The sequence below is a fragment of the Watersipora subatra genome, chromosome 9 (genome assembly GCF_963576615.1).
Source record: "Watersipora subatra chromosome 9, tzWatSuba1.1, whole genome shotgun sequence".
Lineage (NCBI taxonomy): Eukaryota > Metazoa > Bryozoa > Gymnolaemata > Cheilostomatida > Watersiporidae > Watersipora > Watersipora subatra.
Genome location: NC_088716.1, coordinates 17,863,788 through 17,972,822, shown reverse-complemented (window position 1 = coordinate 17,972,822; position 109,035 = coordinate 17,863,788). Strand labels below are relative to the sequence as shown.

At 36.2% G+C, this 109,035-nt stretch overlaps 3 protein-coding genes and 1 non-coding gene across 5 annotated transcripts; 3 read left to right on the top strand and 1 right to left on the bottom strand.

The window, feature by feature from the left end:
- Window positions 1–361: 361 nt before the first annotated feature.
- On the top strand, window positions 362–22,971 carry LOC137405382 (kinesin-like protein KIF28P). The gene is made up of 21 exons (XM_068091623.1): window positions 362–464; window positions 1,259–1,373; window positions 1,857–1,967; window positions 2,545–2,742; window positions 3,281–3,500; window positions 4,525–4,729; window positions 5,864–5,924; window positions 6,525–6,713; window positions 7,954–8,069; window positions 9,027–9,205; window positions 10,683–10,857; window positions 11,267–11,393; window positions 12,435–12,583; window positions 13,986–14,129; window positions 14,773–14,908; window positions 15,709–15,863; window positions 16,225–16,344; window positions 16,706–16,888; window positions 19,481–19,534; window positions 19,983–20,108; window positions 22,440–22,971. The coding sequence occupies exons 1-21, from the start codon at window positions 408–410 to the stop codon at window positions 22,554–22,556; spliced, it is 2,937 nt and encodes a 978-aa protein (XP_067947724.1). The 5' UTR covers window positions 362–407; the 3' UTR covers window positions 22,557–22,971.
- Window positions 17,858–17,931, top strand: Trnai-aau (transfer RNA isoleucine (anticodon AAU)). Its single transcript has one exon. It is a non-coding gene; the product is annotated as a tRNA-Ile (tRNA).
- A 2,533-nt stretch (window positions 22,972–25,504) lies between the features above and the next one.
- Window positions 25,505–57,724, bottom strand: LOC137403656 (AT-rich interactive domain-containing protein 2-like). Its single transcript, XM_068089638.1, has 20 exons — window positions 57,572–57,724; window positions 56,232–56,363; window positions 55,827–55,920; window positions 54,991–55,091; window positions 53,425–53,660; window positions 45,919–46,118; window positions 44,273–44,458; window positions 40,795–40,953; window positions 36,666–36,762; window positions 34,053–34,262; window positions 32,873–33,234; window positions 32,516–32,726; window positions 32,049–32,177; window positions 30,755–31,017; window positions 29,482–30,004; window positions 28,737–29,374; window positions 27,853–28,023; window positions 27,583–27,674; window positions 27,138–27,252; window positions 25,505–25,978 (listed from the first exon to the last, which is right to left on the bottom strand). Exons 2-19 carry the CDS (start codon window positions 56,333–56,335, stop codon window positions 27,138–27,140), a joined length of 3,891 nt encoding a protein of 1,296 aa, XP_067945739.1. The 5' UTR covers window positions 56,336–56,363; window positions 57,572–57,724; the 3' UTR covers window positions 25,505–25,978.
- A 118-nt stretch (window positions 57,725–57,842) lies between these two features.
- On the top strand, window positions 57,843–106,423 carry LOC137403862 (gastric triacylglycerol lipase-like). Of its 2 annotated transcripts, XM_068089955.1 has the most exons (11): window positions 57,867–57,944; window positions 82,065–82,175; window positions 87,229–87,417; window positions 91,726–91,876; window positions 97,741–97,829; window positions 98,938–99,165; window positions 99,728–99,872; window positions 100,838–100,978; window positions 102,022–102,132; window positions 104,086–104,319; window positions 105,941–106,423. In XM_068089955.1, the coding sequence occupies exons 3-11, from the start codon at window positions 87,404–87,406 to the stop codon at window positions 106,085–106,087; spliced, it is 1,260 nt and encodes a 419-aa protein (XP_067946056.1). In that variant the 5' UTR covers window positions 57,867–57,944; window positions 82,065–82,175; window positions 87,229–87,403; the 3' UTR covers window positions 106,088–106,423. The 2 variants fall into 2 exon arrangements, with proteins under 2 accessions (XP_067946055.1, XP_067946056.1); XM_068089954.1 differs by lacking the exon at window positions 82,065–82,175 and having other exon boundaries at window positions 57,843–57,944.
- The last annotated feature ends 2,612 nt before the right edge of the window (window positions 106,424–109,035 follow it).

Here is a 109,035-nt window from a genome sequence, read left to right as displayed (position 1 = left end):
CACTACGCACCCTACTAACCATACTATAGAATAATTGTGCTCATCACACTTATTACACTTGCCAACCTTTAATGCCGATTGGTTAAAATAGTACGTTTCACGCTTCAGCTAGTACGCTTGAAGACCATTATTGCATGGGATAACACAAATTTTTATCATAATGGCTCCAGATGGACAGACGCGTCTCTTATTATAGTAAAGATTTAGACTAGTTTAAATTACTCGAATTCATTGAGTGAAGAATCTTAGCCAATTGAAAATATATTTCTATGAAAAAACTCTTTTTATTACCTGTGCAACGCCTGGCATTCAGCACTGTTTGTCTAATTCAATGGGTATCGTTATGATACTTGACTCGGTCATACAACTCTAGAGAGCAGGCCAGAAATGCTAAACTCATCATTGGAATGACTGGTAACACAACTACCATTAAAGACCCAGCAAGCAGTGACGAACCTCGGAAGGTAAGCACATTCTTAAATTAAACGAATTAATCAAAATCAGTTACTGCCTCGTGAAAAGGAAAATCATAGAATGCAGTATGCCGTTTGGTGCATTTTTAGCACCAAGCTGGAAACATATTACTGAGCCTGTTATTTTTGTGTGGAGTTGTCTGCTCGTGAAAGATATTATTTCTATACATTAGTTACTGGGAAGTTAGTGGGAACGTTTTTGAGGTAGTAAAAAACAAATATTTAAAATGTAAAAATATAGACTAAACATAAGACTACAGACAAATTATGTGTATACAGCAATGTATGGAAGTCAACATGTGTGTCAGCAATGCTGTCACACATGCTGACTAGATAGACTGACTAGGCTGGTGTAATTCAAATCAGCTGAGAACACTACTCCAGCAGCTGCAGGTTAATTAGCAATGTTTTACTCACTAGTTATTATTAATCTTATTTTATTTATTAATTTAATTTAATCTTTTTCTAAAATATATTAATGCTTTTGTGTGGCAGCACTTGTTGCTTATGAGGTCTCCTGAAAACTGAAATAGTAGGGAAATTTGTGTCTCGTCAAGGGTTTTGTATCTCTATTAAATGCAAGGTGTCATTTTGATAGTTTTTTTCTCTTTAGGGATTTGTGTCTACTTGATGGATTTTTGGCCTACCAAATCCATTTGTTCATGAGCATCAGTATTACATGTCAGAGTAACTCTTTTATTGAATGACAACTAATGAATGTCTCTCGAGTTGCTCCCTGTATCTCGGCAGAAGATAAACATATTGTTATACCATTTCTATTGCAGTTTGCCTTTGACTTCTCTTATTGGTCTCACGATGAGTTTGATGAAGGGGCTGATGGGTACCTCAACCCAAAAGGATCAAAATACGCTGATCAAAAGAAAGTGTTCGAGGACCTTGGTAAGCTTCTCTCACTTTTTTGTAATATCAAAGTGTTTGAAGACCTTGTTAAGCTCCTCCCAGTTCATTTTAACATTTAAATATTTCAATACCTTTGTAAGCTCCTCCCACTTTCTTGTAATATCAAAGTGTTTCAAGGCCTTGATAAGCTCCTCCCACTTTCTTCTAGCATTAAAGTGTTTGAAGACCTTAATAAGCTCCTCCCACTTCCTTTTAGCATTAAAATGTTTGAAGACGTTGATAAGCTCCTCCTACTTCCTTGTAATATTCGAGTGTCTAATAATATCTCCCTGATATAGCTGATTTTTTGCATGTATTTAAAGTCGATGGTCAGCTCTTATGTTGTGTTTAATCAAGGAGCTTTAACCTTTGTCTTTATAAAGTTTATTTTTAATAATTTTTTCTTTGGTTTTTTTTACAAGCTGATTTTCTGTTTCTTTGGGTTCGTGATAGGTACTGTATTGGTGATTGTTCATTTAACAGGAAGGGGAGTGCTAGCCAATGCCTGGAACGGCTACAATGTTTCGCTGTTTGCGTATGGACAGACAGGCTCTGGAAAATCCTATTCAATGGTTGGCTATGGCGCAAACAAAGGTAAGACGACTACATGTTCACTGGTGTTACTGAAAAAATTGCTCTGAAGCCATACATCATATCATGTGACAAGATTATACTTTTCTGCATTGCTGTCATTCTGATTGGCTACTGGCATTTTTTTATTTTGTTTTCAGGATTTCAAGAGTAGAGTTATGGTTATTTTTAGCTGATTGTGTGACGTTATAAAGATTTATGCATGAGTATATGAACCGTTCGAACAAACATTTTTTTAAATTTTTTTTAATGTTGTATACATCAGTAACTAGCATGTATAGCTAGCCATAAATGCTAGCTGCTAACCATAAATGCTAGCTGCTAACCATAAATGCTAGCTGCTTGCCATAAATGCTAACTAAAAAAATTAAAGTGCAATATGTCCAGAACAACAGACACTCTCAGGTAGTAGCTTGCCTCCAGGGTGTGTAAGCTTTCAATTAAGGGTTTTGAAACAAGTCCAGATATTTATAAGTTTGTTATTAGATAGTCAGTGGGCTTTCGAAATGCAGCAAATATTGTTTTTTGTTGTTAATGGTTTGCGCAACTACATTTCATAAATGTGTGACTTTCATGCTAGGAATTGTCCCAGTTTCCTCTGAGACACTTTTCACTGAGATCGAGGCAAAGAGAGCAACAGCTGGCAAAGGAGAGGAGTATCAAGTTACCTTCTCTATGCTTGAAATCTACAACGAACAAGTTCGTGATCTTTTGAACCCAAAAAGTAATGTCAAAGGTGGACTAAAAGTCCGTGAAAAGGCTGGAAAAGGCTTCTATGGTGAGCATGTTTACTGGGTGTTTTTGTGTAGTTCTGACTACAGCGCTTTATTACCTTGTTAGGTTCTAGTATCTACAACTCTATGCTTTGATAATTTTATTCAAACTGTTCTTTAATTTGGTCATTTTATGGTTTTTTAAACTATTCTCTTGCACCACTACGGCTTTGTAATTCTATCAAGGTAACACAGACTTGCAGAATTATAAATATTTTTGGGTATGCAGTCAATCAACACTGTTTAAGTATATGCATTTATATTTACCTACGTGATCAACAGCAACTATGTGCTTTTAGCACTTGGATTTTAAACTTTTGCGCATTTTTAGATTGAATTGTAAAACCTAACATAATTGGATAGTAGTTACAGCAAGTATAGTTCTCAATGCAATCCTCTGTAGCTTGACTGAACCATCATATGTTATCAAAACAAGACTCACAGCTAGCCATTGCTAAACCTAACCACTAAATAGCATATCACATGTTTTTAAACATCTGATATACGAGTATCTCGTACTTTATTCATCTCTACACATTCCAGTTGAGCAGCTGACAGCGGCAGCAGTAAACAGCTATGCAGAGATTGAGGCCAAAGAACAGGAGGGCACAAGAAACAGAACTGTCGCAGCCACTCAGATGAATGCGACTAGCTCTAGAGCCCACACTATCGTCGCTATTAATTTTACCCAGAAAGCACCAAATGAGGCTGGAGAAAGCATGACTAAGCAGGCGACCATCAACCTTGTCGACCTGGCTGGCAGGTCTGATGCTCTTATGAGTTTTGAGATTTTTTCAGCACGATAAAACTTTTGTGACCTTTTACAAGTGGGTCTTTTATATATAAAAGTTTTGTGGTAATCAAATCAGCCAATATAAAGACAAATCAAGTCGCAATTCAATAGTAGACAAACGTCAAGCTTGTTTGTAATTCAGCAACTCAAATGACGGGTTGATTTGAGTTTGGCTAGATAAAAATATTTAAAAAATAATTTTTCAAAAGTTTATTTTTGATGTCACCAGTTGAAGATTGGGTCGTGCATGGCAGGCAATTGACTTATTCTCAGTTTCATTGAGTAATACGTCGTAGTCGCAGAATGATTTTTATTTTTGGGAAAATTTCGTAGTTTGTTAAGTAATTCAATGCTCAAGTGTAAAACATCTTATGAATCTCTTATTCATTACTGCAAAAAGTAATTGTTTTTTATTTGTTCTCTCTAGGTTAGAATTCAGGTTTCTATCAAATTATTTTGTGATATAATGTGAAAAAGTTGACATAGTTTTTCCCCAAACAGAAGACAACAGTAAAATTGCTAAAGTTATCACACTGATGTAGATATAAAAAATTCAGCAAATCTCAAAGAAAGTTTAGTTTTTTGGACCAGTATTTCAAATTAATTTATAATGTGAGTAATTGTGTCAAATTTCAATTTTAATTAATTAATTATTTTGAAACTAATTACTAAATTTCTAACTAGTTTTTTAATTTAAAAATTTAAAACGCTTTTTTGTGGTCTAACTTGATTTTAATTGAGCCCATACTTAGTGAATTATAAATTTTAGTCTCTGTTCCCACAACTGATTCAAGTTCATTAATGCAAACCAAGAGTTTTTAAGTGTTTTTTAAAGTTATATAAAATGGATGTAGTGTAACTAAAAGCATCATTTTTATACAAATTGCAAAATAAGCAGCGTAAATGTAGAGCAGCTCACAAAAAGTTCAGCCTTTTCAAATACTATTTCTTATAAACAATGACAGTTTATTTAAATGGCATTTCTGTGCTCTAGTGAGAGAGCTGAGTCTACAGGAGCAACAGGAGATCGACTGAAGGAAGGTTCAGCTATCAACAAATCCCTCAGCGCCCTCGGTAATGTCATCAAAGCTCTAGCCGACCAGTCAATGGGCAACACTAAGGTAGTCGTTCCTTTCCGAGACTCAGTGCTCACCAGGCTGCTCAAGAATGCCCTCGGAGGAAACAGTAAAACAATCATGGTGAGCATGTTTCTATGAGGAGTACGGTGATGGTTACCTTGAAAATTTGGCTAGTTGACAAATGGAATCAAATTTTTTAAATCCTTTGACTGAGATGTCTTCGATGTGCAACATTGAGATGTGATGATGAGATGTTGATCTATGTATCATCATGGCACTCTCCTTGTTATGAAATCACACTTTCTATAGCTTTCCCGAGCAACTAAAATTAGATTATGTAAGAATTATCATAAATAATTATATCAATGATTTAAGGGCTTCTGGCACAAAATAGACTGAGGTCTACTGTAACAGCTCTCAATACTCAAACTATTATGCCAACAATTGTTTGTTGTTTTTCAGTTTTACATAAACTAACTCTGAGTGTAGAGCCATGGTATGTAGGCTGGTGTCTCTTTCGTTGACATAATATTGGGGACTAAAGGGCTGAGTATTTTTAATAATAATAATTGAGTTTAATATTCTTTAACATTATATTCTATTTTATGGACATAGCTTTAAGTGGTGGCTTAGCACTTTTTGTATTGTTGCATCATAGGATGCAGAGGGTAGAGAGAACAAATATTGTAAATCATAATTTCGCTACAGTTATTAATAACAGAGACACTTTCTGATTGGCTTAAAGTTACTCAATTGCTATGGTTTCTTTCCTGCTTAATTTGTGTGGTTTCCCTTTTTATCTAATTTTTTTTAAGTTTTACCAAAAACAAATTTTAACACAAATAATAGCAGCGAATAATTTTAATTTAATTTTAATAATCTTAATTTTAAAATAATTTTTGCATTTTCTGCGCTTATACTACTATATAATCTAAACTGCTCTCATTAAAACACCTTTCCAGAGCTTCATGGTTGACATTTTGGAAAAGTGTTTTGCATATAATTATTGAATTAACAATGCCAGCCCAAACATAGAGTTACAGTAGGAAAACACTTCAATCGAGTGAGATTATCGTCTGCACAAATGCAGGAAACGTACATACATGTACATGAATTAACATCATACGCTTGAAATATATTTTAGCATTCCGTTGTTTAAAAAATTGTTTAGTGATCGTGTTTCATTGACCTATGTTTGCACTAGCCAAGTACTTAAGAGTTGTCTGACCTCACCCATCCATACTCTTTCCATAGATCGCTGCTCTGAGTCCTGCTGACATCAACTATGAAGAGACTCTTTCAACTCTCAGATTCGGTGAGTGGATTCTTTCAATTAGTTCATCATTGCCACGGAATAGTTAGATTTTATTGCCGAGACACCATGGGTGGCCTTCTGCAGCTTTTCTTCTGCTCTTGAAGTGACCTCGAGGGTGGTCTAAGCGATTGCTCTGTTGATTCGTCAATGGAAATGCCAAAGTGCTGAATGGTGGGTTTTGGAAGAGTGAGAGTGTTTTTGATTTAACATTACGCTGAAATATATTTACTTTTTTTATGTCTCATGGTCTGATTTGTTTTAAACCAAATCATCGACCAGTGTCAATAAAATTTATATTTACCTATCTATAATGATATATTAGTTGTCTTTCACTGGCAGTTACCTTTAGACTACATGATAATAAGAAACCTTTATTTATAGTTTTATTTTTTATTTATTCCACTTTTTTGGTTTTTTGCAAAGTTGCTCTGAAATGGCTTCTGTTATTGAGTTCATGGGGGTTAGAGATATATTGCTGTTTGATTCTCAGTAGAAGGCTACATTTTAGTTTTGAGTGCATTTCCTAGTTATGCATAACGAAGTATAATTTCCTGAAGTCTGTTCAGTTTTAAAACAATAATAAAACCTGTTTATCTATAGCTGATAGAGCTAAGGCTATCAAAACTGTGGCAACAGTTAATGAGAGCCCAACAGACAAGCTAATCCGCGAGTTGAGAGAAGAGAACAAAAAGCTCATGGAAATGCTATCCAAGGGTGGAATTCCTCCAGAGATGTTGGAAGCTCAAGGAGGTGGCGGCGGAGGTGGTGGTGATGCTGCCTCTGCTGAAGGTCAGTATTTAATGTCAACTGCATCAATCATATGGTTGTAAATGCTATAAACTCACAATTACTGTAATAACCATCTTTTTTATGTTCAGTATAGACAACTGTGAGTTGACTCATAGGTCAAAAAGTCAATCAAAGTGCACCACTTACTTTACATTTGCAGCGGAAGTCTACATAGGTTGTCTATTCAGTTTTTTTTCTGAGATTCGATTATTGTGGTTCACTGTTTTGATGTTTTGCATTTTTACAAGCAAAGCTCATAATGAGAAGCCTTCTTTTAGATAACCACATGCAGAAGATATGCTTTTGATTTCGGTTGTATATATTGCACAACTTTAAAACTATCATGAGCAGCCGTATCGTTTATAAAACAGGTTTTTCACTTAGTCATCTGTGGGTTGCAGCTATATAGTAAACTTTATTATTGCAAACTAATTAGATTGCTTGTTGCTTTGCAATGCACTTCACTTACAATCTTTGTTATAAACTCAACACCTCTGTGTGTCGGTATACCTCTATGAATCCATGCATTTGTACACCTTTATTAATCTATACATCTGTATACCTCTATTAATGTGTTTACCTTTCTCTGTGAATCTATGCATTTGTACACCTTTATAAATCTATACCTCTTTACACCTCCGTGAATCTATGCCTTTATACACCCTTATAAATCTATACCTCTTTACACCTCCGTGAATCTGTGCATTTGTACACCCTTATAAATCTATACCTCTTTACACCTCCGTGAATCTGTGCATTTGTACACCTTTATAAATCTATACCTCTTTACACCTCTGTGAATCTGTGCATTTGTACACCCTTATAAATCTATACCTCTTTACACCTCCGTGAATCTGTGCATTTGTACACCCTTATAAATATATACCTCTTTACACCTCCGTGAATCTATGCCTTTGTACACCCTTATAAATCTGTACCTCTCTACACCTCCGTGAATCTATGTATTTGTACACCTTTATAAATCTGTACCTCTCTACGCCTCTGTGAACCTATGCATTTGAATATATACCTTCAAGAACCCGTCCAAGTTCATGAACCTACAAAATTCTGCTAACTAAATAACAAACTGGAAACTGGAAATTATTAGTTTTAATTTTTGTTTTTGGTGCAATTCAAATCAAAGCGCTAAATCTGTGTTTTTTTTTGTTTCAACTGTCAGCCAAGTTCCTAGTTTAACCTTTAACCTTTCACAATGCCGCATTATATTTTCTCAACACAGAAATTGAAGAAATGAGAAAACAGATGGAGGAGGAAATGAAGAAAAACCAGGAAGAGATGGAGGCCATGAAGAAGTCATGGGAAGAGAGAATGCAGGAGCAGCACAAGGAGAGCGCTGTAAGCTTCACATCTACTTATTTCTAGTTCTTCACACAATATTCTCACAGCGTTTAGTACTAGCTCTTGCTCCAGTTGACTCTAAAAGGAGGTGATACTTTTAGATGTTTACTAGCATATTGACTACTTAAAGATGAACTTACTCAACGTTTTACTAGATTTTATCAGAAAGTATCAGTATTTTTCTATCATTTGCGATTGTTTTTAATGTTTGAGATGATCTAACAACCAGGATGTTTCAAGATTAAAATCGACAAAACTTTATAACGTTAAATGTTCAGATCAAGCGAAAGTGTGACCATGATGTTTATAGCTTCAAAGAGACTGACAGAATAGAGACACATAATGCTGCAACTTGAACGCAATAACTGATATCAACTATAGCAATGATAACAACTAGCGACTTCACTTCGCACATATTTTTCTTCTAATCTTTTTACCTGTGACCAAGTTTTATTAACATGAAACATCCTGGCCATCAGATCACCTCAAACATAAAAAACAATCACAAATGATAGAAAAATATCGATACTTTCTGATAAAATCTACTAAAATTTTGTGCACGATCGTCATACAAAATTCACATTACAGTTATTTGATATGAAAAGATTGACCATGTCATACTCTGCTATGTTGAAGGTGAAAAATATGTAGAAATGTGATTACAAGCTCTTAAAAGCTCAAAAGCGGACAGTTAGTCGCAGCCATCACGAAAACGCCGTATATTGGAGCACAACCTACAGTGTTTTCGTGATGGCTGCGAGTAACTGTTTGCTTTTTAGCTTTTAAGAGCTTGTAATCACATTTCCACATATTTTGCACCTGCAACACAGCAGAGTAAGACATGGTGAATATTTTGGTACCAAATAACTGTATTGTGAATTTTGTTGCAAATAAACCTTTAAATATATAGGTCTTCGTTGATTTCTGCTAAATATACTAACCTGCTGACTGTAGAAAGCTGCTGATGAAGAAGCTAAGAAGGCAGAGAAAAGGAAAGTAACTCCTCACTTTTGGAATTTGAATGAGGATCCATCTTTAACAGGAATGATTGTTCATCTCTGTCCAGATGGTACGACTGCCATTGGCACTGACAAGGCTAAAAAAACTCCTGGAATACTTCTCAAAGGTCTAAAGTAGGTTTTCTATTAAATATTGTCATTATGCAATATGACAAGTGTAGGCAGGTGGTTTCAGAAACAAGTATAAATTGTCGGTTTATTTGGCAAAGTGTCACAGGTGACTTGAGTGAAAACAAATGTAATTAACATAGTAAGCTGGTGGAAACATGCGGGGTGGAGGAATGTGGCTGATTTTAAATAGCTTGAGAACTTAAGCAGTCAACTAAGCATCAATTAAACTAAAGACGCTTATAAAATTTATTAATATAATTAATTAAAAAATTCATTGTTGTTAGTTTCATTAAGTTTTTTTTCATAATGTGGCTTTTTATGATTCTCCAATCTGAAAGTACATTTGTATATGTGTAAGTCATGTTTCAGTAAAATGTCAACATCAAATGTGTTGTGAAAGTTGTGAAAAGTTGTGAAAGCAGGATTTGCTACCAAAACTGTCTTTGCATTCTCTAATGAGTGACAAAAGATGTCGTTGCAAAAAATGTTAGAAGGTTTAGACAAGATAAACCGTTATTAGATTTTAAATTTTTGTCAAGCTTTACTGGGCACGTTGAGATCTTAGAGCTCTAACTTCAGCAATGATTAACATAATTAAGTTATGCCAAGTCAAATCACGTCTATCTTGAGTCAAATCAGTGGCTCAGATTGAACATCTAATAATCATGACTGCTAAATGGCAGAAAGTGTGTTTAAAGAATGTGTTTGAATCACAGTAGTGTCTTCTACTGTTGAAGTATTTTAGGACAGTCTGTAAGGATAGCTGTAATATTATATGTTTGTCTCAGTTGATATCAAATCAGTCCTCTCACAGTTACTCTCATATGCAATTACAAAAGTTCTAAATATCAAGCCCTTTTGAGTTTTTCTGGTGTTCATAACTTGATTTACAAGTTTAAGTCATTGTAGAGTTTCATAAATAATTTAATAACAGCTCTTCCTTTCTTCACATAGAAGTCAACATATTTCTGACAGTTTTTGTTTTTATCTTCATAGATAAATATTTGAAGGAGAGATTAGTAGAATATGATAGAAGTTTTAATATTTAATAAACCTGAGATTAGCATGCTGGTAGAACTTTGGCTTATTCATGCACGTCCAGCCTGCTGAACCATGAATCAAACCAAATGAATATGTAAAGAACATGGCTAATACAACTGGAAATGTTTGTAATCATAACTCTGCAGTTTCTGCTGAAATATTTTAAACTTTATAGCATTGTGTTGTTATTAGAATGCCATAACTATATATTTTTTTCTCAATTTTTGAAAATGTATTTTTTATTGGCATTATGAAGAATTCATGGCTAACCTCCATGAAACTGAACTTGTATTCTTTGTGGAAAAGAAAAGAATATTCCGGAGGAGCCTGTTTTTGAGAGCTATTTATCTGAAGTCCAAAAGATAACTTGAGAGTCGGTAGCATTTTTTCCAGCTATAACACCTAATGTATTTTATGAAATATTGATTTTGTTTGCCAGTATCCAAGCAGAGCACGCATCAGTCACTAATAAGGGCGGCAATGTCAAAATCAAAGCTCTCAATGGATCCAAAGTTCTTGTTAACGGAGAGCCAGCCAACAAGGAAACACAACTTCGTCATAACGATAGAGTCTTGTTTGGAAGCAGCCATTTGTATGTCTTTCACAGTCCGCAGGTATGTTTTGACATTTACCACCTGTGTGTGGTTAGTTGTTCATTGTACACAGGTGTGTTTTGATATTTAGCATTTGCATGTGGCCAGCTTTTCACAGCTTACAGATGTGACTTGATACTTACATTTTGTATGTGACCAGGTTTTTATAGCTACAGCTATGTTTTGACACATGCCAATTGTGGGTGGTTAGTTTTTCATAGCCCTGAGATGTGTTCTGACACTTTTCAGAACACTGAACACTTGGTGGCCAGTGTTTCACAGCCCACAGGTGTGTTATGAAACCTATCACCTGTATGTGTTCAGTTTGGATGATTTCATGCTGTTTCAAAGAATTTGAATTATGTTTGCTAGCCATGACTTCAAGTGTCACATGTCAGCAGGTGTCAGCAGGTACAAACATTAATTGTAGGACTATGCTAAGCAGCAGAAGGAGGGCAAAAAAGATGAGCCACCAACTTTTGAGAAAGCTCAAGAGGAAATTGCTGAGAATTCTGGGATGGCTGCACTGCTAGGCAATGCTGGAGGCAAATCCAAAGGTATGGGTATAATATATTTGAGGTGCAAAGGTTTTTACATCTTTTAACCCAATATTAATTGAAGACCTAAATTTGTTGCTTCTAAAAATATTTTCTAGTAAAGTTATACTAGTATTTATTGCTAATCTGCGATCAATAAACTTTGACAATACCGACTTATTGTGTATGCTGAAAGACAATTTGTTCAAAAAATATTTTTCCAGTCGAAAAACATATTTTAACGGGTTTTAATAATCATCCATCGAATTCTTAGTATCATTACATGACAGCTTACCTCTGTTTACTGAAACCCTAAAAGCAGACAATAAATTTATATAATGTCGAATAACGCAGAAATTTTTATACAACACGGATTGTTATAATCTACATGTTACTTTATATAATTTTAAAGACTTCCATTTTCTTGTGGCTATAAATTTTGATGTTTTTGTTAATAATATTACAGACATGGCTAATTTAAGAATTGTTTCAATTCACGAAAAATTGTTGTAAAATAATTTCATACCAACCTTGGAACTACGAATTTCCTTTTTATTCAATTGTTATCTGCTTCCAAAATATAACTTCTGTATGGACTGACAAAGTGATGTTTAGAGCTTAATATGGCCCGCTTATACTTCCTGTGACATGGCTCTCTCTGCACAGTGCTCTGTCACACTGACATGAATGTAACAACCGCAAAATATTAAACTCGCACGCAAAATAATTTTTGAAGACTAGTTTTCCAGTTAATTACAAATCACCCCATCTAGAGCAACATATTGCTAGCCGGTTTTTTACGCACACATAGTTTATGTCGGAGCAAGATACAGAGAGCGTATTGACAAAAATTAAAGTTTAAGAACCATATTGAGCTCATTCCATGCTCCTTGGGTGGCCTTACTCTTTCTATATAATGCTTTACCACCTGGTAGAAAACTTAGGCTATGTATTTTGTATTACTGCCTGAACTATCTATCATATACTTTTGATTCATGAACTCGACAATAATAAGGCATGAAGTTTTACTGAGGCTAAACAGTCTATTGCGGGTGTTTGTAGAGGATTTGTTGCTGCAAGAGGACTTAATTCACATGTTGCCTATGGTGACTGAGGCTAATGCCATGTCAGAAGAACTGGATAAGAAAGTCAAGTTTGAAGTGGCTTTGATCGCCCCTCAAGCAAGAGGACTAAAGGAAGGTAGAACTGAGGTAAGCCTTGCTAAAAGGAATTCCATGTATTAGTTTTTGTATTTGTTATTGTCTGCTCTTTTAATTATAACATGAACTGCTCTATGAACTGTGTGGTCTTTTCTATATTTTGTCTATTGAAAAAACCTCAGGCTTATGTCCCCCTGCTTTAGATATTTCATTGAATACCATAGAAACAAAACTATCTTTTTTAATTAAGGTATTGTCTGCTCTATGAACTGGATGATCAACTCTATGTTTTTCCTTTACTGTATACTTAGAAAGACTTAGGTTTATGTCACTCACTTTAGGCAATTAATTGCCTACCATGGAGTTATTTTCATTAATCAAGATGTTCTAGGTACTGTATTATCTGCCTTAAAGGTTGACTTGCAACAAACTTCACATTACAGTTATTTGATATGAAAAGATTCACCATGTCTTACTCTGTTGTGTTGTAGGTGTGAAATATGTGGAAATGTGATTACAAGCTCTTAAAAGCTCAAAAACGAACAGAAAATCGCAGCCACACGAGACCGCCGTAGTTTGGATTCCCTTTCCAAAACGGCTCAAATGTGATGTAGTTGCGAGAGATGGTTTCTGTTTACACTTTCTTGCAACCTTATTCGTCGAAATATTTTCACAAATATACTTCACACATTCAATAAAACCATGTCTATTGTTCTTACGCGTCTATTTTATCATCATCGTAATGCTGCCACTTTTAGCAGTGATATCTTATAACTTACCATAAAAATCTGTTTAATTTTTTAGCCTTGGCTTGAAGGAGTACATATCATTGTCTGATAATCATGGCGAGCCTGTTGGTCACTTGTGATAATCGAAAAGTGCTGCAAAAATTATTTTCGAAGTATTGGGTCACATGATCAGGTTACGACTTGCCGATTAGACCAAACTGAAACAAAACTGTAAAGTAGCGAGTATCTACATTTGATACGGGGTCTTCGGTAAAACTAGAAGTGTTTGTTATAAACTAGTGCAACGATAAGTTTTATATTGAGCTTTGTATTGGCCTTTTAATTTACGTGAGAACATCACGTGACAAGACGATAACCAAATTTTGTGTCTACGTCATCAAAATAAAGAGAGTCCAATCTACGGCGGCTTTTTGTTTTTGAGCTTCTAAGAGCTTGTAATCACATTTCCACATATTTGGCCCTTACAACACAACAGAGTAAGACATGGTGAATCTTTTGATACCAAATAACTGTAATGTGAATTTTGTTGCGAGTCAACCTTTAAGTACAACACTGCTACTGTAGTACTGCTTGCTATAGGTATTACATCACTTGCTTTAGGTACCCTATCGAGCTTCTCTAGGACTAATTCCAGAATTCTAGGTAAAATATTGCTAGTTTTAGGATCTGTACTAACTGCATAAGTTTAATATCATCTGTTATAGGTGAATGTAAAGCACAAGAACCTCGAGACTGGCACAGTCTTCATGTGGGACAGAAACAAGTTTATAGACAGAAAGTTCATGATGCAGGAAATGTACCAAAACTATGTGGAGGGTGACCAGAACTGGAATGATGGAGCAGGCACAGTAAGTCGTATAGCTTAGCCATGATTTTACAGCATAGCCTTTGTTCACACGATTTGTATCAGCTTTGATTAATTCAATAGAGTTCTATTTGTTGTCGTTTTATTCTTTTAGTTGTATAATAGTAACAACGATAATATATATGATTGTCTCATGAGTTCTACTCATTGCGCTGAGTTAAATAAATATAATATATACTATATATAATAATACATATACTGAATATATCAAGTATTAACTGAACTATGATTATAAACTATAACTGAACTTAGTAACCAAAAGGGTTACTAAAAGCGGTTACTAAACTAAATAAAATGTTTTTATTTGTGAATCTTGAACTTTGATAATTTATAATGATTTTGCACAAACTTGAAACATAAAATTAAAAATCTGAATTTCTTTGTGACTGAAAAAACCATCAGCTTGTACCATTAAGCTTAAATTGTTCATGACTCATAGTAAAAACTATTGGTTAGTCATAGCTGCTTCCCCGACATTATATGTTTTTACCATTTCCCGCGTGGGATGGAGTTCATGTTGTTTTCTGGCATATTATATTATTATAACATGCCATTAATATAGCATTAGAACCTATTTTATCATGATCTGGCAAGCACGGACTGTGTATATTTTCTATTTCTTTTAGGAAAAAGATCCCTTCTGGGTTGATCCAGCTGGTCCTGTACTTATTGGGACCTCACAGATTATTCTCAAGTCTCTCGGATATCTTATAGACACGCAGGAGAAACTCCCCATCACTGACTTCAAAGGCAATGATGAAGGTCAGTCTATCTTATCAACCAGCTAAAGACTTGCAGGTGGCTGGCTTAGTTGTGTCTTTTTTGGAGTTGTAATACCATAACATTTGCATGGGTTTTGTCTTTTTTGATGTTGTAACATCATAACATTTGCATGGGTTTTGTCTTTTTTAGAGTTGTGATACCATAACATTTGCATGGGTTTTGTCTTTTTTGGAGTTGTAATACTATAACATTTGCATAGGTTGTGTCTTTTTTGGAGTTGTAATACCATAACATTTGCATGGGTTTTGTCTTTTTTGATGTTGTAATATCATAACATTTGCATGGGTTTTGTCTTTTTTGGAGTTGTGATACCACAACATTTGCATGGGTTTTGTCTTTTTTGGAGTTGTAATACTATAACATTTGCATGGTTTTGTATTTTTTGGAGTTGTAATACCATAACATTCTCATGGGTTTTGTCTTTTCTCTTTTAAATGTTGGCTTACATGCGAACACAAGTGTATACAATAAGGTGTTTTGTTTCACTGATGTAACCATGCCATGGAAGATTATCGATATTACTATAGGAGATTAAAAATAAGAAAAAATTAACACCAGTTAATACTAGTTAAAATTGTAAAATACAGATTGTTCCAAATAAAACAAATACTGAGTAAATAAATTGTTTAGCATAAAACCTTTGCTAACTTCTGTGTGGGTTTCCATTAGTGAAAAATTTATCTTAACTGAAACATCACATGAGAATGACACTTGGTTCAGACTCACTAAACTGGATAAGTCAAGGAGTTACAGATCAAAAGTTGTCTGGTATATTTCAGGCTATTTACAAGTGGAGATAAATCCATGCAACAGCTCAGGAGGGGAGCTAGGAGATGATGACTTTGTAGACAATCCAAAGGATTTGATTGGCAAATCACTCTCTTTTAAAATTCTAATTCCACATGCCAGAGGCTTGAACAGCAAGTATGACAAGGTGATTATTTATAAGTTATCTTCTCTCCGTTAACAGATTTCGCAAACTATTATTTTCTGAGCAAACAAAATGGCACGGAGTTAGTTTACAATAGACTCTTAGTAATATATTTACAATGATTTTACTAATAATGAAATAATAAGAATTTAATGAAATTTGTTGTAAATTTATATTTTAAAATAATAATATGAGTTTTATTTCATTATCATAGAACTTCTATTGCTCTTTCATGGTATTTCTATGAGCCAATGTATCTCACACACAAACTCTTCTGACTTTTTGAAATTTGGAAATTAAATGGAAATTCTTTCAATGCTTTACCTCTTGAGCTACTTTCTATTATCTTGAGGTCAAATTGTAGACATTTGCAAGCTACCGGTTCTATTTGGACGAGGAACCCTGTAAGACTGATATGGTTGCTGGCAGCAACCCGGAGTACAAGCATGAAAAACTTTACTCTTTCAAGGTCGTGACTGACAGCGTAAGTTGACCTTTATATCTGTTGTGTGGAAGACAGATAAAAGACTGATTTAATGAAAATTATGAAGCATGTATAACATTTAAATACTTTGAAAGCGAACAGGCATGTCAGCTTTGATAACCACAGAAAATGATTGCTACTGTTAATAACTTGGTCTCTTAAATGGCTGAGAGTACCTGCTACTGTTGTCATTACTCTTTGACATCTACTGTCATGGAACCACCTGTCCAATAATGTCATTGTTGTTAGCCACTTCCAGTCATTAAATATTTGATTGCACGTGATATTGTGTCACCACATTGGTGTCTTGATATTACCAGATGGCAGAGTATCTGTCATCTGATGTTATTATTGTTGGCAGATGGCAGAGTATTTGGAAAGCGGACAGCTAATGATTGAGGTCTGGGGCTCACAAAAAGAAGTGATACAAGCTGCTGCCAAGCCCGGTGCCAAGCCCGGTGCCAAAGGAACTGGCAAAGCTGCTGATTCAGGCAAACCTGCCACCAAATCTACCAAAGAGTTAATGGCTGCAGAAAAAGCAAAGGTAAGTCATTACTCCAACTTTGTGAGGCTCTTTAAGGTGACTCAGATGTTTAGCATTACTTCAAGTCAGCTGTGTTTGCGTGCATGTGATCAGATGGGCTTGAGAAGCTGCTGAATTGAGCCATTATTAGATTTCATTAGCCAAGTTTTTACAAAACATGTTGAAGCATTTTAGGAAGCGCTTATACTACAGAAGTTAACCTTTTGTTTGAGGTCAAACAACTTTAAATAATCAATTAAATTATTATAATTAATTGATTTAATTAACATACTAATTTTCCATTTTTAATTATTCTGAAACTTGGCACAAATATGTTATTTGAAATTTTAAAATAATATCAGATATTTAGAAAACCTTTTATTAAGTTTACCACAACAAACTGTAGCATATAAATTTTTCAAACTATCAATACTCGGCTCCCAATAATGCTATATTTGTCATCCCAACTCAATGTGAGCTCTGTTTGTAAAGTCATTGCAAATTTGTTTTGATTATATGATATATTGTGTATAATATAAAATACACTTTATTAGCTAAATGCAATATACCTAAATACTCAACAAAACTTTTTTATTTCGCTCATGTTTATTGAGCCAACAGCTTGCATTGCCAGACTCATCGGTTGAAGAAGACTTGTTCAGAATATAGATTTTAGAATACTCGATTAATAAATACTTTCTCCTCTTCAGTTCACGAGGTTTCTTTCAGCTTTTTGCTGATATATTTACTGTGAAGTTCATTATCACATTTCACTCATTCAAAGTATACGGTGTGTAACTATGTTTGCAAGTGGTCAGATTCCAGGGAGAAGTGTAGTCATGAATGAGGCTATATTTATGATCTCTCCCCTGCATTAAATTTTTATTTACAAGTTATCTATATAACTTGGCCGTTGTCTGGTTGTTGTTATGTTGATCACAAAGCACAGAAAATAAAAATGTGTGCAATTATTCTGGGCAACTGTAAGGTGGCCGATTAGCTCAGTTGGTTAGAGCGTCAGTCTAATAAGCTGAATGTCATGGGTTCAAGCCCCATATTGGCCAACATTTTCGCAAGAATCCCAAGATTTGCAAGTAAGAAGTTTTGTGACAGAGTGAAAGTTGGCACATTTAAAACAACTGCTATTGTAACACAGCAATAAAAACTATGACATCCTTATTGCACTTTATCATTTCTGACAAGTTAATATTTATTCAAGTCACATTTTATTAATGACGAATCTGTAAGACAAATCTAAATAAAGCTGAATTCATAGAGAAAGCAATGCAATGGACATTGTAATCTGTCCAATTTTGACGAATCGAACATACATAAATTATTTCTCATTTGTCAATTACAAAGGTTTATGAATGAAGAGACCAGTAGATATCATTCAGCTGGTGTAATTATCAGTTCTTTGTGCTTTACCAGGACACAAGGAGTAACAAGGTATGCGCAGAATGCTGTATGTTGTGTGCCTCCCTACCTCCATATAAATGCAATTTATTGGCCACAGTTTAAATCTGCTTTCCATAGCTTGCAGTATTCCTTAGTAATACATGTTCTAACAATGTTCTAGTTTGGCTATATATATATATGTACATTATCTACACTTCTAACATAATTCATAATATAATATTGGCTCATTCTGTGGTAATAGTTTATGTGCTACAAACATGCATTAAGTGTAGACCGGGTGTTGCGTGGCTAGGTACCTGCTAGCACCTGCTATACGAGATACAATCAAACTTCTACATACAAAGTTGATTCCAAGATTTGCTTCATATGTTAAAACCATCGTATGTCGAAGCGAAAATTTATATAATAACATACTGAATTTCTTCTAATTTGTTCCGCACTCCAAATCCTAATAATAATTACTTCAGGTAAATGTGCTTAACATTAAAACATGTTTAATATAAAGGGTTTATTTAATGTGCAAAAGCAGCCGACTCCAAGCAATGCCGGGATCAATTGGAAATCTTAGACATTTTATTTCCCATATAATTGTGTCATGACCTATCTGATATGAAACTCAAGACTTCATCTTCATACAGATTAAGTACAATTGCTTTCAATGAACATGTTCGTGGGTTGTTGTCATGAAAGTAATGTAGCAATTTGCATTGAAAATGAAAAAGCAACGAAATAAAATAAAACAAATAGATGAATAAACAATAAAATCTCGAGCAACGCTTGACTTACTGCAAGCTATATATAAAGGCCATAAAAACTAAATAAAAAAACGAAATTATGAGTAAAGAGGTAAATTGCTAATAATCAATAAAAAAGTATTTATTACTCTGCAGAGACAAGAAATTATAGACTCAGCTTCAGAAACAAAGGTGACAATAGAAATACTCTACTTTAGACTGAAGATAGATTTTATTCATAGACTTTTATTATTGTTTTATTTTTTACATTCTAGCTGTAATTTTTATCAGCCTTTTCATTCTCACTGACATCTTCAATGGCACCTGGGAAATCATTTCAAATATAGAGCCAAATTTTATATTGCACATTTGAATAAAATTTGTTTCTAAAGCTGATCTTAGTAGAGTTTTGACTGCAGTTGACACTCTAGACTGTCTTGGTCTCTGCTGTTATTAATAGAGTCAGCCTCGGAAGCCAGCTACAGCAGAGTCTGATGAGACTCCAATTGTTCAGGTTGAGCCTGTTTACCGTATGAGTTTACCTTTAGTTTTATCAATGCTTGCGCACTTCACATTCAAGTCATATTTACAAGCACTTTCATAAGTTCCTTAGCACTTGTTATTAAGTCTCACATTCTGAATCTATCAGTTGAATTTATATGTTTTTAAGGCTATATGTTCTTTCAAATGTGTACATTTTTACAACCCACCCTGCACATAACATTAGGCAGTACATGCACCTTATGACACCTAGTTATTTAGTTGGAGTTGTCCGCCCTGCATGATATGTTAGTTGCAAATTTACAGCTTCATTGTATCATGATATATTATCATCCTTTCAAAAGCGATAAAGTCAGAATGCAAAGTTCGTTTATAAATCTTGATAAGGGTCAGTATTATTATCGTTTTATTATTATCCTCATACTGTTAACAACTCAATTAATCATATTAATTTCTTTTAGGACAACACAAAAGAGAAGGAAGCGGTTCGACGTGCGGAAGCTGCTGAAGGAAGGCTGAGAGCAGCAGAGGAAAAACTAAACAGACTCTCTAAACTAGCCTCAGAGGCTGTTGATAACAAAGTAGATGTAAGTTCACATCATCCGCTGCGCATTCATAATACACCGCACATAGAGTTATCAGCACTTGAATGTTGAAAAGTATTTACAAGTTTTTGAACACTACTATGGCACAAGTCTTTTACTTGCGGGGTCATAAGGTTAGAGGTATAATTTATCGTATTTAAAAATTCAACTTTTCTCTTAGAGGTAATAGCTTTAAACCAAACTGCATTTTCATCAAAGATTTATTTCAAGTAGGACACAACGGAATTTATAGTTACCGGTTGGCTGGCATAGAAAATTTGGCGATATTATTAGAAAGCACACAGTTTGTGTGTAAGCCAGTTTAAAACAATACTGAAAGGAAAGCGTTAGGTCACAGAAGTTAATAGCGACTGACACGGAAATTAGCGATCAAGCGTAATCAGTGATTGGTAGATTAACAAGAGAATTATATTATTATTCTAAAGGCAGTACAAATCGTCACTCGTGAATAGCAAAAAACCATAATAATTTGTGATAACAGGTGATAAACTCGATATTGAAAAACAACAAATAATTTTTATATTGATATAATGTGTTCATGATTAAAAACAAATTTTCTACAACTCTCATCTGCGTCAGTCCAAGAATATTTATGTAGGTAAAAACAACATAAACATTAATAAGGCTGGGAAGTCTATGAATATTAGTAAATAGCATGCGAAGTGTATAGTAAAAGTTACTTAGTCTTTGTACATGCCTTTTAATTTATAAACTTTTAGTACACTGTGTACATAATAAATTAGTTGAGTGTTTGTTGCTGCTGTCTCCACAGCAATCGCTTTCACTTCCGTTTGTCATTCAACTTCAATACCAATTAATTATATTGTATGTACAACAAATATTGCTAATGATAAACAAAATCATTGTGAATGTTAAAAGTAATCATTAATATTTTTGAAATTCTGTAGTCTAATATCTGTTAAAATAACTTGTCTAGAAGTCGGTCAGCTCTCAATAGACTTATTAAAAGTTCTGTACACCAATTGATGCTGAGCAGTGTACTGTTGTTCTATGGCTAACAAGGTGTCATATGGCAAAATCTAGCGTATGTTAACAAAAATTAGTATCTGCGAGTTGTACTGACTTTCAATAGAGTTCTGTTCATCAATATATTTGAGAAAAAGTACAGTATATCTATAAACTAGGTAACTACTGATTTCACGAATTTGGTCAATGATTCAACAATTTAATAGTTTTTCAAATTTAAAATATGAATCATTAACAAAGTTTTATTCACATTCATGATCGACTTGTCTGCTGTCATGTGTAATTTTTTATGTTGATATCTCGATTTTGGTAAAATGGCTTTATTTATGATATATACACAGATTGAAACCAAGAGATATGTTATTTTCATCTAAAACCTGTGAGAATTCGCTGTCAGACATTGATGACAATTTTAAATTAGAGTGGATATTTCATTTATACATTTAGATTTTAATAGCCAAAAAATATGAATTATATGTTTATTATGGCTGATTATTTGAATGACGCGGAGTTACTTCATGGCAGCAAGGTGTTTAAGCGATACACATTTTACTTGTAAAAGTAATCATGAGGAATGAAAGCTAAAACCCCTCTGTGCTACCTGGAAATATATCTAGATTAGTAGCCTTGGATTCATAAAAGCATGAATAAAACTTGGAACTTTTCAATCTTAAATGAAGCATTAGAATTAAATGTAAGCAGCATATTAGTTCTGTATAATAATAGCTCTGATCTCAACAGATCTCTCAAAACAAACTGATCTCAGCTAAATCAAATTATAGACACAATTTAGCATATATGTAGTTACATTTCCTTCAAGTTTTGGAATGTTCATTTTTGAGTAATTTTCTCAATCATCACTTTTTTGTGAAATTATTCTTGACAGGTTTGATACGTTTTCCAATGCAAAATGCTTGGTAAATTTAAAATGGATTTGTTAACTTTTTGATTGCTAGTTGACTTTTGCTAATAGTCCATGTTCATTGATTGTTGTTGCCATCATACCTCGACATATGAGTCGCCCATCCTAGGAGAAATTTAAGATGAGGAAAACTAAGAACGAATTTTTGCCTTGAAATGCAAGACAAATTTGAGATCGCACATACAGTGGCCGAGTATCTGAACATTGACATACATTGCCAAACATTCAAAATCAACTGGTCTTACGCTACGATGAGATGAAAGGCAATGACTTGCCACACTGTTTTAGTGAATTAGTTTTAATCAACCACCTGCTGATTGGTGTCATGAGTAACTGTTCAACCACTATGCACTAACCTACTCGGTATACACGTAGAGACAGCTTTAAATGTGTACATGTTTCAGGCTGCTGCAATCCAGAGCATCATCGGTAGTGGTTCAAGTGGTGGTGGAGGAAAATATAGCCAAGCCCGCAGTGACAACATGGGAGCAGAAGGTTCACGGGCTTGCAGTATTATGTAATTGACCCACACAAAGAGGAAACCTACCATCTTTATTCTGCATGCTTTCAATCATGGACAATAATTATATACCATTTACAAGATGGAAGCATGACACATAACTTTCCTTGATTAGCTTTTTACACCACAAAATCTCATTCTTCTAATCTTTGCATATAGAAACATACTCCATTACAGAATCTATTCGTCAGCGCGAGTGGACAAGGTAACCCTGTATGCACTTTTACTTTATCTTTAGTTAGTATCGCTCTATCCGTCCATCATGTCATGTGATACATTGTGATTTATTTCCTTTTTCATACAAGATCTTTGCATAAATATTTACAACATATTTTATACACATATATTTGATTTTACAAGTGATAATAATATTTTGGCAGAAACTAACCTGCACTTGATTTTGCCAAATCTTTTGCCAGATCTTAATTTATCAATCAATGTTTAGACGTGGAAAATCAGTAATACAATATGACTTATATAAACAATGTACTGTAGTACTGAAAGAACCTCTACCACAGACCTCTCAATATACCCTTATTTCCATGACACTTGCTCAATCAAGGCTGTTAATACAAACATCAACATTTGCTGTCCTAAACATTTCACAACAAAAATTCATGATAACAAACATTTTAAAAGTTATGATGATAGTTAAACGAAGTTAAGAATGAAAAACCTGAAAAGTTGAAAGAGTGATCACACAAATAGCATTTCAACAATTCGCCAATTTTGACTGATGCAGCTGGACTGCAAGTTATTAGCTGTGGCCATAGATATAGTAAACCCTAGATTGGTGAATAGGTATCATTACAATGGAGCAAAAGTGAGGCCTATAATTGGCTGTTGTTATCACGCCGTTACATCGCAGTGATGTGCATCACAGCATCAGAGCCTTCTATTGAGCAATGAGTTTAGCAGTGAAAGCATGCTTATCATGCTAATTTTTAAGTCATAAACATAACAGTAAGATCAAATTCTTAGTGAAATGTCACCAGAGGTGACTACAACACCCTAGGTATATCCTGAATTGTCCATAACAAGACAGAACTTCAACTCAAAACAAGAAGTTCTCAACAATATCATAAGCTATCTATGCCAATTAAAGATACCAAGCTGAAAGCTGCTAGTGGAAAATAATAGGAAAACCTTCATTATTGGTTTTGAGTCAGCAGCCAAATATGTACATGGCAATGCTCAATATCTTTTCAGCAACTACCCTTACATCAACTACTTCCTAGCCTTTAAGATCAACCAAGATCACATTGAGACTGTTTTCCACTATACGATCTATCGTGGAAAAGGTAGGATGGCTATAACAATAACCTGGATGTGCAGTGCTTTAGATCTGTACTTCGAGCACTGCTCATAAAAGCAGATATCACACAAGCCCCAATGCTAACTGTATTGATCTGGATGTGAGCAGGGCTGAAAAAACTGGCCAACTCCTGCTCCATTCTCTGGCTAGAAAGAAGACAAAAGAAGAGACAAAAGCTGAGGAAGGTGCAGATAAAGAGTTCGGTGATGAGAAATTTTTTCTAACTCCAATGTGATGACTGTATCAAGTTCTTGACCGATGTAGAAATAGTGGGATGTAGAAGCAGTGATGACATAACCCTAATCTCAGTTAGAAACAGAGGAGGATTTGTGACACCATTGATAGGCCGAATATGTATTGCTGCAGAAAAGTGCTTACGTTCACACATGGAGAGCTATGGTATCACACAGAGAGCTTTTAAACAAGTAACATCACAGACAATAACATATATGTCTTATTACATAGCCTCAACCAGGGTTTTACATGCACAGTGCGTGCCACCAATCTACTCAAAACTATAGTAAATCGTTATAATAAAGTCAGAATACACTATGCCGCTTCAAAGCAGGAATCTAGTTCAACCAACCTTAGACAAAAGCAATCTCGTCCAGTTATTTTCAGCCATGTCTAATGGGTGTTTAATACAGTCGTCCAGCTTAACTGCTTCTAAATCTCATTTGATTCATTAGTTTGTTATTAGTTTAATTTCTATTAGGTCACTCTTTATATTATCAATGATATAGAAGCTTCTAAATCATTGGTATTATCCATTACCATGTGTGTGAGATTCTTGCCTTTCTCATCCAAAGTCATTATATAAGTTTTATTTATTCTCAATAAAATATGCAGTCTCAGATGCACAAACTATGGAAAACTTGAGCAGGTTTTAGTGTTAAGTCAATAGGAATTCATAGATCAGCTGATTCACTTTACACATCACCACGACGTTGCGTCATGCTATTTATAGGCCTCACTTATTTTGATTATTCGCATATCTAGGGTTTACTATATCTATGGCTGTGGCAATTAGGTCAGCAAACTTAGTTTCATTAGAGTGGCCAGCCCTATGATTTGAAAGTTCTACAACTTGACCAGCATCTTAAAATCAAGTAAACTCACTAGCAAATACAGTATATTAATTCATATGCATGGTTAAATAAAAGCAAATGGACTCGTTATTACATAATCTGCGCGCTGATTGGTTCTCACACATGGGTGATTCTGCTCTTCCTCTCTTTCCGATGCTTAAAACTAAGCAGTTTTTTAATGCTTTAGTATCCGTAGGAGTATTTTTGGGGTTTTTAAAAAGTAAACTTCCCCTAAAAAATTGTCAGGGCGTACAAAAATCTTGGCAGAAAAACAGATAAATTGGTACTGCGGAGCAAGAACACAGAAGCTTACTTTTGAGCTAATGCCATAGATTCCATGCGATAATTATTCCTAGCTAAAATATAGGAGGTAGTTTAATCATACCAAATGTGATATTTCTAGTATTATCGGTAAATACGATGAGACAGGAAAGAGACAGAGTAAAATTGTTCATGATAGTTTTATTGCTAACTGCTCTATACACAGCAACTACATGTTATATGTACAGTCATACGGTGAGACAGGAAAGAGACGGAGAGTAAAATTGTTCATGATAGTTTTATTGCTAACTGCTCTATACGCAGCAACTACATGTTATATGTACAGTCATACGGTGAGACAGGAAATGTCTGTACATGATAATCTCTTTCAATCACATAATTTACAATAATAACAGAACCGGTATTAAAAACAATTATTTTGTAAATGAAGCATCGATAGGCTGGCAGAAATAAAAACATTCATCCAAAGATAGCGAACATCGGTAAAGAATCGTGTAAACATCGGACATGAGCATTTACATAAGTAACGAAATAAATAATACAATACTATTATTATTACAATACAACAAGATCATAATATTTCTTATTATATTTACAGACCTAATCAACTAGTCTTCTTCGTTAGTCATATGTATTAACAGATCAGTGTCACCAGCTCGCCAGATAATTGCCGATAATTACAAAGGTTACAGCTGTATTGTATGACTCATTGTGATCAACTAGACTCCACTCCTTGCGCTGAAAACATACAAACCTTAAGATTAATTCTCATGAAACTCGAACTATCACCGGCATTATTAGACATCATTAGAGCTAGCCTGGGTTTCATGTCGTAGAGGAGGATAGTTTAGGCAAATGCAAAAGAAGTTATAGCTATAGCAAAACTAGCTGAATGCTCGACGTTGCACAGGTATTACAAACAGCTTATAAACAGAGGCAGGTAATGCAATTGCTATTGGCTAATTTGAGTAAGCTAGTAAACGCTAGTAAATGTACTGCTAAACTTACTTATAAGAGCTGTGAGAGCAAACTTTAATGACATTGCGCATAACAAAGAGTAGCAATGCGTATTTTAACACAGATAATGACTATCTGCCCCAATGAATCCATTCTATCCTGTGTCGCTTTGTAAACGCATGTAAGTTCACATCGACAACTTGTCTCTTTTTTACGATCAATCTCACTGGTTTTATTGACCGTTATTGCGGTAATTTTACAATAAGTTGATGGAAAGCGCACATCTTTGACGTTCATTTACAACGATTTGTTTATTTTTCTAAACAGCAAAGCCTACTCTGCAAAGTAAAACTAACAACAAATATCTTATACGTCTACAACAAAGCTAAACAACAATTTTACAAAAAAACGGTACTCCCAGTTCGTCATCTATCTGTATTGAGGGGTCAAAGTTAGGATAACAGAAAACTTTCGACGATACTCAACTTCGACGACACTGACATTTGGATTGGTGGACCGACATTGTACCAATTGCACTCTGTATTGTTAGTATTGTTAGTATTGTTGTATTGCACTGTATTGCACTCAATCGCCTCTGTACTTAAGAACAATGCACAGCTATGCTATTCCATGTCTTGTAGACAGATCTGACGACGAACTAGATTGCTGCGGAAGTTGTTTACGTATATAATATGTAGGTATAATGCTATACGCACGTCATTTTTTCTTTCCCAAGTCTGGCGAGATAGATTAACGTTTAAATTGAATTTGAGAACTCGCACGACTTGGCACTTTACGTTATATAGAATTTTTATGTAGTAAGCAAAAAACTTCACGCAAATTTTTTACGTTATCTGGAATTTATGTTATAAGAGCGCCTAGTGTATGGATGTTGAATAGTAATGAAAGCGTAAGTAGACAGGCAATACTCTACACTCACCTATAATGAATGAGGGGAATGTTGCATTTCCCACAAACAATTAAGAACAGGTGACGCAGCCTCCATTGCGCTGCCAGCTATAACAGCGAGGTTGCCTTCATGCTTCTTTAGTAACCTAAAAATAAATGATCAAGATGCCTCCAGTACTATCGATGACACCCAGTACAGACTCACCGGTAAAGACAGTCAATATCTGACATGTGACAATGCAGTCAAACAGCAAGATATAGTTCATTTGTAGAGTATTTATACTGTTCTGTTACACTGACTTACGTGTACAAAACCCTGCAACGCTCTTCGTAAGCGTGAAGCTACGATTTATCTAGCACGAGAGATTGTTGAACTGGAAGAAACACTTCCCAGCAGTGAATGAGATCAAACCCGTGCAACACTGTGTTTATTATTCCATGAATGGCACCTGCTTCTCATTCTGATGGCTACTTACGTTTTCCCAGTTGAAGAGTAACGACATACGTTCCGTAATATCAGTGCGGCAGTAAACCGGATATGTTTGGTCACTGGCCCCTCTCTCACATCCTACAAGTATAACAGTCAGGTTCTATCTGAGAGGGTGTCTATACACGTTATCATGGCCTTATTTACTGAGAGTGGTAGCTACTTGCTTCCTAATCATCACAAGTGGTGAGGCCACTTCATGTACCAATCATAAGCAACGCTACACGAAATTGTAGAGTGGTTACGTGGCTAAACATACCGTGAACTCAGCAAACGGAGTCTTCGGATAGTTGCGCATGATGGCGATTTTAGCAGCCTGAGGGGTGTATATGCTAGGGGAAGCAAGGGGTGCAGCCACAGCCACTGGAACGATACCCTTCTCCCTATTAGCTAGGGCTTCTGCAAGAGCGGCATTGCTTGTGTGTTTATCCTAAAATATAAACAATACATGCATATACAGTATATGTAAACAACAGTATATATAACAGTATACTCACTATACAGTATACTGTTAAGTTAGTCAGTGGTATCTGATCCAACGATACACATTTAAAGCTAAAAAAAAATTTTTTAAATTTGTAGATTATAGTTGTATATTATGGCCATTTTCTCGCACAGCATGAAATGGCGCCATTACCATCGATGATGTACCGCTGACCCTAAATTATAAATTTCATTCTCATGGATTAAAACATTTCAGGGGCTGACGGAAGTGAAAAGCCATAAACTCACCAACAGTTGCACTCCACAATAACAGCAATCATAACATGAAGTGCGGGCGTGGCAGAAGGGACAAAAACATTGCTCTCTAAATAAAAAATAACTATTACTACTAGCCCAAAGACAACCAAGCCACACTCCATATCATTCCTACAAAATCTCTACATGGTTAGGCCTAACTCGACAAGCCGCGCTGATATCTAAATTACTAACAGCTTGACAACTAATAATCTACAACCTTTGATTTGAATAAAGATAATCACTTTCTGGTCTCAAACCAAATCCTTGCTAGTATTTAGCTGTACTAGCCTCAAAAAGAAACAAGTACTATCCAAAACTTTGCCACTTCAATAATATAGCAAATAATCTAAAACTTATACAATTACACAATTAAACAAATTGTATAAGGAATCACAAACTCACTGTCATATGAGAGACAAGTGCCCAACGCTTTCTCTCGATGCGATCACAGCCCGCCCATACGCATGCCCCAGCCCGAGTTGTGTGCCCTTGACTGACATGCTTCCTTAGGAGCGGGCAGCTTGAGAAGCCCAGACCACAACCCTCCCATAGGCATTTGTACTGTCCGACACTGGTTTCTCCTGAATGTTTGCTGTCTGTAGAAGCAGCCGAACGACGACGTTTCCTACTTTTCTTGGACGCACCTGGTGAAACGACAGGCGTAGAGGATTGACTATCAGGAATGCTGACTTGAATCTTGCTCGACTGTTTGGCAGAAGAGATTGGAGGAGGTGTGATGGAATTACTAGGATTGCATACGGACTCTATCACTGTAGGGATGTGATTGGTTATGGGTACAGGAGTTGTCCTTTGTGGGGGTCGCTGCGCAGCAGACAATGTTTGAGCAGGTGTTTGATTGGTTGAGAGTGTTTGAGAGGTCTGTTGATTGGCTATGGGTGGGTTAGATAATGGTTGATGATAGGACGTCTGTATTCCATCAGGTTTTTGATCAGAGGAAATGGATTGTTGAGATGCAGAAAGCTGAGTGGAAGTGGACGACTGAGAGGCAAGACTATCTCCAGAATGGTGTCTGCGATGCTCTGTAACAAAGATTACAAACACTAATGTCTCCCTCCTCGCACGACAAATCAATCAGCTATACAACACCTTAATAGCAAATGGGGCACTCGTGCAAACAAAGACTTACCCATGGCCTTTTTTAAATTGGATTTAGGTTTGTCATCAGAAATGTCGGCTATCATTTTTTCTAAACCGTTGAGCAATCCATTAACTCTGACTGGAGGATTGGATAAGTTGGAGTCACCACTGCCATTTATTTTGCTTGGCGCAAGCTTACTGTTTGATTGTCTAGTGGGCTCAGCGAGAAGGCTGTCCGTGTCACTAGAGTGTCCGTTGCAAAGAGGAGGAGAGCCGAGTGTGTCGCTGGGCGTACTCGCTCCGTTCTCTTTTAGGCCATTCGGCCGAGAGCCGACCGATGAACTTTGGTCTGATACACACAACGCACTGTCACTACCATCACTCCTTTTTCTTGCAAACTGCCCGATGTCTCCAGACCCATTTCGCTGACCTCCAGACTTGCTAGAATCAACACTTGTTTGTTCAGGTGGAGAAACCTGTGAATCGGATGACATCGGATTTTCGACTCGCTCTATTCTGGCTAAGGAAGCACCATTAACAAAACTCTCCACTTTTTCCGCATTTCCACACACCTGCAACAGGGTTGGCATTGTAACAAACAAAAACGGCGTCAGTCAGATGTATATACCACATAAAGCAATGATATTCACCGCCCCTACATAAAAGGATCGATTACACCAGATTGCCTTTAGAGAAGCACTGGTTGTAAAGGACACTCTAGACAAAAGAACAATTCGTAATCTCTGTCAGATCCGAGGTCTGTAGACCGAGATGTACACTCAGTAAAAATATACATAAGAACTCTCATTGGTAAGATCAAAGCATTAAGGTCTACGTCTAAACGCTGAAGAAACTTCAAAGTTCAAGATATTTCTCCGATTGCTATAATATAGATTACGGTGTACATAGACAGAGGATTGTAAGATGATAGTGTTCTAAACATGACATAGAATATGCCAGCACCATGGGTTATGTGTGTTCAACCAGAAACTCTTGGCACAGATAACCTATAGTAACACTTGCAATTGAACTAAATTCTCATTGGCAATTTTTCAACCTGAAACACAAGCCTCCACATAATATTTCAACATTGCAATAAATGATCTATTGTCTCACACAGTGGACAGCAAGATAAAACCTGCAGCAAGTGCCAACTATCATATTTCTGCATAAGCTGATTATGAATGTAGAGTGTAAGTCAATGCAACAGTTTACTAAAACGCTGACCAGAAAAATAGAGACATAAAATTCTTAACCACTTTGTACTGAATCAAAAAATCCCACTGCTAAGTATTCACACAGACAGAAAGCATGGAGCTAACCTGCAGTTCCATAGAGCTAACAGGAGAGAGCGGTGGCAATGGTGAGTCAGTACTTGATTTAGCTCGAGGTGAGGCGCTACGAGAGCCATGAGCTCGAGATGCGCTCCACGAGCCTCGTCCTACCCGTCCTGAAGAAACAGTGCTGCTGGTTGCACTGCTGTTGGATCTCGGTCTACTAGATTCACTCAGTAGCATACTTCTCAGCATGTCGTTCGAGGTGGTGAGCGAAGGAGAAGAGATACGAGGAGGCATTCCTGGATTTCCTGATTACAGAGGTACAAAATAATAGCGTTACTCGGCAGCAGGGCGGGTAATGCATCGAGATAGGTGGTAAGAAACATTCACGAACACGCAGCAGGTGGGAACTTGAACGAAATAACTAAGCTTACGATTGCAGCAGACATGCCACACATCATATAACAAGTTTCCATACAGTGATAGTGTAGTGAAGCACTACGCTGGGCCGACAAACAGATCATGTTTCTATAAGGCGCTGTAATTGAGCAACACCTCCTGTCAAGGTTGTATCTTCAACCTATACGCATGCACAAGTGCAATGCCGTTGGTTGCTAAGGCCCTCTCCATGGCACAAGGATGACAGTTGAAAAATCAAGATGTCTCTCATAGTTCACTTTAAGCTAAACATCAGAAAGATTTTATTTGTATCCACATGAGCAAACAGAGTAGCATTTAGTAACAAAATGTATGAATACACCGGTGTGTGTCTTCTTCAACGTACCAACACCTGAGAAGAATTGAGCTCCCATGCATTTGGTAGACTGAGGAATGCAGGAAGTAATTGTGTAGTCGTAACATTTGTGCTGCTGTATTACATCTTATGCTTTAAAGACTTGGCAGAAGTTTAGTAAATCAGTTTAATTTTGTATTTTTACGGTGTTATTAATATAATAAATATTGATTAAAATAACAGATTTCAGTCAAGGTTGCATCTTTAACCTATATGCACGCACAAGTGCGATGTCGTTAATTGCTGGCACGAAGATGGTGCACCGCATGGTTGCTTTGCTTGACAGAATGAAAGAGACCTGAGTGTTTCCATGATGACATTGCAGTGCAAGATAGAGGGGTGTGTTGCTACGCTATCACTGTATGAAAACCTAGTAATCGACTTGGAGCTGATGTACGAAGCAATGAAGTTCATAGTATTCTATGAATTAGTAAACAGATGCTAATCATCTTTTCATAATAAAAATGGGTTTCAAATATTGCCTTTCCCAAATGCCGTCTCAACTAGTGTTGGATAGATGAGAAAGGTCAAAGAAAGAAGACTCACCAGGAGAAAGAAGGTGGGCAGCCCCGTAAGCAGGAGGCGGCTGCTGCACTTGCTGCACCTGTGCTGTCACATTGGGACCGGCGACATTGCCTTGAGGGTGTGGCGAGAGCGGAGCCTTCCATCTCATGCCTAGACAGACACAATAACCGTTGTCAACCAGTCAAACAAAGTGGACAGTGGTAACAGGCCAGCTTTGCTCTGTGAAAGCACTGCAAGGAGGAGATGAGTGCTGCAATGCGTTATCATGACTCAGCCAAAGTGCACACAACTCTGTGTCACCTTAATATGATAATTGAATAACAAGTTCATACCATAAATTGAGCTGATATAAAAGGCAATGCTAAAATTCAAACAGAACTAAAACTGCACGGACAAAGAAACGGGAAGCAGCAATAAGCGACTCAGTGAAGTGACAGCAAAAAGGCTTTGGTGGATGGGAATGATAACAGCATGCTCTAGTTGTCTACCTGATATTTGACTCTCCTGCCCATGCATGCTGACATCACTGTATGGAAAGGCCTTCTTCACACTAGCTACAAAGGAGCTGGTCGGCACGGGTACAGCAGCAGGGCCACCTCTCCTCTGGAGCCAGTGTATATACTCCTGATAGACTTTAGCTGTTGAGATCAGTAAACCTGGGTAAGGCTCGTAGTTGGCCCTCAACCAGTTGCAAGATACCTGGTGACGAGAATGGGCCATTTCGTATAACAGTAATATGATTCTATAAACAATATATGAACATTCAAGGGTATTTACAAAACAAATAGAATAAAACTGCAATTTAGGTGAATATACAGAAGTGCCACGCATGTACAGTGTCTCACCACTTCAGGGCTCATGCTCGCCAGGTTCTGTGGAGTAGCTGGTAAAATCGTCCTATGAGAAGGTGTCCTAGAGAGCATTGGTCGATTAGGAGCGATATGCTGCGGAGTTGCCGGCTGTCCGACCGGAGAAGCGGCAGGAGGTGTCTGTGGTCTGGTAGCCTGCATAGGAGGTTGTCCTGGCATGGCCTGTGGTTTGAGGACTGGACGAGGGGTAAATGGGGTAGCTGGAGGTCCCATTACAGTGCCTACGGGACGAGGAGGCTGACCTGTCTGGGCAATTCTATGATCTCGCACTATCACACCACCCAGCGCTGATTCACCAAATGATTGCGTCTCTACTGTTACGAGATTGGCTAAGAAATCTAAAAGATAAAACCATTAATAGATAAAACTACTATTTGCTGCAACTACACCAACAAGACTCTTAAGCAATAAGCACACAACATGGTGCAGGTTGCCATGCCAACAATAACCACTATATTTAAACGGAGTTCATCTAACGATTCCTCTCCATAGAGGTCTGTATAGTCCCGCAGAATGTAAGGTGTATTCAATTATGCCTCTAATTTACATTGAGAATAAAGCAGCTGTAACAATACGAAATGCTTCACAGTGATATATTCACTAATAAAAGCTTGTACCAGTTATATCTATTATGCTAATATGACTAAAATCTGTTATTTTAATCAATATTTATTATATTAATAATACTATAAAAATACAAAATTAAACTGATTTACAAAAACCTTTGCGAAGTCTTTAAAACATAAGATGTAATACAGCAACACAAATGTTACGAATACACAATTAGTTCCTGCATTCCTCAGTCTACCACATGCCTATTAGCGCAATTCTTCTCAGATGTTGGTACGTTGAAGAAGACACACATCCGTGTATTCATACATTTTGTTACTAAACGGTAATCCGTTGTTTGCTCATGTGAATACACATGTATAATATCTTTCTGAGGTTTAGTTTGAAGTGAACTTTGAGAGAACGCATTGATTTTTAATTACCGGAGTTGCCTACCCATATCCAGAAAAGACGAGAAGATAACTACGATAAATAAAACAAACTTCTCACTGCAAATGAGACTTGCGTAAACAAGTCGATTTGACAGAAGAACAAGCTCATGAATACATGTTAGAAGAGATGTACTAGTAGATAATATGCTACTTACCGATACAATGTTTTACAAGAGCAATGGAGTTGCAGGGGCCTTCGCCAATCTCTGAGAGGTAGTACAGGGCATCAAGGGCTGCTACGATCAGCTGAAGATCATAGATGCGAGCGAGAGAGACTATTTGAGAGTAAATATCTTGCGGCAACGCCTCTACTAGACACTCCTCATTTTGTTCCACTTTAGCCAATGCAGCAACCACCAGCAAAGCTAAAGAAAACCGCAAGTTACCTTGCCATGATTACAATTGTACAATGTTCGCATATCAAAATTAACTATTTCTATTCCTATCTACTAAAAAGCTCATTAAGCCTAGGGCCAACTCAACAGTCAACAGCCATTGTATTTAATTAAAACAAAAACAATAGTATGATACAAAAAATCTAACCTAAAAATTACAAAACGAACACAAAACTCGGTAAGTCCGTTACGAAATAATAGTTGTCAGTTGGTTGAAGTGGCGAATTTCTGACTACTAGGTGTGTTAGCTAAACATGCTCAAACCAATTACTATTGCCTGTGTGAACTCGCCGCATCCTTTTCCCCGGCCTAAATCCTTTTATAACTTCAACATAATGTATCCATAATTGATTACAAATGAGTTCCAACTTGACTAAGAAATAGCTACAGAAGTTACGTCCAAGTCTCAAGTAAGAAAAGGAATCAAACTTCAAACATGCTCTAGTAAGCACGAGACTGTTTACAATGGCAATAATACTTAGTAACGAAGGGAGTAAATAACCTTGGTAAGGTTCAGAGAAATTACAGTACGTAAAATTATGGCATTTGAATTGTTACTTACCTTTTTGAAAAATAATCATAACTGAAACTGAATGACTTTAAAAAAAACTTACATTTAAACTTTTAGCAATAGGTAAAATTGTTCTAACCTGACACTCCTCCAAGGAATAAAAGAAAAAAGGCGGCTAAAACTCACAAAACCACTTTGATTAGATTTCAGAGCCACTTCAAGAAAACAAAAGCATTTAAAACTCCAAAATGACCATACGTGGTAAAACTCGTAATAGAAATTGTCATTCCCTTTTTGACTGAACATTGTTGGAACAGAGCACTAATGACTTAAAACTGTTTGATAGTAATTTGTAAATTGTAAATATACAGTCAAACATGGATAAACTCAAACATGGATAACTTTCACGAGACCGAGTGAATGTGTTCGACTTATCAGAGCGTTCAAGCTGTCAGATAGCCTGTCTTGACAAACTGTTGTTTTTTGCGGAGTTGTCCCCCGTCGAGCAGGCGAGCACCACAACAGCTTGTCACAAGACGTACTGCACCGGATGCATCAGCTGCACTTATAGGGAGTTGTTCTCTTCCGTCTATGCGGCTTGGTTGCGATGTTATGTCGGTCGCTCCATTGGTAATCATAGCGAATTTCGGGCAAAAATGTAGCAAAAATAAGATTTCAACGTTTAACCAACGACCAGTCTCTGCGGTAAACTTTAGTAGAACTTTAGAACTTAGGCAACAACAGCGACTAAGCATGTCGTTATTTGTGCGCTCAGTCAGTTTTATTTCTATTTTTGTATCAGTCAGTTTTATTTGTTCTTATGAATTTTATTTTTAATTAATTTTATTCTTAAGTTCTACTAAAATTTACAACAAAGACTGGTCTTCGGTTAAACCTGGTAATCTTATTTTTTTCTACATAAATTTTTGCGCGAAATCCGTTAAGATTACCAAAGGAGCGACCGCCATAACATGGCAACCAAGCCGCATAAACGAAAGAGAACAACTCCCTATAAGTGCAGCTAATGCATCAAGTGCAGTACCGTCTTGTGACAAGCTGTTGTGTTGCTCGCCCGCTCGACGGAGGGACAACTCCGCAAAAAACAACAGTTTGTCAAGACAGGCTAGCTATCAGAGCACTGTCACAAGTCTATGTATTTATTAGTAGATACACGACTGTACATATACAAACTATAATATAAATCAAAAGCACAAATGGTTTGTTTCAAATTAAATGCTTCTAATGTAAAGTTTAAAAATTTTTGATCAGAAAGTATAGATTTTTCTATCACTTGAGATTGGTTTGTTGTTTTATGTGATGTGACTGCCAGGACGTATTCAGATTAAAATTGGCAAAACTTGATCGCTGTTGAAATGCTCCGAAGAAAAGACATCTTTTCCTTTTGAGCGTTTTAACCAAGATTAATTTTGCCGATTTTTTTAAAGGTTATGTGAAAGGTACCTTGCTTTTCCTAGCCTTCATAGGCCTTCATAGAATCATCGCTAAGCGGATGTTTGGTAAAAATCAAATTTCACCAAACCTTTAGAAAAGTCGTTGACGAAAGTATTTTGCCGATGATGGTAATAACGACGTCTACGAACTACTAAAAATTGGGGTTTATCTCTATGGCTTGGAATAAAGTGATATTCTAAAGCGATAACAACCGTCTCGGTAGCCGTTGGGCAAAAAACTGTTCGAGTTAACGAAGTTGAGGTCGAGTTATCTGAAGCAATTTATCATTGCGTGGGAACGGACCAAACAAAATCGTTCGAGTTAACCATGTGTTCGAGCTATCCGAGGGCGAGTTATCCATGTTTGACTGTATGTGGTTTATACCAGATGACAGATAAGGAGTTGCCTACCTCCAACAAGCTCAAGTTTGTCCTGGCTGCTCAGCCACCGATGAAGACATCGAACGATCAGCTGAGTGGACGACTCCTGAACAGCTGGTATCACGTACTGCAAATGAGACATGATTATAACACTTATCCAAAACACATCGTTGAAAGATGTGGACGATATTTAAACAGACAGTGAAAATCCTACTCAACATCTACAAAACATTGGCTTACCACTGTAGTGGAATGAAAAATTTCTTGGTATTGTAAACTAAAAATTAATGATTTGGAATGCATCTATTAGAGCTCAACTCCCACTTTTTATTGGTTTACAACATCGTTAAAACAAATTGAAATTGTAAAAACTTCGAATACGGATGGTGACTGAGAGTGAGCTTACGGAATATTAAAATTTCCAAGCAATGGAATGCACGGAATTAAATATTGACTTGGTCGTTCTCAGCCAGCAATTATGTAACAGCAATATTGCAGGATGACTTGTTGAAAAGACAACGGTAAATTATCACCTAATCTGCAGTGAATTTACTCTTGATACATTCACAAGAATGCTAGTAACTTCATCATATCCACATAAACTCGTGAATCCAAAACTAAACATAGTAACGAACATCCAGACTTTTGCTACCGAAGCTATTTCGAGCCCGTCGCACACATCACATACACAGTCTTATTAATGAGGTGCTATCAACTAACAACACATGGAGTCCTCAACTTCGGTACAATTATTAACATGGGTAACTAAAAAGCAAGAGAAATAGTGGCTGGTAATAGCTGGTGCCCACAGTGCAACTAGACAATACAAAGTAAAAAAGGTGAAGGACAGCATTATTTGTAAATGACTGGATTTCCATGAGGACGTGCTTTATTGATGGTGATCCATGTATGGTCAAGACGTAACCAATGGTCAACTGTGTAACAGTTTTAGTATTAAAAACTGATATTAATAGTATGTATAAATCCGCTATTTGCAATGCAATGTCATCATCGTTCTTTCAACTAGTAAAAGAAAAGACCTGAACATCCCGCCATGTTCTTACAGTACAACGATGATTCAGCAAACAACCAAGTCTCTGGAGGAGTCTCAGTCAATGAACCTGTAGTATACTTCTAGACCAATTTTTCTGCACTGACCATTTTTATATGTCAAAGGATGAAGTCTTAAACATACATGTACGACTGTTTGATGAAAACTGAACGAATCAAATCTTTACAATTATTATAATATTTCAGCAGAAAGCTGGAGCTCTATAAGATACAGTACACCCTCGTCATATGATTTCAATTCGTTCCAGTGATGGTATTGGAAGATGAAAATGTCGTATAGAGAGGTATAATCACCCATTGCAATTATCCAATGCAAACACCCTCTGATAAAAAACTTTTTTAACAATTAGTAACCAAATAGTATATTAACCTTAGCAACTAAAGTTACCTACAGTAACTTTAGTGATTTTGTGTATTTAGTGGTTATGGCAATAAATGTAGCCTTACATTGTACTATGTGCAGTACATACAGAAGGGAGGTCTTACCTCCAGGACAGATGTATAACATAAACATTGAATTTAGCTTAAATAAATTTAGCTTACTAAACACATACTTAAAGGTAAGTTTTAGTATGTATTTTACTAAACTAAACTTCAACTTTGTCATCCTCTAACATTTTTACCACTCATCTGTTTCCGGTTTCGTCTTCACTACGTATAACTTATAACGAATAACGCTGAATGAGAGAGAGAATCATATCTCTTTCAAGCGTTGTGAGAAGGATTTGGTCGAAGAGAATATGCATCTTCGTCATTTCGATGTATTCAGCACACCAACTGCTAAACATTATTTCGAGAAAATCTTTTGTTGACATCATATGGCGAGGTCGAAAAAACGTTGTGTTTCACATCACAAAGCGAAAAAAACCGTATAACAGAGTAATTGTAACCCAGGCATGCACTGTGTATACAAAATCTATAACTGCATCATTCGGTTCAACTTTATTGACATAATGATTTTCATTTGTCATTACTCTAGCTTCATCGTGACTACGGCCGTCCGCCATCAATGAGTAGCGCTGCAGTTTATATTGATGGAGACATTTATTTGCCTTTCCATGAGATGATTCCATGCATAAAGCCTTTTCACACCGACACTTTTCAAATGACCAATAGGTACGCAACGTCGTGCGTAAAGGCGAGGTGGTCAGACGGCAGTTGAACTGAAGTTCACGATGTAGGCATATCTTGACCAACCGAAGCAGGTTTGCAAGGAGCAGTCAAATAAGAGTAATGGTGCGTTTACACTGGCCGATTTTGTCACCGATTTTGTCGTGCACAGACAAATTTGATGAGTCGGTGTCGGTAGGTGTGAACAGAAAAATCGGTGTCGGCACCGATCTGAAAGTCGGTGTCGGAGCTACCCAGCAGTGCCCGGTTGCACCGACAAGTCGGACGCTCATCAGCCAATCAGAAGCTAGGAGCCTCTAGTTAAATGAGCCTAGGCTTTAATGACAGTGCTAAGTTTATGAAACGAAAGGGCTAGGTTTAATGAGAGGCTAGAAGACTGTCATTAAACTTTCCCTCGTTCTCTTTTTAATGGTGAACCAGCATGGCTAGCAACGATGTGAACGCGAGAGTACCAAAAAAGCAAGTTTTTTTCTTTAATTTAAATTAATTAAAAGTGAATAGCCAGTTGTACGACTACTACTAGTTCTACTACTAGTACTACTGTAAATACAACTGTAAAGAAATTTGCCGGTCCTTACTTGGCACGATATAGATTATGTCATACAGAAATACATTGCGTGTGATTTCATTCAATGTTTTATTAGCGAAGGAAATTCACTAGCTGAGGAGCGTACGGCCATTTGCTCTGTCTACTAAGTGAGCGTTGCTCCCTTATATACAATAAAATTGCCCGTTCCGGCTAACGGGACCGAGTGAGAACACCGGCTAGCAATGTTTAAATGGCCAATAATTAGGCCCGCTAGTGCGTTGATATGACAACATAAACGACGACAATTGATAGCATAACGAGTAACAAGGCCAACAATAAAAAGGCAATAAAGAGAGAATAAAAAGGACAACTCATATAATAAAATATTTACAGACATATAAAATATATACAAACAAATAATTACAAGAAGTGTAAAGTGTTGGCCCGGCGTCCATCACACTACTACTACCACAAATATACATTCACCATTCAATCTTCTTCATTATTCATTTTATTTATTATAATTACTCGAACGAAAGAACTGTACGTACAGTTCTTTGCTCGGATTTTCATTGCCTCATCATTCATTCATTGCTTGGCATTCAGTAGTTGCTTCTAGCAGTAGTAGTAGGAGCAGTAATAGTAGTGTAGTACTAGTATATAATTTTCCACATCAAGCACGTTGATTTTTATGTGTACTCGTCTTCGCGTGGTCGGGTGAAGGTCAGAACGGCGAAACGCTGTGATTGGCTGTTGGTACCGACAAAAATCGTTTGATCGTTGCAATGTAAAGTGGGAGTCGGTGTCGGCACCCATACGTGAAATGTCGGAGGTACCTGTCTGAGTCGGGGTATTGGCACCTAATCGGAGTCGGTGTCGGCCAGTGTAAACGCACCATAAGAGTACCACCTGAGCTTAGAAAATTAACTTTGTTGAAACTATTTCCTGTCCTATTACGTGATTCCTTTCTATAAAATCATGATTGAATCAAGTTTTTGAAGAAGTAAAATGTACAATGTTTAATAAAATGAGTGTTCTGGTTGGGTGGGCTTGGTTGTATACGGTTAAATGAAATTTAGCGAGATCAAAGCTGTTTGGTATCAAGCTTCCCGGGTTTGGTTACTAGAACTTCCTCAACGTGGACACTTTGATTCAGTTGCTCTGTATCTAGACCTTTACACAACACCATTACTTTTAGCACTTTATTGTCATTTTAACCATATATGAGCGACAGAAAAAATGAAAAGTGATCATATCTGGAGGATTCATGGGACCACCAAATATATTTGATGATATTCTACAACAAAAGTTGTTGGACAGAGTAACGTCTCTGCTGTAACGCAATGAAAACAAACTTAATTTTTTTTGTGGCTGTGAAAAAAGAACAGCAACACTATTGTACCCGTATTAGTGAAAACAGCAAATTACCTGCTTAGAGATGTTCTCGAGAATGTCAAGGCCATTGTGCTTGAGTTGTGGGAGAGTGTTATGGCAGCAGAGCATGGAGAAGTTGAAGACTAGCGGAGTCTCAGACATAGCTTTAGAGTTGAGCACATCAAACGAGAGGTTCCTTAGTATATGGGAGATCTGACAACAGAAACAAGCTAAGCACCTGACAACCCAACATTTATTTGGACTGAGATTATTTTGGCATCAAAATAAAATCGAGATGCAGCGGAAACTGCAACAAAATAACACGGACAACTCGGCTAAATTTTCTCACTAACAACCAACAAATTTATGCCTTAGCCTTCAGTTGCTTCTATGAATCCTCGTGTAATGTAGCAGCCGTATAGCCCCGATACTAAATTCTCCCTAAAGACTTTTACAAAAAAGACAAATCGTAGCGCAGGGCGAATATAAAAGTGGCAGGCAAGCCATATATAAGCCAACGTAATTGATTGACTGTACAGATGACTGCTCTGTAGTGCGGTTTAACTAACGCCTAAAATTTTCTTGAATGAGCTTGGAAAATCCAAGTCAGAATAAACCCACTGCTACTCTATGTAACTTACCGAGACACATTCATGCAGCTATATTCAAAGGTCCTATTGGAGCACTTTGATGTGAAATTATCGATTAGCACCTTGTTGTTAAGCAAAGTTTTTTATGTTGAATCACCCAATATGCTTGTCAATTTTGGTCAGAAGAATACTGATGCTTCAGATGACCTAGAAGTCAGTGATCCTGCATAAAAAACACGGTCTAACGATATCCTGCTAATATCTTGTTTCATCTAAAAATGGTCCAGAAAGACCTTTAATATAGCCGCTCGGGATGGTCATTAATATTAATACAGAGAATGTGAACGGCCTAATTGCAGTGTTTTCTATGTTTTAACGATGAGCTTGCATGACTTTTAGTAAATTTTATCAGAAAGTGTCTGTATTTTTCAAACTTTGCGATTGTTTTTGATGTTTGACATGATCTGACTGCTTGGTTGTTCCAATCTTGAAATTGATAAAACTTGATGGTGATTAAAACGCTCACCATAAACAAATGATAACAATAATAGCTAGTGATGTCATTTTGCCCGGATTTTTCTTCCGAACATTTTAACTGCCATCAGGTTTTGCTGATTTTAATCTTGAAACATCCTGGCTATCAGATCACCTCAAACATCAAAAACAATTGCAAATGATAAAAAAGAATTGACACTTTCTGATAAAATCGACTAAAATTTTGTTCAGGTTCAACTTCAAGGTCACAAAGGTTCAAGGTTTCTAGCAAGTTTCCTATTGTTACAACAACATAAGCATCTGCCACCTACATCTGATGTGCATGTAGGGGCAGTTTCTATGTTAACAGGAGAGATATCCTTCATAACACAATGAAAGAGTGAGCGACGATTGGATTATTCACATACAAAATACCAAGATTACATAGAACTTCTCATATAGAATACAAACATAAATCAAATAATACCCATAAGACCATCATACATTTTTAAAGATTCTCAACCTTGGTCAGTGGGCATTAGAGCTAATGGTAGCGTGAGATGAAACATATTTACACTTTTCACCGAAGAAGGAAGCCAAATCAAACGACATCACACATCACTTTTCCCTTTCTAGGATGTCGCAAATTAATATATAGCAGCATTTCTGTTGCGTGCAACACGAGGGTTGTGGAGAGGGAAGGTTTGGCGATTTGATGTTTTAAACTAACAAAAAAAAGAGCTCTAAGCCTAGAAATCGCCGAGATTGAAAACTCGACTCAAGAAATAAATATTGGCTGAACTAGCTTGTTATTTCTCTAAAAGTACAACAATTTTTTCACTGATCTGGCTACAACATTACTCTTACTATCAGAATGATGAGAAAAACAGTTTAGGCAGTTGTTTTCAGGCAGAGCAACACTGGTTAATCAAATGGTGTAACTATAGACTTGAGTTTTTACACAAACCACTTAACAAGGCTGAGAGATGCTATTTTGTGAGTCAGCGACGGTGCCCAAGATCAGAGATGAGTGAAGGATTAATTTGCTGGAACTGCCAACCTCGGGTAGTAATATGATTATGTTACAAGGATAAAAAAATCCATAACAGTGATGATACGAACCAAAGAAACGCTTTTTATGTGATAGACACATGCGTCATTCAAATAAAAAGCATTTAAAATTAATCATTTATCAGTATACTTTAACCATAAAATACATTACTCAGTTTTACTCGCATATTTCTTCTTACAATTATTTACATATAATGAGACTGCAGTCCTATATGTTCACAAAATGTATGTTTTTACAGGTCTTTCAATATATGATTTGGTACAGTCCCGATGACACTTTAAAGGGGTGGCTACAGATACAGACAAAATGAGTTGTTTGTTGTCGATGCGCCGTGTCCAAACGTGAATGTTGGCCCACATCGGTAGAGAAAAACACCGAAGTATCTGTGATTGAGCCAAAAAGTTGATTCCCAATGGATATAATTAATACTGAATCCAGTTTATTCATTTCCAGGGAAAGCTGATTCCACATGAGATTTTACTTCGAATAACAATCATGGGGGGGGGGGGGTAGGAGGGGGGGCGTCACAAACAATTATTACAAAAATGAATAAATACGTTTGTAATTGTAACGGATATTTGAAGGCCACTTACGTAAATAAAACAAGTTCATCAAACATTTCGGAACGCAGATCTGCGGAAACTCAGAACTTTCATTACTGCGATTCATTTTCTGATCCCAAATTATTCTTGAATTGAATAATTTTCATTGGTTACGCGCAATGCATCGGTTACGCGTTTTTCTTTGAGTTAAAATTTTGCATACAAATAGCAGCAAAAACATTGTTATCACAAATTGTTGAAGATCCATACTAGGTGATAACATGTTGAAAATACTAAAAGATGATCATGGAAAACCCAGCAAAGACGTCATTACCTTCGCACAACTGAGGAATATTCTCTAAACGACACATCGACAAATAGATCGACAAAAGAGAAGTGTCGCTTAGTAGCATCGGGGTGTCCCAGTTAATAACAAGGCTACGTGTAGCCAGGTCTTCAAGCGAATGCACGAGACCATGTATATAAGTTCGTCCCAAACCAGTAGTAGCAGACAACTCCATTTTTGACAATAATAAGATAATATATTTCAAAAGAGATGTTAGACAATTTCGAAAAATAAAACTTTGCCTAGATTAGCCATTCATCAGCTACTACAGCATTCCTCTCCAATCCAGATGTCGAATTTAATTGCCTACGAAGTAAAGTTATTCCCCTAATTCTATGAGACTACAAATGATTCTTGCTAGAGCACGGAGAATATTAGGAGCAGGAAGTAGAGTATCTCGTCATACTATGTGATCACAACTAGATAAGTCTGGCAGCCGTGTGATATGATATGTATGAGCGATGACACTACTCAACCTTCCGTACAAGGTTTAAACATTAACACCCACCTGTTTGACCCTGTGTATCATGGCATCTTTCTCATCCCGCCCAAGTTGGAAAAGCTCCGAGTCAATGAGATTGCTTTTAGTGAGGTAGTACTGCTGGTCTTGCTGCCGATGTGGCCCGCTAGATATCATATCCAACAGGAAGCCAGCATAGTCCAAGTCGGCACATTCTATGTGCTCATACCAAAACTACAACACAACAAAAGCATACAGTCTGGACACTTGAAAAATAAACGAAGTTTAGATTTTCAGCAATAGGATAATTAGGGTCGTCCAAGGTGGCAGAAAATTAAGAATGTGAGCCAAGATAGAACTCAACCAATATCAAAGACCAAGTCCAACATACACTACTATAATATCGTTGGAGCATTATAAGCAGAGGAATAAGGCTAACTGAATGTTTAGTCAGTTAACCTTTTACTTATCAAATGAAGAGCAACAAACCGCTAGTAACGCAAAGCACATTTCAACAAGTTATGAGGCTTCAATGTGTAAGATATGGCAATGTGCACAGCAGATGACGCCCTGCTTGTGTTTGTGTTTGACAGAGCCTCTGAACACAACAGCTCAATTCTATCATAGACTTAATTGCTTCCAAGATATCATCACAGTGGCTCTGGCTTCATAAAAATTCATCATTTATTGCATATATACATTGATGTTTCTCCATTAATATCAGCTTCAATAGAAAGCATATCGTGATTACTCGTTGAACGATATTTATTTCTATGCATGGGTAACAATACATTATACTGTAAATGTTTACCAAGAATGAGGTGAAGAGTGGGTAACACATTTAGGTGTCACATCAAAGGAAAGTTTACTATATTTGGATGCAAATTTATTTGACAAGAAAGTTTCAGCAGGAATTGCCATGATGTTCATCGATCTACAACATCGACTTTTGAACAACGCTTGGTTTACTTTTTAGTAATCAATTAATTTTTTAGTAATAAAGGATTAGGGCTAAGGCATATCCATTACCATAGCAAAACTAATTATAAAAATTCCAAATTACAGCCCAACTCAACCTTAACATACGAAGTAAATCTGATTTTCTGAAATATTTCCCTAAAGCATTCCGATATTCGGGCATCGAAACCATAAGCTCAAGCATGTATTCTTATAAGAATACATTGTATTATGTTCAGGTCATTCTAGAGCCAAAAATGTTTTATTTTCACTAGCAAAACTGTGATGCTCGAGAAATGTTTAGACAACCCCTAACAAATATTTACTCAATATTTGGTCTATATGTTAAAAAGTTAGTGTGAAGAGGTTTGACCATACCGATGAATAAAAATGGCCAGCAGCAATACTTGTGAACATGAGAGTGCAGTCGAGCACAAACCAGCACACCTTGATGGTGCTGATCTAAATAAATGAATTCCTGGCAATCACAACAAAGATTGTGATTTACAATTTAACTTTTGCTCAAAAGAATTCTGTATGAGGTGAACATGACTCACATGGTTACCTAGTCCATGCCACTTTACCAAAGAACTGAACTACCAACAACCGATGCCAAAGTGTAAGAATGCAAAGCTATGCACTCAAACGTGAAGCATAAATCAAACAAGAAATATTTGCAATCTCTTACACGAACAGGTTGGGAGAACGAATCGAGTACGCAGAGAGTTGACACATACCTGAGTGAAGTTACGGCGAGTCTTTGGAAACCACTCGGAGAGATAAAGATGTTGGAGACTGGAGTTCTCAGAAAAAATGCCAACGTGCGCGAGAAGCAACTCGAGGAGGTTACGATGAGAAAAAAGTTTGATAGAGCTTGAGCCTTCCATCGACAAGATACAGCAGACATTGATGGCAAAGTCGACTTCATTTGGTAAACCTGTGTAACCAAATTATCAGCATGAAATATAACAACACAAATTTCCCTGTCTGTGGCAACAGACATTGGAGCACTTTTCACACTGCTCAGAATCTCTAAAGGACTAGAAGAATGTTAGTGGACTTACTGAGAAGATATCCAAATCATGCCAGAAATGTTTTCTAGAAGAAGACAGCAGTATCTTAATTAGAAATGACAGCAGAAGATAACAGAGGTTAGAGTTGTAATTAATTACTGGAGAAATAATAAAAGGAAAACAACCCTCTCATCTACCTATAATATGTAACATCTTACGTGATCCTTTACGCATGTGATAAACAGAGACACTGGACCACCAAATATCTCACAAATGCTTTATCAGCAAGCTATTGATGCGACAGAATCATGCAGTTCAGTTTACTGTGAGATACATCGCCTACCAGCTGTGCCAGTCATAATGGAAAATACTGGCCCACTTATTCTGTAAATAACCCGTGGAAAACGTTGCTGTCAAGCGTGAAAGAGCTTCGCATGGTCATGCAAGTCTTTTGGCTAAATGAATGCATGCCTTTTGAAAATGAAGGAAGTCTTTTGGCATGTACAAAGAGTCAGTCGGCAACAATCATTAAGCCATCACAGCTAGGAGCAACCTTAGAGTTGCTTATGTATAACCTAGCAGGATCCACCGACAAAATATTGAAAATATATCTATCATGAAATAGGGTACATGATAGGCAACCGTTTAGTCCCATTCATGTCCATAAACCGGGAGTTATCCTCTACATGCGGTTTTCAGCAACCTGTGACTGACTACAGATTACTCTTGAGGGGATCCACTTAAACATCTTCAACATACACTAACTGCATTTGTTATTGGGCAAACGTTTGACTATTGTAGCCTAAAACATTAAAATATTTACAAAGATCTCAAACTATGGCTTTAATGATGTATCTCCCACACATGCACTTCTTGATCGCCAATTGACCCAGACTCGACTCGGTTATAGAGTACCTTGTGTACCTCAAACATAACAAAAAACATAAATTTCCTATAACTGTGAGGTCTGTGGAATTGGAGGCTGAATGCCTCTCATGTACAGAGATAGCAATTGGGGCATGTGCACGGCCCGAAAGCTTCTTCAAAAGGAGAATCTCTTCAGCTTTAAATAAATCCTACACAATCGCCTAAGACATGTATAAACCAAACAGGCACCTACCATGCAACTTCCTATAAAAGCAGTCAATAAGTTTTTTGTATTATAATTAATGTGAAACCAATTTCAGATTTGTCTTTCCCAATCTGCCATTTATCTGATAGTGATTTCAAATGCTGCTAACTACGCACATCTGCTGCAGCCAATCCAACACTATTTTTGACCGTTTTCATATTTTTAGAGCATTTGTTAGACAGCAGTAGACTTAAATTTCTTAGCAATATATTCCGAAAATATTAGATACAATATTACATTATCATATTAGATACGATAAGAATACACCAACGATAATCGTTTTGAGATTGGTTTTAGCGACGAATATCAGGCTATCTTTAACAAAGTTTTATAAAATTCTGAAGTGAAATAAAACACTGAGGTTTTTAGCTAGTAAGTAGATAGTCTACTACATAGAACTAAGAACTTGTGCGTGTCACTGACCTGTGCTACTACTCCACAAACCGCTCTTGACTAAAATGAAGCTTATCAAAATGCAGGCTTGCCAGCTTCCTTTAATCGAGCATAAATTGTGTTAAAGTGAAAAGCAGGCAGGTTTTGAATTGCTCACAGTTCATGATGTAACTATTTCCATTTTTAAATAGTTAAGAAACACTCAGACATAAATTTTAGTGTCATATTCATCTTGACACATCAACCACTTAATCAATTTGAATGGTTATGATTGCGTAGTTTATCCCAAATGTTGGAAATAGCAATGCTATCTCAATTTTATTTGTGTATAGAAATCAGTTGAAAATGTATCGACCAGCAACACGCATCATTTGCTATGTGAATTGTTTTATTACTTATTGTCAACCAGAAGAGTGCCTCTTGTAAGATTGTACTAACCACCCAAGTTCTGGTTTATGGGTGATCCCAGGAGCTCCACATAACAACAATAAATATCACTTATATTCTAATCAGCCATACATGCCATCATAAAGTTGACACTTAATAAAGTTAAATTAGACAACCAAAACCTAATTTTTGAATTATTTCAACTGCACCTTGAATAAGATACAATATATTACTGCCTAATTAATTAGGCACATATTGTTTACTTAGGCAGTGCCTTTGCACTTTTTCAATCATCTGATCGTAACCCTGCGATTAATTACTCCTTCACATAACAGCATTTATACTGGCATTTATACATGTAGAACTTTGAAAGTCCTTTGCGTTAGCAATTGTAAAATGCAGAGAAATTGAACCATGTTACAACAATAATTCTCTATCTGTGGACCACATTTTGATACTCTGTTACTCGCCTGAACAGCACGCTAGAGTATTTACTAATCGCGTTGCAATTTGTCTTACAAAATTCCTAATTTTTGTCAAATTTGGAAGTGTTGACTTCTACCCATCATCTCGCTGTATTTGTTAATCAATCTATCTCAAATAGGAGAGCAACTTACATATGAAGGATGTATTGTTGTTAAAAAAAGGAAACTCAAAAACTCATATATAATAAAACACAAGTCTATGAAAATGATGCCGATAAAACAGCCTCATTGGTGGAATATTAATTTCTCAGGTACAAAGCTGTAGAGACAAAATAACCTCTTATTTTAGAGTCCCTAAGTTCACATAAAACGTGAATAGATACATTTGAATGTAAGCCATATAAGCAGGAAGGATTAAACTGGCTTGCGTAACTTTAATGGATATCATTACCAAAATGGCATTGTTCGAATACCTTTACAAACATGTCAATCACAAAAAACCAAGCAATAGGCTTCAACATACGATTTAGTAGATGTGGCATTTATACAGGTTTCAGTTATCAACTAGTATATGTAGGTAATGAAAGCTTGTAAGCAGTGCAGACAACTCCATTAGCAGAAACGTAGAATATGGAATAGTCTATAACACGGTGAGCTAGTATCCTTCGTTTTTTCGTGACGTCTTTCTATCGTTGTCTGCCATCTTTATGGACACATTTTATCGTTAAAAACACGAAGCTTTTGCAATTAATTATTGCAAACAATGCTTGTTTGCAAATCTTTTATTTTAGTATCAAAACAACACCGAAAAATACTATTAATCAAGAGAATGACGATCATTTTCTACAAAGATGGCGGCTTTTTCGTGAATGAGCGCATGTGCAAACAGGGTGATGACATCAAAAAACGATGGATTTATTAATAAACCCCCTACCATCCCACTCCAGGGAAAGTTAACTCCACTCCCCCTACCATCGTCCAGGGAAAGTTAACTGGATCACGACAATGAGAATAATGTATTGCTAGAGGTAGACTATCGCTTATAAATACTTACAGACGTGTGCAAAATAAACTGGACCCGTTTGTGGAAAACTAAAATTCTCATTTAAAACATGGTTACTCATTGTGAATTTAGTCAATAACCATAAATTATATATTAAACCCTCATTTTGTCCCGATTTAAAATATGTAAACTGAACAGCCATAACATTTTTTGAATTGCATATTCTCAGTCCTATACACATACTAAGTTAAAAAAGAATAACAATGTTGTAAGTGAGAATTTTAGCTTTCCAATAAAGAGCTCCAGTTTACTTGGCACATCGCTGTAGTACTGCATTAAATTGCCTTAAACAACGTACTATATATTGAAATAATTATCTTTCGAAAAGAGTGGAGGGTTTTCATGGCATCCTCATTCTGATAAAATGCCTTAACCATTTGAACAATGGCAGTTTAGGGAAACACAGGACAGTCATAGCCATTCTAGCATATGACTATAGCATTGCACTGGTACGTGACCAGTGACACCACTACGCAGGTAGTGAGTGCCTCATGAAGCAAGTATAGCACGACGTGAAGAAGATACTAACAAATTGAATGGGATAGTCTAGCCAAAAACCGCCAACACTGCTTCCAATATGAAAGGATGACAAAAGACGAGGCCTGCTTGTGGCAAGGCAACGATAAGTAGCTGACTGTACAATCAACCCACCAGCCTCTCGCTCTATTTGCATTCACGGCTATCACAAAGAAAAGCGAATAGCTATTGATCTGTATCCATGGCGCGGAGGCACGTAAGTGAGAAGCACCGCAAGAAAACAACGCAGCCTAGGAGAGAGGCACTGAAGCTAACGGTAGGCAGGTGAGGCACTTAGCAAACTCATGATTAGGCCAGTGAACAGAGTAGTAGCACACGGCTAGTACATTCTCCTAGTAGCGAAACAGAATGCTTTGCCATTGTAGATGCTTGTCGTTAGCAAATGATATCATGTGAGCGAGACATAATCGAGAAAATGAACATACATGATGTAAGATAATATTAAGAACCTTGAATAAATCAATCAAATATTATTGGAACACTAGCATGGAGAGGATTAGCTCAGCAATCAGATTCTGACACAGCAAGGCCTATTAGTATGAACACCCAGGCTATGACATGGAAGAGATTGTACTGAGGCATTTAGAATTCTTAATACAAGGAAAGCAAATCGAACGAAATAGCCTTGATTCCAAAGTTTTGAACATCCCAATCGGGAAAGAAAGAAACCAAAAACTTTGCACAATCTCATTCTAACGAAATTGGGCAATATTATCAATATTATAGCAGCATGCAATTACAAGTCGAGATCATAATATAAGCTTCATACATGTAGATGTTTTCTTACTGTGTGAAAGTCAAAGGTGAATCAAACATTTGAGAGCTGGAGTGAGAGAATACACTCATATACAAGATAGAACATGGTTGGAAGATGCATGATCAATGATTTTGCTGATGAGACTGAAAGTTTGGACTGTGATTGGCCAAGAGCAACACTCCCATACGTGTAAGCTGGTTTAGGGAATGAGCTCGGATGGAATTCCCATTCAATGAGCACATCAAAAACGCTAGTAATCTGGTCGCCTAGCCATGGGGCATTTATTGACAAACCAAGCATATGACTCCGAAATCTGTGCCCACCATTTGCTCACAACTGAACTAATGAAGGTGACTACACACATACCCAAGTTTTCCCATGTTGCTCATGAGAATTTGCATAACTAACCTTCAACTAACAATAGCATAGTTAGTCAGTTTTGATTATTGGGATTCTATATCCAGCCATCAGTGGTCAAACATGAAAAACCCTGTCCGACACCCACAGGATTAAATTGAACACTCCAAGCATACAAATACAAACTTTCATGGTTCACATTTCTGTAGTTTTCATACCATTTATTGTTACTGCCAGGGAACATAATATTCTCTATGAAATGATTATATGGCAGGATCTGCTGATAATTGGTGAAATTTAATTGGGTCTAAAATAATTTTATATCAATGCTTTCAATCAATCTTTATGTTCTTCCTGCAAATCGATTTGATAAAACCACTCACGATAGAGAGCTAGCCATCAAACAAACCTAGATATCGGCAGGTCACGCAGAAAGCATGCATTCGTATGAATTGCCTTATCATTGGGCTAACGAAAGATTATAACAAACACCAACATGTCATTGTTCGCCGATCTTTAAAAACAACACTACTGCGTAAGTTCCATCAATGATCAGTTCTATGCTTAACTAAGCTTTACCGAAAGAGAAATTCTAATTTGAAATGAGAAATGGACAAGTTTTTGTGCTGTAAAATACTGCAGTCTTGTGATGATATTTGTTTTTTCCATAAGTTTTTCCTGAGAACGATAACACTCTAGACATAGATAAACTACTGAAGGTAGTGAGCTCCACTAATAGCATCCTTTTGCACCAAGATTGTGCTGTACTTGTGAGGAATTTTAAGGTTTTCAATTGTAAAAAATGATGACACCGCAACACAAATCTTCATGTTCAAATGTTCCCAAGTAAATTTTGCCTTGCGTGTGGTTCAGACCTATGTTCAAGTGTCATAGAGTGATTTGTAACTGTTAAAAAAATAAAAAAGTGCACGTGTTACTAAATGTTTGCCTGCTGCTGACAGCACTTACCAAGAACCTGTGACTACTTGCTGGGTGAGTAGGGACAATGTTCTGATACGTGATGAATGAAACACACATTTAGCAAAATACTAGCCATTTCTGGGTATCCATCCGTACTGTACGACTACTGAATAAGAACATGTCATCTGTCATAACATGCACCAGCTTTTTCCAAACATGAAATCAGCTCAATGTTGTTAGTCAAGTTCCTCATGTGACTACCAGCAGCAATAGGAATAGGCATGCCAGCAGAAGCAAAGGAAGTCTGCCACCTCTAACTAAGCATGCAATTCCTAGCTATACACTGTCCACTTAACAAAATGAATGATCCAGTTCTAGTTGTTTTACACCTTTCCATTTGGTATAAGTCTGTGGCGACCAACGGTCAGTCCAACCAACCAAGAAAGTGACGGCGAACAAAACAAGGCTTAGGTGGAACATAGCTATAACCAGCAGTGGTTGCCATGACAACGAGACAAAATTGTGCCAAAGCCTTTAAAACAACACGGCAATACAATCTACAGAGCTTATTATGTCTCTAACAAGATATACAGCTAAATTACAAGTAACAGATCAACAGCGGCTATTTGTCCAGAGAAAGAGTTCGAAAAAGAAAATTTTTCACTGTGTTGGATGGAGGAATATTGGTCCAGAAGTCCATATGATTAGTAGAAAGCATATACCATCCTAGTAACACACAACGATGTAAGAGTCAGTTGTTTGGCAAACCGGTATCTATATAAAGATCTATTCAGCTCAATTCAACTGTCCCTGCTATAGTATGCTAAAGGATGGGCGAACCTTCTTACCCCTTGGCTCGTAATATGACCTTGACTAACCACTAATCAACAAATTAATTGCTACTGCCTTTTGGGTCTGTGTTTACAGATTTGTCCCACGCTGAATAGATCCAATGAGGGTAACCTGATCCAGTTGGGACTTTGTCAGCCACTCTGTGTAACGCTGTGTTACACGGAGTTACACAGAGTTACACACAGATCAATCTGGCTTAAGTGGTAATACTAAAGGCTTCCAATGCGATCTTAAAAGTAAAATTTATTACTAGTTCTCACGGAGCAGATTCTCATCCTTTGCGATTCCTCAGGAAAATGTGAATTATTCCTATATTTGCAGGGTAATAGGAATTACCGAGTTTAAAAAGAGAGAGAAACAAGTAATGAAGGGAAGAAATAACACTTGGAGATAAACACAAACTTACCGGACAACAATGATTTCTGGAGGCGCTCATACTCGTTGGGCTTAGCGAGGTTGGTGCTGAGGCCATGTGAGGCCCGATCTGACGGGCGTATGCGGTGCTGCCGATAGTTGTACCGGAGGGGAACCTGGTGTACAAGAATACGTCCAGATTTGGCACCCCTCGGACCTGAATCATCATCGTCAGGGTGGTCTGGATCATCGCCATGAACATTGACCCTCTCATATAGATATAGATACCTGCAGAAATCAACTCACCATTCTCGGACAACCAGTTTTAATGAGGTAATGTTACATCGAGGATTTGGTTAAGCAACACAAGGAAATAAGGCGATGACGACTTATGTACCACAGATTTTCTTATCAAGTAATGAGGATGAACTGCATTAATCCAGGTAGTGAGGCTACACTTTGTAGATGAAATCATATCATCTTGGTACTTACGGATTCTTACGAGAGGAAGCACAAAATTAGATTGTAGGAAAACTATTAAAACAATTTACATCATTACTGTTCAGTGAAGAATAGACTCAGCTCAATAATACAACCTTGACACTCTAGCTATTACGCCAACTTTATTAGTTACCTTCAACAGCATCTTGACCAATATTTAAAGACGAACTCGTGAAAAGACGGAAATCTACTAAAAGATTTTAGAAAGTATCGGTATTTTAGTATCATTTGCAATCGTTTATGTTTGAAGTGATCTGACTGTCAGAATGTTTCAAGATTGAACTTGACAAAACTTGATCATGGTAAAAATGCTCAGATCGAGCAAAAGTGTGATTATGATGTTTATAGTTTCAAAGAGACAACAGAATAAAGAAACATAACGCTGCAACTTGAACACAATAGCTGATAGCAACGATAAAAACTAGTGACATCTTTTCGGCACGTATTTTTCTTCTGTTTCAATCGCGGTCAAGTTTTGTCAATTTCAATCTTGACATCCTGGCAGTCAGATCACCTCAAACATTAAAAACAATCACAAATAATAGAAAATTGTCGAAACTTTCTGATAAAAGCTACTAAAATTTTGTGTAAGCACATCTTTAAGCATGGCAATTTATCACATTGGTCGACATGTCATCGCATGACTGCTCTCATTTATATGAAACTGCTTTGTGGAAAGCCTGTGATGGCACAATCTACACAGTGCATACAACTTTGCCTTGACCTATTGGCAAGGAACAAAACTGTATAAAAACCTACAACCAATGCTGACCAAAGTCAATCGCTACCAGATGCGGCGAATCTTGCAAAACTGAATCATGCGCTATCCAGTATCGGTAGATGATAGGCGAAGTAAAAACTACTCGATAATGATTTGTACAGGAGACCCATTCGCTGAAAGTAAAGATTCAAAAGAGACAAATTCCTGTTATATAACAGAGGAGGGATAGACACCCAGTTGTGTTTATCTCACCACAGAACTATGGATAAAGAGAGAGACTAACAGCATCGCAGCAAATGAGAGAGAAATCAACCTGTCCATCAAATGGATGAAAATGTTAATTAAAATATACTTAGTGATAGAATAAAATATAATAAAAGTAAAGTGAAACCTGACCTCATATAAATTTGCTTCAGTGCAAGCTCCGAGTTGGCGCAGACTTCTGGAAAATGGAAGTACTCCGCCGGAATTTTCCACCATAAATTTCGATCACATACCTTTGCCAGACAAACAAAGATGTATCAGAACTGATCACATTGATAAATTAGTGGAATATCCAGAATATCCAATATAAAATGTCTGTTCACTTTATTACCCAATAGCCGACTTTTATTCACGCAATAATACATAGCAAGGCTCATATGCACAAAGGTGAATTCAGATGTCTAATTAAGAAGAGTTGTATTCCCTGGAGCAATAATCATGCTGGTACCATTCAGAAAACCCGCCGTCCTTTCGCCGAGCAAAAGTGGCATTTTCAATACTTCCATACATTATTTACCTGATAGCATAGACTCAAGTCATTCCCAATATGAGCAAATCTAGTTCACAAAGAATTGAATATTTGGGTAAAAAATTAGCTCTTTAACGTCGATCCAGATGCAGCTAAACTATGCCAACAACATATGCTATTTCTCGTCAGATGCCAAAAGATAAAACTCCAGCAGTATGACAATTCACCTCAACACATACAAAAATTGGGTCTCCATTTTAGATTTTCATCCCGAGGTTGTTTTCTGGCAATGGTTGGCTGACTACACTGACGAACTGGCTCAACTGGAAATAAGGTTAGTTTTAGCCTGCTTACTAAGATGGACACAGGCTTGCAAATTCATGCTACCAACTTGCAATCGAACATAAAAAGGCCAGACAAGAGAGACTAACGCATAGCTTTTTAACTCCTATCCATGTTCGCGAATACTAAATTTGAGTTAAACATCTTTTGAGCTCACCTTGTGGAAGCCTCCATGCTTGTTGACTAGAGTATAGAGAAGATACAAATCCACAGACTTGCCAGAAACAGTGGGGAGGTCAAGAAAATGTGTTCTGAAAGAGAACCAGCAAGCATACTACAGTACAACAATTACTAGACGCGGCCGCCTCACTAATCACCTAATAGTGTTATTCTATGAGCCATGTAACTGATTCATTGGGTATGAATGTGTAGAGCTTACGGGAGCAATGTCATTGGACGATGAAAAATATTAAGTGATAACAAAACAATGATTGGTGGGAATCCAATATATATAGCAAGAAATAGGGGAAAGCCCTACACTGAGCTGACTTCTAAATAGCAAAACCCAGAAATAAAAGTATTTTTAGGTAAAGAATGAAAAAAAGCATCGCATTGGACGCACCCTCGTCCCGCATGAAACCTAAACAGGTCCTTTTGGAAGCGCTCTTTTTCCTGTGTGTATGTGTACACATCACAACCTAAAAATCTGTCTGGATCTGTTGCCATAATCTTCTCACATTTTCTCCATGAGTTCCTGGAATTAAAAGTAGTTGTCATTGGCAGAACACATTAGCCTGTAAGCCAGAATCGTAAGCTAGAATCGAGCAAAAACTCTTACATCTGGCAGCTTCAAAATTTTCTCGACTTTATCCACAAGTTGTGCACAGCCACGTATCAAGTAGGCCTACCAACTCGCAACTTATCCAAGTATCAGTCAAAAAAACTTATTGTTATGATTAGATAAGTTAATTAAGCAATGAACAATTGTCTTGCAATTATTTAAAGTAGTAAGATTCAAGACATACTGAAATAATGTATCATAGATGATCATTGACCATATTGCTGATTAATGAATGATTAACTTAAACAAAGGCTACTGGAGTTACTAGGCATAATATTATTGAGATTAGTAATACAGAAACCACAATTAAAATGCATGAATATATTTATGGCAACTTGGGGATGTCTGTGAGCCACTATACTACTACAACAACTGTGTCATTGAAGTTGGAAAAACAGTAGAGAAATAAAAACACATCGCTGTGTAGCTCATCTAGTGTATGAGCGATGCAAGGAGGTTGAAGCATTACCATTAGATGACAGTCAGTAGTTGTCTATCTCACAAAACCTAATAGTATGTAAAAATCATACATTGTGTAGCAGTCTCAATTTGTAATACACGCAAGAAAAATACAACTTGAAACCTTGAAAAAAACAATAATTAAGTAGCTTTTAATCAACACCGGTTCAACGAAGAAAGACGATCTGTAGCCTACATGGGGCCTATATGTCAATCAATCAAAAATACTCCAGACTACTACAAACCCATGTCATACAGGTATGACAAGATGGATAATACTATACACAAACCAGCATCGATATGTTGTTTACGAGCTCGATATCTCGCAAATCACTAAGACAAAAAAATAACACACAAAGCCTTGTCATAGCTTGTTCTAACCACAATGGCTAGTAATGAGAAGTTAGTTATAGCAGTCAGTGGCACAAAGATGACATATGTGAGCTAACGGTGATGTAAAGTGGGGCGGTTCTTAGTAATTAAGCCGTAAATAAGCTCAAAAACAATTAACAACCATTTGTATTATAATGTTTCAACTAACAAACATTACAACCGTATTCCGATTCTTTTTGCATTCGCCATCACATTTGGCGTCCATTTTGAATTTAAGAGAAGCATTTGGAAGTTATTATCAACCAAAAATTGTCTTGTGTGGCTCTTACCTTTAATTTATTAATCCTCCGAGTACAACAGACGCTGAACTTCGAAATTCGTCTACGCGCCTCTAGCAGAATAAGTGTATCCGCATCAATACACCACTGTTTGGTTCTGTTCAGCGAAGGTCAGCTGCATTCAGAATTCGCTATCTATTTCTATCGTTCAGTCTTCTACTGGAGGTCTCAAAGTAGTCGAGCTCGGTTTGGAAACAATAGCTTCGGGAGGGGGATACGACTAATCTCAAACTATATTGAACAACTTACTATATAGGTCAAACATGGCTGCTCCCTATCAGTTTAACGGAAACGTCTGTGGACATCCATACTATTGTCTACGCCCACTTTATAATTTCTTGACAGCTTCGTCAACCTAATCAAGGTAAATTAGCCATATTACTTAAGATAATTGATTGATCTAGCATAACTGTTAATTTCATGGAAGTTGAAGGTATGTGGTATAATCATGTCTTATCATTCGCACTTATTTAGGCATCATAATGATCGATTCAAAGATTGCGATGTCGGGAGAGCTATTTAATATTCGAAGTTTTGGTTAGTTGCATATTATTAAAACTGTTTTGTGTAGATTTTTAGATAAAATTGTACACTGGCGCAAAACAACTTTTACGATTTGATAGAAGTACAAAAAAGTAAAAGTTTCGATTTATCATTTATAGGTTAATAATGTTAACTGAGCAAATCTGAAAGCTGAATCAAAAGCAAAGCAGACAAATTATGTTTTAAAGTATATTAAAAAGATCTCATACATTTGGATTTTTTGACTATGATAAAAAAACCGAGTAGATGAGCTTTGTAAGGTGTCTTATGATGAAGTTTGCAGGGTAAGAAACAAAATGACATTTTGTTTAATAGCAACCGTATGCCTATTTGTACTACATATGGTGTTTAATGGTTTTGCATATTACTTACACGAAGCGCTTAACTAGATTGTCTGCACATAGAATTCGTACAGACAATGCTACACACTGTGGTTATTTGAAATTAAAGTGGTTAAAATATGCAGTTAATTTTCTTTTTTCATTAGAGGTATATCTTAAAAGTCACAAAATATAATTTACTTTAGTGCCACTACATAATTTCAAAGTTGCTTATGAACTATAAGACAAAACGTATGCTAGAAAGGTTTAATAATGGTAACTTTAGAATGCAAAGCTTAGATAGTCGGCACCTTCCTTTCATTATGTTTTATTTTAATCATAAAAATACTATAATGTGCATATCTAAAAATTGGGCATCAACCTTGCATACAAGCATAAAGTTGGAATCTCTCACTGCGAAGTGTAGCAGTCATTTCTCCTTTTCCATCTGTGTGAAGCTTGTGTTTACAAGATGGCAATGTCACCAAGGAACAAATGTGCATTTTGGTGCACATGTGCAAAATTAACATAATATTCGAAGAATAAAATCTTAATCCTGTCACCAAGCGAAGATGATAAAATAATTACTTGTTACCTTTTTAGTACTGTTCACTAATACACTTACATTGGGCCATGTTTCAGTTTATAGTAACAAAAATCTTTGCACTATTGTAATGTAAGCAATCCCTCGAGAATCAAGCATGTCTGAATAGCTTACTGCAAGCAGAGGCTGTGCGTGTTTGTTAAGAGCCATTGATGCACAAACAGTGACACTGTGATCTTGGCTGAACATGTCTGAGTTCAGCGGCAAGGGAACCTCAACGACTGGAGACATGCCCAGTTGCAGAAAGCAACTTAAAGGTTGACTTGCAACAAAATTCACATTACAGTTATTTGGTATCAAAAGATTCACCATGTCTTATTCTCTTGTGTTGTAGGTGCCAAATATGTAGAAATGTGATTACAAGCTCTTAAAAGCTCAAAAACGAAAAGCCGCTGTAGATTGGAATCTGTTTATTTCTCTGATGTAGCCATGACTGTTTGGTTATTGTCAATAGCTATATATAGCTATAGCTCAATATAAACTTATCGTAGCACTAGTTTATGACAAACATTTCAGGTTTTACCGAAGACCCCCGTATCAAATATAGATGCTCGCTACTTTACAGTTTTGTTTCGGCTTGAACTAATCGTCAAGTCGTAATCTGATCATGTGACCCAACACTTTGCAAATAATTTTTGCAGCACTTTTCGATTATCACAGGTGACCAACAGGCTCGTCATGATTATCAGACAATGATATGCACTCCTTTGAGCTAAGGTTAAAAAGTTTGACAAATTTTTACGGTAAGCTATAAGATATCAGTGCTAAAAGTGACAGCATTACAATGACGATAAAACAGACGCATAAAAACAATAGACATAGTTTTATTGAATCTTTTCATACCAAATAACTGTAATCTGAATTTTGTTGCAAGTCAACCTTCAAGGTTGGATGTCATTTATGTCACCTCCAGTGGCCTCAATTGGGAAATTAACTCCAACCTGTTGTTTACAGGTTGGGCGCTCCAAACCACTAGGCTATAGCAGCTCTCTAATTTTTTGCACTATTCGTTAAGAATAAATTATTAGAAATAAAGTTATACATAACCGGTTTAGTCTGACTCCTGTCTAGTTTATTGATTGTGAGGTAGTTCAGGAATTATTAGACAGAAATCACTTTCTTCACATACCAGTGATCATATAGTTTAGGTCATTGATTTTGCAATGTAGCATACTTGTACAGATAACATGATGTAGCAATGTCCGTTCAATGTACAATGTTCGATGGCAATATCGTCTAGGCAATCTTGTTTACTCGGCTCTACTCTCAGCAAACAAATGTTGGCATGAAGCTTGTTAAGCGTCTGGCTCACTGATAGATTATTCTAAGGAAAAACCTGGTTGATTGCGCCGTAACTACAAAACGGTTTATACAGAAAGGATTATCGAAATGGCGAGCAAGCTGCCGGTTCTGTATTTTCAAACCAATTCTGACCACAAAATTACTCCTGTAGAATTTAACTATTGAAATGAGTTTGTTGAAACACTGAAGTTAGACAATAATAAGTTGTTAGTTCATACCAATAATTTATAAAATTAATCAAAAATGAGCACCATTTTATTCGTTATACCCATTCTTAATTTTGTATTGCATAATTTTGTACTCTTTAATCCACATTTATGTTGTATAATTTTTACACTTTTTTTAAGCATAGCGCAAAATAATGAGCTAAAGGAGTATTTTTTACAAAGCAGGCATGTTGAAGTAGATCGACGACTGCGTGATTGGTTACCAATGTAGATCAGCTAGTCTAACTCATCAGCAACTTGTCTCATGTGTGTATATGAACATTTTGTGTCATGCTCAGAGCGCTTGCTCAATGCAAAAATTCTCTGTACCTTGAATCTTTGTTTGAGAACAACCTCACATCAAATGCATATCTGTATGTATATGCACAAAAGGTCTTAGCTTTAAGTGCCTTCATCATGTCTAGAACGTTGTTTTGTAAGATTTCAGTGTATAGTATTTTGAAATATTGGAAGAATGGTAGAAACTGCTTGTAGAAATGGTAGCCTTTTGAATGTTTCCACTTAAATATTCATGACTAGAATCGTAATTCTATTTTATATAATCATTTGTACATACTCAGGAGTTGTCTTCTTTTTTTGTAATGGGTGCAACAACTTATAAAAAAAATTACATTGTTCACACAAGTATTTCTTGCTAATTACTATTAATGATCGATATTTATTGCAAAATGTGAAAACTATAAAGTAATGTCACTTCGCTTTTTACATGCGTGAGATCATTCATAATTTATAAATTGTGATCCAGTTTGTTTAATGTGTTGCTTTACCTAAAAGCACTGGTTCTTACTGGCATGTTCATCATTTTGATTATAAGGAAAATACTACAGTGATAACACACAATCAAAACAATTCTTGTTAATGACCTTTACGTATGTAGCTTTAAAAAACCATAAGCTGGTCCAGCAATGTTTTTTAGGTCTAGTTTTGAATCTGAAAGAGCTGTAAGTAGCTTGATTTTTTGTTCATTCAAATCGCTGTCATCTTATGTTGATCCCATTTCTATACTGAGTGACTAAATCACAAGAGTTTGAAGTAGGAAGGGGTTAATGCATCCCGTTGCCTGCTTATATAAGCTACATCATTAGTCAACTCTAGAAGTGTCAAAGGTTTGCACCAAGATAACCAGAAAAGCTAATGTAACGACCTGAAGAAAAACATTAGATTTTAGTTCAGTAATTTGATCCAGGATGCGACCTTTGAACCCTGCATCACTGTTCCAGTGGAATCCAATTGTATGACCACACGATTGATAGCCAGTCAGTCGGAAGTTGCAGAAGCTCCAGAATTTACTCAGTTACTTTGTTTTTTCTGTAAGCGGCTGCTTTCACTTTGTAGCTTTCATAGCGTTTGAGAAGTGTGCGGCAATACTGGCTTTCTTGAAATAAAGCTGATCTAGGTAATCCCTTTTACTAAAGCCATGTCGTCTGTCTGATGCCAGGGTTAGCTGTTGGAAGAAAAGACCACATTGTGCAGGATTCAAACTTTTGACATTTCTTAACAGCCCGATACTCTAACGACTGCACTAGTTGACTACTTTATGAAAAATTGCAGACATACATGCGCTTATTCTCCGCACTTTATCATTGCACCACATGATTTCCCTTGGCATGCTAGACAGCTAGGGCACTAGTTCATATAATTTATGGAAACAACACATCTCAAAACATAATACTTCAGTGCTAGTATGTTTTGCAAAATTTTATAAACACACAGACAATCCAGGTTATGAGATAAAGACCACTTAGAGCAAGATGGCTTCTCTTCACTTAAAGCAAGATGGCTTTTCTTCACTTAGAGAGCAAGATGGCTTCTCTTCACTTAGAGCAAGATGGCTTCTAGTTTTTTATAAGTAATCAGCCGTCATGCTGCTGCTGTCCATTGATAAAAGTAATGGCTGATTTGACATCCAATGTTTATTCTTGTTATTCCTCGAGTATTTGATACAAAAAGCTCGTGGAGGCACTTGCAAAATGGTTTATTTAAGAATTTATTTTTTTATACCTTCTCATACCTGCCACAAAGCAGGCTCATAAAAACTAATGTGTGACCATGCATGCATGCCATGTGTGCATGCATGTCCTGCCATATTTCAGGGTTGTCCTATCGACGATTATTCGTCAATTATGTGCGCCATAGACTGATGGCATCGGCGAGACAACATGAATATGTCGGAAAACATTGTAGACGTTAAACTGTTCTGATATTTCACCGTGCGTCCATGACAATCTGGGCATTACGCACCACTTCAGTGATGGTGATTGGCTGTCGTGGATTACTTAATCCATATTTACCTTCATGATAGTTGCTGCAGGACTAGTATTTTGCTATTTTTGTGACTATTATAAAATCAAAATGCCATACCGCAAACTATTAGCTGATGTAGACACAGATGGGTTTGTCTAGTGTGAACATTGTTATTGCAGCTGATCACCGATATATTGTGGTATTAACACCGACATGACATTCTGTGATATAGTGTGTACCGGCCTTTAGAGCTTAGAGTGTACATGCCTACTCTTGCTTAACCTGTCACTTAGTGTCGTATTCATTTGTATGTGTGAGGCTTGATCAGCCGCCGCAGTAGATGTTTTCATGATGGTCAGATAATCAGTTGGTTTAGTTTCTGCCTCACAGGTGGGCACTCATCTGTTGGCATCAAACAGTTAACTACCTGGCGGGGAATGAACTATGAAATGACCAATTCTCAATGTTCACAATGTTTTACCATTGTTTTAGTGAAAGATCATTTTGAGCTCAATTGAGCTGTACAGTGTCAAAATTAAAGGTGGGATATTGGCAAAATGCAGCCTTTTATTTATTACAGGCTGTGGAGCTCAACATATTTTAATCAGGAGTTATTTCCTCTTTGAATCATTTGCTGTATAGTTGTTTATCATAGTAGAGCAGGAGGGCATCAAAAAGCTGTCGAAAAAGTGATTCATTCCTTTTGAAGGTTGGCTATGTGATAAGAGCGACATCTAGATCAGAATTTCGAGCTGATTTCAAATATCTGATTTCTACACCTCAGATTGTTCATTTTTGAGCAATATAATTAATATATTATTTTAATTAAATAAATGTCTGTAACGTTCATGTGCTTCTACCAACAATGTGATAATGAAAATGGCATATAAATACTAAATAATTAGCAATAACCTAAGTTGGAATCAATTCTGATAACACTAACATATTTATTATTCAAATATTAGAATAATATTATAATTGTATTATATAATATTATGTATTCCCAGTTTGGTTGATATGGTGGCAGCTTTATAGTTTGTCCTTGTTATTCTGCAACTCCTATATTATTGCAGATCTGCAAAACAAAATGAAAAGTATTTATAAAGACTCAGACCATGTATATATATAATATTTTAGTATAAATACATTCATCATTAATGCTTATTATATTGAACCGTGTACTTTATTATGCAAGTGAAATCGCAGTCAGTCTTTTATATGGTATGACACATACGTATTCTAATCAAACATAAAGTGCACCTCTGGTTACAATACCACTTGAACACTAACCTTCTAGTTCACAGTCATCTGAGTCCTCTGCATCAATACTTTCATCCCCATCCTCTTTATTTACATTGCTACAGCAGCTGCATCTGCACATGTTTGTACACTTGAGGTCTGTATTGTTGCACTGACAGCGACAAAACTGGCACCCAGTTTTGCATTGACAAAACATGTCCATGAGCACATCAGTAGGTGCTGGTTGTTGTGTTATCCATCTAGCTTTAAGCTCTCCACTTTCCATAAACCATCCATATTGCTAGGGGATGGGGCACTGATAATGATTTGCTTGGCTCTTCTCCATATCGCGGCCAGATAGGCAGTCATAGATATATGAGGATTTAACTCATCTAGTGTGGGTGGCAGGGATTACGTGTTTGTCACAATTTCCATTTCCATAACATTTCTATAATTCATCTCCATATTATTTCCATTTCCATAATTTATTTCCATATTATTTCCATTTCCATAATTCATTTCCATATTATTTCCATTTCCATAACATTTCCATAATTCATTTCCATATTATTTCCATAATTTATTTCCATATTATTTCCATAACATTTCCATAATTTATTTCCATATTATTTCCATTTCCATAACATTTCCATATTTCTAAAGTAAAATTTCCATATTCATTTCCATAAAATTATGGAAATATTTATGTTTATGGAAATGGATATGGAAAAGTAAACATATCCATAATATGTTTAGCGATCCCTGGTGTGTACGTATGTGTGCGCGCTTGCGTGTCAAATAAGCGTGTGTGTGCAATCGTCAACTCTTCCCGAACATGTGATTAATTTATACATAATATGAATATATTTGCTTGCTGATATACTTTATTTAGGGTCCAGGCAACATCAAAGCTGTATGCTACCATTGCCTATAACTAAGCCAAAGACGATTTGAGATAGTTTCTTTCAGACTCCCTTAATAGTTTCTGTAATACCACGGATGTTAGCTGGGTTTGTGTGTTACCATTGTCTATACATGTAGCCGAGCAAGAGACAATTTGAGTTAGTTTCTTCCAGACCCCTTTAATAGTTTCTGTAATACCACTGATGTTAGCTGTTTGTGTATTACCATTGTCTATTCATGTAGCTTAGTCTATACAATATAACTCCCCTCTGTTTATATCTTGGATTACTTGTATGTTACAATTTCCATAATTCATTTCTATATTATTTCCATAAAATTTCCATAATTTCCATTTCCATACCCTTTCCATAATTTATTTCCATTTTTTTTCCCATTTCCATAACATTTCCATAATTTATTTCCATATTATTTCCATTTCCATAACATTTCCATAATTCATTTCCATAGTTTTCTCCATTTCCATAAAATTTCCATAATTTATTTCCATATTATTTCCATTTCCATAACATTTCCATAATTTATTTCCATATTATTTCCATTTCCATAACATTCCCATAATTCATTTCCATATTTTTCCCATTTCCATAATTCATTTCCATATTTTTTTCCATTTCCATAACATTTCCATAATTCATTTCCATATTTTTTCCATTTCCATAACATTTCCATAATTCATTTCCATATTATTTCCATTTCCATATTTCTAAAATAAAATTTCTATTTCCATAAAATTATGGAAATATTTATGTTTATAGAAATGGAAAAGTAAACATTTCCATAATATGTTTAGCGATCCCTGGTGGGTGGTAGGTTTGATTGTGATGTGTGAGACGGTGAGCAGAAGATCATATACCGTGCTTCATTGATGGAATTTGTCTCTTCACCATATAATCTGCATATGAATGTCTCAATAGATTCTCTTATTGCACCATCAACTTCAAAATCTCTTCCCAACAATTTCAGTGTGTTACAGAATTCAGGATTGTTCCTTAGCAGCTTGAAGAAAGTTATCTTCCCTTTGTAATAGAATGCGCCTACACTGTTGCATCCACTTAGAGCATAGAGCCCGAGCAGTGCTTAGCATTGTTTGGGTGTGAGGACGGTAGACAGACAGCCTATGTTTACATATCTCAACTGCTCCTTACCACAGCAGTAAATGAGTTTCTGTGATGGCAGCTCATCCGCTAGAGATAGACAGCTTAGGAAAACATCTGTATCCTGGCACTTGACTAAGCTTTTGAGCTGGGTTTGTCTTCCATTATCTTTGCGATATGTGATAACATGCGGTATATCTGCCTCCTCGTGGTCTGATGTCAAACTATCTATTTGGCTTACAGGGATTGATCCATCAAGGTCATATGGCATTCTTGAGAAAAAGCTGTTACAAGATCTAGTTTCTGCTTCACAGTTGACTTGCTCCATGTATCCTTCAAAAATTTCACTACGGCAGTCTTGTTTGAGCCATCTGCTAAAAATTCAGACCATTTTGGCACGGATTAGTTCGGACTAAACACAACAACCTTTTGCTTTCCTTTCACACTTCTGCGACTTCTCTGACCTCCTTTAATGCTGATATCAGGGTATGTGTCACAAACAAAATCCACACGACATGTGTGATACGCGCTTGCAATACTAACTATCCGTTGCAAAAGCTGACTTGCGACCACTACCAAACGTTGGAGGAGCTTTCAGAGTCTGAATTTTGGCCATAGCATCAACCACAACACCCTCAAAGACTGGTAGCTGATCCTGGTTAACATATATTGATAGTTGATCATCAACATCTTTCTCAACAGCAGCCATCAGACCCGACTTAGCAGTCATCCTATAGAGCCATCAAACTTAGCCAGGGACCAGCTGATGTTACCAAGAGAGAATGATAACACTTTTCTCAAATCCAAGTTACGCTGTTGGTTGATCACTAACAAATTCTCAAACAGTCTGTGCGAACACTCTAGGACTTTTTTTATTTCTTCTTAGCTGATGGTAATGTAGTGAAGGTTTTGAGCTTGTTTGACTTGATGGATGCATTGAAATCAATCTCTCGGGTGCTGGACAAATTCTTCTGGACAAATTCTGAAAGCTGTTTCTCTTCTATCACATTTGCCATTTCAAAATCTTACATCACTTCAATGAAGGCTTTTGCACCACTGGTAATATATACTAGCTTGGTAGTTTGAAACGCAATCAATCGGATTTATTCTTGCTGTTATGAGTCTTTCATGACTTCCCTCATTTCCTCATCAGCCTTCCATGCCTTTTCACTTGCTGCATCGAATCACCAAACACTAGCATCTTCTTCATTGTCATGTTCTTTGTGTACAGCTGTTCGTTCCGGTGAGATAGAGTCCAGGGTTGAGAGGCCGATGACTTCCTGGTAAACCCTATGATTCCACCGTGAGGCTTTGACTCTCTTTTAACTGTTTGCTCAATAGATTAATCACAAGCGATAGAGCTGAATGGACAGTGATATCGCAATTGATAAGTAAAATACCCCTTCTTCATAAGAGCTTCATACACCTTGCTATGCGTTACTTTCAGATTAGTCATCTCTGCATAGTACAGCGTGCCATATCTAGCGTAGTTTGTGTGGTCATATGCAAAAAACCAAGGAAGGATCATACATGTAATTTATCTAAACATTTATGTCCAAATTGTAGGCCAAATTTGCTGCTCACAAAATGTGCAGACAAAAATGAAAATGTTTTCTTTTTCTCCCACTAAAGTACCATCATCATGGAGTTATCATCATGAATATGTAAAGTAATATATCTAGTCTCACCTCATCTGCTGTATCACATTCTTTCTGTCTCTTCTCATGTCTTTTCTCAGCTCTTTCCATATCGAGTTTGTTACAATACCTTTTATAACAGACATAATGACAACAAGTCTGAACTCTCACCAAAGTTCTCAATGGTTAGCACTTTTTGAGCAATTTCACATTGAATGCTCTCTTCTTCCAATATCAACCATCTGTTTGAATACTGTTTGGCTGTCTCATATTGAAGTTTAGTCACTCTGACTTGGGTTTCATTCACAGACTGCTTAAAGTGAAAATAAACACATAATTTTAACATTGTTTTATATGATTGGTAATGCATGATACTATGTTAATTGAACAAGAAAACAAAATTTTAGCAGATATTTCTACTAGTTTAGCAAATTCAAAGTTGAAAATATATTTTGGTGCATTTACGTCGGACCATCACTGAATCTTAATACAGCCGTTTCCGGTAACGATTTCTTTACTTATTCGTTAGTAATTCAACGCATTTTATTTTCTTTTAACCACCAATTAATTACGATGGGTAGATGTCTCTTTGCTAGTTGTGAATCTGACACTCGAAGTCGTAGCATAACCTTTTTTAGAGTTCCTGCCTCTCGGTCGCAAAATTTAGCAAAACTATGGTTGTCTAAGGCAAAGCGCGCCGACTTAACTTTTTGCAGACTACCTGCTAGTGCGGTTGTGTGCATTAGGCACTTCCATAAGAGCCAGCTTTATTCGGAGCAATCTGGAACAACTACAAGATTAAGAGTGAAAGGGGGAGAAGTTCCATTCCTTAATGGTGTTGTACCATACAGCAAGAGAGCATCGTCAAACAGAAAAACCTTAACCGTAAGTAATTTATGAAGAATTTTAAATAAATATTAATAACAAATATAATTATTTTATAATATAAATTAATAAATATAATAAATAAAAATATGTAGTACTGTACATTAGTGCAACGAAATGATTTGATATGACTGGGTGACAATGAGACTCAGGCTGAGTTGCATAGGCTACGTTTGATGTTAACCTGATTCACTTGAATTAGCTTGGTTAACTGAGTAAAAGTTAGTAAGGGAATTTAAATTTTCTGTTCGATTTGAATTGTCAGAAATGCTTTAATTGTTCATGAAGTATATGACTAATATCATCATAAAATTTGGATTGCATTATTATTGTTATATTCATGCTACCGTTATTAATATAGGCTTTACAGATCACTTGAAGCGATTAGCCCACATGATTATATTTGTAGTATTAGCATTGTTTTGTAACGTTGTTTCATCAAAAGAAAACCTAATTTTTACAATCTAATTATATAATAATAAATTGCAGATTTAAATTAGGCCTCAGTTTGTTGTTGATTGTGTTGGCATTTATTTTTTCTATAACTTTAGCAATCATCCCATGCAAGTATACAAACCATGTCGCTAATATTCACAGGAGCTTTCCAGGACACAACAAGTTCATCCAGTGCTCTCATGAACCAATTGATCTGTGAGGGATGAAAAAATATATTATTTATACCCAATGTTGGCATGAAAGCTGTATGTTGAATCTATTAATATATTCAGAAATATCAAAGCACAGGGAGATGAGTAGGTAATATAATACTTTATATATCACTTAGAATGCCTTTGGTTTGTGATATAAGAATATGTAGTCATTTGTTGCATAATAGTAAACAGAAATTGTACAAATGGTAAATATTCTGCAGCTGGTTGACATTTGAATAAACAAAAACTTTGCAGATTTATAATATCTTGAAAAATAACAACGAATAATTTGATGTTTACAGAGAAATGGAAAGAAAGGTGAAATGGTTAATTCCAGGAAGCGCAGGGCACAAAGTCCTTTGTGATGCGTTAAGGCAAGCGAGACTGCTAAACACATTACGTCTGTTGAACCATGGTCAACACACGGGTGCTTTGGAAAACCTCCACAGCCTCATATTAAGTTATGGACCAAAGCGAATAGACTTTGATCCCCCAGGATATTTTACAAGAATTAAACTAGCAGTGATAGATCACAACGCGAATGTGGGAGATAAGTTCTGACTGGTAAGCTGTATCTGCAATAAAATTATACATGGATTATACTACTTTTCAGCAAGGATACAACTTTTACAGCTTGTACAACATTAAAGATAAATTTATGCAGAAATTGCAATAACACAATTGATAACTTGCTTTAAACTTTAATTATTATAAAATTATTTATTAAAGATAGCGATGGGGAACTAAAGATGACAGTATATTACTCTAAAGAAGCTAATGGCTTTCGCACAAGAAATTTATATGCTAAAAAAAGATTTGAATTTCGAAGAGACCTTTTGAAAATTATCTGTAATAAATCTATTGGATCAACTCTAAAAGTACATGCAGTAAGTCATACCTAAACTGTAATGTAATAAAAGCACATTTTTGTGTCAAGATGTTGGTTCAATTAATCACTATCACAGTCTGCTGAATAATGCATGAACACACAGTCGACATGCAGTCTTAAATTACCCTAACACTGTACTGTGCAACATTCTGAAATTACTATGATGGTGTAATATACAAACATTTTAATTGCAGGACAGAGCAGCTTCACTTTCAAAAAATCTTATAAAACCAGATGGTAACACAGCGAAAAAAATACATAGGTCAAGATTTACATAAAAGTTAAACTCAATCCCTAGTTTTATGTGAGATATTTTTTGATAAAATTACTATAACAGATTATTCAAATTATAAATATTATGCAGTTCTATGTATAACACGATTTAGATTTATGTAACGCAAGCTGTTAAATGTGGTGTTTTTATGTCATGGCGCAAGTCAAATGATTGAAATATAATTATTTCTCAAACCATACATTATTCACTTATTCACTGTACAGGTCATGAAGATCAGCTAAGTAACGTTGCTGTCAGATTCAGTTAAAAGATCTATAAACACCATATTTTGCTCAACTCACAACTGAACTTACATTAATTTCCTTCATCCATAATAAAAAGCTCCACTTCATCTGCATCATTCTGATCTTCATCTTCTGATTCCACATTTTTGAAGCCTACATAACTCCCATTTGGATCAGGCCACATTGTGCGTATGTATAGGCAACAACGCATGAAAGAATAACTTTTCTGTGGGGTCAAGCGCTCAATAACAATGGGGTCAAGCGCTGGCGTTAAAGGTTTACTTGCAACAAAATTCACATTACAGTTATTTGGTATCAAAAGATTCACTATGTCTTACTCTGTTGTGTTGTAGGTGCCAAATATGTGGAAATGTGATTACAAGCTCTTGTTCGTTTTTGAGCTTTTAAGAGCTTGTAATCACATTTCCACATAATTTGCACCTACAACACAACAGAGTAAGACATGGTGAATCTTTTCATATCAAATAACTGTAATGTGAATTTTGTTGCAAGTCAACCTTTAAATCCGCATTGGCAGGTGTTCATTGAAACGCTGAATTCGCAAGTAAATCTACTTGCGAATCGTTCGAATTATTCGAATCATGCTAATTATGCGAGTCATGGAAACAGAGGAATATTTCCATAAATTAACTAGTCTTTTAAGATTCAGATAATAGCGGTTCACGAAAAGCTTATAGGCAGCATTACTTGGAGGCTAGAATGCTGTCATGCTGAATTATTAGTCAGTCAGCCCAAATTATTGTATCAGCAATATAGCAACCTGAATGTCTCAGTTCAATTGTCTTTCTAATTGTAATTTTTTTCAATACTTAATTTCCTGTGATTGTATATAATGTGCTTGTCATTACTCAAGAAGTTTTTCGTCTGATTATTAAAACAGGCCTGGGTCGCTTACTACATTGAATTACGATTAATGATATTGAAAGCTCTATATCAAACAGTCAAACTCAAAAGATTTATGTCATTCTAGCTATTATCTGACTTGGCTGATTCACATTGTGTAGCTGCGCTTAGTTAGAAGTAGAACTTGGCACGGTTGTTTGTTTGTTTTACTGATGACTGTGCTGTTGTAGTTCATTGCACTGGGTGGGCGGGCTGCTCTGATCTGGTTTTGTGTTTTGATGAACTGGTGGGTGACCGTCCTATCCGGATGTTCTTTTTGTTGATGTCACAGCACAAATGCTGTCAGCACAAAGAAATGTATGATGTCACGAGTTGCATTAGCCGAAAATTGTTGATTTTCAAGTATTTTAAGTAACAAAAGATGAATCAACTTTCCTGTTGCTTACCAATTGCAAAAGTATTTAGGTGCTACAATTTCTAATTTTATACCTGTTTACAAGATGCCATAGTATATAAGCAGGCAGACTTTCACAAGTGGACAGTAGCGCTTTGAGAATTCTCTCTCACCTACATATTATTTTTCTGAAGTATTACAGTCATATCACATGTATTAGAAATTATTCTGAAGATCAAACTAATCACAGTATTAAACCAGTCAGATCTGTTATGGAGAGAGCACAAGGTATGTTGTGTTTTTATTGCTACATTTAGTTTTGTATTTACTGCTACCATTGTATTTAATCAAGGCTTTGAATTCCACAAGGTTGGCAACTTATTACTGCTTATTTTTGGCTGTATTAGCAATCATCTGAAATTTCACATAGGATGAACAATATGCTGACATTGAAGAATTAGTAGTGTTGAACTGCTGCCTGGCTTATTTTATCATGCTTGTATTTTTACTTATATTCACTTGTAGTTTTACTTGCTTATGTTTTAAAGAAATCGACTGATGTGAAACTCAATGCATATATAGTATTGTATAAACTGCATTTTACCATTTTGTAGTTTTTACGGTGTGAACTACGTCAATAAAGTTCATATCAGTCATAAACCACTCTTCCTTATAACGGATCGTGACTAAAGTAAAAACTTATTCTCCCATGGAGTCAAGAGTGGTAACCAGAGCTCAATAAACAACCTATTCACCCAAAAGAGTCAAGAGAAGCCAGCGAAAGCTCAGCATACAGCAGGAATAGCTTATTCGCCTACCTTCTACAAAGACAATCAATAACATTGAAACAACTGACATGGATATCTGAGACTATACCTAGCCAATACACATCAACACTGAAGTCTGAGGTCGGTGAGTGATAATCACTTCAGCTATCAGAAAAGACATTAGAAAACAGCACAGCTTGGTTTTTTCTTGGCAATCATTACTTAGGCTAATCTTTCTTGTAATTGCGATTGGTAAGCCATTGGAAAGTGCAAAATCATACTTCTGTCAGTGTGACATCATATTTGAGACAAAAATCCAATTTTTGGCAAGCATTTGAAAACGGACATCGATTAAAACGTCTGGCTGGGTAGGTTTTGCTACTGTTCTTCAGAGCTCGGCTGGGGTTATGGGTAGTTTTGTCTGGTTTATGTGCATGACTTATGACATATATCAGAACTATGCATATCAGGCAAGCAATCCTGCCATCATTTAGTATGTCCTAGATTAAAAGCAAGATGACTAAGTCCAAACGTAGTCGAAAACAAAGTAGAAAGGCTACTGAAAACGAAATTGCTTTGCGTAAAAACAGTATAGCAAGTTGTATCAGAAAGTTCAATAAGCTGACCAAAAAAGGTCCTGCATGCACTAATGAGATAAAAGACAAAATAACAGACATATACCTTGATGTAACTGCCGAGCTAGACATTTTATGTAAGCTTGAACCTGAGTTCACTGAAGATGAACAGGTTGGAGAGCAAGTCGCATTAATGGAAAAATATGTCAAAACTGAAAGTGACAAATTTCCAAGAGCTTCGCATTCGGTTCACAGTCATAGTCAAAGTAAAGTTTCTAAGAGTTCAATAGCTATAGAAGTAGCAAGAATTCAAACCGAAGAGGTTGAGGCTGAAATTCAAGCACTGCGAGTGCAAGCAGAAAATGAGCGTGTGCTTAATGAACTTGAGCAGAAATTAAAAGACCAGAAATTAAAAATGCAACAGCAGTCTTTAGTTGACAAAAGAAATAGGCTTTCTTTGAGGCGCAGACTACTAGAAGAAAATGGTGTAGATGAAAGAGAAGAAATTGTTCAAGCTCTTGACAACACGCCATATGTAGGTGCTAGTAATGAGATTGCGCAACCCTCAGCAGAGGAAAATGTAGTTGAAAACGATCAGCAATCCTTGGTAGTGTCAGTAAAAAGTAATGTATCGGAAGCTCAAATATTAGCAGATTCCATCGCAAAAGCTGTACACAGTAGTAAGTTCCCTGTGCCTGAACCTCCAATATTTTCTGGGAATCCATTAGAGTATGTTAATTGGGACGTGTCTTTTAGATCACTTGTGGAGAGATCTGGTATACCAGACTCTGATAAAATCCACTACCTTAAGCAATACTTAGCAGGTCCAGCAAAGGAGGCAGTGAGTGGGCTATTTTATCTCCAATCTAGCGATGCATATGAAAAAGCAAGAAAAAAGTTAAAGGAGCGTTTTGGTTCTGATTGTGCTGTAGCAGAAGCTTTCAGGTCAAAACTGGAACAATGGCCAAAAATCAAAGGCAACGACAATGCACACATACAAAAATTTGCAGATTTTCTCAGCCAATGTGAGACAGTAATGTCACACCTTGAAGGATTGAAAATTCTCAATGATTCACGTTACAACATGGCACTCGCGGCTAAGCTGCCTGATTGGCTAGCAAATAGATGGAAACGTAAAATTGTAGAACACAAAAAGTCAGCAGGAAAGTTTCCTGCTTTTAGCATGTTTGTTGAATTTGTAAATAATGAGTCTGACATTCTAAATGATCCTTCAATTGTCAGTTACTCAACTAGCTCTGACGACACAAAGCAACCAAAAAAGCCAACTAAATCTAAATCGACAGCTCACCTGGCAACCAGCAACAGTAACAGTGGTGACCGCAATAGTGATTCTAATAGTAACTCCAAAGCTAAGCCGTCTTGTGCCTTTTGTCACCTGTCTAATCATGATTTAGCTGAATGCAGAAAGCTAGCAAGAAAAACTGCAGAAGAAAAGAAGCAGTTTGTACTTGAACAAAAACTATGCTTTTCTTGCCTAAAAGCTACTGATCACAGATCAGCACAGTGCACTAGCAAAGCAACTTGTAAGGCTTGTGGAAAGAATCATCCTACTGCACTGCATGTTGAACGAGTGCCAAAAACAGAAAATCAAAAGAATGACAATGCTGCCAGCCCTACAAAAACAAAGGATCACATGGCAACAACCACAGGTGCAAGTACACCTAATCCACCAGCAAAGGCTGCTAATAATGAATCAAAAGCACTTGCAACTTGTAGTGACACTCAAGCAAATTCAAGCAACAGTCTCAGCTCTATGATAGTGCCAGTTTGGTTATCTAGCACAAACCAACCTAGTAAGGAAATTCTAGTCTATGCAATGTTAGACACAATGTCAGATACTACATTTGTCACAAACAATGCAGTTAGACGGTTGAACACTGTAGGGAAACCAACTACACTTCAATTGACGACAATGACTGCGAGTAGCAAAAACATAGAGTGTAAGATGTATACAGATTTGGTAATCAGAGGTTATAGCGCTCACGATAGTATACAAGTGCCTTGTGCTTATACTAGAGACTCTATACCTTTGGATAAGAGCCACATACCAAGTGCACAAATGACCAAAGATTGGCCACATTTGCAAGCAATAGCACATGAAATTCCAAACCTGCAAGGAGAAAAAGTTGAAGTAGGCATGCTTATAGGGTATAACATGTCTAGAGCTCTTGTGCCTTTAAAGTCCATAATTGGCGCTAGTCATGCAGACCCTTATGCAGTACAAACCCCATTAGGCTGGAGCATAGTTGGAAAATTGCAAAAAGGTTCGAAAGAAGAGTTTAATCACACCAGTCATAGGATCATGACATTGCAAAACCAAAATCACGCTGAACTTGAGCCAAAAGCAGTAACGTTTGTGTGTAAAGCAGAAGCAACTGATGAACTTTGCAGCAAACAGATTATAGATCTATTACAACAAGACTTTACAGAGAAACAAAGTCCTGAGTTGAAGCAAATCCCTATGTCTCAAGAAGACAAACGTTTTGTCAGTACACTCTCTGAACAAGCAGAACAAACTCAGCAAGGCTTTTACTCAATGCCATTGCCATTCAAAACAAGGCCTGTAATGCCTAACAACCTAGCCATGGCAAAAAAGAGGTTTTCACTCTTGCAAAAGAAAATGGAAAAGGACGAACAGTACCGCAATGATTATATTGCATTCATGGCAGCAATAATAGAAGCAGGGGATGCTGAATTGGTGCCCACTAACAGCAAAGCAACTCCAGGTGAAGTTTGGTATATTCCGCATTTTGGAATATACCATCCTAAAAAACCTGATAAAATCCGAGTTGTATTTGACTGTAGTGCTAAATATCAAGCCACATGCCTAAATGAGCATTTGCTGCAAGGACCTGATTTGTTGAATAGCCTTGTAGGCATACTGCACAGATTCAGAAAAGGACAAATTGCAATTATGTGCGATATCCAACGGATGTTCCACATGTTCAGAGTGCATGAGTCTGATAGAGATTTCCTGAGATTTTTATGGTACAAAGATGACACCATGTCACAAATAGCAGAGTATAGAATGGCTGTGCACTTATTTGGTGCCACTTCTTCTCCTGGGTGTGCCACCTTTGGCCTACGCAAGCTAGTGGCAGACAAGCATGACCCAGAGCAACCATATAGTGTGCAAGCCAAACACTTCATAACACATGACTTTTATGTAGACTATGGATTAATGAGCTTGGACTCACAAGAGCAGGCCATAGGTGTCATAAACAATGCTATAGAGTTATGCTCAAAAGGCAATGTAAGATTGCACAAGTTTGTGTGCAACAACAGGGAAGTTATGACCGCAGTGCCTGAGACAGAAAAGGCAGCCAACTTCCAAGATTTAGACTTGCAGGCTGCGAATAGCGCTCTTCCAATAGAGCGTGCATTAGGCATACAATGGTGTGTTGAGAATGACCAGTTTCAGTTCAAAATAGCCTTAAAAAGTCAGCCAGTAACCAGGCGTGGCATCCTGTCCACAATAGCTTCAGTTTTTGACCCTTTAGGTCTCATTTCTCCTTTCATTTTGAAGGGGAAACAAATCTTGCAAGAGATGTGCAAAGAAAATCTAGAGTGGGATGATCCACTACCGGAGCATCTGCAGAACCAATGGCAATGCTGGATGCATGACTTAGTTGCATTAGCACAAATCAAAATAGACAGATGTTTAAAACCTTCAGACTTTGAAAATATCATTTCAACTGAATTGCATCATTTTTCAGATGCTAGCAATCTAGGCTATGGGCAATGCTCATACATAAGATATGTCAATGCTGACAATAGAGTTCATTGCACTTTGCTTTGTGGTAAATCTAGAGTTGCACCTTTAAAGCAAGTGACAATTCCTAGAGCAGAGCTACAAGCAGCTGTACTTTCAGCTACAATAGCACACAACCTGAAATCAGAATTAAAGCTGAATAACCTCACAAAGGAGGTGTTTTGGACTGATTCCAAAGTAGTGCTTGGATACATACACAATGAGGCTCGCAGATTCCATGTCTATGTAGCCAACAGAGTTCAGCAGATAACTGACATTACACTTGCTGATCAATGGCAATACATCAGCACTCAAGAGAATCCTGCAGACATTGCCTCTAGAGGAGCTAATATAAAAAGCCTGGTGGACTCATGCTGGCTAACTGGTCCCAAGTTCTTAAAGAACAGTAACCTCCAACTGTTTCCTGTAGCTAAAGAATACACAACACTGAACCCTACTGACCCTGAGATTAAAGCTACCTGTCACAGTCTCACAAGCTCAAAGAAACTGACCATGACTGACAGGCTGACAGCATACTCTAGCCTCCAGTCAGCTGTGAGAGCAGTAAGCAAGTTACAAAGCTTTGTGAGATCTAAGACAGGTGCACAAAGTATCATTTCTAAAGTAGAGGCTCATGAAAAGGCTAAACTTACAATCCTAAAGTGGGCCCAGCAAGGGGGACTCACAGAATATGAACAAATAAAGCAAGGAACCTTAAGTAAATCTAGTGCGTTAGCAAAGCTTGACCCATTTATTGACAGTTCAGGAATAATCAGGGTGGGTGGCAGACTTAAAGAAGCAAACTTGCCCTTTGCAGAAACTCACCCTATAGTATTACCCAAGAAATCACATGTCACACAACTGGTGATAGCAAATTGCCACAGGGCAGTAGCGCACCAAGGAAAAGGTATTACACTCAATGAAATTAGGTCATCTGGCTATTGGATACTAGGAGGCAGCTCTCTTGTAGCTTCATACATACATAGCTGTATACAATGTAGAAAGCAGCGGTGTCCAACAGAAAGCCAAAAAATGGCAGATTTGCCAAGTGAACGGGTGAACAGTGCTCCACCCTTTACATATGTGGGGTGCGATTGCTTCGGACCATTTATAGTGAAAGAGAACAGAAAAGAGCTAAAGCGCTATGGGGTAATATTTACATGCATGGCATCTCGAGCAATTCATGTCGAGGTCCTAGATGACATGAGTACAGATGCATTCATCAATGCACTTAGATGCTTTATAGCAATCAGGGGACCAATAAGACAACTCCACACTGATAGAGGCACAAACTTTATCGGTGCCGCTAATGAGTTTGCTAAAACTTTCAAAGAGGGCAGCCACAACAAATTTACAAAATTTGCCCAAAGCAACCACTTTGACTTTGTTACAAACCCACCTCACTCTAGTCATATGGGAGGAGCGTGGGAAAGGCACATCAGAACCATCAGAAGTGTGTTAAATTCTATTCTTATGAACAGTCATAACAGACTAGACACAGGCACACTTCGTACGTTTCTTTATGAGGCCATGGCCATAACAAATTGCAGACCACTGACTGCAGTTAGTGACAACAGTAGTGTAGAAACTGCACTGTCTCCAAATCAGTTGCTTACAATGAAGTCACAAGTAGTCATGCCTCCACCTGGAGAGTTTGACTCTGAAGACACCTACTCTCGAAAACGATGGAGAGTTGTGCAGGGATTGGCCAACACTTTCTGGTCCCGTTGGCGTAAGGAATATCTCCAAACCTTGCAAAAAAGACAAAAGTGGACAAAGGTATGTCCCAACATAGAGAAAGATGACATTGTCATCTTACAAGATGACTCCAAACATCGGAATCATTGGCCACTCGCAAGAGTAATGGAAACTATCCCAAGCAAAGACAAATTAGTCAGAAAAGTTAAACTGCTATTAGCAGATGGTAGTATAGACAACAAGGGTAGACGACTCTCATCACAAGTATTTTTAGAAAGACCTATCAATAAAGTAATACTTCTGTGCAAACCTCATGCAAATATTTAGCCAAACATTCATTTATTATAGCTTTCTGTAGTTTTGCTGATTATATGTTATCATTAGCTCCTATAGGATTATCGTGCTAGTATTGAATTCGACAAAAGGGGTCGAATTAAAGAGGGGAGTGTAGCTGCGCTTAGTTAGAAGTAGAACTTGGCACGGTTGTTTGTTTGTTTTACTGATGACTGTGCTGTTGTAGTTCATTGCACTGGGTGGGCGGGCTGCTCTGATCTGGTTTTGTGTTTTGATGAACTGGTGGGTGACCGTCCTATCCGGATGTTCTTTTTGTTGATGTCACAGCACAAATGCTGTCAGCACAAAGAAATGTATGATGTCACGAGTTGCATTAGCCGAAAATTGTTGATTTTCAAGTATTTTAAGTAACAAAAGATGAATCAACTTTCCTGTTGCTTACCAATTGCAAAAGTATTTAGGTGCTACAATTTCTAATTTTATACCTGTTTACAAGATGCCATAGTATATAAGCAGGCAGACTTTCACAAGTGGACAGTAGCGCTTTGAGAATTCTCTCTCACCTACATATTATTTTTCTGAAGTATTACAGTCATATCACATGTATTAGGAATTATTCTGAAGATCAAACTAATCACAGTATTAAACCAGTCAGATCTGTTATGGAGAGAGCACAAGGTATGTTGTGTTTTTATTGCTACATTTAGTTTTGTATTTACTGCTACAATTGTATTTAATCAAGGCTTTGAATTCCACAAGGTTGGCAACTTATTACTGCTTATTTTTGGCTGTATTAGCAATCATCTGAAATTTCACATAGGATGAACAATATGCTGACATTGAAGAATTAGTAGTGTTGAACTGCTGCCTGGCTTATTTTATCATGCTTGTATTTTTACTTATATTCACTTGTAGTTTTACTTGCTTATGTTTTAAAGAAATCGACTGATGTGAAACTCAATGCATATATAGTATTGTATAAACTGCATTTTACCATTTTGTAGTTTTTACGGTGTGAACTACGTCAATAAAGTTCATATCAGTCATAAACCACTCTTCCTTATAACGGAAGAGTGGTTTAACAATGTGACTACACATTGTGTCGTAGTATGTCCGCCTCAATAAAACAGTATATCGGTGATCGGCTGTGATAGCACTGTTCAGACTATCACAAACCCATTAAATCATCGTTATGTCAACAAATATTTCTCTGACAGCATTTTTATTATACTATTCGGTAGCTGAAAAGATGAAATTTTAATTCCGCAGCAACTATCATGAGAGGAACTATAGATCAAGCAATCTGCGACAGCCAATCACTATCGCTGAAGTGGTACAATTGCACAGACTGTGGCGGAAGCTCAGCAAAATGTCGTGAAAGTTTGACAGCTGCAATGTTTCCTGACATTTCACGGTGCCTCAGCTTTTTAACATTACCGTACATCTGAATATTCTTTCTAATGCACTATTATATTGAGCTTCAAGTGCACCCTGTTTATAGTCATTGACAATGCCTCAATTGGTGAAACGTCTTCATGAAAGGCTATCGTAATAATTCTACTCGTAGACCTACTACTAAAAGATTTATCCTTTATTAAATACTTTTGCAATACTTGAGCATAAATTTCATTGTCAAACTCGAACAGAAACATTGGAAAATGCAATCAGTTTTAGAAACTGAAATAGCAACGCTGTCCAACCATTTAATGTATTGAAATGTATCGACCGGCAAACTGATTGCCTAAACTGACTGGCATTCATGTTTACTGTCTGACGAGTTTTGTTACTATTTGTATAAAAAAAACTCTTGTTATTCACATAAGGTACCCCACATTAAATTTTACTGCTTTTGTGGCTGGGGAGGCCAATTCAACAGCAGCAGCGCAAATAGGCACTTTCCGCAGTGTAAGCTTTGCTTGTACACTGAGGAGTTCAGCGCATGATTCTGGTGGCACCAACTCTAGGTTCATGTTGGCTCAATGAATTTTTGTATTGCGATGCTTGCATCTCATTGGTTACTCGTGCAGCTAGCACACACATATTAAATGTTCAAGGAAATTGCCAAACTTTAACATAAGAGCCATGTCCATCAATATGTCCAATATATAGGAAAAAAGATTGTATTATATGGGATTCAAACCCGCGACAATGGGCCATAGATTGCATGCCTGGTACAGTAAACGCTCTTATAACGTATATCTCCTATAACGTAACTTCCAAATAATGTGAACAATTTATGTTAAGTTTTTGCTTCCTATTACATAAAAAATTCTATATAACGTATAGTGCCACGTCGGGCGAGTCCTCAGATTCGATTTGAAAGTTAATTTATTTTGCCGCATTTGCGAAAGAAAAATCGACGTGCGTATACCGTTATACTTATTATATATACAACTTTAGCAACATCTAGTTCGCCGTAATAGATCATCAGATGTGTCGACAAAACATAGAATAGGGGTAGCTGTGTATCATTCATAAATACAAAGCCGATCGATGGGTGCAGGTGTTACAGCGTCGGTCCACCAATCCGAATGTTACGAGTTGGAGTATCGTCAAAAGTTCTCTTTTATCCTTACCTTGACCCCCTAAATGCAGATAGACGACGAACAGGTTGTACCGCTTTTTTGTAAAATATTTTGTTGTTTTTCTTTGTTGTGGGCGTATAAGATATTTGTTATTAGTTTTACTTTGCAGAGTAGACTTTGCTGTTTAGAAAAATAAACAAATCGTTGTAAATGAACGTCAAAGATGTGCGCTCCTCATCAACTTATTGTAAAATGATGGCAATCATGGTCTATAAAAAAGTGAGATTGATCATAAAAAGGAGAAAAGTTGTCGATCTGAACTAATAATGCTGCAGTTACGGTACAGCCCGCAAATTAAAAAAGCTAAGTCAAGTTATCTCTTTTTGTATGCCCTAAAGGGAGAGTTTGGACTGGAAATATTTTGGAACGGATTAGGCAATTTACAGATATTTTGTTGTTCTTATAGCATAAAATCCCTTTGACATAAACGCTCCTTGAACGGATTATTTACGTTGTAGGAGCGCGTACTGTATCATAGAAGATTCTAACTCTAACTCGTGACAATGGGCCATTGAAGCTTGTAGAACATGGCATGAGAGGAATAATGGAATACGTGTACATGGCTACAGGTCTGTGTAGCCACTAATTCTTAAAACGGTGTAGCCACTCATTTATTACTTCAAAAATAAGTCAGCAAGTGCATAGCGCTGCTGTCATAGGTTAGACATCTTCCTGGTATGGTAATCGGTCCATTCATGGAAAATTGATCAACTTTCCATCCTCATTTATTGGATAGACAAAGGGAGCATCTGCTCAGTGCAATCGAAAGGTCTTCATCTTGAAAGCTGCTTTAGCTAACAAGAAATAAACTAGTGCCAATCTACAATATATTGTCTCAGAGAAGGGTTGTTAGAAAATGGGATGGGTTAGGAGTGTTCGTGTCATGGGTAGGCCATAAGTTGGCATTTTTACAGTGTAAGACAAACATTCAGGCAGTTCTTCTAAAGCTATGAACAAGGTTGAATCAATATAAGCATCAATACTTAAATAATAGGACACACCTCTTTTTTCACAGCAGGTCTGTTATATTAAAAACTGATCAAGTCGAATGCAGTAATTCCTCGCTACTTCACGGGGTAAAACATATTCAATAAAAAAATTGAAAATAAAAAGGCAGAAATCCATAAATCTTTTAGTGAGATCCCTTCACGAGCGTTATTGTGATAGCCGCGGTTTGCTACAGTATGATTAAATAATGAAGAAGTGAGTTTATTAGTTTTTATCTCGCAGAATTTCGCTTATCCCAGGCGACGCTGGTTCCGATTAACCACACTCTTGAGCGATTACTGTTCTGTCAAACCTCTGCTTAGGTTCACCTAACTATACGAATTTAAGACATTCGCTGTTATAGATGGGCAAGTATCTTTAGAATATTTTAAAAATTATGCTTCAGGATTAAGCTATGTGATATGGTGAGTTATGACCTGATATGGTCAGTTATGACCAGTTATGGCCTTAATGCTGAGGAGCTAAATGCGTTTTGATATATTTGCTGTTTAAAAACTCAAATTGTTTCTCCAATCTGCCTGACCATCCATAAGGCTACATTTCTACTTCCCCATAAAAGCCAAGACACCTTATAACAGACACCAATACCTTACCAATTTATATTATAGAACAGTGTTACCTATGCAAAAAGAGCTTTTTCTTTCGATACTCATAATTTACTTTACTATTTTCAATTTTTGATCTTTGTCTCATGGCCTAATTTGCTCTAAACAGCGTTGAATGGTGTAAATAAAGTTAATAACTGTCTATCTGACTCTATACCAAAAGTGATTTCCAGGACATTATACTTGATGTTTCTCGAAACTTTGCAGGCTTAATAAGTCAAAATGGGAAAGCTGGTAAACATTGAAATCAAAGGTAGAAAATATTAAAGCAATATAATATGTATATACATAAGCTAAGTTAACTAAACTTTACTTAGCCCAAATTTGAGCTATCTGAGATGTCCATCTCCATCACTACCTTTTTATTACAGCATCAGCCTGGAGTAATGTATTGCAAAATGAGTTGATTAGGAACAGAAAAGTATATTAATTAACTTTCTAATAGAAATATCAATTACATGTATTTTTGTGAAATAACTAATATAGGCTATATATATTTCTCAAAGTATGTCGTCCGTTTGTCGTATTTCTGTTATTAGAATAACTGCAGCTGGACAGCAATGCTGACGCAATGTCATGGAGTACCATCATTAGAAGCCTAGCAGCTTACTGCAATTTTCTATTGACAATGTGCCAAGCTAATAGCTTGAAAGTTACAGTTGTTTGACAAAGTTTTAAAACCTTTACAGTTGTTTTCATTTTTCTCTTAATTTATTTCAACTACACAAAACACTTCTCTCGTGATATGTAGTTTGAAAGTTATAGTGGTAAATGTTGTTTTATATTAAATACTAATAGATTTTCTGTCCGGACTTTTTTATTACACAGGCAACGCCGGGTGGTACAGCTAGTCTATATATATTTCTCAATGTATGTTTTATGTCTGTATGTCGTATGTCTGTCTGTATTCCGGCTAAAGCTATCACTAGAATATCCTAGCTGGGCAACAATGCTGACGCAATGTCATTGCCTACCGGCATTAAAAGCCTAGCTTCTGGAATTTTCCATTGGCAATGTGCCAGGCTAATAGCAAGAGGTAGGCAACTCTCATCCCTTCTCATTGTTTATAAGCTGATTTTTAATACCCGGGCAACGCCGGAAGGCACAGCTAGTCTTTTTATATTATATTGATACCAATGAATGAATTTAATAACTATGCAAAAATCTGCGTATGTTGTGTAATATACCTATGTAATACTTTTTAAATCTCAAAAACTCTCAGTTGTCTATTCACTTGTGATTCACAGTCAAGAAAATATTAATAGCATTACCTATCCACTCTCTTTTCCACATAGAATTTGAGTAATGCTTGTCTTAATATGGGAGGTAATTTCTAACTTGGACCGTTTAAATTTAAACTTTCTTGACCATTAAAGTTTTGTAGGTAAATGTAAAATGCTGTTGACTGTAGACTGTAAAATGTACTGTAAACACATGTGTCAGTCAAGTAACAAGTACTGTAGACACATGTGTCCGTCAAGTAACAAGTACTGTAGACACATGTGTCAGTCAAGTGACAAGTACTATAGACAGAATTACCAAATACCCTACAGGATGAATTTATTCGCGGAGTTATATTTCGCGAAAATTGTTTTTTCATGCATATTCGCGGCTGAAAACTGCCGCTCTCTAGGAAAAGTTAACTCTATTGCGGCTAGTAATAGAGTTATTCCTACGCATGCGCACATCGCGTGTTCCGGTTTATATTTAGCTTACAACTGCGAAGCGATCATGCTAAGCTACGGTAAACAATTTTTGCTGCGCCCAGAGGTTTTCACGAATATTCATCGCTTTGGAGGCCTTTGATAAGCCAACAACTTGTGGTAAGTAATGAGTTTTTCACATTTACTAAGTTAGTTGAATTTTACTTTGGTTCTTCGGTAAAACGCAATACTTATTTTTTTCCATCCCTACTGCTTCATTATTTGTTTTAGTGGGAGAGAGAGATTTTTCATCATACACCGAAGAACAATGATTGCAAGGTTGGTAGATGTCATTTTTAGAAGATCACCAATCATTCACGGAGGTCTGGAAATTGAGGTTGAAGTGACCGAAGCTACTTATGAGAAGAATATATGTTTTTAAAAAAGGAACAAAAACGCCTTTACGCGCACAAATCTTTGGCCAACCGGCAGAACTTTGCAATAGTGAGCCACGAGGAGAGTTCTGATGATAACTTCCTTACCAGCCATGTAGTAGCGAGAGAATCGCCTTTAACATCTACCCAAGACAGTGACAGGGACAGAGCTGCTATTACCAAAATAACTAGTCAGAAAACACCATTACACGCTAGTATTCACATATCAAGAGTACCAGTTTAATTTTATTGCTAGACAACCGCCATATGGACTAAACTGTTTATATTTACTCCATCCATCGTTTGTAAAATTGTATTTGTATTTGAAACATTTTATTTGTAAACTCAAGTTTGTAATAAATTATAATATATCTATACATGAAATAAAATATATAATTTAATCATGTTTGCTGCAGCGATATCGAGGAGTTGTAGTCGATGAAGGGGTCGACTGGTTGCTTCTCTGCCAATATTCCTGCCTTGATGAATATTACTACTTGTCTCTAGTTTTCGTAATCGGAGTAGGTTGTTTCATTCTCGATCTGCAGTAAACACAAAAAAGAAAAAATATTAACGAGTGTTAAGGAAGTACAAAAACAATAGCTGAAGTATTTAATGAAAGCGATCAGTTTTTCAACAAAAGAATTAACTAATGCAGTTGATTATGAAAAAACGTGTCTGCACTGCACATCAAATACATACCATAATGTCCAGATCAGAATCATGATCGTCCTCGACTTCGGTATTAGAGATTGATGGAGTTGATTTTAATGTAAAAAGACTAGGAGAGCTTTTTTGCTATGCTGAAGCCATGCCGAATAACTTGTGAAAAACCTTGAATAATTTTGTCAAGTTTGACGCAATGGCAATAAAGCTCGAAGCCTGGCGATGATTTTAAAGAAGTTTTGGAACTCGACTACGTTTAGTACTTCTGCCCATCGGCTATTTTTGCGATGACGCCATTCTGCATATCTTGTGACCACCTCGAATAATTTTGTAAATAAATGTGATGCATTGGCAATGATGTTAAGCTCAAAGCTCAGGCAGTGATTTTAAAAATGTTTTGGAACTCAATTACGTTTAGTATTTACATTAAAACTAGGCTAGCGACTAGTTTTCAATTTGATGCAGTAGTTATTCTCTCTTGTGATTAAAAATAGAACTAATTATTTCACGGAATTTAATAATTCGCGTGATTGACTTCGCGAAATCGCGAATTTTTATGACCAACGAATACTTTCATCCTGTAGGGTATCTGTAATATTTAGTAATTCTGTAATAATTACTAAATATTACAGATAATTAATAATTAGTCAAGTGGCAACTACTAAACAGATGTGTCAAGCGATATTGATAATTCTGATCGATGGATGAGTTTATTTTTCCTATAAATTCAAAGTATAGCCTACTGATATTCTAACTTAATATTTTTTACGTTTATACATGTATGTCATGCCTAAGATTCTTAGTTTGTTCTAGAGGCGACAAGATTCAAGGTTGTTTTGGCGGTAACTATGCGTATTTGTCAGAAAATATCTATTTGATATGGTCTTGATGAAAATAACATTGCACACTAAGGTGCCATTTCAGTTGTTTGTCTAAGCTAAATTCACTCTTATGTTATCGCTAGTAAATACTGCACTTGTCTTGTTGTTCGGTGGAGCATACTTGCACAACAGTTTCAGATAGCCAATCAGTATTTAGTTTGTTTGTGTTCAACATTCACAAGCCATGTTACGTTGCATGAAATGGTATTTCATAACACTTCAAAGCTCCGATACTGCAAAAAGTTTTGATCTTTGTTTTTTACTAAGACACATCTTAGAAGAATCCTGCACTATTACTAGTTGTAGAAGAACTTTGGCTACGCCCCAACTGCAGTCATAATAGCGAACAAGGATACAGGCTTGCTGCTATTACGGTATGTTTCAGAGTAAACCGGAGCATGTAACTGCTTCCCCTTTCAGTCAAGCAAAGTTCATAGAGGCGATAAGCCTATCATCATGACTCACAATCTCCCACTATCAACGCTATGCATAATACGCAATACACTTGAGCTGACAGGCTAGGCAAGTGCTTCTCACACCAATGTGGGCAGACTAGACCGATGCTCCAAGCATTGTAAGTTTTGTATTGTTCTAGTAGTAGTTGTACTAACTTGTCACTAACTGTATTACTGACAGCCTTTACCATCGTTCTGTTTTTGATATTTTACATTCTTGGTGTTTTTTTATAGAGTGCATAGCTTCTCAAATCTTTTTCATCAGTTTGGAGGAATGGCAATGGTTGGAGCCTAGGTTATAATTGAATTACTGTCTATGACCAAATTGATGTTGGAAGTTTTTTAATTACTTGTGATTAAGAAATAGAATATTGTTGCTCGAGTTCCTAATATATAGTAATGTCTTGCATGATTGTCGCAACTTTATTTTTCTACAATTTTGAAAAAACTGAGTACCTCATGTTACCAGATTTCATATACTTACCCGATTGAGGCATGCCATTTATAAAGGTTGCTTTATAAACATTGCTGTTCTGCTGAATAATACAATGTATATTGACATATAAATAAGTGATTTAAAAGTCTACTTTTTAAGATCAAAGCTGAAATCATCAAGTTTGTATCCGTTTATATACAATCACCAATATATCCATCACAGTTTATATACAAAAGTACTTTGGGTAAATTTACATTTAGGCTACTGAATTTAGATAATAATGGGTTTTAAGACACCCATCTCTTATCATTTTAAGTCGGACTAAACAGTCCCAACTTCCATTCCTAAAAAGCTTGGGTACATCACATATTTATGAGCGGAGCTTGTTGTGTCGATTGTGTTGTTTTCAAGATGGTTATTGAAACGCTTTAAAAAATGCTTCATGGCATTGAAAGTTAGTGAACCAATCTTTATTTTGAGTGCAAAACCGGAACCAGCATGTCTGATTTACCTAGACCAGGAAATATTGTAAAAGTTGTACGTGCCAGTTATGGTTTAAACCAAAGCTATTCAGTTGCAAGCTTTATGGGCTTAGTTTACTTTGGCTGTTTTTTAAAACTACATCTTCTAACATCGGGAGTTTTGGTTCTGTCTTTGTCTGACCACTCTTTTGGGCTCTTATCAAGAGGATTAGAAAGCGGACTAGGTGTTTAGCTTTGCTAGCCTCTGCTAGAACAAAAAATACTATTTTTGAAGTTTTTGTTATGGTGAAACCTGTGGTTAACCTACTGGTTTTTCATTATAAATTGCAAAAGTGTCCTTTTTTATCATTGTCCTTCAAACTAGAGACTACTGTGGTGTTTTTTACAAAATGAAATATAAAGCCTTGATTGCACATGGACAAAAACAAAGCACAGAGGTCCACCATATAATGTTGTGGCACTATAAATATCTCACCACATTTGTTGTAAACTGCAGTTGACATAATAAATGTATAGTTATTTATAGCTATTTAAATGAAGTTTCACATAAGTTATTAATCACATTTATCTAACTGAACAGTCAGGCAAAAATTATTCAAAAACTGAAATTACTACATTTCCATAGCAACAGTACAGTCAGAGAATTCCTCGTGGATTTGGAAACAAACTAAAGCTCTTGCTGTGGTTAAAAGCTAGGAAATCATATAGTAAGAACTGCCTGTTTGTTGATACAATAATTGTGGAGTTTACATTTCAGTAAAAAGCGAAGTACTTCATGAATTAATCATTTTTAAAATACAAGCTTGAAAATGCCGTTACCAATAGACACTTTTGTCTGCAATCAGCATAATTATTTTCCTCATGATTTCAAAATTTTGATAAATTGTTTAAAATAAAGTGAACGTGCTTTCTGTATTCTCTGGCTGCTCCTCGCATCTTTCCTTTTTCAAGTCTAGGATTATTTTATGAATGAAAAATTGTCAATCTACTTTTTGCATAGCATCATTATACTGCTATTATCAATGTCTCACCACTAGTAGTTCCTATCTATGCCAGCTTGTACCAGAGTATACCAGCTTGTACGGTGTACAAAACTCTGATTTGGTACACCGTATACAGCAGATCTGACAAATAATTAAAAATCTTTTTTCTGAGCATCAAAGAACTTCAAGTTATCTTTAAAATCAGTAAGCTAAATACATTACAATTATAGTCATTACCTTCAACTTTAGCAATTTACCAATGTACTACTAGGTTTCTTGCAGAGCCTGATACTACCAGCTGGTGGCATAGCTACCCTTGGCATATTGTGGGTTACGTAATTTTCTTCTTATATAGTAGCATGATGTAGAGGATTTATTGGTTTGTCTTAGTTTCCTACAATTGCCGGCTGCAGACGAATTTGTACCCTGCTGTTTCGATGGTTCAATGCACTATAGATCTTTCAAAGATGCGCGATGTATCCCTTACCACAAAACTTGTTAAAATTGGCTCATTTTCTGGTCACTTTGCAATTCTTCATTTTACACGGAAAACTGCGAACACGAGGCAGAGTATGAGCTGCTAGAGATGCAGCAATACATTAACCAGTTTTGCCTTCTCTATTAATATTTATTAATCAAATATTTAGGAGAAATTCAACGTACTTAGTATATTACTCACTCTTACTTTGCGTATAGTTTATGGTGTGAAATATTATAAAAACACTTTAAAAAGTTGTTTTTAGTCCTGTAATGGATTAAGATTATTTACATTATTTGTATTGGAAAAAATTGTTTTGGATTTGAACAAATCTTTTTTCTGAACAGCCTTCTGGAATGAATTGTGGTAAAAAAGTGAGTTTGGACAGTAAATGGATGTAGCGATAGGGTTTTATAGCTATATGGCTATGTATAATCATGTAACTTCCCAGCTTTGGTACAACTCTATGACATTGGTTTAACTCAATTACTTTGATGTAGTATAATTAAATGAATTTTATAAACACTATATATAGCTCTTGCTTCTGTACAACCATAGGTCTTTGTTGAACATTGTTATAACACATAGGTCTATAGTTCCATAGCTATCCAATCCTGTACAAATTATCTTAGCTACTCCATAGATCTGGCAACTCTGGTGTTTTCATGGCGGCTTAGAGATATCTCTGGGACCAGCCATCTGTTTACAGCTATTTGTAGCTTCTATTTATTAGGATTACCAGGTTATTATCAATATGGGTAACTAAATGGATGGCTGCACCTGCTGTTGTTTCTCACTGATGCTGGCGTCAGGGCCTTGAACGTTTCCCTTCATTGGCATGAAATCCAGCTTGTTCATAATAGTTTCGAGCACTTTTGCGTTTCATGCGCTTCGAATACTTTTGCGCTACGGTAAGGAAATGACAAACTTGTTATTGTAATTATTATATTTGCAACTCTGTTCAAATAGAAAAGGATCATTGACAATTGCCTTGTGTGATTATAGTTAGCTGTTAAGGTATGGCCATACGCAACGATTTTTTTGTTGATTCTGACCGAAATCACGAAAAACAGAATTATTCGGCTGAAATTCACAGAATTGTCTGAGCTGTGCATGCACACCGAAATCATCGATGAAATTGGTTGAACAAATTAGTAGCGCGCAGGATTCTAGCAGCTTTTACGATTTATATTGTCCAAAGCACATAATGCGACATGCAAGAAAATACTACCTCGATTTGCCATAGTAATACGATGCAACCGACTTGATGGTGCTTAAGATGGCAACTCTTTCTACAACGGAACTTTTGCTGTTAAAAAAAAATGGTTATTATTAAAAAACGATTTGTAGTTTTTGTGTCCAAACGATAATAAAATAAACAATGGCGCAATTTAAGCTGTTGCATCATATGTACTGAGTTGAATTATGCTGTACTCTTGTGTGTCGTCATACATGTCTTGGACTATATAAATTGTAAAAGCTGCTATAGAATCGTGCTCACTAATAATTTTTTCAACAAATTTCGTCGATGATTTCGGTGTGCATGCACAGCTCAGACAATTCTGTGAATTTTGGCCGAATAATTCTGTTTTTCATTCATTCATTTCGTGATTTCGGTCAGAATCAACGAAAAAATCGTTACGTCTGGCCGTACCTTTAGACTCGTTTAAAACTGTACCTCTTTATTCTCATTCATCAAAGCAGGTGACACTCTGACAACCCGGCATAAGCTTTTTAAGCTTTATGACAAAATTATATTATTGAAAAAGCGCAAATCAATTATATAACAAGCAAAAACGTCTAAGAAAGCATAAGCAATGCGGAAATATCATTAATCGTTTTACACCCTGTGTTAACCCTTTGTTTAATATGCAATCAGCTCAGGTGAATTAAAAGAAAATGATTGCCTATAAAACAGTATCAATTAAACATCGAAGTTTAGACACCATGCCTCTTGCAAACACGTTTCTGTGTACTTTCCTCTTTAATGGACAAATTTAGACCTTTTTATTGTTTACAGCGTGCCACAATGCTGTTTTTTATTTTAGTAAGATGATGAGAGAACTAGCTATATTACTAGCTGCCTTATGTGCAGTATATGGTGATAGTGCAACTTATGGCATGCACTTGGATAGACATGTTGTTCCAGCCAACTATACAGGTATTCCTGGAGTGGATCCTGAAGCTAACATGAAATTCGTAAGTTTATTAAAAGTGTCAGAACTGGGATCTCATTTTTTCATTTTGAATAACAGTATTATTGCTATCCATTTGTTAATGTGGTGGCTTGTAAGCTTGGTAACAAGATGATTGACATAGGTTGTTCTGGTATGTCTTGGATTAGCGATGATGCCTTTTTTAATGAATACTCAGCAGATAGATCATTCAGCTCTCACGGAGGAGACTGGATGGTCAAGTCTCAGTGACTACCACCCGAGAAAAATTGCATTTTATTTAACTTTCGGCAGTCCAAGTGTGAGGATTGACTACAAGAAGATCATCCTTTAGCAAAAATTATATTGAAATCCATGGAATTTTATTTTCGCTGACCAGCTATTATATTTTACCCATGGATCAATATAACAGAAGAGTATGCCTGAAGTGCTATTAAAAGAACGCAATTAACTTTTTATTAAACAAATGCATTCCTTTTATTAAATTGCTGCTTAAAAGATTTTGCACACTTCATGGAATATGGGATAAATTATTTATTTTTCATCCAACAAGACCCCCTGATTTAAATTTCAATGACTTCCAGTTGTTAGAGAAGAGCTTAGACAAAATCTCAGTAGAATTTCTTAGAAATTATTGGTATTTTATCAATTTTTTTGGTGTTTGAGGTGATCTGACTGCCAGGATGTTTCAAGATTAAAATTGACAAAATTTGATCGCGGTTGAAATGCTCAGAAAAAAATGTGTGAAATGACATAACTAGTTACGCGGCTGTGTGGCTCTCCCGTTATAGTTATTGGCTATTGCGTTCAAGTTGCAGCGTTGCACATCTCTATTCTGTCAGCCTTTTTGCCTAAGTGCAACTATAGACGTCAAAATCATACTTTGGCTTAAATCTGAGCAATTCAACAGTTGATTTTAATCTTGAAACATCTTGGTAGTCAGATCACTTCAAACATCAAAAATAATCGGAATGATAGAAAAATACAGATACTTTCTGATAAAATCTACTAAAACTCTGTGTAAGTTCATCTTCAAGTAGTTGAATGTCTCCTTCCACTAGGATTCTCTTACTTGCAGACTTAGAAATTTCTGACCAATCTCATTGAACTCCATACATTTATATTTAACAGTTATGTAATATGCCATAATTTTAGTAATACAAATACTCTGGTTGTGAACTGATAACTCCTATATGTATGTTTGTATTTTATATATTACTAGCTGCATTACCCGTGTTCGGGAACAGATTTACGTAAAGCAAGTTTTATTGAGAGTTGTCTTTCATACTGTAAAACAACTCCAAATATGCAATCTACTGAAATTTTTGTGCTGATCTGACTGCATTAACATATGCAGTTCTACATGTCAATAATTTTAGAGACCAATGGAAATATGCAATGTGTTTTACAGCTAGTCTACAATGCATCAGTCTCGAACCACTCAAATCAGAATTGTCCTAATTTTGTACACAGAACTGATAACGAAATTGACATTGCTAGGCAAACTGACATTCTTCAAACTGGCAGTATTGAAGAGTTTTACATATTTTAAGAAATTCTAGAAAATATTTTCCTATTGCACTGCTTAGCTATTACCAGCATTTATTGAATTGAGACTTCTACATGCTTGAAACACTAATCATGACTCACCAGTTCTTCGTCTATAGCCTGTGTTTTGACATTATATATACAAACTTTTCAGCAGTAATGTGGTCGTGTTGATAAAATTTATTATCAATAAAATCTACTATATAAACTACATATATGGCCTCTCGCCTTTTCAACGTAAGGCATTACATCTGGAGCATTTTTGGCCATTCGTCCCATAGAAAAATTCGGCCCTATACTATGTTGCAGGACTAGTCAAGTGCAAAGTTTTCTGTCCATACACGGCGCCTGGTAGCAGCTGCTGTAGTTAGTGCATCTCGCTGTTGTCGCCGTTTCATCTGCTCAGAAAATTCAGCTCACCGAGCAGCTGTTGTAGCTAGTGTATTATGTTCTTGTCGCCGCTGCATCTGCTTGGAGGTTTCTGCACGTCTGGCCGATGTAGCGGCTGCTCTGAGCCGTTTGAGTCGCTGCTGGGTCGGTTCAGTAGTCTCTGCACCTCTAGCTGCTCCAGCATCTATTCTGGCCTGCTCTCGATGTAGCTGTGTTTGTTCAGCGGTTTCTGCTCTTCTAGCAGCTGCTATTCTGTTTCGTTGTAGGCGTAGCTGTGTTTGTTCTGCAGTTTCTGCACTTCTAGCAGATGCAGTAGCAGTTCCGCTTCGTTGTGGGTGTAGCTGCGTTAGCTCTGCAGTTTCTGCTCGTCTAGCTGCTGCTTTGCGAATTCGGTCTCTTCCTCTACGGGAATCAATCTGTTCTTGCGTTTGGGCAGTAGGCTTTTTGGAAGGCATTGCACTGCTTCAAGCATTTCTAAAATTGAATGAGATGGTGTGCTTTTTTTGTAATATACACTGCTCGCTTTCTTCTCACCGTCGCCTATCGCAACGCTCGGAGTGCCCATGCAAGTTCTGTAGTAGCTGTAGATCTGTAGTACTCGTAGCTGGAAAAAAAAGTAAAAGTAACTCAGCTGCGGATGGAAATGAACATGTTTACTATCACAAACAGTGGCAAATCCAACGTTTTCAACCCTTTCACTGAAGTACACTCATTCATGCGCTTTCCATGGTCGACAGCCGTAAACACATTTTTGCCACTTCCCCAGCAATTGCTAGCAACTGAATTTTATTATTCGTTGATAACATAACCAACGATCTTTAAGACTTTTATAGTAGTGACAGTGTTGTCCAAAGATTTCTCTATAAAATTAGCCTAAAATTTAATTTTAAATCTTCGTTTGAGAATTTCCAACTTAAAAACGAAGATTTTTTGTGCGAGTTCATTAAATGCGTCTGAGTTAAAAAACAAATAACTACTTATGTTGATGATACTATAGTTATTTTAGATTTTTGTGATTACACAGATAATTAAAATGCACAAAGTATAGATACAATGAATTTTTTGCATAGCAGTGCTTGTTAACATGTTGGCAAAATCTACTATATAACCAAAACAAACGTTATAGATGGAGTTTCAAATTGAAAAAATATCATGAAGCAATATTGGCTAAATGGCTGGCAGTAGGCCAATAGCTAGATTTGTACGTGGACGCAAGTGAAAAGGTTATGCAGTGGAACTGTGGCAATTCATAGGCAATACAACATTGAATAAGACGTAGGCCTACTAACCTTTTCGATGTAGAAATTTAGTAGGTAAAACGCAGTAGCAGTACCCGTGCAAGTTCTGTTGTAGCTGTGGTACTCGTAGCTGGAAAATAAGTAAAAGTAACTCAGCTGCGGAAGGAAATGAACATGTTTACTATCACAAACAGTGGCAAATCCAACGTTTTTAACATTTTCACTGAAGTAGACTCATGCGTTTTCTATGGCCGACCGCCATAGACGCATATTTGCGACTTTCCCAGCAATTGAATTTTATTATTCGTTGATAACATAACCAACGATCTTTAAGACTTTTATAGTAGTGACAGTGTTGTCCAAAGATTTCTCTATAAAATTAGCCTAAAATTTAATTTTAAATCTTCGTTTGAGAATTTCCAACTTAAAAACGAAGATTTTTTGTGCGAGTTCATTAAATGCGTCTGAGTTAAAAAACAAATAACTACTTATGTTGATGATACTATAGCTATTTCAGATTTTTGTGATTACACAGATAATTAAAATGCACAAAGTATAGATACAATGAATTTTTTGCATGGCAGTGCTTGTTAACATGTTGGCAAAATCTACTATATAACCAAAACAAACGTTATAGATGGAGTTTCAAATTGAAAAAATATCATGAAGCAATATTGGCAAAATGGCTGGCAGTAGGCCAATGGCTAGATTTGTATGTGGACGCAAGTGAAAAGGTTATGCAGTGGAACTGTGGCAATTCATAGGCAATACAACATTGAATAAGACGTAGGCCTACTAACCTTTTCGATGTAGAAATTTAGTAGGTAAAACGCAGTAGCAGTACCCGTGCAAGTTCTGTTGTAGCTGTGGTACTCGTAGCTGGAAAATAAGTAAAGTAACTCAGCTGCGGAAGGAAATGAACATGTTTACTATCACAAACAGTGGCAAATCCAACGTTTTTAACATTTTCACTGAAGTAGACTCATGCGTTTTCTATGGTCGACCGCCATAGACGCATATTTGCGACTTTTCCAGCAATTGAATTTTATTATTCGTTGATAACATAACCAACGATCTTTAAGACTTTTATAGTAGTGACAGTGTTGTCCAAAGATTTCTCTATAAAATTAGCCTAAAAATTAACTTTAAATCTTCGTTTGAGAATTTCCAACTTAAAAACGAAGATTTTTTGTGCGAGTTCATTAAATGCGTCCGAGTTAAAAAACAAATAACTACTTATGTCGATGAAATTATAGCCACATCAAATTTTTGTGATTACACAGATAATTAAAATGCACCAAGTATAGACACAACGAATTTTTTGTATAGCAGTGCTTGTTAACATGTTGGCAAAATGAAATATATAACCAAAACAAACGTTCTAGATCGAGTTTGAAATTGAAAAAATAATGTATACATATTAAGCAATATCGGCAAAATGGCTGGCAGTAGGCCGATAGCTAAATTTGTACACGGACGCAAGTGAAAGGGTTATGTAGTGGAAGTGTGGCAATTCATATACAATACAACATTGATTAAGAAATACTTACCTTTTTTATGTAGAAATTTAGTAGGAGAGAACTGCGTTTTCCAGTGACCGCAAGAAACCAACCTTCGCGTGACCTTCTCGGTACACGTTGGCAGTAAAAATTAATCGCATGTAAATTACTACTCATTAATTTATTTTATTTAATGATTAGTACATTTGTATAGCTGTATAGGCAGCTGAACTCAGGACGGTGCTTTATAACGCGGCAGCAAATTTATTGTTTCAAACGCGCCAGTGTCGTTGGGCGCCGTAAAGAGGCACGCGCTAACCGGAGGGACGTATTATTGTGTAAAACCGATGAATAGGTTATGTATAGAGGCGTGTATTAACCGTCGATTCCCGTTGCCGCGCCCTAGATACCTAATAGCGGGTAATAGTCGGAAAAGTACGGTACTCTATAAGGCGGACAATCAATCAATCACACAGTTACACAGACAACGATTGCCGTTTATATAGTAGACTAGCTGTGCTACCCGGTGTTGCCCGAGTATTTAAAATCCGCTTATAAACAATGAGAAGTAATGAGAGTTGCCTGCCAGTTGCTATTAGCCTGGCACACTGCCAATAGATAATCTGAGTAAGCTAACTAATGACAATCCCCAGCTTAAGCAATCACCCTCATGGTATGCAAAGCTCCCATATAGTGACTTAATATCGGCAGGCTAACAAACCAATTTCTGTGGCCTATTGGGTAGGGTGTTGAAATGGTGAATGGTAGGGTTTGAGAACAAATATTCCTTGGTACAGATTCTTAATCCAAGATTTTAATAGCTCTAGTCTCTAGAATGCAGACCGACATACGACATATAGACAAAACATACTTTGAGAAATATATATATATATATATATATATATATATATATATATATATATATATATATATATATATATATATATATATATATATATATATATATATATATATATATATATATATATATGAAACCCTCATAATGCACAATTTTTGCTTTTAATAAGCAAACAAAGATCATACTTAAACAATTTAGTGATTGCAGATGATGCAAGGGAGCTGTAATGCATCAATGGCCATATAATGTTGAGGTGAATAAATGAAGTTTTTAATTGTAGTATTAATAAGCATATAGAACTATACACATCAACTTATCATTACCTATTCTAACTTGTTGACATGTTGTGTTACAGTGCCAAATTTCAGTGTACCATGGGTACGCCTGTGAGGAATACCTGCATGAGGTTGTCACCAAAGATGGTTTCCTTTTGACTATGCATAGGTATGGTTTACCACCCACTATATGCCATGTTCAATGATCTCTCATTAAAATGCTCTAACATATTCTTATAATTTTATGGTTGTCAAAAAAATAATGGCTACAAAGTTTTAATTTTACTCCTTTTTGATACAAACGCAAATATATTAATTTAGTTTAGTAAATCATTTCAAAACTCCTTGAAGTTTTGAGATGATTGTTTAAAGTTTAAAAAATGTTTCAAGTTGAAAATAAACTATAGAACTTTATAAACTCATGGGCCAGTGAAAGTAGCGAGTGCTAAAGACATGTGTCAACTAAGTGAAAAGTGCTATAGAGTATAGACACATGTTTCAGTCAAGTGTCAAGTACTACAGAGTACAGACACATGTGTCAGCCAAGTGGTGAGTGGTATAGACACATGGTCAGTAAGTGGTGAGTGCTATAGACACATGTGTCAGTATGTGGTGAGTGCTATAGATACATGGTCAGTAAGTGGTGAGCGCTATAGACACATGTGTTAGTAAGTGGTGAGTGCTATAGACACATGTTTCAGTAAGTGGTGAGTGCTATAGACACATGTGTCAGTAAGTGGTGAGTGATTTAGACAAATGTGTCAGTAAGTGGCGAGTGCTATAGACACATGTGTCAGTAAGTGGCGAGTGTTATAGACACATGTGTAAGTAAGTGGTGAGTATTATCCACGTATACATTTTATGTGCTTATTTAAGGTACCGGTAACTACATAGTTGCATTGGTAATGAAATTGAATATAGCGTTTTGCAATTATGACAAAATATTAAACAACAAATTTGTTTTGTTTCTTTTTATTAATTTTTGGGTTTTAGTAGAATATTTTTCATTATTTATACTTTGATTATACTAAATACTTGCATTAGCAATTAAGATATGGCCTATCCATGTATGCCAAGTCAAATTTTGGGCACATCTACTTTTACTGCAATCACAACTTTTACATCTTTGAAATTTCTGCAGAATAATCAGCCATGCAATGCTTGCTTTCCTCGGTTTTTTGAGCATTTTATTCATTTTCATCATGCCAATAACCCCTTGAAAGAATTCATCTTTAGCTAAATTATAACTGTTACAAGAAAAATATATGCTCTTTTAGAATAACTGGCCGGAAGAAGAAACTCATTTCAGATAGACGTCCCGTTTTCTTACAGCATGGTTTACTGTGTGACAGTACATCATGGATTCTTAACCTACCCAACCAAACACTACCATTTCTTATCGCTGATGCCGGTTTTGACGTGTGGCTTGCTAACAGCAGAGGAAATACTTACTCGATGGCACATCAGACTCTCAAGCCGCATCAAGAAGAATTTTGGGCTTGGAGGTAAGAAAAATAAAATTCTAGCTCCAACATATAAAAACGAACGGGTTTCACAAATTCTAGTTGAGCTCTCCTGCTATATTCATTAATTATAGTCACTGCATGCTAACTATAATGCTATCTCTCTTATGGTTTTTGCTGTAAATTTGGAAATAAAAAAGCTCTCATATAAATAATTTTTAAAAAATCTGTAGATTCCTATTTTCAAAAACACATCAAGTCAAAATTTTAGCATTAGCCAAGTTTGTGTCATTCAGCATTTCCTAGCTAGAAGTGTTTTTGTTTCCAGAATGAGTTATGCATAGCAAAATTATAGAAGTGCCACAAGTCATATTGCCATTGCTGCTTATAAACACCAACGTGCTAAAGTATAAATGGAGAAATTTCATTTATAATTATCAATAGCCTAAAGAGAATCATCTACAAATTGTAATTGAATTAATAATAAAAAGATTTATGGTTCTTAATTATTATTCTTGTTGTTATAAGTATTACTGGTATTAGTATTAGCATTTTTAGCACCAATGTTGTTAATCATATAGTTATTTAGTATGTGGAATTTTAGTTGGGATGAGATGGCCATGTATGACTTACCAGCTAGTGTAGACTTTGTCCTGAACAAGACCGGTCACAACAAGCTCCACTATGTCGGATATTCACAAGGCACCCTCATTGGCTTTGTGCACCTTGGCAACACTCGGAACGATAAGGTGTGTAGACTACTGTCTTATTGGAGCTGTCTGAAACGGTCTAACAGAAATCATTAGGCATTATCTGCAGCACATGAATATGGGATTGGAGACTATCTCCAATGCCTATGCACAAATTATTTGATCCGAATACTCAATGTCATAGCCATTTTACAGTGTTTTGACTAACCAAAACACCCAATGTCATTCTTAACACGTTTCAAAGGACCGGTAGCTTTTGCAGTAATTTGCAAATGAATATCATTTATTACCATGGAGCTATAAGGTAAAAAATTTTGAGGCAACATTGCAAAGTAGACACAGCCAACATGGAGTCTTGACACATCACTAAGGTAGTGGATATTTTTGTGACTAAAAACATCTCCAAGAATTTCACATCTCCCAGAAACTGCTGTGGCGTATAAACTTTTTGACTGTTTTATTGTTTTGTAATTATTTTTGTGGTGCATAACTTATTCTACGCATTTTTAGTTCTGATGGTCAAATGGAACATTCAATGATTGTAATTATCTGACAACAGATTTATTTTGTATTTTGTTAATTAATTTTTTACCATACTTTATTTAAAAGCTTATTCATACATTTAAAACTTATTTGTTTTATTTGATTAGAGATAATTTCTTGCAAAGATTAGGAATAAGTAGCTACCAAATATAAGCAACAAAAGGAAATAATATTACAGTAAGATTGATTTTGCCGATAAAAATGCACAGCCATACATTCCTCTATTTTGTTATGACAAATTTTAAACTTTGCTGGAAAGTTTCCTGGAACTTATAATAAAACAAGTTCTCACTGAAGATTTGTCTTGCACTCCATGTCTGAAAATACAATAGTGTGAATGAAATAAAACTTTAACTTGGCTTTTAACTAGTAATTTGGATTTCTCTTTGCCCTCCCACCCCTTCCTGTGTATGTTAAAACAATGTTTTATTTTGTTGTTTTTTAAATAAGCTGTGTTGTAGTTTGTAGAGATGATAGCTCTCGCTCCAGTCTTCCAGCTAGCTCACATGGAGGGTATTCTCTCAATTTTGTCTCCTGCCGCCAAAGATATATATTTCGTTCTCAAGCTGCTAGGTATACATGACTTTTTGCCTAACCTCGAGGTAAGTGGAGATTGACTGCATTATTGATTAACTAGATTGACTACAAGCTTGATTTTATTTGAACAGTTTTAACAAGTTTGTGTTGCTATTGTTGAATTCGCCAAAGCTTAAAGATGGTATCAAATAATCAATTATTTGGTGACACTTTTAAAAATTTGTCTGGTGTTAGTTTCATATTTAGTATAAATAAAACTGTGAAAGCCATAAACATCTAAATCCAATAAGTTGAACGAAAAATGAAAATGCAATTAATTATATAAACAAGATAATACATAATACATGAGAATCATGATATGTACGTACTTATAAATGATATAAAGCTGTGATGCCATCCCATATAGCATTTTTACGGGTGAATAAAGAAGCTTATAATATTAATAAACATGTTAGCTCTTAAGTTCAGTCAGAACAACGTAAAATTTCTGTATATTTTTAGATAGTGGTATGTGCCGAACTTGCACTCCATAAAATGTGGTTCACAACTTCTATTTTTAAAACTATCTTGTTACAGTGAAAATGCAGTAAAAAAAGATAATCCAAATGTATAGAGTAGAAACTATGAAATTAATTCATTCCGGAAGCTGTTTTGTAATTGAGCTCTTCATCCACTTTTGCAGCCAGCAGTCCTTTTTTAAATTTTTACTATTTGACTTTGGTATTTGGAAGTATCATTTGTTATTCAGCGCAATATTTTTACAAAAAGAGGTTAAGTAATTTGCAAATTTTGTATTTGGGGTTTTTCGTTAGTGAAGGTTCTACTGTACATGTATTTGAAAGTTTTTGCCTTTTTTATCCTTCAATTTATTTAGTAACAAGAGGCAATGTTTTTCCAAAAGAAAGTGTTTCATAATGTTAAAATTTTGCATGTAGAGTCTTTGTAAATAGGGGTGCCACTATGTTGATAAAATGATAAACTTGTTGTCTCAATTGAAAATGGTAGAGCTACATGTAGTTGCAATGTCTAATCAAATTAAATTACCCCTTGCATGCTTTTCAATATATCAATGTGTTACTCAACCCTCCTTCAACTGGCTATCCTGCAGGTAATCAAGATTCTTGGAGACACAGTCTGCAATGAAAATGACCCAGTTCATGAGATCTGTGGATATATTTTACAATCTTTTGCAGGAATTGATACAAAACAATTTAATGAGGTATTTAATTGTATTTTTGCTTGATAGCTAAGATATGTGCATGGTAACTTTAGCAAGTAGTAGAACTTAACATATGTGACAAGTAGTTCTAGGGCAGGGGTCGGCAACCTTTTCCAGTCAAAGAGCCATTTAGACCCGTTTTCTGCAGGAAAGAATGCAGTGGGAGCCACAAGCCCCCTTTGATATTTTCAATTAATAAATAAATGCTACATGTAACTTTTTTGTTTAGCTTTTTAATGTTTTTATACCATGTTCACACCATAAAACGAAATGGTGTAGCATGTATAATGGTTTAACTGCTGAGAAAACAAAATTACATTTTTGTAAAGAACAAAAAATAGTTTTGGCCGTTTTATTGGCGCATAAATTGTTAAATCATAAAGTGTACTACCTGTATTAGTGTTGCTGTTTGTCAGTAGAGTTGTTGACAATATTGCAGTCCTAAGTGGCTGGCCAGCCTTACTAGATTACGAATTGTTTAACCCCGGTTGTTGACATAATATTTGAAGGTATCTCGTAATGATCTGGCCCTCTGCCCGAACTGGGTATTATGTTTTTCTGCACTCTTATGTTAAGTTGAAGCCACGTGACAATCATGTGATAAGGTACTAATAATAATAGACTGTAAATAATGAGGCATAACAAGCAACAATGTTTGATTTATCACCAAAATTACATTTTTTAAAATTTATATTACAAAATCTAGTGATGAAATTTCTAAAGTTTTATGAATTACTTGGCATATGGTAGAAAAGGAAAAAACCAAAGTCAGAGGGAGCCGCAGCGAGGTGATGAAAGAGCCGCAGGTTGCCGATCCCTGCTCTAGGGGATGCTGAATGAGTGGAAGGGAGTGAATAGAGAATTTTAATTCAATATGGTTCATACGTTTGCATAATAATAAAACTCTTGCTTTATTCCTATAGTTGAACAGTTCTAAAATATTTGTTGATGAAATTCAGATGTTGCAAAGGCGTGGCAGTCATTGGCTTTGAATAAAGCCATTAACTTGTTTACATGTATAGTTTAAGCTTATTAAACATGGAATTTGTGAACTTGAAACTAGAAGTTTATAAATGCAGTGACCCTGAGAAAGCATAAACATATCCCTAACTACATTTTCTATTACCTTAATTGGTCACTTTTTGCATTCTCATTTTGTCACACTGAATGCTGATGGGTAAATTCTGCATGTAGCTTTAGAGTGAAAAGCCAGTGAATCAGTTTTTTTCACTAGACAACAGCCTTGTAGTGATATATTGATTAACTAATTGTCCCTGCAAGCAAAAACAGCAATTCAATATGTGCTCAACTTAACATTGTATTAAATGGCATGTTAGGTTGCAAATTTATAATTTTACTATACTTAAAGATAAACTTGCAAAAAATTTGAGTAGATTTTATCAGCATGTATCGAAATGTTCCTATAATTTGCAATTGTTTTTGATATTTGAGGTGATCTGACTGGCAGGATGTTTCAAGATTAAAATTGACAAAACTTGATCACAGTTAAAACGCTCAGAAGAAAATACGTGCGAGATGTCACAAGTTGCATGGCTATCATTGCTATGGTTGAATCGCCTATTGCGTTCAAGTTGCAGAGTTACACATCTTTATTCTGGTGGTCTCTTTGCAACAATAGATGTCATAATGACGCTTTCGTTTGATCTGAGTGTTTTAATGGTTATCAAGTTTTGTCGATCGCAATCTTAAAAATCCTAACAGTCAGATCAACTCAAACATAAAAAACAATGGCAAATGATAGACAAATATCTTTGTTTTCCGATAAAATCTACTAAAATTTTGTGCAAGTTGGTCTTTAAGTTGGAGAAACTGTCACAGTTATCACTAAGTCAGGATGTGATCAGTTTTGATCATAATTATATTGTCCAGTTTTGAAAGCACTCCAAAACTCATCTGACCCATGAGTAATATCAGATGCCCTTGATCTTGCAGAGTCGCCTTCCTGTATATCTTGGACATGCTCCGGCTGGAACTTCCGTCAGGAATATGATGCACTTTGTGCAAATGTATGATTCGAAGGTTTGCTCGAGATATGATTATGGTTCGCCTGCTAAGAATGTCCTGCATTATGGTACACCTGTCCCTCCGGCCTATAATCTCTCAGCAATAACTCATACTCCAGTGTCTCTGTATTATGGAGGACATGACTGGTTAGCTGATCCCAAGGTTAGTTGTAGAGATTTTATCAATAGTGTTTGTCAATTTTTATAAAAAAAAAATGGCAACAAGCAATTCGTATTAAACAGCATGTAAAAGAAAATATAAATGAATCCAACACAAGTCATGTAGTGTATAAGAAAAATCCCTAATGTATCATGCTCATCAGAAGTAATATAAAAATGACAGCTAACATGTTGCATGTCTAAAATAAATAGAGCTTGCCTAGTTATATACAGTCAAACATGGATAACTCGTCCACGGATAGCTCGAACACATGGTTAATTCGAACATTTTTTTTGGTCCGTTCCCACACAATGATAAATTGCTATAGATAACTCGAACTCAACACTGTTAATTCGAACTGTTTTTTTGCCCAACGGCTACCGAAACGGTTGTTATCGCTTTAGAAAATCACTTTATTCAAAGCCATAGAGGTAAACTTCATCTTTTCGTAATTCATAAGCGTCGTTATTACCTCCATCGGCAAAATATTTTTGTCAACGACTTTTCTAAATGTTTGGTGAAATTTGATTTATACTGCTATAAGATGAATAGCACGGGCTAGCCGGGTCACGCAATCAAGGATTTTCGCCACGCACATACAAAACAAAAATCGCATGTTGTTTTTGTTTTGTATGTGCGTGGCGAAAATCCTTGAGTGCGTGACCCGGCTAGCCCGTGATGAATAGTTTTCCGACGTTGATTCCGTGTTGAATCAACGTCGGAATGTTGAATGTTTAAAACGTCTTGAAAATTGTTGTAATTAAACGTATACGTTGTCTGAGCTACAAAAAACTATTCATCGTTTGACCTAAACACAGAATACGTGTGTACATTCAATAAGTATCTATTAAAAAAATCGTGAGTGATATAGAATGTACCGTAAAACCTCGTAAAACTTCTAATTGAACTGCCTCGGAGTGTTGCTCTTAACGAATCCCAGGTAAAGTAAGGTAATCTTTGCATAAACTTCAAGAAAAATCGGCAAAATTGACCGTGGGTAAAACCCCAAAAGAAAAAAATGTCTTTTCTTTTGAGCATTTCAACGACGATCAAGTTTTGCCAATGTCAATCTGAAAAACGTCCTGGCAATAACATCACCTAAAACAACAAACCAATCTCAAGTGATAGAAAAATCTCTATACTTTTTGGTAAAAACGTTTTAAACTTTACATTAGAAGCATTTAATTTGAAACAAGCCATTTGTGCTTTTGATTTATATTATAGTTTGTATATGTACATGTATCTACTAATAAATAAGTAAATATATGGACTTGTGACAGTGCTCTGATAACTTGAACGCTCTGATAATTCGAACACTTTTGCTCGGTCCCGTGAAGTTCGAGTTATCCATGTTTGACTGTATGTATATATCAAAACATTTTATTGTTACGTTCATAGGCTATAAGTTAAAGGAACATTGCATAATGGCCTGACAAATTCACTCGGACAAACACTCAAATAATTGAATCAATCAGTGACTCATGTAGACCTATCACTCCACAGGTGTTATTAATTTTAAGCTCTTAGACAAATGAATACCCAGAAATTTCAGAATAGACTATGTATCAATTGGTTAAGTAGTTTTGTTACTGAGCTTGTCTCTACAATTGTGTTTCTAATACAGGATGTGAACTACATCTTGAGCCATCTGAAGACAATTCAACGATCCGAATATATACCTGGCTGGGACCATCTAGATTTCCTATGGGCAATGGATGCGACTAGTAAATTGTACAATAGTGTTATTGAAGAGCTCCTACTGAATCCTTAAATACAGCTTTAATTTTACCCACTGTTTTTACTTTTGCTTCCAATCAATGGCCCCTGCCTTCATACTACTCAATCATGTATATTGCAGCATCACAGGACATTTTGTTGATATATTTTCATAAAACATTTTTTATCTACTTTTCCATATTTGTGTGCATCGCGTGCTATGGTTTTGCACACTAGTTTATTTGTGTTGTCTGTTCATTCTCGGCTACCTCTTTTAGATAATCCTTATAAAAGCATTGTATAGATTATCAAGAAGATTTTCAAGCCTCTATATACACTTGCATTGACGTTATACTTTTTATGTAATGCATTGATAATAAAATAATTGAAGTTGAAAGCCTAGTATTCGCAATGAGAATTTTATAAAAGGTTTTATGTCTTTCACTCAAATAAGGCATACAATTTCTTAGTATTGTAACAGAAAAATAGAAATTATGGGTGTTTGTAGGTCTATTCGAACTGTTAAACCTTGTTTTACCCACTTGCCACAATTTGATCTGGCAGAAACATATCTACTTGCTTGCAGCTGAGACAACCGGTATTGCAGCTGAGACAACCGGTATTGCAGCCGGACACTTCTCTAAAAACGAGTCATTTATATGCCAGTAGAATATTACTACCAAAAAACCACTGTATTTAAGACTCCGATTTGATACATCAAGTTCACAAAGATTGTCGACTGGTTAGTATTTCCTTACCAAAAGATTCCCCCTCACAATTAAACTGAGAAATTGTATAAAACAATGACTAGTTTTTAAGTAGAATAATTTTCAAGAAATTTATTCTATAACCAATGAACTCGGAATAGGAACAAACTGACTACCTGAGGCATAGGCTAACATTGGTTTTTGTGCACAATAAATTTACTTGAAAAATTTACTGTAACGAGCTACATTATGTTATGAAAACTTTTAAACGGCTACAAGATAAGTTACAATCTGTTTAATACTTATTGGTAGTATTTACAATGATTTGTGAATCTTTCGTATGGTTTTTATGAATTTATACATTTATCGCTCTGCATGTTTTGAAAATATTGACTTATATTCTCATAGTGCATGCGCAAAGTGCACACCATTGTGCTCAAATGATTGTCTGTGTTTTGAAAATATAAAGTAATAAACCTGTGCCTATATGTCAGGTCTTTTGCCTCTGATTTCAAACACTTGATGTAATATGGCTTACAACTATTGCTGTAAGAACATAATTTATGGTCTCTGAAACCCTAAAATGGCTTGGTAAAGCGAGGTTTCATCTGCTGATCACAACTGCATAGCATACTCATCATCCGGCGTAAATACAAATCAACGATCAACATGTTTTTCAGTGAAAATAATATTTGCAAATGAAAGCACTTTCAGCAAAATCACTGAATGTAATGAAACAAAATGGTTTGTAAATTTAAATGTTAGCTTGCCAGCCCATAGAAAATAAAATAAATTTGTTTTTCAACAGTATAATTTCTTAGTACAATGTCCTAGAGTCCAATAGTCCTTGAGAAAAGAATGGTAGGACCTATATGAAAAATAGTAATTTATATTTTTAAAATCACCATGGCTAGCAACTGAAAGAAAGGAACCAGCAGCAAATGCTTGAAAGAAGGCGACCTCATTCAGACCTAAAGAAGGATAGCCATCCAACTAACACCTCAAAAACACCTCACTTTTCTAGGTGCACAAAAACAAAAAGTGTGTTCAGAAACTTCAAGATTATGGATGTAGGTATAATTAATGAAGTTACACTATAGGCGCAAAATCAACCACGCTTAATATTTTAAAATATTTCCAGTGAATCAAACTGAATGTGCTTCAACTAAAATCTCAAAAGGGGCAGGGAAACCAACATGCTGTCCAACACATGCAACCAACACAGCCTAATTACTGGCGAAGCTGTTTTCTTGAATGAAATACCAAACAGAATAATCGTAGTCCTCAAAACCTAACAAAGATATAAAAACTGCCTTGGACTCTATTCTTTGTACAATGTTGACCTCTTCTATCCAGAACGGAAGTTACAGAAGCCCGCGTGATACAGATGTAATTTTTATCGTCTGCTGCGAGTCACAGCTATTACAGAGAAAACTGAAATAGGCGTGTCTATACGCAATATTACGTTTATACGTATAGTAATCGATACAAGATTACATACGGTGCGCTAAGGCTTTCTGCGCGAGGCAGTTGAAAGTCTTGTTTAACGTGAGCTCGAGTTAGCGCAAGCATGCTAGCTTGCGAGCTTTGCTGTTCGCTGACTGAAAAATGATATACTGTTGGTGACTGTGCACTGTGTCGACCATCATAGAGCTGATGCGATTAAAATTAAATAAAGTTAACGGAATTACTTCATAAATATGGAGCTTTGTTGTTAACGAATGTGCAGTTATTTTGTTTAATCATTCGTCTTGTATCTTGAAATTGTCTAAAAATGCCAGTGCGTTCTCATATTATACGTGGAGTATTTATTTGCTCCTTTTGTAATACTGCACAAATTAAATACTCTAAGTTGTAGTTTTTTTCTGTGAATAAATCTGTACTGTTTAAAAAGTAGCTTATGTTGATGTGGTAAAGTAGTTTCTGTTGTCAATCGTAATACCGCAATATCGACTATTTTACAACGGTGTTTTGAGTCACGAGTACACATTTTAAAGACCAAACTAGTAAATATATTTGCTAAAACCTGTATATGACGTTACAAAAAAATTGCTTGTATCACTGGGCTTGTGCTATTGTTGTGCTCATTGTGCTTTACAATACTTGCTTTTGTGACATTTTATGTCAATTTTGAATAGGCCCTACCCCGAACGGGGCACAACTGGGTGAACTAGAATTTACCAACTCATGCCACTTTGTACTCAGCTGTGTCTAAATACATAAATTAATTTTTTTTATCTTTCAAATCTTATTTGCGTTGTTCCTTCTATACTTTCTTCTGTTCTAGCAATAGATC

Bases quoted from the DNA above. Each gene is read 5' to 3' on its own strand.
- LOC137403656 (XM_068089638.1), bottom strand. From the start codon at position 56,335: ATGGCAACAGATCCAGACAGATTTTTAGGTTGTGATGTGTACACATAC. The intron at 53,661-54,990 runs GTCAGGTTTCAC...TGATTTCTGCAG, and splicing joins CTGAAGCAAATTTATATGAG to GTATCTATATCTATATGAGA. The intron at 27,675-27,852 runs GTATGTTTAGCC...TTATACTTGTAG, and splicing joins CTCCGTTTGCTGAGTTCACG to GATGTGAGAGAGGGGCCAGT.
- LOC137405382 (XM_068091623.1), top strand. From the start codon at position 408: ATGACTGGTAACACAACTACCATTAAAGACCCAGCAAGCAGTGACGAA. The intron at 11,394-12,434 runs GTATGGGTATAA...GGGTGTTTGTAG, and splicing joins TGCTGGAGGCAAATCCAAAG to AGGATTTGTTGCTGCAAGAG. The intron at 16,345-16,705 runs GTAAGTTGACCT...TATTGTTGGCAG, and splicing joins TCAAGGTCGTGACTGACAGC to ATGGCAGAGTATTTGGAAAG.
- LOC137403862 (XM_068089954.1), top strand. The intron at 99,166-99,727 runs GTAAGAAAAATA...GTGGAATTTTAG, and splicing joins GAAGAATTTTGGGCTTGGAG to TTGGGATGAGATGGCCATGT. The intron at 99,873-100,837 runs GTGTGTAGACTA...GCTGTGTTGTAG, and splicing joins GCAACACTCGGAACGATAAG to TTTGTAGAGATGATAGCTCT.